At 32.1% G+C, this 104,832-nt stretch overlaps 9 protein-coding genes, 2 long non-coding RNA genes and 1 other non-coding gene across 19 annotated transcripts; 5 read left to right on the plus strand and 7 right to left on the minus strand.

The window, feature by feature from the left end:
• The first annotated feature begins 3,626 nt into the window (after positions 1–3,626).
• On the plus strand, positions 3,627–9,247 carry LOC129886670 (AT-hook motif nuclear-localized protein 1-like). 2 transcript variants are annotated; one of them, XM_055961456.1, is made up of 6 exons: positions 3,627–3,930; positions 4,651–5,032; positions 5,788–5,855; positions 7,664–7,795; positions 8,286–8,453; positions 8,596–9,247. In XM_055961456.1, exons 2-6 carry the CDS (start codon positions 4,687–4,689, stop codon positions 8,872–8,874), a joined length of 993 nt encoding a protein of 330 aa, XP_055817431.1. In that variant the 5' UTR covers positions 3,627–3,930; positions 4,651–4,686; the 3' UTR covers positions 8,875–9,247. The 2 variants fall into 2 exon arrangements, with proteins under 2 accessions (XP_055817431.1, XP_055817432.1); XM_055961457.1 differs by lacking the exon at positions 3,627–3,930 and adding an exon at positions 4,025–4,111.
• A 101-nt stretch (positions 9,248–9,348) lies between these two features.
• Positions 9,349–12,309, minus strand: LOC129886671 (protein cornichon homolog 4-like). Of its 2 annotated transcripts, none has more exons than XR_008766238.1 (5): positions 12,150–12,299; positions 11,309–11,490; positions 11,082–11,204; positions 10,841–10,962; positions 9,349–9,555 (listed from the first exon to the last, which is right to left on the minus strand). XR_008766238.1 is itself a non-coding variant. In XM_055961458.1 (5 exons), the coding sequence occupies exons 1-4, from the start codon at positions 12,219–12,221 to the stop codon at positions 10,935–10,937; spliced, it is 405 nt and encodes a 134-aa protein (XP_055817433.1). In that variant the 5' UTR covers positions 12,222–12,309; the 3' UTR covers positions 9,349–9,555; positions 10,907–10,934. The 2 variants fall into 2 exon arrangements, 1 of the variants encoding a protein (XP_055817433.1); XM_055961458.1 differs by having other exon boundaries at positions 10,907–10,962; positions 12,150–12,309.
• A 731-nt stretch (positions 12,310–13,040) lies between these two features.
• Positions 13,041–16,045, minus strand: LOC129886672 (uncharacterized). Its single transcript, XM_055961459.1, has 7 exons — positions 15,732–16,045; positions 15,553–15,609; positions 14,960–15,085; positions 13,829–13,898; positions 13,646–13,738; positions 13,436–13,549; positions 13,041–13,344 (listed from the first exon to the last, which is right to left on the minus strand). Exons 1-7 carry the CDS (start codon positions 15,869–15,871, stop codon positions 13,291–13,293), a joined length of 654 nt encoding a protein of 217 aa, XP_055817434.1. The 5' UTR covers positions 15,872–16,045; the 3' UTR covers positions 13,041–13,290.
• Positions 16,046–17,867: 1,822 nt separating this feature from the next.
• On the plus strand, positions 17,868–24,278 carry LOC129886673 (ATP-dependent DNA helicase 2 subunit KU80). Its single transcript, XM_055961460.1, has 12 exons — positions 17,868–18,115; positions 18,281–18,373; positions 18,469–18,520; positions 19,615–19,746; positions 20,235–20,638; positions 21,546–21,832; positions 21,955–22,150; positions 22,255–22,461; positions 23,048–23,215; positions 23,317–23,643; positions 23,748–23,878; positions 23,992–24,278. Exons 1-12 carry the CDS (start codon positions 18,101–18,103, stop codon positions 24,110–24,112), a joined length of 2,133 nt encoding a protein of 710 aa, XP_055817435.1. The 5' UTR covers positions 17,868–18,100; the 3' UTR covers positions 24,113–24,278.
• Positions 24,279–25,336: 1,058 nt separating this feature from the next.
• Positions 25,337–33,544, minus strand: LOC129886674 (peptidyl-prolyl cis-trans isomerase FKBP43-like). Of its 2 annotated transcripts, none has more exons than XM_055961462.1 (11): positions 33,441–33,544; positions 33,268–33,341; positions 29,813–30,185; positions 28,417–28,687; positions 27,640–27,777; positions 27,243–27,476; positions 26,407–26,686; positions 26,216–26,303; positions 26,092–26,133; positions 25,947–25,995; positions 25,337–25,741 (listed from the first exon to the last, which is right to left on the minus strand). In XM_055961462.1, exons 1-11 carry the CDS (start codon positions 33,451–33,453, stop codon positions 25,657–25,659), a joined length of 1,647 nt encoding a protein of 548 aa, XP_055817437.1. In that variant the 5' UTR covers positions 33,454–33,544; the 3' UTR covers positions 25,337–25,656. The 2 variants fall into 2 exon arrangements, with proteins under 2 accessions (XP_055817437.1, XP_055817436.1); XM_055961461.1 differs by having other exon boundaries at positions 26,407–26,689.
• An 859-nt stretch (positions 33,545–34,403) lies between these two features.
• LOC129886676 (glutathione S-transferase 2-like) lies at positions 34,404–42,168 on the plus strand. Of its 3 annotated transcripts, none has more exons than XM_055961464.1 (10): positions 34,404–34,704; positions 34,823–34,922; positions 35,049–35,105; positions 37,092–37,177; positions 37,276–37,347; positions 37,657–37,710; positions 37,804–37,879; positions 38,864–38,925; positions 39,090–39,163; positions 41,832–42,168. In XM_055961464.1, exons 1-10 carry the CDS (start codon positions 34,516–34,518, stop codon positions 41,848–41,850), a joined length of 789 nt encoding a protein of 262 aa, XP_055817439.1. In that variant the 5' UTR covers positions 34,404–34,515; the 3' UTR covers positions 41,851–42,168. The 3 variants fall into 3 exon arrangements, with proteins under 3 accessions (XP_055817439.1, XP_055817440.1, XP_055817438.1); XM_055961463.1 differs by having other exon boundaries at positions 34,405–34,704; positions 39,104–39,163; XM_055961465.1 differs by lacking the exon at positions 41,832–42,168 and having other exon boundaries at positions 39,078–39,163.
• LOC129886677 (uncharacterized) lies at positions 35,114–47,680 on the minus strand. 2 transcript variants are annotated; one of them, XR_008766240.1, is made up of 4 exons: positions 47,565–47,680; positions 47,437–47,466; positions 46,990–47,052; positions 35,114–36,579 (listed from the first exon to the last, which is right to left on the minus strand). It is a non-coding gene; the product is annotated as an uncharacterized LOC129886677 (long non-coding RNA). The 2 variants fall into 2 exon arrangements; XR_008766239.1 differs by lacking the exon at positions 35,114–36,579 and having other exon boundaries at positions 46,800–47,052.
• A 7,222-nt stretch (positions 47,681–54,902) lies between these two features.
• On the minus strand, positions 54,903–63,623 carry LOC129886678 (uncharacterized). 2 transcript variants are annotated; one of them, XR_008766242.1, is made up of 5 exons: positions 63,520–63,623; positions 62,173–62,264; positions 61,529–61,594; positions 56,017–56,472; positions 54,903–55,163 (listed from the first exon to the last, which is right to left on the minus strand). It is a non-coding gene; the product is annotated as an uncharacterized LOC129886678 (long non-coding RNA). The 2 variants fall into 2 exon arrangements; XR_008766241.1 differs by having other exon boundaries at positions 54,903–55,194.
• Positions 63,624–69,885: 6,262 nt separating this feature from the next.
• On the plus strand, positions 69,886–72,895 carry LOC129886681 (methylsterol monooxygenase 1-1-like). The gene is made up of 5 exons (XM_055961469.1): positions 69,886–70,427; positions 71,186–71,511; positions 71,609–71,756; positions 71,913–71,945; positions 72,600–72,895. The coding sequence occupies exons 1-5, from the start codon at positions 70,098–70,100 to the stop codon at positions 72,663–72,665; spliced, it is 903 nt and encodes a 300-aa protein (XP_055817444.1). The 5' UTR covers positions 69,886–70,097; the 3' UTR covers positions 72,666–72,895.
• A 480-nt stretch (positions 72,896–73,375) lies between these two features.
• Positions 73,376–73,448, plus strand: TRNAK-CUU (transfer RNA lysine (anticodon CUU)). The gene has a single exon. It is a non-coding gene; the product is annotated as a tRNA-Lys (tRNA).
• A 481-nt stretch (positions 73,449–73,929) lies between these two features.
• LOC129886680 (uncharacterized) lies at positions 73,930–84,876 on the minus strand. Its single transcript, XM_055961468.1, has 10 exons — positions 84,450–84,876; positions 82,171–82,276; positions 81,672–81,732; positions 81,231–81,523; positions 78,733–78,872; positions 77,640–77,714; positions 77,026–77,116; positions 76,722–76,925; positions 75,225–75,269; positions 73,930–74,396 (listed from the first exon to the last, which is right to left on the minus strand). Exons 1-10 carry the CDS (start codon positions 84,672–84,674, stop codon positions 74,311–74,313), a joined length of 1,326 nt encoding a protein of 441 aa, XP_055817443.1. The 5' UTR covers positions 84,675–84,876; the 3' UTR covers positions 73,930–74,310.
• Positions 84,877–86,048: 1,172 nt separating this feature from the next.
• LOC129886679 (protein transport Sec1a-like) lies at positions 86,049–101,420 on the minus strand. Its single transcript, XM_055961467.1, has 22 exons — positions 101,154–101,420; positions 100,211–100,269; positions 95,852–95,933; positions 95,417–95,495; positions 92,678–92,728; positions 92,470–92,566; positions 92,331–92,363; positions 91,929–92,057; positions 91,445–91,636; positions 91,272–91,355; positions 91,098–91,196; positions 90,945–91,015; positions 90,589–90,685; positions 89,968–90,093; positions 89,778–89,873; positions 88,824–88,937; positions 88,657–88,734; positions 87,731–87,942; positions 87,369–87,459; positions 87,184–87,273; positions 86,517–86,623; positions 86,049–86,408 (listed from the first exon to the last, which is right to left on the minus strand). Exons 1-21 carry the CDS (start codon positions 101,224–101,226, stop codon positions 86,567–86,569), a joined length of 2,010 nt encoding a protein of 669 aa, XP_055817442.1. The 5' UTR covers positions 101,227–101,420; the 3' UTR covers positions 86,049–86,408; positions 86,517–86,566.
• Positions 101,421–104,832: the final 3,412 nt, after the last annotated feature.

Here is a 104,832-nt window from a genome sequence, read left to right on the forward strand (position 1 = left end):
AATTGAAAGGTAAATTTGAACAATCTAACGGTGCGTAAAAAAGTAAAAAAGAGAAGCTGCACAATAGAAAATCCAAGTTTTCTTGTTGTTTTCAAGTGGATAACCATATTTAAAAAAAGTTTATTTATGTCATTTGTTTGATAAAAGGTTTATCTATGTCATTGTCATTTGAGAAAAAGTTTATCTACGCCACTGCCGTTTGAGAAAAAGTTTATCTATGCCATTGTTGTTTGAGAAAAAGCCCATTTATGCTATTATTTTATAACTCCAATTTTGCAAAACCACCTAAACAACTTTTAACATTTTTCTATTGGAGTTTTGAATCAAATGTATTTTTTTGCTTCTTCTTCTTCAAGAACATCAAAATTTTAAATTTCCAACTTCTTCAATTTTTTTACGAAATCACCTCAAATTTCAATAGTAGCATCCTTCCGAACTAGATATCAAAACGCAATATCTTTTAAGCTTGAATTCAACCTAATCCAAAAGATACACTTAAAATTTCTTCAAAATTTCAAAACTTTAACCTCCTTTAATGATAAAATTTTCGCCACAATTTCAAATTACTTGAAATTTTAAACGTAGACCCAAAAAATACTATTTTAAAATTCACTATGTCTATATTCAAAATTTCAAGTGATTTGGAGTTGTGGAGAAAATTCTGTCATTAAAAAAGTTAAAGTTTTAAAACTTTAAGAAATTTTAAGTGTGTCTTGTTGGGTTAGGTTGAAAAAGATATTAGTTTTGATATCTAAGCTCGGAGGGATGCTACAATTGAAATTTGAGGCGATTTCGTGAAAAATTAAAGAAGTTGAAAATTTGAATTTTTAGTGTTCTTCATGTGTTCTTGATGTTCTTGAACAAGAAGAAACAAAAAAAATACATTTGATTCAAAATTTCAATAGAAAAATGTTAAAAGTTGTTTATGTGGTTTTGTAAAATTGAAGTTAAAAAATAATGGCAGAGATGGGCATTTTATCAAATGGCGATGACATAGATGAGCCAAAATTTTAAAAGATGACATGAATAAATTTTTTCTCAAAATTTGATGACATATTTGATGGATCCAATTGCATGTCTCCCACGTGTGAGATATTTACTTCCACTAAGATAAATGAAAAAATAAATTCCCAATAAATAAATTGTGATGATACTATTATTCCCTTCTTATTTTATGTGATAGTTCAATACTCTCAAAAAAATAAAAAATATCACATTTATATTAAAATAAAGTTTATCAACTGTGTTTTAATTTGACGATACAACTTCTTAGGACCAATTTGATATAAGGACGTGTTTGGCCATAGTTATAAATATTTTTTTATTTTATTGAAGATTATGAAATTAAAGTTGAAAATAAAATTATGTTTGGTTATAATTTTTGAGAAACATATTTCATGCTTGAATATACTTAAATACAACTTCAAAAGTTTAAAATAAGTTGAAAAATATGTTAGAAATTATTTTTTAAAATTTTGAATACAATTTCAAGTTGAATTTAAATTTTCATAGTCAAATATTATTTTTTAAAATAAAACAAAAAATAATTTTGAAAAATTAAATAGTTTTTATGGCTAAACGGATCCTTAGATACTTTTTATTTCATTGTAGAAATATGTGTGAACATGTTATCATCTCTTCTTTAATTTTTAATAGTACAATTATTTTATACTTTTTATAAATTTAACTTACATATTAGATCAGCTCTGTTGTATAGAACATAGTGTTGATAGGGTAAGAATTTACATGTTTAACAAATAAAAATAATGAAAATAAAGATATTGAGATGAATGTGTGAGCCTACTAAAAAGGATATGAATTAAAAATAGAGATATTTGGTACAAGGTGAAGAACAAGATTAAGATGATATATGCATGTGAAAAGGAGATGATGTCCAAATAAAGAGATATAAGAAGTTGACTACGGTGAGTATGAAGAGAGGTAAACTGTAAGAAAAAATATCGTTGAAGGATAATTAAACAAGACATAGGACACTTGCAACTTACTAATGACATGAATTTAGATAAGAATATATGAATGCCGAGTATGGGCGGAGCTACACCCTAATTTATTTCTTTTCTTTTGACTAAAAAAATTACTTACCATCATCCTAAAAATATGAATACTCTTGACAAGAATTCTAGCTCCGTCATTAATATCGAGAATTAGGGTGTCACGATCCAAAATGGACCATGAGTGACACCCACACTTAATCTCCTAGTGGGAGAACCAGCGATACAAACCCCAACTAATAAATATGACAATAACGCGGAAGTTCAAATAAATACGTTTTTCCCAAAATCTGAAAGTCATCACATAAAGGACATCTAAATTCTAAAATTAAGTCTGAAAATATCAACACCAGAATAAACAATTAACATAATATATCCAAAAACTAAGGACATCATGCCATGACAAGAGATTCCATTGCCAGTTAGAAGGATAGCTCACCCTGCAACCCGATGAACTAGTTTCTGCGTTTTCTCTTTTTCTCGTTACATCTGATGGCTTAATGCCATCAAATTTATTTATTTTTTTCTTTTTCTTTTCTACTCAATTATGTATCAAAATTAATAAATCCTATCCTTTTCCTTTAATAATTGGTATAGAGTGTTAAATAAATTATCAACTTAGCCCACTAATTAAATTAGTTATTTAAATTTATCCCTCAACTAAATAACTATGGTTATCGAATAGTCCAAAATACTCATAAAAAAATACGAGATAAGTTTTTATAAAATAAAAGACTCTATTTCTCAAAATGACATAATGGGTCGTTACATAGGGTATTAGTCTAATAGGTTGTCTAATATTATTTAGTTTTTCTTGTTAATTTTTTTATTATTATTACTCTCAGATTATTTTATTTTTCAATTCTATTATTATTTATTATTTTATTTGCTTCGATTACTATATTATTTATTATTGCTATTATTTTTTCTACTTTAATTTTAGCTTGACTTCTATATTACCATAATTTCTTTCACTAATAATTATTATTATGCTTTACTTGAATGGATAATTTATTAAAAATATTTTCTGTATCTTCACAAAATAAAAAGAAGGGTGTGTATTTATCATCCTTACCACACCCCTATTATAAAATTAATTTCTCGTTGTATTCAAAAGTCTATTTATTCATTAAATTTTGTGTACGGTGAAAAAGTTGCCATTTTCACGAAAATAGTGATATTATATTTCAGAAAATTGCAAGTACTTATTAGTGTCTATTCATATTGGACATAATCAACTACTCAAATATTGGTGGCATTGTTAGTAATTAATCTCGAGTCCAGGGGCATAAATTTAACATCCCACATATACCCTTCCTTTGAAAAAAAGGACAAAAAGTAGGTCAGCGGCAAGAAAAAGGTTGACCGCTCTGACAACCTTTTGGTCCCCTACTTCACTTTTTCAGCTTTTATTTGTACAATATTTAATCCAATTTTCAAAAAGAAACTTTATCTTTTCCCCCATATTACCTATTATTTGATCATCATTTTACCAAAATACCCTTCTCAATAATCATATCAACCATTTTTTAATTTCTTTACTCGGACTTGAAATTCATCTTAATCATATTTCATTTCTTTTTTTTGGTTTTAGTGCAATTAATAGTTTATTGCTACTAAAATGAAAAAAAATTAACTTTTCTTGTGAATTTGCATTGCATTCAGAATTTTGCTTTCCACTCTTTTTTTTTGTTTTTTTTTGTTTTACATGTTGTCTTTGTCTTTAAGGTCTTAAAGAAACTGATTTTTTTTGCTGACCGGAAAACTGGTTCTCTTGCCGGGAAACAGCCATTTGTTTTCATCCTTAAAACCACCAAAAGTTTTTTTTTTGCTTTATCAATTTTTATTATATAACCATTTCTTTCTTTTTTTCTTCTTTTTTCAGTTTGTAAAGTTTTGATCTGTGATATAGAACAGTGTAAGTCAAACTCTACTCTCACTCTTTTTGTTTGTTTGTTTTTAAATCTGTTTTCTGAGACTAGTAACTTTGAAAATTTTCTTGTTTGTTTTTGCAAGTTTTAAGCTCTGAGTTTAAAAAATCTTTTTTAGTCATAGCCAGCCATGGCCTGGTCTTTAAAACAGCAAGAACATTCTTTCTGGTCTGTACTTTGGTTCTTGAATTTTTGTCAATAGAAAATAGGAAATGTTGGTTTATTCAGAAATTCTATTAGGCTATTATAATATACTCTTCATGTTGTTCTTTCTTTCTTTTTTTTCATCCGTATTTTTCTTTCTTGGGTTTTCCACAAAGTAAAAATGTTGAATTGCCATATTGTGTTTTTCAGTAAATAATGGAAAAAGTTGTCTTTTTTTCTTTTAGTTTGTTCTTTGAGGGTTTCTTTTTTTTGTTTGTGTTTCTTGAAATGTGCAATGATGTTGGTTGAGTAGTTGCTCGGACTTTTAAAAAATAATGCAGCACCCGAATCCTTCAAAAAATGCGTGCCTTATATTCGAATGATCCACACACACCTATCGACATTTTTAAAGAGTCGGATAGTTTGAGTAGTGCAAGGATGTAATATAATCTTGTGTTGATAGTTCAATGTATTTGTTAATTCTGATTTCAAACTGAGTTTCCATTGAAGCAAATTTAAGAAAGCTCACTTCTTTTACTCTTTTTATTTTGTTTTGTTTACAGTTGCAACTTGCAAAGCATTAATATCTACTGAAAAAAATGGAGTCAAGGGAAACCATGAATTCTGGAGTTACAGTGATAGCTTCAGAAGCTCCATCAAACTATCATATGGCTTCAAGAACCGAATCTACTCCGTTACCGCCTGGAACATCACTGGTGATTACACCTCCAGTAGCTACTGGCATTCTAATCAGCTCAGAGAAGAAGAAAAGGGGACGTCCTAGGAAGTATGGGCCTGATGGGGCAGTTGCAAGGACACTTTCACCTATGCCCATTTCAGCATCGGCGCCACCAACCTCCGGCAACTTCTTGTCGGAGAAAGTGAGTGTTGCCCGTCCTGCGTCGGAGAAAAAGCCTCGAAACAAAGTGGGAGCAGAAAATTTAGGTAATGTAGAAGTTTTATGGCTTTGATTCTAGCTAGTGCGTTGGAAGTATGTGTTTTTAGTAGGGACCTGGAATGTTGGAATCTTGGATATGGAGTACTATTGAGGTTTTTAACATGAATGAAGTTAATACAATTACCTATGTAGACCTGGGGCTTGAATTAATTGTTCATTTGGCAAGTTAGTGCTAATTATTGTAGTTCTCTGGGGGACCATATCTGCTTGATTTCATGATGTTTATATCTACTTTTTTTCTTTCATTTTCGTCTTTTCGTGGTTTGATCTACATTTTGCCAAATGAGATATAAGAATTGATTTTGTAAGCTACTAGTGATTGATTTAGCTTTAGTCCATCAGGAGGACATGATTTATATGGCCCTTTTGCCACAAAAATAAACTGTGGTAGAGAAATGTGCATGGATTCCGTTTGAACGGGGAGCATGATCTAGATGCTTAAATTTCTCCTTGTTCATAGTGCAAAGGAAAAAATAAATATAATCCTTGTTTTTTGATTTACTCGGCCAGCTTTTCTGAGGTTATCTAAAGGTTAGTAAGGAAAATATAAAAAAGAAGAAGTTGTTTTTCCTGCATTTTGTTTTGGTTGCGTGTAATTAAGTGTGAATCTTGGCAGGAGAACCTAAGTAGCCTTGTCGAGATGCTAATTATTTTTTTCCTTATTAGTTACCTTCCCTTTAATGATATGCCTCTAGTTAACAATGCAAGTTTTGCAACTAATCACCGAGATCTCATCTTGTAGGTGAATGGATTTCATGTTCCACAGGTGGCAACTTTTTGCCTCACATGATCACTGTTGAAGCTGGTGAGGTATGTTTGGTTGTACCAGGCATTGTTTTAACATATAGAAAAGTTCTGTTTCGTCTTCTCTTGTGGAATTGCTGCCTTTTCCTACTCTTTATTTACTGGTGAATTATATTTCATTCTCTTGGAAGTCATAATTTGCAAAAGTGATTTCAACTTCCTTTGCTGAAAAGTGAAGAGTGGTTTAGTAACATGTTGTGATACTCATTATCGTCTTTACATCTCAAATGCAATATTGAGAATCAAAAAGGAATATTGAACTATCATTGAGAAATTCAAAACACTGAATTTGATGAAGTGTCCTACCAATAAGCAATGTCTAGTGAATATAGATACCAGTAAGTCCATAATATACTTTAGGAGTTCTCTCTATAAGTTTGAAGAAAAAGCTCCTGTAAATTTTTTATTTGTTGATTCGTAAAACAATGCAAACATTCAAATGCAAAGACAAACTCATTACTAACTTATCCTAGTAATCCTGCTGTGTCAATTTAGATGTTATCTATATCTGGTCGAAAGGAATTTTATCATGTTATTAATATAGAACGAGTAAGAAATATTTCTAAAATAAAGGGTGGAAGGAGTAAAAAAATGGATTGATTGTTGATAAAACTATTGGGCAAAGGTTAAAATAATGTGTACAATTTTTATCAGTTTTTGGCTATCAAAGAGTGAGCTGCTTAAGGAAAGAGGGATCAAGTAAATTTGCTTAGACAAAAGTTGTAGTAATACTTCAAGCATTGCATGACCTCAGCGTCAATTTAAATTGAGTAACCAACAGTTCCAGTGTTTTTAGCAAATCACAGCTGGGGGCACGAGGCAATAGTTTACTCTTAAAACTTTACTATTTACTCTTAAAAGAATTTAAAACTTTAAATTGAGCAACCAACTGTACTAGTGTTTGTATTCTAATCTAAAGAGATTTCACACTACTGAGTATTGGACTAATTGTCCTAGTGGCACAATGGCGTTAGCAGTTCTGCTTCTTTGACTACCATTTGTATTCAGCTGTGTGATCGGTGATTTGCACGGGAATAGTAGGAGGGAGTGGTACATATAAATAGCATAATTTAGGTGTTAGTTGCTCAACAAGATATTTAAGTGCTTGCAAACAATGTGAATTTTCAAACTGGATATGGTTGTTCATGCAATTATTCTATACAGTTAACATGTTTGAAAAAGGTTCTCGAAACTCTTTCCCCGAGTCTGTGAGATATATAGGTGTAGGAGTAGATCTCAAATGACAAAGTTCTTGCAAATACCATTTGAGCATAGCTTGAGAAAAAAATGCCATGTAAGAATAAGGTCATGCACATACGATTGTTTTTGTTGGTGGGGGGGGGGGGGAATTGCCGTATAGAAATTGTAAATTTTCATATATGCACTAAATAACTCCACAAAAGTTTGTCATTTTTATCCTCTTAAATTACAAACTTAGTTGCTTAGTGTCGGTGTATGCTCCAGCTACTTCAGCTTCGCTGCCAATTATAATTCATAATTTTTTGGGAATTTAATATAAAAGAGTGATCCTTTTCATTTCCCAGTCAGTGATTTTTTATAGTTATTAGTTAGTAAAATGTTCTTCAAGAACTTCTACAATTGGAGCAACCATCTTTCCAATTATAATAAGCCAGTTTCTGCGCTCCCATGGGAGTAGTATGCTCTAGATATATACATCCTGCAACTAGAGTTGTCTTTTGTAATTAGAATTTCTAACCAGGACTTATTAATACCACCCAACTTCTTCTTTATGGTTTATTCCTCTGTTACTTCTCCAGATCAGAAAAGTATTTACTTTTTCATTGGCTGTTTAGGATGTTACCATGAAGATAATCTCATTTTCTCAGCAAGGACCTCGAGCTATTTGCATTATTTCTGCTGTTGGTTTGATATCAAATGTCACTCTACGCCAGCCAAATTCATCAGGGGGGACTTTAACTTATGAGGTTGGTCATTTGTGTGTTCAACATTCAATGACTCTAATTTGCATCACATCATGATGGTTATTAGTTTTCTTTATCAATGGCCCACCCTTTCTTTAAACAATCTCAACAATCGAACTTAAAGATATAGAACTTATCATACTAGAGATGGATGCACGTTTGACAAGACAGGGTCCATATTTTTCTTCTCTTTTCCATCAGATGTCCTATGTGAGAAATGTCCATAATAGATAGGCGATGAAATGAAATTAAAATTTTGCGATAATATCTCATTGTCTCCAAATTTTTGTAACACAAATAAACGAGTAGTTGAATAAAATGTGCATAAATGGAGCTGAACGAATATTGAGAATTCATATATCCGACCCCAACTAGTTGGGGATTGAGGTGCAGTTGTTGCATTAGGGCAAAAAAGAAAAGTCTCATTACTGCTTGGTGTCCTCCATTACATTTGATGAGTAATCAAAATTCCTTTTGCAATATTGTCGTGTAGGGTCGATTTGAAATCCTTTCCTTGTCTGGATCCTTTACTCCAACAGAGTTTGGGGGTTCTCATACTACTAGCAGAACCGGAGGAATGAGCATTTCTTTGGCAAGTCCTGACGGTCGTGTTGTAGGAGGTACACTTGCAGGACTTTTAATAGCTGCTAGTCCCGTCCAGGTAGACTATTTTCTATTGCAAGTATTCTAATATTTGCCATGACATTTTTGCACAATAAAATTTCCTGTTTATGTTCAGCAGTACTAGAGATTGGAGTGATCAATCTTGTGCTTAAGTTCTTTGCTCTTTAAATATTTACTAGGTTGTAGTGGGCAGTTTTCTACCAAGCAACTACCAAGAGGCCAAGCCAAAGAAACAGAAAGCAGAACCCAAAGCAATAGCTTATGCAACGGTCTCTCCTGCTGCGCCCCATAGCTCTAATATGGAGCCTAGAAGTTCCAATGCACACGTAAATGTTCCCGGAGCTGGAACTCAAAATGTTATTTCTTCCATTCAACCAAATCACTGGACCGCTATGCCATCTGTTCAAGATTCAAGAAAGTCTGCTACAGATATTAACATATCATTGCAAGGAGAGTAATCCAATTCCTCGACGTGAATTCATTACTAGATTCTGAAGCTCTTCACACGCGGTACCTGAATAATATAACCTGTCTGATCAGCTATAACTTTTGTTAGGATAGAATCTGTTGTTTCAGCTGAAGAGCATATATGATTATGGTGTAGTTGCAGATTTTTAGTTGTAGGGAACTTTGAGTGCTTTACATTGTTTGGTTAAAAGTTGAAGGTTCGTAGTTACACTCAAATTGTGACTCTCTTTTGGGTGGTTTCAGAAAAACCTTGTATCTCAAATTCTGTAGCTATTATTGTTCTCTAATATTATGCTAAAATGGAAATGTGTATGAACTATTACAAGTATATAACGTCAAGCTCAAATTGAAGCTTGAGTTCAAGATTGAGCTCATTTAAATAATCAAAGCCAAATTGATATTAAGACAGTTTTATCAAGCTTATATGACTTGAGGTTGAACTTGTTTAAGATTCAAGGACAATATCAGTCCGTAATTTCTTTCTATTTGTCAAAGTCTTGTGAGAGAGAAGAAAAAAGTATCAGTAGGTAAAAAGATAAACAGCATCATTGATAGTATCTTAATAATCTACTATTAATATGTTTTCCCTAGTTGAGGACAATCAATCCTATCCTTAAATTGGATTAAGTTCTCTTGCCCATCCAATCAGCATCATCCTTTCATCAATGACCCTGAGAAAAAGTAGAAAACAAGATTTAGAAAATAATTCCACAGGTTAATGCCACTAATGGGGTCTTTTATAATTGTAGTTCCCAGAAATGCCAAAAGGTGCTTTGCAAGTGTAGCTCCCAGAAATGGGAAAGTGTAGTACATCTTTACTAAGTTAGCATTTCACGACTTAAAAAGTAGTACTAAATCCTAAACAGATCTGCTTTTCTCCCCTTTTTTCTTCTGGTGGGTTCTAACTTATAAGTAATCCACCAGTAAGCCATCATATGTTATGGTTGGAGTGCTGGGACATCTGAGGAAGGATGAGAAAAGCACTTTTGCCTATAAAGGATGTAATTGGTTGGGTAATCAGCGCCCCCCCCCCGGTATAAAGAGCAATTCTGAACAAAATTTTAAACCAAATTGCGCTTAGAGCAAATGCCAGATTTACCACAAGCAATGGCAGAGGCTAACTAGCTTTCCTAAGAATGATTATTTAGAGTTCTATTAATTTTGTAAATTCCCTTGTACTTCAAACAGAGGACAAGGAAACCATTTTGGTCCTACACTACCCGTCGAATGTGATCAAATCTGGTCAAAAAAAACAAACTGTCCAGGAACTTTAACTCCAACTATATATTCCCATAGAAACTTTGCACAATTGAAAAGGTAGCTCAAGGGATTAAGTAAACATTACCTATTAGAATCAATCATTTGATTTAGACAGATTTAAAGTGTCCCACCAGGACCACCACTTGTTGCATAATGATACACATGAAAGCTTGAAACTTGCAGAATACAAGTACAAAAGTGGAGACCATAACTTAAAGCTCACCCATCATGAGTTTTTTAAAAAATAGGCATCAGTAATAGTACCTATATTTCACATAAAACATCATTATATGATTTAAATAACACCCCTTATGTGGATTATAGCATGGTTAACAATACTTGGAAACTTTACACCATGAAAAAGGTAAAAAGGGGAAAAAGGTAGTTGAAGGGACAAGTGGAGCCGCCATTACATTTTGATATTAGGAAGTGTAAATGGGAGTGAAGAAGTGAGTGTGTGTCTGGTTTGAAGAGGTAACTATACTCCATCTTTTGCACAGTAAAAAGTTAAATCTACAATGACCTCGGGTCGAAACCAAAATATTACTTGTTGAAGTCATGAGGATATATTAAATCTAAAAACAACAAAAAATAGAAGAAACTAAGAAAACTTGAAGAGCAATAGCTCTTGTGAAAGCCAATACTGGTTAAATGAAGAGGAAAATAGACATGTTGAACAGGTTGAAGGAAACACACCAAGTTAATGTCCTCCATCTTTTTTCTTATGCAAATGCCATATAACAGAGAAAGGAACTGGGGAACCTCAGTTGCTTCAGTAATTCCTCATTCTTCATTCTGCCACAATGCTCCAGACCATACTATATTCACATACAACATTAAGACAAACAGCTAAGGAAAATAAGGTTTACAAGTACCTAAAAAAGTGGAACAGTTTGTATGAAAAAAGAAATAGGAACAACTCTCATTGACACCGTACCAGATTATAGAAAACGCAAGAAGTATCCCAAGGTATCCGAGCTTAAACAACCGAATCTTCTTTTCCCATGGTAGCTGATTGAAAATCTCAGTTACATCTAGCAAGTGGCGACGATCGGTATAGCTAATCAAAAGGTTAACATCTGTTGTCAGACCATTTTGTGATGCCAATGACAAGAAACAGCAGGAAGGGGTTAGCAGTGCTACATACTTTATTAAAAGACTTACACTTTGACATCATAATATAAGTACGGGAGACAGACCAGACACATTAACCAATGCCCCATCACAAGATGTAGGAAGCATAGTGCTCCTTGAAGAACAAATTCCGGAACCACAAGTCTGTTAATCTCGGATGCTGAATCATAAGGGTTGACATAATCATATTCAAGGTCCGCCAAGCACATGACCTGCAGTAAATAAATCCAAATGCAATATTTTCTGACCCTAAAAAATATAAATAGAAAAGAACAATAGAAATGAGAGCATTGAGTAGAAAAAAGTGAGCAGCTAATGATTCAAGGTTAACAACATTGTGCCCAGGAACTTTGACCAGTAGATTCAACACTTGACATATTCGTCACATACGGATTTCCAGGTCAATTCATACAAGACGATGAGACCAAAAGAGCTAAGAATACTAACTTACAGCATCATCATCCATGAAATGAAAAAAAAAACTCAGGATAACAAACAAGCAAGTCAAACTGTTTCTTGATTGACATGCTTTGTTAAGCTTCTCATGTTAATCTCTATTCAACAAATTACAGTCTGAGGATTTTTACTGTTTATTTATTTGATAAAGTGTTAATGTGAATTACATTGAGTAGTAGTATTAGATTTAGGGTCCATTGATTTAAATTTGGAATTTCATCACCTCAAGTTGTAACCATAATTCAGTGAAAATTATTTTCGTTCAAGTTCTCTTCCCCTTTGTACAAGCTTCAAAGGGCAAAGTTATCATTTTTTCCAATTTCAACAGCCAAAAGATTTACAAAGGCGCATCAAATAGGGAATAGTATTAATTCATATAGAGAGAAAAAAATGGGTAAATGCAAAGAGATTAAACCTGGTAAAGTACTGCGGCGAGAACGGCAACGAGAAGGAAGAAGGAAAGAAGCCATGACAGTAGATCGCCCATGGCCCCCTTCTCTCTCTGCTTTCTTAGCTTTCACTTAATTCCGCAATAAAACTTATTTTTACATTAATTAGTAGTAATATATAATGTTTGATTGACTTCTAAGAAAAATATCTTAGTGTCACAATATTACTAATAATTTCTGAGTAGTTATAATTCCTTTGGAAGTGTAGAATAACAATATGGGATAGTTTGGTATACCGAATAAATTATTTTCAGATTATAGTTACCGCAAATTGAATGGAATAAGATGGATTTATAAATTTATCACATGTTTAATCATGTATATGCCACCTGACACCTCATCACACGATACCAAACAATCCATGTATAGTACTACTTTGAACTATTTTTCTTGAGTCGGGAGTCCATCGAAAACAACCTCTCAATCTTTGACAAAGAGGAAAGTGAGAATTATTCTCAAGTCTTTACTCGGTTAATGAGCTGTAGGGTTTAACTAACTATTTATATACAATTATTAATTTTATTATTTGATCATTTTTTTCTAAAAAAAATATTTCAAGATATAAAGGTCAATATGTCATCCTTTCATTTTCCCACTATACTAGTTAGTGCGAAATCAAGATTTTCATTCTAAATAAATAAATATGTAAATATGTCAAGGGGATGCAATAAAACTTTCTGTATACAGTGTAATTTTTTAATCGATTAAAATTCGCAAATGAAGCTTCATCCAATCAAAGAATTCTAGAGCAGTATCGGAAGGATGTGCGAGTGGCCACTCTAACAAGTTTTGTTGCTGCAGAGAAAAATTAAACGATGAGTAAATACTTTAAGAGAATAGTCAAAACATACCTGAACTAAAAAACGATGAGTAAATACTTTAAGTAATGGGATGATGCATCGTATTTTGATGAAATGAAAATTGTAAGACAATACAAGAAAATCACTACCAGTTCCCAGAAATAATATTGTTGTTATTTCATCTATTTTATAAAGCCTTTTCAAATTAAAGAGGCTCAATATATGAGTCAATCTGTATTCAGTAAATGATCTTATTCATCATGTTAACAAGTAAAGAATAAGTGTTCCTTTGTGAAGATCACGCCGTTCAGACTGTGTCTTCTGATGCCCATCCCTTTTTCTCTAATTGCAATCTCAGCGCCTGTTTTATAGGACCGCATTAGCCAATGACTTAAATGGGGTTGGAAAGAACAAGAATAACAAAAGGTGCTTAGTAATATGTATAATCATACCTTGATTCTCTTTCTATTAGCATCAAAGTCATAATTCCCCAAGCGAGATGCTGCTCTATACTGGACAATTGATTTCTTGCCTCGTGGGAACCAGAACTCGACATCATCTACTAACTGTAGTAACATGTAATTATTCATTAGTGGTCGAGGAGAATGATGAGTGTATAACTGAGTAATTCGAACTTTGAAACACTTTAAGGACTTACTTACCCCCAAGATAGGACTTTCATATTCCACATGCACATAATCGTCTTTCTTCTCCACTATTTTTGGAGAGGACTTGTCTGATTTTGTTGATTTTAGCTTCAAAATGATGCAGATCAATAGGTTGGTAAGTTAAATATATTGTTCAACTATTTGCTATGATGAGAAACAGGCTTTAAGACACTTTACCACTTGAAGTAGCTCCTCCATTGCCTTCTCTCTGCTGACATTACCACGTTTCCCTTCAGGGTTATAGTTCCTGAAAATCAAAGCACCAAAATTTTAACATCTCTGTACAGTATCCCATTAATAAATAATTAATAGCTAATCTTGTAACCTTCAATATTATCATTTTCCCTTACTCTTATATTCCTTTCCTTAGTATCATCAACGAAAATAGTAAGACCTTGTCAGGATTGCCTATTGATCTATTCTAAAAGCTTATATTGAAGTTGACGCCACAGTTATCCAAAAAAAGAAAAAAAGAGATGCTCATATTGAAGAGCATACTGATTCTTGGATTAGCTAGTTGGTAAGGCAATAGCTTACCAAGGCGATGATCAGTAGCTGGTCTGAGAGGTTGATCAGCCACACTGGGACTGAGACACGCCAGACTCCTACGGGAGGCAGCAATGGGCGAAAGCCTGACGTTTACCAAAGACGAAAATGATTTATTTGATATTATAGATGACTGGTTACGGAGGGACCGTTTTGTTTTTGTAGGCTGGTCCAGTCTATTGCTCTTTCCTTGTGCCTGTTTCATTGTAGGGGGTTGGTTCACAGGTACAACCTTTGTAACTTCATGATATACCCATGGATTGGCCATTTTTTTTTACTTCACCTTGTGTACTTGGCCTACTTGAACTAACAACCATGCTAGCAAGCGCTTCCGCTTCACACCGAACTCTAAGCGCTAGTTGACCCTTCTTCGGTCTCTTGAATAGAAAGGATCTAAAACATCCATTTCATCTTGAAAATTATCTGTTACATGTAATTTTGATGGTCTAGATGGAGTGCATCTTACCCAGGACCATGACCACGAATTTTTATTCACACACAAGATCAGCCATTGTGATTCTAGTGGAAGAGAAATGGTCAAAAAGGGAGGCTCATATGTCAACTAGTAGCTATCATATTAATGTGCACAATTTCCATGTGTACATAGATACTGCTGCTTTTTTAGAGTAAACGTGAAGTATCATCACCACCTCGAAAGTCGACCACTTTTCTTTGTATGTGCACTTTTTATCAATGATGGAGATAGAGCCCAAACATTAAACATACAGATTACAGAGGGGGGAAAAAGAAGAGAAAAGTTACCAAGGAGGTGCATAGTGAGTAGCATCACTGATGTTTTCAGAGGTAGAAACACAATTGTTAGTGGCTGGACAAAGAGCTAGACCAAGTGGATTCTTCTGAACACCCAAGTAATTTGGCTTTTTACCACTGCATCATAAAAACAAGATTCAATCTTTTCTACTCAAATCATCTTTTTATAAGCTAGCATTTCACCATAGATTGTGGATCAGATTTTGAAAATTTATCTTTCACATATTTGTTTGGCCATGAAATCTGATCAGCCAGTTTTGGGGGTTTTAGGACTTCTACTCAAAACTTCAGTTTTTTTCCTAGTAAAATATATGTACAAACGCAACTTCAAAAACTCAAATTTTTAAGTTTCAACTTCAAAATCTATGGCCAAGCAGGAAACTAATGCCACACAGATCAGAAATCCTTATCTATACAAATTAGTCAAAGCAGCAAAAGAAATTCCAAAATTTTAATCAGTAGCTTGACTATATGGATAATTATTAAATCTTGGAAAAAGGGTTACTATATTAGTTGCTAAAAGACTTGAGAAATGAGAAGCAAACATATTTGAAGGTGAAAAGTGCAGCAAGGAGAATACATGCCTGAAGTTGAAGAGGGCTCCAAGAAGTGCAATTTCACTGCTCCTTAGTATCATTTCCCTACATACAGAAATGTGCTAAATTCAGTAATATGCCCATCAAAAGGAAAGATTTTGATGGTGCAGATTCATATTTTTCACACAGAGTACAAAAGGGTTCATTGGGGGGAGGGGGGAGAATACCTGCGACCCACTTGTTTGGTGTTTTCATCCTGCTGCTGCTCCTTACATGAAACAATGGAAGTGGATAAAGAAGATTTACTAGTATATTGTTTGCTTGTGAACTTGTTAGGGTAAAAATGGTGGCTACTTAGTGATGCCATTACTGACAAGTGAGAATTAGTGCTGCTTTCTTGCTTCTTGGTTTTTGCTTTTCCCTTTTTCCTTAGTCTTGAATCCCGAGATAAAAATGAACAATGGTTCCCTTTTTAGAGCATTTGCCAATGTTTATACTTAGCATTTTTAAAGGAAGGAAAAAATGGAGAACAATTTGAGGATATTCCTTTAATTTCCCATATTTATAAGAGGTAGTTATTTTGATAATAATCATGTTATTTCTAATTCTAAATTTGTGAATTGGAGTCCCCAACCAAAAGAGTAAAAAAGTGAATAAAGAGTATTTTCAGACGACCAACTCCAACTCAATTCTCTATTTTACTTTTTAAAGAATTTGTTTTTTTCCTCTTCAATATTATATTATTATTTTTATTCATTTTTATTTTTTTATTTTATAATATAATTCATTTCTTCTTTTTTCAAATAATCACCCTATATAATTTTCATGTAATATAAAATTTTGTTCTTTTTAAATTCTTCATTTAATATAAAATTAATTTTATTTTAAATTTCTAAATGATATAAATTGCAAGCAAATATTATATATTATACATATTAATGGACAATTCAAATAAAAGTGAAATCATTAAAAAAATATAAATACATAATAAATTTATTTCGTGTACTAAAATTTACTATCCCTATTTCATTTCGAACGAAAATTTTTAAAAATAGAAAATTATTAATTAGGAATGAAAGTAGTATACTTGTCCATAATTATAGTTTTAGATGTTTTATTATATTAGAAAATAATTATAATTATTAAAGACTTATTTAATGGTATTATTTAATATAAATAATATTAAAATAATTCTAAATTACATATTTAAAGTGATTTTTGTTAAAAAAAGAAATAAAGTAGAAAAATTATTAATTCGGAATGAAAGTAATATACTTGTCAATAATATATTTTAAAATGTTATATTAGATTTGAAAAATAATTACAAATAGTAAACACTTAATTAATGGTCTTACATGATAGAAATAATATAAAAATAATGAAAAAGTGAAATAGAGAATATGAATATTATTAGTTTTCCAAATTTGGAGAACTAATATTCACCTCTCTATAAATGAAAAATAGAGAGAGAAATGGAGAAGGTTTGGAGAGTACATTCTATATTTTATTCTTCAAATATAGAGAATAAAAAGTAAAATAGAGATGATTTGAAAATGATCAGAGCTCCTAATTAAAAGTGATTTTAGAAAAAAGGCATTTTGTTTTTTAATTATCACATGGACACCTTGTTTTCTTAAAATTCGTTATATGAAAATAACTTTTATTAAGACCTGCTTCTTTTTTATTTGATTTTTGCCAAGATAGACCCAAAGTCACTTGAACTTAATTCTAATAAAAGGTAGCACATTTCTTAGGAAAAGAAAAATTTCGCAGTTTTTTTGTTTTTAGTTAAGACCTTGAATGAACAATAAGAAGTTGTTAGTATTTCCTCATTGATGCATTTTAGAAAATACTTATAAAATATTTGATTTAAACGTTCTATTTCACTTTTAATTGATAAATTTTCATAGCTATATAAATATTAATTTAATTTTTAACATTTCGCATAAAATCAAACTACACTACATAAATTAAGCTCCCGTTTGGACATAATTTGGAATTTTTTTCAAAACACCTATTTTTTTTTTATTGAATTTATCTATTTTTTGGGAGAATTCAAAAATCAAATCTTCAAATCCAAAATCTTCAGACTTTTTTTTTCTTTTTGCCCAAAATATGACCGTTGAAATTATTTTAACATTTCAAAACTTACTCCAAACGTTAATAATTTATAAAAAATTCTCTCATCTATTTATGACCTACAACTAATCCATATTTACCTCTCTCAGGTTGTGTTGAAATCCCTCCACTATTAACCAGAAGTCTCAAATTCTTCACAAGGACTCTAACAAGGTATCAAATACAGAGTGGAAAATCAAAAAAGAAAAAAGAAAAAAAAGAGATTATAGTAGGACAAGGTAAGTAAGGGATACAAAATGATAAGTTTATAACTTATGGGGGAAAGTAGAGAGTTAATAAGAAAAAGGGTGGCCACATGTAACTTCTTCCTTTCTTCATTTTTCAAATATTTAATTGGAGGAGCACTAATGTGAAAATTCCGGTGCAAGTTTTGAGAAACTGCGAAGTATTCAAGAAAGGGCGCGGGAAGACGAAGAAGAATTGAACAGCCCTCTTAGTGACGCTCATTTTTCTTCTAATGGCCCGTAATAAGGTAGTAATATTTCAGTTTTTTTTTTTCATACCCACTATTTATTTCCTCAATTTCTGCTTTACTTCCTTTTGATTATTGAAAAAAGATTAGATTTTTTGGTACTACATACTAAATTATTTTTGGGGGTTTGGCAATGAGATTTTTTATTTATTTATTTTTGAATAGGAAGCGGTAGTGTTGGTGATTGATGTGGGTCCTTCTATGCACTCAGTTTTACCTGAGATTGAAAAAGTTTGCTCATTGTTGATACAGAAGAAGGTAGCATGTTGTCACTTTCGCTTTTTTCTGGTTTCAATTCTTGTTTGTGATTGTTAAGAAAAATGTCACATTTGTCCTATTTTTCGTGTATGTAGCTGGTTTTCAGCAGATATGATGAAGTGGGGTTTGTCTTATTTGGAACTGCAGGTAAGTCTTTTGCATATTGGCTGCTGATGTATTTGATATGGAGTAAAAATTTTCCTACATAAAATACTTTCCATGGAAAATATTTGTTTTAAAAAATAATAATCAGGAAGTCATTTTTCTTGATTATTTTGTGGTGTTTGCTTGGATATAATAGGGAACAAATTGTAATAGTATAAGGTGAAGGATTCAACCTATTGGGGGTTTTGTGGAGGAGGTTGAGATTCAACTTGTTGAAAATTTTGTGGTGGAGCAAGTTTATTTTTGTGATATTGTGGCGGGGCTCATTATATATATTGGGAAGAATTCCTGTGGGGCACAAGTTTGGCCATCTTTTGTGTTTACCTCTTAAAAGAGTGTATTATATGAGGTTATTCTCTCGATATTTTGTACTCTCATTTATATAACGAATTGCTCATATCTTCCGCTAGATATTGCTTAATTGACCTAATCACTTTAAATTTTTGTCTTTGTCGGTATATTTCTTATTTTTCGAACATTTATCTTCATGGAAGGTTTTTTTTTTTTTTTTCTACATGACACCCAATTATATTTGAAACCTTACCAGCATAATGTTTTGGTGATACTTTTGCATGTTAAAAGTCGACAACAATGTCTAAGTGTTAGTTGAAAGAAATGACATAAACTAAGAGTTGGATAATAAAGTGGAGCCCGGTGCACTAAAGCTTCCGCTATGCGCGGGGTCCGGGGAAGGGCCTGACCACAAGGGTCTATTGTACGCAGTCTTACCTTGCATTTCTGCCGGAGGCTGTTTCCAAGGCTTGAACCCGTGAGGAAAATGACTTTCACCCACAAGCAAATAAAGTCATTTTTGCACTTTTGGTAGAAAATACTTTTCAAAGTTCAAGTTAACGAAACTATTTCATCAATGAAAGACTTTTTTGCCATACCAGACACGCTTTATGTCCTTTGATCCCCTTTCTTAATAGGGGAGAATGGGTTGTTGGACTGGCTTGCCCACATCATGTTTATATGATTACCTGACTCACTCTGGAATTTGTTGCAGTAAAATTTCTGTTTCTTAGCATTGGTTATGGAAATGTTATCAGATGACCAATTCATGTATACTTTCCTAGATACCAAGAATGAATTGACAGAGGAAGTAGGTGGGTATGAACACGTGACAGTTCTGCGAAATATCAAAGTTGTAGATGAAGATCTTGTTGCTGCTTTGCAAAACCTTCCACGAGGAAATGTTCCCGGAGATTGTATCCTCTATAATTACTGGATTGTGATAGTTCAGACTAGAACAGTTGTTAAGCATACAATCCTTTTTTGAGTCACTGTCTGTCTTCTCTCAATATACTTATTCCTCTATATTAATTCACCTACTTCACTCTATTATGATTCACTTAAAATGCATGCTTGTGCGCACAACTTTAAGTTTTAGTGGTAACTAAAATCAGGCTTCGAAAGAAAACATTATTAGTCAATATCTATTAGAGCTACAAATGAGGATTTCCATGAATAGAGTAGGCCGTATGAGGTGTAATAGCTATTCTCATTCCATAGGATGTGTTTTTGGCTGTGGAATATGTTTCTGCACTGGTTTAGTTCTATTGTAGACTTGTAGCCTCTTCACTGGCTCTTTTTAACACTAGTTGTGGCATGTGATTTTGTTGAGTTCTAATCTCAATGTTATTCTTATGTGCTCATGATGATATTGAGTTCTTGATTCCTTAACTATCTGTAATAGTTCTTGATGCGATTGTTGTTGGTATGGACATGCTCATTAAAAAGTTTGGACAAACCAACAAGGGAAAGAAACGCCTTTGCCTTATTACAAATGCTGTTTCTGCCATCAAAGATCCATTTGAAGGAACAAAGGAAGATCAAGTAATCACCATTGCTACACAGATGACGGAACAAAGCATGAAGATGGACTGTGTAATTGTTAGAATGAAACAAGACTGGGAAACAAATAGGAGAGTTGTGGAAGAAAATGATTTTCTAATGTCAGTATTCTCGAATAAATCTTCCTCAAAAGTAGCATATGTGGAAACTCCAACTTCTTTGTTAGGTGCACTTAGAACTCGTAATGTATCACCAGTCACGATATACAGAGGTGATTTTGAAGTTAGCGCACAATTGAAGATCAAGGTGAGAATTAAGAAACTTATGCTGATTTACTCAATTTTTTTCAATTTAGATTCTTTACCTTTTTCTTCTGATAATAAAATAACTTTTCTTTGCCTTTTTTTTTTCCTTCTTTGCTTTTGTCCTATGTACTGTATTATGTCCAAGTGAGACAGGCCATTTGTCTGTGTCTCTTGCAGTGTGACTCATAATTGTATCTTTTACAATTGGTCTTTCCAAAAGGTTATAAAGTAATTTCCTCTGTTACAAACCTTTTTGCCATTACTTAATGAGTTGGAAAAGAAATCTTAGTCAAATGCCTGAAATTCCCATTGAAATTGACACAACTAAGGTTGAAAGATATCATATGCATATGTATTTGTTTGAAGAAAGAGATGGATTTCTCTACATCTAGTTGAAAGATAACATATGCAATCCTTCCTAATGAATCTTGAATGATTATGTTTTTGCATTACCTCTTTATGACTTTATTTTCAGGAGTCTATCATATATAGGGTCAATAAAACTATCCTCCCAGAATTTTATATTTACACAATTAGCACATCTTGTGATAGATGATTGGATAATTTACTCTCATCTAGAAACTGTTGTATCTGATTTCAATCTATGGAGATTGTAGGGATTTTACAGTAGTCTAGCAAATGAGTAGGATGGTAACTTTAGAAGTATGCAACAATAACAACTGTGCTTCAAACCCAAACAAGTTGGGGTAACTTAAAGTATACAGCTGATTTATATCCTTTTTGGTCCCTAATCTGCTAATTTTATGTGCACGTTTCTTTTGCCTTTTCTTTCCCTTCCTATTCTGTTTTGGAAATAGTTTGGTGTGGATGTTTAGTCACTAATAAATGTTCTTTTAATCTTATCATTCTCAAAAGGAAAAAGAAACTGATAATTGCTTTTTTAATAGGTATGGGTTTACAAGAAAACATCTGAAGAGAAGTTTCCCACCCTAAAAAAGTACTCTGATAAGGCTCCTCCCACTGATAAATTTGCTACTCATGAAATCAAGGTTGATTATGAATATAAAAGCATAGAAGACCCTAATAAAGTTGTGCCACCAGAACAGAGGATTAAAGGTTTTCAGTATGGACCTCAAGTAGTTCCTATATCCCCTGCTGAGTTGGAGGCTGTAAAGTTCAAACCAGAGAAAAGTGTGAAGCTACTAGGATTCACAGATGCTTCAAATATAATGCGGTATAATTTTAGTTTCTTGAGTATCGTGTATACAGTTTTTTCAGGTTAATATTTGGATAGGAGGGAATGTCTTGTACCGTTTATCTTTCCAATCTTCATATAGTCATACTCTACTTACTCAGGCATTACTACCTGAAAGATGTAAATATCTTCATAGCCGAACCTGGCAACAAAAAAGCCATCCTTGCACTTTCTGCTTTGGCAAGGGCAATGAAGGAAATGAACAAAGTTGCAATTGTCCGATGTGTGTGGAGGCAAGGACAGGGTAATGTTGTTGTTGGGGTCCTTACACCAAATGTCTCTGACAAGGATAATACTGTAAGTATGGTTTAAATTTTCACCTATTGATTATTCTGTTTTTCTTGTTTTAGTGGATATTCCACTCTTAGATTGTTGACATTCTCTTTGATCACTGCTTGCAGCCTGATTCATTTTACTTCAATATTCTTCCCTTTGCTGAGGATGTTCGGGAGTTCCAGTTTCCTTCTTTCAGCAATCTGCCTTCATCAATGCTGCCAAATGAAAAGCAACAAGACGTAGCAGATAAATTGGTTCAGATGTTGGATCTGGCACCACCTGGAAAACAGGAGGTGTTGCCACCTGACTTTACACCTAATCCTGTTCTAGAGGTATGGCATCATGCTAGTTGCAGAATATTGTTGAAATACTAAGTGAGAAACTACCTTTGCACTTAGATCATTCATTGGAAACATAATTAAACTAATTTCATAAAGAGCTTCCTGAATTTAGGTTTATTAATAAGAGGGATATTTTCTTGCCAGTTGATTATGGTGGTCGTAGCAAAGTGATGCATTAACATTTTCAAACTTTCTTTTTGTCTCCAAATTTGGATAAAAGTAAGTTGTTATGATGCTTGTTGACACTGTTGGTGAGTTGTAATTGTCATTTAGTTGGTATTGACAGCCTTTTCACTGCTTAGGTGGATAACTTGATTTGATTAATCATTTCATATTAAATATATGTTGATAATGGGACCTTGGTGGTACTTCAGCTTAATAATGTGCATAACAAGATGCTAGCGGTAGAAACCTTTGGAGAATTGGGTCTTAAGATTATAAACAGTGCTGCTTATCTATGAACTCTCTGATTCCTAATATGATAAAGAAAAACCATAACCTAAGAGTCCTAATTTTGCTCCATAATTGCCTTTTGCACTATCAGTTTCTAATCAATTAGTATTGTACAAATATCCAGCGTTACTACCGCTATCTTGACCTGAAGTCAAAGCACCCAGATGCTGCTGTTCCTCCACTTGATGAAACCCTGAGAAAGATAACAGAACCTGATGTTGAACTTCTTTCTCGAAACAAGTCCATCATAGAGGAACTCCGTAGGTCTTTTGAACTAAAAGATAATCCAAAGGTAACTTTCAATATTCATCCCTTTATTCAAATTGGACTTCTCTAGAATAGTCCAAAAATGGAGGCTTATGACTTACCAATTGTTATATAATTAATGCGCAGCTGAAAAAATCAGCAAGAAGAATTAAAGAGAGACCTTCAGGATCAGATGAGGAAAGAGAACAGTTCAACACAGATGCTGATGTCAAAGCTATTGACTCCATTGAATACTCATCCAAAACAAAAGTTGAGAAAGTTGGAGATGTTAATCCTGTCAAAGACTTTGAGGAAATGATGTCTCGAAGAGATAATCCAAAATGGATTAGTAAGGCCATTCAGGATATGAAAAATAGGATCTTTGATCTTGTGGAGAATTCTTGTGAAGGAGATACATTTCATAAAGCATTGGAATGTTTGGTGGCTTTACGCAAAGGTTGCATCCTTGAGCAGGTATTTGTTCTCGTTTTCTCTCTTTGTGATATAGTTAAATATTGAATATCTATGCCACGCGCTCAAAACAAAATAATATAGCAACATTAATTTTGCCTGCATAGGAACCAAAGCAGTTCAATGATTTCCTGTGCCGCCTGTGTAAATTCTGCCATGAAAAAGACCTGAGAAGTTTTTGTCAATATCTCACATCTCCCGAAATCACTTTGATAACCAAAGCAGAAGCTCCAGACAGGTCTGGTCATATTTTTAATTTCCTTAACATATTGAACTCCTTACATTGCTGTCTTTACTTCTTTTTCTCTTTCCTTGATGCTGATTTCTTATTTGGCAACTTGAATTTCTCAGTGAAATTCCAGAACACGAGGCTAGAAGCTTCATGGTCAAGCCTGAACTTGACTCGCAAAGTATGAAATCAGAGGCTAAAGCAGAGAATGATATTATGACTATATACCTGGGTGGGAAGTAGAAAAGGGAACCTAGAGATGCATATTGTGTGATGTACAGGCAATCAGCATTGTTAACAAGATATGACTCGGTGTAAACTTGAAAAGATTTTCTGGTCAAACTTTTTTGAGGTTTCTGGTGAAGATTGAATCTTTAGACGTCAATGAGCTTCATTTTATTACTCCAAACTTTGGTTGTTCTTTCTTTTATTTGCCTTTTTTTGTCATGTCTAAATGTCCGATGGTCATTCAAGATGAAAGCTATATTGTAGATATGTCCATGCCTGTTGTTAGCAAGGTGCTAGGTATTAAGTACGTTTAAGTTATGCAGTAAATAGGTTTACCTCTTTCGTTTGCTACAATAGCTAACTGAAGCTTACTTGGGAGCCTAAACTACTGGCGATGAGCATATTTGCAGAATTTGAAGCCCATCTCAACTAGAAATCCCTCTAAACTGGCATAAAGTTATGGAGCATTGTTCTTCTGATTTTGTGAAACACAAATAACAAAAAAGAACAATTGTAATATTGTGTCTCCCGTTGTACAAAATCAAGCTGTTGGTCTTAGCAATAAGGGGGTCATTTTTATTTACAATCTTGTTAATGACATTTGAGATTATAGTGCCGAGTTTGTTTACGGATTAACAATAATTGTTATGCTACGAATAATAATGCAAAAGTTATTGTGTAATGAATAATACTAATACATGGATTATTGTAGAGGTCGTCTGATTTAAAATCATGTTTGTCTTTAGTTATTGTTATTCATGTATTGCTAAAGTATATATCCTCATTTCACATTCTATTCCATAAAAAAAAATAACATAACTGGAATATTAGTAGTACAGCATCTAGTTTCCGATATTGAACTTCCCAAAAATAAACCAAACACTAGGGGTGTTATAGAGGAAAAGGTTTTCCAATTAAGTTGTTAAATTTTTTAAAACATATTCCCTAAGAAAAACAAGTTCCATAATATCGTTGTGCACTAATTGTCTACTTCCCATCCCATCCCTCTAATAGCCCAAAATACTATTGGGAGAATATACTTCTGCTTGCTTACCAACAACCAAAAAATACGTAAGAAAAATCATTTATTTTTCAAGAACATTTTATATGGAAAACATTTTTTTTCATGGTGTTTTTTAATTGGAAATTAAACACTATAAATCAGAGGAAATATAATACGGAGATTATTTCTTAAACTTCAATGCATACGATCTCTAGGTATGCAAAAATTCTTTCGCCATATATTTTCTATTAGAGAATCATGAACACGGCCAGGTATGCAAAAATCCCCACGTGGAAAGGTTGGGGGCTGGCTTGTCCCATTTTCCTCTTCTCTCACGAGCTAACAAAATACTACCCAAATGTATGAAAATTTTTGCCTTTTTAGTATTAGCCACTCCATCCTGGTAATGAAGAAAGTGCCTGTAATTTCTATCTTTTTGTCCAAATCCTGCCTCACCGGCAACGTCGATAGAGTGTTCAGCACACAAATTTCAAGAGGAAAATATAACTTGTGCACAGATGACTTTCCCTCCAGGAATTGATAATGCTAAGCTGAATTATCCACGGACTCCAATCAATTCAATATCAAACACCAACCATGAGTTTGGTGGGATATTCTCCCCAGCTCCCTGACTCCCGTAGCTGCAAAAACAGGTATAAGAATTAATCAAAGTTAGAGAAGGAAGTTACATGTGCACCCAGTAGCAGAGTCAAGATTCTGCAGGAGGAACTTATCTTGGGCGGTAGTAAAGGAAAAGCTTTCAAGAAAAAACAAAAAGATTGAGGGGAAGCAGGGAGAGAGATTTTGTGTCTTCAAATATATTCAGAAAGTGAATATGCAGCATACCCTACTGATGGTGGGACTGTGAGCCTTCTTTTGTCACCCACACGCATGCCTGTTACAGAAGACATAATATAATATTAGCTGCTGGCAGCTGCGAAAGAAAAGAATTAAGTAAAGACATATCAAATCTACTCATCGCTGTCTTTACCATCAAGACCAAGGTTCCATCCCTCTATGACATCTTTATCGCCTTCAAACAATAAAAAGGAAAATCAGAGTTGAACAAAAGTCCATCAAAACGAAATAAATTCTTCTAAGAGTCCTGTGAATACCTAGACGAAATTTGTATGGAGATTTTCCCATATTTGTGTAAAATATCTGCCCATTCTCCTTTAGCTTGCCAGTGTAATGAACTTTGATCTGTGCAGCAGTTCATTCAGCAGAAAAAAGTTGACTATTTTTCCTGAGGTCAGGTCCCCTAAATTCACAGTTCGAGATATCTATAAATTCTCAACTAAATTACCTTCTTTCCTGGAGCTGCCAATTTTCCACCAGGTGCACCCACTGCGAGCTCTTCAATGGTCAACCCATTAGACAAGGTCTTTATTACAGTAGACTTAACCTTCAGACTCTTGTCCTCAATATTCACGGATTGTCTATTCATTTCATTCTCTTGCAGAACAGGAAGATCCATGTTTACCATACAGTCCTCCTGAGATTTGCTTTTCTTTTTCTTCTTCTTTTTAAGTTTCTTATCCAATTGGTGCCCATCAGCTACGGAGTCAGATTTTCCATCTATACTACTACTGCATGCATGGATGGTCAAAATATTATTACCAAATATAGTCCCTAAAGCAACTTCTAGAAGGAGGCTTTGGCATGCAATCATGCCTAGAGAATGCAGGTAAAGGCAAGTGCATGATATTCAGAGTATGTACATCAGAATTGGCAATAATTACATATATTTAGTACTCCATCCGTTCACTTTTACTTGTCACTTTCAACACATCAAGAAAAGACAATTATCTTTTTCCTATTTTACCCTCAACATTAATTACTTATTCCCCCAAAATAATTTTCCAAGACCTAAGACTACACATCAATTAATATGGATATAGTGGTAAACTACTCAATTAATCATTGTTTCTTAAGGGCGTACAAAGTCCAAGAAGGACAAGTAAAAGTGAACAGAAGGAGTAGTTCATAGCAGATTCAGTTTTTCCCAACCTATTTCCCCTCGACAAAAAAGAGCTTTGATAAAGGTAGGGTCCACTGTTTAGGCAGTAGGCAGTAGGCAACATTGGGGTTTGGTGCACTTTTTGTGAGAACAACGCAGCTAATTAAACATTAAAAACTCACTTATTGATGTTCAGTTTTTGATCTTCTTCATCTATTGCAATTGGATCCTCACCCAGGTGACCAGCTTTTAGAGGATCTTGTTTCAGTTGATCCACTTTAAGAATGATATCACAGTTTGTATCATGGTTTTCAACAGATTTGGCTTCCACAGAATGTTTTCTTTTCTTCGATTTTGGAACATGACTAGAATCCTCTTCTGCAAAGGGATCCAGAGTATCAGACTGGCCATCTTTCCTGCCAGAGCATGTAGCTTGAAAAAAATTAGAAGGGTAATGAGGTGTAAAAAAAAGAAAAATTAAGAGAAACTCGATCAGTACATATGGTGGATAAACTAGCATCTGAACATACGTTAGCACAAAAACAGAACAACTACATTCAAAAATAAGCAACATCTTACATATTAGTTGTCATTGCCAACCCGACATCCACCAAATTTGCTTTATCTTCTCTGTCCTTCGTATCACTGCTAGTATTTGCTTCAATAAGTTTACTACCATTGCCCTCAAGCCGTTTCCTCTTCTTCTTTGAGTTAATGCTATTTTCATGTCCGTGTTCAATAAGATGGAGCAAAATAAGCAGAAAGAAGGTTAGACCCTGTGCAACAGGCAAGCAATGTTCCCTTGAATGGACAAAATAAAGGAGAAGAACATTCCACACGAATGCCTGCCCACAGAGCAGAGAGGATGACATGCACTTAGAAGGAATAGCTTCTAGTCATTTTTCCTTTTCAGGATAAGGAATAGCTTCTAGTCATTTTTCCTTTTCAGGATTACTCGAGAGCTGACCCCCAGATGCTATTCATCTTAATTCTTAGTTTACTCTGGTAAACAATCATGAACTGGCAACAGGTCCACATGCCAACAATGGATATAAGAAAAAAATAGTTTAACAAAATTCTTCAAGGTAATACTCAAAGCTAGAGAACATATGATAAAATTTCCTTTGGTAAGATCGGGTACCTAGTATGGATAACAGAACAATTACACATTGAAAACTTTCAGCAAGGTTTTGGGGTCCATGAAAAAATGCAGATCTGAGAAAAGGTGGTTTTCAAAGGAGAAGATCCTATCATACTAGATCCCCTTAGTTCCTTATAAAGCTTATAATGGCCCACGTCCAAGACCAAAAAGTTACTGCAATCACAGAAATCAGTAGTTGCTTATGTGTGACTTACTTGGCTTTCTTAGATTCCACTGAAACACCATTTTCTGTCCTATGAGGAACCTCAGCACTTAGCATGTCATTCTTTTGATTATCTTCTGATGCTACAGGCGTCACATCTGTTTTCTTAAGTGCAGATAAGAGACAAGTATCTTCATCTTCGCTTTCCTGCAATATATCCTCATTTTCGGACTCACTTACTTGGTACTTCTTCCTAAGCCTTTTATGGCCGCCGTTGTTGTTGTTAAGCTTATTGTCTGACAGGTTCTCATCATCATCTTGAACTGAAAACGCCAAAAAGTCTATCAGAAGAATAGAAGTTCGGAATGTATAAAGATAAGAGAAACTAACATCCAAGGGTGTGGCCTAACCGTCGATGAAGGAGGCCAGAGTTTGAATCCTAATAAGGGCAAAGAAAGCTAGGGAATTTTTTTTAATCTTCCTAAGACAAAGTTACCCAGTACCTATACTAGTAGGAGATGTGGGTACCTAGAGGACCATTATCAGAAAAATAATACTAATATTGAAATGAGAATCTAATACACCAGCTGGATCATTGGTATCAAAATACTACCAGATCGTGCTGATTTGGAGGGAGGCAGAGAGGGGATTAGCAGTGTGTCGACTGCCCTCCAATCCCTCTTTTAGGGCTTGTTTGGACATGTAATATGAAATCATGATGTCAAATCAAATTGATATGAAATTGAACTTTTGTTTGGACATGCAATTTGGATTTCTTAAGTTGTATTTCTCATAAATATGAAAATCCCACAGGTTGTGAAAAGTATCAAAATTTCCCCAATTCTTGTACAATCTTACCAAATGGGCAAACCATAGTTCAAAAACAAGATATCAGAATATCCTAAAGCACCGTATTGATAAATCGTGTATCTCCATGTTCCTTTAATGAATAAATGTTTGCAATTACAAACTTTCAAATACACATATTTTTATAAAGATCCATTAGTCAACAATAGTAGTAACTAGTTAATCTTTAATATAAGCCTTTCACATGGTATAGACAATTTCTTCACGCCAAGCATGAGTATTTTTTTGCACAATTTAAAATGATGGATCTTTTTTTTACAAAATATAAACTTATGGGTCAAATTTTTACATTTTAAAAAAATGAAATCAGGATTTGGAATCCCAAATCATGCTTTTTGGAGAATTTGAGATATGAAATCATGATTTTAAATCACATGTCCAAAAATTGATTTGAAATCATAATATGGAATTGCAAGTCCAAATGCAAGCTTAGTTTGTCTGAAGGAGATATCCCACTGGACTATCATAACCCACACTCAAGGAGATGAGCAGGAAAAAAAGGATAGGTGCAGAACTCATATTTAATTTAAGAGGCAATTGATAGCTTCAACCTTGCATGATCACATGGAGTTAAAAGATACCTCCGCTGCTTGAAGCAGGTGAAGGTGGGGATATTTCTGGTTCAGCATCGTTGATAAAGCTATCATCATACTTGTCATCATCACTGTCATGGCAGGATTCCCCTGTTTCCGTGTCTGCAATATCCTCTCCATATGACTCTGTATCACTGTTTACATTTGCTCGCCGACTATTTCCCACATAGTAACCGGTCAGATAAACAGTTCTTGGACCAAGAACAGAAAAAACCACATCTTCTGCCTCCTCAAACTCTAAATCCAAATGGCATGACTCTGTCTTGTTAGGTAACAAAGCACAGAGGAAAACCGGACTCTTGTTCCCCACATTACACTGTACCAAACTTTTAGTTTCAGCTTTGCCAATTCCCAATGTTGCCTAAAAGGACACAACACATAGAACAAGGAGCTAAAAGTGGTTAATCTCCCGACTATCCTTAAAAAGAAATGAATATGCATCACAAACAGAATCTGACTCAAATGAAAACTTAATCTTGCTTTGAGCTTGTTTTAAACTTTTTCCCTTTCTTTTCATCTTTTTGCTTTGTTATCTGAAATTGAAACTACTCACACGGTCACTCCATTTCATTCTATATATCAGTACTTGACTAGACAAAAAGTTAAAATTAGCATTAGATTGAATTTAGCGGAATAAAGGATTCACACAATGTTTGAAAAAAAAGTTTGATAGGGAAAACATTTCAACAAGTTTTAGGTTGTACAGAAATTGAATGACGCCAAAAAATTTATTTTATTTTATTTTTGGTACACAATGGGAAAGATTACCTTAACAAATGACCACAAATCACAACCTAAAGAGCACCTAATTCCACAGCCACCTTCTAGGAAGAGAAGGTGAAAAGTAGGCCTCAAGCAAACAAAAAAAAAACTATACATTTCCAATCTATGTATAAAGCCTCAACATCCAATTGCTTTCTTGGAGCCGCTAAGTAAGTCTATTCTGTATATAATATCTCTCTTTATATGTGCAATTACTTCATCCGGTTGTACATGCTTCCTCTGGAACATCTTCCAATTCGTAGCTCTCCATGTATGGTATATCACAACTCCCCATACAGCTGCTAGGATCTCCTTTTTGAACTGTTTTCCCTGCTTATTCTTCAGGTTGATCAAACCTCTTCTCAATTCTGTCATAGAGTGTAACACCAGTCCACTGCTCTATCGAAGTCCTAACTACATTGATCCAGCTACACTCCACAAACAAATGCTTTGGTTCTCACGAACCAGGGACACACAGGCAACACTCACTCTGCTCCACTGGCATTTTCAGCTGCAATAACCTGTCTTTTATAAGCAGTCTGTTATGAGATGATAAACACCTAATGACCCTATGCTTTGGTTGAGCCATTGCACTCCATATAAGATCAACAGTAGCAAGTCTAGGTTGTTCTCCTATCAGATCCAAATAGCTACAAGTAATGGAATACTCACCTGTAAGAGTCAAACCATACTTTTCCCTGCACATACCATCTTTTCATCCTTTCTTTCAAAGGGTTTATCTTCCTCCAGCACCAACTACTATCTGGAGGAGACTTGTAGACCCATATGCTTTCAGTAGATTTCATATATACACCATGGGCCCGCTTGACCCACAGTGACTCTTTCTTTTCAATAAACTGCTACAACAATTCACAACAGAAGCAATATTCCAAGTTCTGCATCCCTTGATATTTAGCCCCCCTAACTTCTTTGGGAAACAAAATTTTTCCCATGAAACCAAGGAGATCTTCATTATTTTTTTAGAGCTTCCCCACAAGTATTCCCTACAAGTACTCCCTACACCTCTTATCCACTTCTTTCAATATCCTTTGGGCAAAATAAATACTGCTCCCCAAGAACTATGAATTATAAAGAATACAACATTTATAACCTGAAGTCTGCCTGTAGAGGATAACCTGTTTGGAGTATGTCCGTTTGATTCAGTTGGTGATTTTGTCTACTAGTTGTAGGCATTCCATTTTACTCCATTTCTTGGATGAGAAGCAATCCAAGATATCTTATAGGGCATGCTCCAATAGAAAATGAAGTCTAAGCAATGATTTGGCTCTTGACTTTGTCAGTAACTCTAGCCATAAAGATGCTTGAATTGTCTATATTAGCAACCAGCCTAGTAAATCGCTGAAATGTGTTAGTGCTTCCATGATCCTATGTACTGAGCCCACTGTCCCTTTACAGCATAGCATAAGATCATCAGCAAAAATAAGATGAGTCAACTGCACAGCCTTGTGCACGTGGTGGAACTTAAAATCAGGTAGCATGCACATTAATTTTAGAATCCTAGTAAGGTACTCCATCACCAAGACAAACAACAGTGGTGAGGCTGAGTCCTCTTCTCCCTTCAAAGAACCGGTGGCTTTCCCCATTTACCCTGACAGAGAATTTAGTTGTGGTCACACAAGTCATCACTAGCTTAATGAATTTCCCAGAAAATCCAAAGCCTTTCATGCTTCCTCCAAGAATTCCCACCTCACCATGTCATATGCCTTCTTTCGGTCAATCTTCAGTGAGCACTTAGGTGAAGGCTTCCTGTTATAGTGCCTAAGTAGATAGTGAACAAATCAAAACATTGTGGATACAAAACATTGTGGATCATTGATCTCCCTTGCACAAATGCTACTTGATTTTCAGCCACCAAATGATTTACAACAGTTTTTAGTCTTGTAAAGATCATTTTGGAGATGCATTTATACAAGACATTACAGCAAGACTTTGGTATATGTTGTCTATGTTCTGGATTATCCACTTTAGGGATAAGCGTAATGATGGTGACGTTTGCTCTTATTACTACTAATTTTAAAGATAGCAGACTTTACCTCCTGTCAAGTAAATGGCTTAACTAAATCAACCTGCTGATCAATAGTTAGAAGACTACGATGAGCTGCTTTTCCTAGCAAATCAGTGTAATAATCCACAAACACTTGTGCAACTAATTCAGAGTCATTCTGCCAGTCACCTTGGTCATCCTTAAGTTGTGTTGTAGAAAGATGGAGTCTCCTATGTTTGATCACAAAATGAAAGTACTTGGCATTGTCATCTCCTAATCTTAACCAAATTACTTTACTCTTTTGCTGTAAATATACTTCAGCCAGATAAGAAGACTTCCTATAGGTTTGGTATTTCAAACTCTCCTCTTGTTGTATCTCCATATTCCCAGGATCAGCTTGCAACCTCAACTAAATCTCTTTAACTGCATTGCTATCATCATCAGCCTCAGTGCCAAACAATTTGAACGTCCCAAAATGGAAACATTTTCATATGAATTGGGACAGAGAGTACATAAACTTGAGATCATAGTAGTCTAAACTTTAAACCCTACACGATATGGATTTCCAACTCACTGTACTTAACATCAGTGACATTTATATACCAATCACTAATTTAAAGCTGAAAATTGGAAATTGGAGATCTCAATTCATATATGTATATAAAAATGTCATCACCTGAGAAATTCGGAGCCTTCCTCTCTTGTTATCGAATGAATGAGTAACTGGCTTTCCAGCTTTCACTTCAATACCTACAAAACCCAACACAAAAAGGAGTAGTAAATGGTCTAGTGGTAAGGAAAGTAATGATCGATTAAAAAAGCATCAGAAAACAGTTCATAAAATTTTACCCCAAAATGCCATTGTTTCAGCTTCGTGGTTGGTGAACCCTAGGCGGATGAAGAGTGATCCTTGTTTTTTCCTCAAACCCTAAGCTATTTATATGTGTGAGTTACGCGGGAGTTTCATTCTTGCTTTATTTAGCGCGCGCTTACCCTTTTATTATTATTATAGTTATTGAGTGTAGCCCTTTTCCACGTATGTTGCGTTAATTAATAATAAAATGCATATAAAACGAAAAACATATTTTGGGTACATTATATCAAGTATAATTTATTTATTTTAAAAAAAAAACTTTTAAAGATATAAATTGTAGTTAAAGAAAAACACGATAACTCATTATCAAACTAACAGTTATCATTTAGTATAATTTTAAAATTAAAAAAACTTAAATCTTTTAGATATAAAGTATATTTAAAGAGAAAATGACAATTCATCATTGCACTGACAATTAAAGAATAAAATTATATTGGTACAAAAACATACTCTAAATAATAAGGTAAAAGAAAAACTATATTGGTACAAAAACATACTCTAAATAATAAGGTAAAATAAAAACAAATTACATTATATATAAGCATAATAATACAACACAATTATAACAACAATTCAGTAAAATTTCACAACATGAGTCTGAAAAATAATACAACACAACTATTTATAACAAATTAGGAATTATGATAAGACCTAAAAGGACAATCTAAAGTTGCGAAAATGAAATGAGAAATACAACTAGACTACAAATTTACAGTGCAAGAAAATTATTACTAATAATTGATATAGGAGTATCTATTACGTAAAGTAGGAGTATCTATTACGTAAAGTACTATTTTGTATTTATTTTATTCTTGAGAGCTTTTTAAGGATACATAATTAAAAAATATAATAAATATTATATTTTTTAAATTTAAGACATGAATAATTTTGCTTAACCAAAATATTTATCCTCTTTCTAAAATTTCATAAGAATGTTTAATTTTAAAATACTAGTGTAAAATGTAAGTGTTTACAAAATGTCCTTTACTTTGAATTCAGATCTATAGCAGAGAGCAGAAAAGAGTAAATTTTCCGAAAAAGTGAGTAAAAATGAAGATCAATCCACCAATGTTATTGCAGATTAGCAGATCGTATATTAAACTAGTCAAAGCTGACAATTTTCAAATATGGTTTGGTAGATATTTTTCTCACACTGAAACTCCAACTACCAACTCTATTGTTAATGATTCATTAGCTGTTCCCATTTCAACTTCTTCCATGGAATCCGATAACTCCCAGGTAGGTTTTCTTTCTGTCTATCTCTTTTCACGCACACACAGTTGAAAGGAGCTAATTTTGAGCTGAACAAGAAATTGAAAGCTCACCTTTTTATGTAATAAATTTAACATTTTTGCAGAAGAAGGCAACTGATTCAACATGTGTTTCGAAGACTGTATTATATTCTTTCTGGCAAAGTTCATGTTCTTGGAGAGTTCGTTTCGCCTTAAATCTCAAAGGTCTAATCTTGGTCATGGAATTTTTGTTCAGTATCTTTTTTGGGGGGAGTGGGGGGGGGGAGGGGGGATTTCAACTGAATTACTGTTTGATTGTTAAATTTGTGTTTTGGTTTCTGGGTTGCACAGGGCTTTCTTATGAATATAGAGCAGTCAACCTTGACAAAGGAGAACAATTCACTTCAGGTATTATGTTTGATTTTTTTGGTAGTCATTCACCTGTATGGAATTCAGAAGTACCAAAGGCGTTCTCGAGTGCAATATTGTGTTGATAAAAAAAAGATGCAGATAATTAATTCCCATAGAAATTACTATATGTAGTGGATAACTCCAGCCAAGAAAGCTATTCTTTGTGGTGAGCGCCAAATGTCTCTGCAGATTTTTTAAGTCGCGATAATAGTGTGTCAGACAGTCTGAAGATTGGCTAATCTAGCTCCTATCTGCTTAATTAGACATAGAGATAGTAGCTGCATCCATATTTGTAAGCCCTTTCGCTGAAGCTTTTGCCTATAGCTCATGGGTCATGATTACTAATAAACAAAAATCTTATAGCACTTGATTATTGTAGTAATGAAGAGAAATAGCATTCATTTCAGTAAAGAGTATGAATAAGTTGTTTGGCTGCTTTGGAAACTTATAACGCTAGTAGCTTATACCTCATGACGACTATAGTGATGGGCAGAACTGTAAACTATTTTCGTGAAGAGTAAGAATATGTCGTTTGACTGTTTTGGCAACTCATAACATTAGCTTATGTACATTTCAGAACCAATAAGCTGAGAACTTAAACTTCTTGTTAATTGCTCTATGCTGGATGCTCCAGTATAACACGCATATGTGTAGCTGTAAATTGCCCCCTTTGCTTCTTTAGTCTGCTAACAACAGAGAGCTTCCCGTGGAAGGCTACCGAATATCTGAACTTTGAATACTGACCAGGTTTCAGAGAAATAGATCTAACTTCATGAGTGTTCAGCTTTAGGTTCAAAAATTCAGGTTCATACCTAAGATTACTCATTTACCTTGGCATTTTCCTTGTGACATTTCCAACTTCACCTGGCAGTAATTTCATTAGCCAGTGATATAGTAAAAAAGCATATGCATGTCTGTAACTTAGGCCATTAGAGATCAAACCAGAAAGAAGTATTTCTTCCATCAAGTTGTCAAGTGGAAATTTGAACAGCAGTCTCATATTCAGTGTGACTGATCAGAAGCAAAAAAAGACTCATTGTCAGTGGGTTCTACAACCCCATTCAGTGTGATTGATCAGATAAAAAGGAAAAAAAAAGACTCATTGTCAGTGGGTTCTACAACCCCAGGAACGTTCGTGAGTTTACAGTATTTGTCTGAAGTTCTTTATTAACCGGTACCAATAAGATCTCATCTTACACATTTTTGTCCACAGGCTATTGTTGGCACAGCATATCCTTCAAATTATCATAAAATAGGAGCTGTTTTCAGGTCCTGATGTCTAGTTTTTGTAGCTCAAACTACCCTCCTCCCGAAGACAGCATAGAATTGTCCAATTTACCTTTTCTGTGATATGATTAAGATCACCCTTCTCTATGAAAATATATGTCCAATTAGTCATTCACTTTAAGGATGCTGAGCCAGTAGCCTCTTAAGTACACTTAGCTCTCTGGTTATCGGTGCCTGATTCTTCCTGTAATATAAGACCTTTTTAAAGTCAAAAGGATTAAAGGTGTCCAATAAATAATGGGAAGTCTTACTATGGGAAATCCGTAATATTATGTAGTTAGGTAACCTCAGTGTGATTAAGCATAGGTATACATGCAAGCTCTTACCCTGTTTGGATAGGAGAAAGCGTCAAAACAGACAAATTTATCCAGAAAAGAAAAGGAGATGAAGCATAGATAGGTCTACTTGATGATATAAGGATATTCTCTCTTGATTGAGTTAGGGAAAGCCAGTTTCAACTTCAAATTTGTAAAACTTTGTGATACCGGCAGATGGCTTCTGCAATCCAGTTATGAGTACTGTGATAAAGTTCTGTTTCCATTTATTTTTGCCCTAACACAATCTTCCATAATGATCAGTGTTCAGTGGTTCACTAGCATAGTTTCAGTAATGCTTCCAGAACGGAATATTGGTAGTATATGAATAATTTTTTTGTTGCACCATTTATTCTGACTAATGTCATATGCATATTTGCAGAGTTTGATAAATTAAATCCTCTTCATTATGTTCCTGTATTGGTTGATGGTGATGTGGTAATTTCGGACTCCTATGCAATTTTACTGGTAGGATCTCTTAAGCTTACATGATCTTCTTTGATTCCTAATCCTGACATCATCATGAATGATTCAGTTGTGTGCCAATCTCTTTGCTGTTTGGCTAGTATTTAGAAGAGAAATATCATCAGAGACCCCTGTTGCCAGTTGAACCTCAATTAAGAGCTCTCAATCTTCAGGTAAGATCCAAGTGCCTGTGGATCCTTCACTTAGGAACTCCTTGAAAGGCATTATGAACTAATCAGGAAAATAAGTCCTTGAAAGGCATTTTGAAGAAAAAATTGTAGAAATAATGTGTTGCATGTGGATGCTCATTATCTTGAGTCCATAAGGGCAAGATATCTTGAAGAATGGTGATTTATATCATCTCCAGATTTAAGGTTGATGAATATTGACTTGTGGGAAAATGTTCTCATAAAATATGTACTACAGAGCAAGGTTGGTTGCAACTAGGATAAAAGCTGTGCACCCCTTGTCTTTCTCTGCAGGCAGCAAGTATTATCAGCTCTAACATGCAGCCACTTCATATGTTGTCAGTGCTGGTATTTCTCTTGCTCCAGCAGTTCCTTTTTATGCTCTGTGTCGTCAAGGATGTTGTTTTTTCAGGGCAATAATAGTTGCCATTCATTTTTCAGAGGTACATGGAGGAAAGGGTTGGCCCCGAGGAGAAACAATTATGGGCAAAATTTCACATACAAAAAGGTTTTGGCGGTAAGTTTCGTTGAACTTTCTCATAACAATTTTCTGCTACTTAACTATACTTCAGGGAATTATATTGTTTTATCAAGGATTTAACGTAATAATCTCTTCCTTACTGATGTTCTAAAATTTGAAACTACCATCAGTTTTTAAGACAAGAAGGTAAAAATGGGAAATTATGTAAAGCCAAGCAGGCTATGCTTGCTTGTGTATGCACTGCAGGAAATGTACTCATGTGGATTAAGTTTTATGCATGTTCTATCTACCAGACTCATTTAGTCCACATGAGAAAAGAAGAGTCGCCAATAAAGCCTTCAAGTTAATTTTGAGGCTTTAACTTTGAGTTGTTTTGGTACATAAGAATGCTCATTTTTGTACTTATCAGAAAAAGAATGTTCATCATCATGCTAATTTATTTGACGTAGTTTCACTGGATTGGTTATTAAGGAGTTAGTTTCACTTGCATATTTTCTATGTAGCAGACTAGTTTTGGGCTTGTATAATAGGGAAATCATCAAATGAGTAGGATTTTTATCTTCTGTATTATCAGTTGAGTTCTTAAAAACTTGATTCCCTGTAACTTTGAATATTGTTAGTTGTACATGTGGTTGAAACTTTTTGAAAATCCAATTGACCTTTTATTAGATTAATTGTCATGAAGGGTATCATGAATATTTGGATAGAGGTAATATTCGCCTTAATTGGTGGTCGATTTGATTTTCTCGAGTCTAGAGAGTAAAATTAGACAAGACCTCGCTTTCAACCTGACAATGTTCAATATCCTCGCTTTGTTTGCTTAAGCGTGTGGTGTTTAATTAGACAAGAGGACACTTTTTGGCTATAGATCATGATGTATCCACTTATTTCTATAGATTCTAAGATTCAACTAAGACTCCTTCTGTTGCCTGATGTAGCGAATTTTGTTTCCTTGATTAGTGGTCTTTTTCAACCTCTTGTTTAACTGGTTCTGAAGAAACTTCTTTTGTTTTGGAGCAGCTCTTGAAAAATTGCTGACGGGTTCTGCTGGAAAGTATGCTACAGGAGAAGAAGTATATATGGTATTTTGTCTAGCACTTGTATGCTTTTTCTTGATAGCATTGTTTTATGGTGCACCTGAATTCATTGAACTTCGAGAGTAGTGGAGATAATATCATGTCAACAGTTAAATGATACTAATAATCTTGACGATGTTATTCCTAAATGATCTCAGCTGATATAACAGGGTGGACATTGCAGGCTGACGTGTTTTTGTTACCTCAAATTGCAGTGGCTACTAAAAGGTTTAACATTGACATGGTAAGTTTTTTCTGGCTACTAAATGTATTTGGGTCAATTTTTTGGCTTCGACATCATAATTAGTTTAAACTCTACTCAGATCCTTTAAGTCTCTCTGCATTGGATTAACCAACTTCATTGTCAACTGCAAACGAGCCAACTTGAATCAAGCTCTATTCATGGCATACACATAAGATTTACGTGATCATTTTCATCCAATCTTTACCGTAGGAAAAGATAGCCTTGATATAATAGTTTACTTAGTTTAGACAAGATTTCATTATCATTTTATAGCAGACACACACAGATATAGTTAGGTACAGTGGTGGATTCAGGATTTTTATGAAGGGGGTTCAAAGTATAAAGAAATAAACTGTGAAAATTACAAGATAAAAAAATGAAGCGAGATGGGAGGAAAATAGTAATCTCAACCCGCTAAATTTAACTTATCTTGTCATGCCAGGGTTAGGTTCTTCCTACTTTTACCTTGTTCAATCGAGCTTTTTTACATTTTTTGTGCTTTTTTTTTCCTTTTTTTTTGTAGTGTTCTACTTTAATTTGAACTTTTTTTAAATTCTGAATTAATGCCCATTCAATCATATGGTACTTTAAAACCCACCAAGATTCTTTAAAAATGTGTAAGAATTGAGTTACTAATGTTATAATGTATATTCAGAAGATAAATAAATAACATTATCGATTTTTTAGTTCATTTAATTCAATTTATTAGGTTTATCATTTATAAAAATAAAAAAAAGACAAATGATGAATAAATCAAATAAGTTTAGTCTAATTTTCATCTTTTTAGAATCTAATTGAAAAAAATAAGAACGAAATACTATAAAATTTAAAAACAAAAATCAATTAATATATTTTGTTAAAAGAATATTTATGAATTTTAAATTTCTTCATTCAAATTATTTTAAAAGTTACTTTATTTTACATACTATTTTTTCTAATTTAATTCAAATTTAATAATAATTCATCAAACTTAGACCATTTCGGTCAACAATGAACCCCTTAGCCACTGAGCCAATACCTTTTTTTAGTTTTAAGGAGGTTCATTTTAATATATATATTTATAAAATCAGAAATTGACCTTATATATACAATGTAATTTTTCGACGAGGGAGTTCGAGTGAACCCCTTGAGCTTCACGTAGCTCCGCCCCTGGTTAGGTAGAGACATTATATAATGCATGAATATAGTGTCTTCCTCGACTTTGAAATCAAGATACTGCTACATTTCGTAATTAAGTAAAATCCCGTTGCTTCATAATTAGGAGCGAAGCATAGCAAATATAAAAAATTCTCATGATAATCGCGTAAATTATTATTGTACATGGTAAAAATTCTTGTTTAATTCCCAACTTCAAAGTTTTATCCAAGAAACTTAGATTTTTAAAAATAAATGAGACAATGCACACCCACCGGTGGACATGGATAAAAATGATATGCGAGGTAGGTTGAAAATTTGCGAATTAAGATAGAACTCCCACCGTTGACATCCCTATCATAGTACCCAATCATATACGAAAAATAAATAAATAGCCTTTGTTTTTCTGTGACTATAACATGTTACATTATTCTTTAACACACTTGTGAAACATGTGTCCTGTTTTCTTTCCTCGAATATATATACACACAATGTCACACTCATTTAATATTTGTGAACCTAACGTACATCTTCTACTGTCTTTTTCCTACTTCTTGTTGCCTCACTTGCAAAACAAAAATAATCAATCAGCAAGTAGGTTGTCTAGTGATATTTTCTATTCCATTTAATGAGCATATTTACTAAACTTGAGGATCCGATTGGCCATAGAAATTATCTAGTTTTAAGAGTGTTAAATTAAATTTGGGTCTAACTCATACCTCAAAAGCTAACTCAAAAGGGAAGAGGGATTGCCGATATCTTATAAGGAGACCATTCATCTTATTAACCACCGATGTGGAACTTATTCATTCCTCAACACTCCATCTCACACTCAAAGTTGAATATCTTGAGCGTGGACAATTTAATTTTGGGAGTCCAACATTGGGTGAGAAGGATTCTGTTATGATATCATGTTAGGTTTGGAGCTTAGCTGACACTCTTAAAGCTAGCTCAAAGTGAGTAGAATTGTCCAAGCCTTATAAGGAGGTTTTGGTCCAAGATATAATCGTTGGTTTCTTTTTAAATTTTAAAACTTGCCCTAAATTTTTATATTTTATAAAAAAAATTCCATCTACTTATGACCCCAACTAATCCTCATCTCGCCATGAAGAAATTGTTCGTAGAATACGGAAAGATCATAGTAAAGAATAGCTAGTTATTACAGTTGTTAAGACTAATTTTTATTTTTTTTGCACTGGCGGATCTTTGTAACTAATTGTAATTTGACGAATTGTCATAGCTAGTAATTGTGTTATTAGCAGTTTTTATTAAAATATGGTGTTATGATTGTAGGTAAATGATAATTTTGTGCAAATGTATATAAAAGTATGATTTGTGATAATGATAGCAAACGTCACAAATGAAGGTTCTGCCTTATTTTTGGGAATAAGTATGTTATGTTTGGTATTTTTGATAATTTTTAGAATTAATGAGAGTATAAGTCATGTTTCTTGTTCATACAAAAAAAATGAAATATGTTCTGAAAAAGTATGGCCGAACACATTTTGATGTTGACATTATTTTGTATGTGCAGTCTGAGTTTCCCACCTTAAGGAAGATATATGATTCTTGTGAAGCATTACCAGAATTCCAAGCTTCTTTGCCAGAACGACAGCCTGATGCTGCCCTCTGAGCTTATATGCTAAATGCATAGTTGCAAGAAAATATAAAACTGTAGGTTGTGTTTAATATATGTTGTAAAATGTTTTTTTTATTATTATTATTATTATGAAAATCTTATGAAAGAAAAGATTGTTGAAAAATGTTGAAATATGGAAGTTTTGTATTATGTCTGAGAAATTAGGTTATTCACATTTTTTTGTGATGTGTAAGAAATTCAATTATAATCTGTGAAGGATTTATAATTTGTAGATTTGGTTTTGATTTAGTTCAAGTGTGCATTGAATAAAACGTGTCAAGTTTTAAATGATCCCGAGTTATTATGCCTAAGCTTTCTCATGGCGTGGCTATATATTATCATTTTGTCAAGTTTGTTGGATTGCCATCCATATAGTTGCTTTCTAACCAAAAATTTAGTAATCAGTTTCATTAATTTAGGACAAATTTGATCTACACTTGAAAGGAGGATATTTCTAAACCATTTTTAATATATTAAGCACATGCCACAAATTGTAAATGGGGGGCTGGGAAAATGGAGTGGAAAGAAGCCGCTTTCGATTGGGACCATACTTTTTTGTCCAAACGGGCCCTTAAGTTTTTTCATGATGTGGCTATATTATTATTATTATTCAAATTAATTGAGACTTCAAAAATTTAGCTTCTTCTCTCCTACCAGTAACCCGGTAATATAAATTTATACCAAAGTTTTTTATCATGAAAACTTATTTATCTCATCTTGACAATGTGTAAAAGGATATACGCTGTGTGTTATCATGGTTTTAGAAAGAAAAAAAAAGTCTTTAGAACACTTTAAATAGTTTTCTCGAAATTAGTACTACTTGATTAATCCATCCCTCTACTATTATTGGACTTTTGCGGTATCAAGGCCGTATAGTAGATATCTTAATCTGTAATTTTCTTTGGTCCACATTTTCCCATGCAAATTTATTGATTTGTGCACTGTTACTTAAAATTAAACTCTACCGCATTAATTGATAAAATTCAGCTTATTTTAAAAAATATTTTTTAAAAAAAAACTGACAAATTTAAAAGGCATTTTTGTTTAGGAATGAGTGTTTTTTCAATTTTTTAAAAGGTGTTTTAAAGTGTATTTTTTAGAAAAGTGCATTTACGAAAAAGATACTCTCTTCGTATAGTGGTTTTATCTCTTTATTTTGTTTTAAAATAAATAGTGTTTTACGTAATAACAAAAAAATATTTTTTTCAAGGAATTTTACATTATTAAAGACCTACTTCTTTCTTTAAAGTATTTGATTAAGGATGAGATAGTAAAACACTTTTTTATTTCTAGGAGTGAGTAATTTTTGAGTGTGTTCGTGCTAAAATGACTGCATGAAGGGAGTATTTCTTTTTTAGCTTTTAAAAAATAATTTCTACTTATCTCTCAAAAGTTTGGTGAAGTATCTCTCGTGTTTTAAAAATAATCATTTTTTGAAAGAAAAAACTTAATCAAACAAACTATAAGATCTCACGATCATTTATAAAATAATAAAAAAATGTATTTCTAAATCTCGTAAGCATAAAAATCTGTTATAAAGAAACGTTTTTTTAAACACGTGTCGCAAATCGTAAATGGGGGGCGGAGAAAATAGTAGGGAATGGAGCCGCTTTCGAGTGGGACCATACCTTTTTTTTGTCCAAACGGGCCCTTAAATTGGCTATATTATTATTATGATGATGATGATGTCAGTGTCTTGGTTACCATCTATGTAGTTGTTTTCTAACTGAGGTCCTTTATTTTATTCCCCACCCCGCTGGGATCTCTATTCTTGTTAATATTATTTTGGAGAGAAGTATATTTGGCGTAAATTATTTATTTCGTTGAGTTATTGATAAATTTTAAAATATTTTTTATTTAATTAATTAAATTTAGATGTATTCTCTATTTGCCATATAAAATAGAAAGTGATCTCAAATTCTTGTAGAAGCATGGACTCTTAATAAAAAACTGAAAGAAGTATTGAAAGCATCCCTAAATTTGACAAGAATTTAGGTGTATATTTCACTCAAGTTAAAGATTGAGAGTGTATTTAAGTTCAGTTAGCAAAGTAAAGGGGTGTTTTTAAGAATGTCAATAGTTCGAAGATGAAACTAATAATTCGCGTTGAGTTTAGGAGTGTTTTCAATATTTTTCTCTTATTTTTTTTATTCTCACTCGGTGTCTAATATCCACAGTCTAATTAATTTGGATTCGCATAGCATATCGCCCCATTCAGGGAATAATGCTCCCTACCAAATTTTTTTTTATATTTAATTAAAAAAAAGAGCAACCTCATCCACTGTAACATATCATTTTACAGTGGATCTACTCTTGTTATTATTACATTAGATACAAAATGTGCAAATTATGCTTTAATTAAGGTCGGTTTCAATTAAGTATCACGACATATGAATACTTAAGTATTTTCATTAGTTATTTTGGTTAAGATTTTGAAAAAAAATGTTTTTATGTACCGATAACATAGAAAAGTTATTCACATACAATATATCATCTTTTTCAGTAATATGTATTTGTCTCACTAAGATGTAAAATCTCAAATCTATTTCAATTAATGTCGACATATATATTTTAAAGGAGATAACATATTTACATAATTAACTTAACTACCTATAAGTATTTGAGAATACATACAATAACTTTTTTTTAAAAGAAATGTTTGATACGAATATGTTATTATATTTTTAAGTGTTTAATTAAAAAAAGATTTACTTTAAATATTTAAATAAAATTTACCCACAATTTTAAAAAATAAATATATATAAACTAAACATTATTGCACTTGTCATTTCTTCTCCTATTTCTACCAAAGTCATCAAAACATGGACAAATTGGTGTTTTCTATTTATGGCTGCCTTCTGTACCTGAGAGAAAAGTCCTTTACCGAAATTTGTCTGTTTATATTTAATAATAATAATCTCCCAGCTGTATAATTCAACTCAAATTGTAAAACTCATGAGTCACCTTGTTCCATTAAACAGTTTGCCCTCAAAAAATCTTTAGATTTTTCTTATACTGCCAATAACAAAAATCATGTCCACAAACTTTGAAAAATTAATAATCTATTCTTAAACTATGCAAAATAATTCATATTAAAAAATATTTTTTAACGTATTAAAAATTACTTTAAAATTATTCTTTCACTTATTGAATTAAATTTGCCTTTATTTCACATACTGAATAAAAAATATTTATAACATATTTAAAATGGCTTAAAAATAACCTTCGCTGTTTAAATTTTGATGTGATTATGTGAAGGAAGAAGTTATGAACTTTAGTGATAATTTCCATATTTTCAATGAAATGATACATCAATAACTTGGTGATCAGCTTGATCCTCCAAAAGGTTTGAAAAAAGAGGCATATCCTGAATCACATGAGTAAAAAAAATAAATGGTTTTCGATCTTCACAATGGGGGTGGATCTAAAAATCGAGAAGGTATTCACCCGAATCTACTTAACAAAAAAAAATTATTGCAAGATAGATTTATATATATAATTTTGGTGATTCAAAATTTAACTTAGATTTCAAGTTCAAATGGCAACCCACCATTGCTCACAATATTCTCTTATCATCATATAGGAAGGTTTGTGAAAATATTTTTTATTTTTTAAAAATGTTTGATTGATTAAATTTTAAGAAATTTTATCTTTTTTAATATATATATATATATATATATATAGGTATTGGAAAAAAAAATGTGATGTCTCAAACGGAACTTTGGCATTATTACAAGTTCTTCCACTCCTCAATAACCGTACATTTCTTCATTATAAATTGAATTAATTTCCACATCAGTTTGACTGTTGAATAGCTTTAATTGACTACAATATAATTTTCTCAGATTTCATTAATGTTTCTTAATTGTTGTTACAGACTATTAGAAGCCTTGAGTATTTTTAATTAACGTTTGATTATTATCCTCTTATTTAATTAGAGGCTCTTCAGCCATTTTTATTTCTCTCACATGGGTGGAGCTAGCTTTTTAGTTACGAATTTAATCTATTAGTTTAATTTTTAAATTTGTACTTCCAAAAAAAATTTGAACATGTGTAAATTATTAGGTTTTACCTAATAATTTTAATGATTATAATTTTGAATTTAGAAACTTCAAATTCTCACTCTACTTTTGTAGAAATAAAAATCAAAATTAGAGAAACTATTGTATATTTTAATAAAACAATTTGTTGTTAGTTTATGTGCTACCAATTTATAGGAAATATCGATGAATAAGTTTATGAAATTAGAAAACCTTTTATAAAAGTAGAGTAGTCATAAACCAAAAAGAATAGAAACTAATATTTCACCATATTTAGTTCTAAACTTCTCTGCATATAATTAAGATTCATATTTTTTTATAATTTTTTTATATATATTTTTGTTGCTTTATTTTTTCAAGCAGGCATTACTAAATCGGATTAGGATTACCGTAGTATTAAAATAATGAGTATTTTATATGGATAGGATTATTGGATTAGGATTTTGATTATTATTTTTTGACCAGTTTTCCGTGTTCCTTAGACGTTTTTGTTACTATTTTTTTTACCTAATTTTTTTTTTTGGAAGTTTTAACAATTTTTTTCATATTATTGTGGTTGTTTTTTGATAAATTTTTTTTATCAAGTCTATTTTAGTTGGGAAAGGATTCTTCGTGTAGGAATTTAATCATGACAAGAAAATCTTCTTTATTTTTTTATTACATTTATTATAATCAATATTTAATATCATTAAAATAATGATATATTAATTGAAGAAAAATGGTGAAAAATGAAGGGCAAGTGTACGTACTTTACACGTATGTATCGCATTAATTAATAATAAAATATATATAAGAAAAAAAATTATTGTATGATATTATTAAGTAAAGATAAATATAATATTCATTTAAATAGTAAAAAGAACAATACTACAAAATGCAATAATTGAAAAATAAAATTGGATGCCTTCAGAATTTACAAAGAATAATAATTCAGTTAAATCAGATATATAATATATGTAGTTATGCATATTTTATGGCATGAAATAATAATATGTTATATAGTTGCATCTCACCTAATATCTCCTCATAGATGATGTTTTTGGGGTATGTTTCTTTTTGTTGTAACTTTAATTAACCTGTAATGATAAAAGTTGTTATTGACGACATTGAATTTTCATTTTAAAAAGTTCAATATATCGTTAGCCATGTAAGAAAATATACAGTAAAAATTATGTAATCTAACATTTTAAAAAAATTGTGACCATGCAATTGCATTTTGAAGTATTCAAGTTTGCCAGAATTATGATTAGGGCATTATTCTTCAAAACTAACATGTATAAGAAATAAATTTACTTTTATGTTAGTAAATTGAATAAACATTCATATATAAAATATCAATCTGACAACTACACTTGAAACATTAATACCCATTTTCTGTAGTGTAATACGTTAAGAATGAACCAATAAAAGTGCATAATCTATAAACAATTGATAATGCTAAAAAAACTAAAGAAACTGACCTCAAGTAAGAGTGGGGAGAGACAATATGACTGGAAAAAAATAACAAAAAAAAAGAAATATAAGACTTAATGCTTGAATAACCTACCACAAATTTTAAAAGAAAAAATAAACTACTGATTTTACTTACCCTCGTCTCCAAGTAAAGCAAACATAATCTTAATTGAAGAAAACGATAATAATTAATTTAACAAAAAGCAAATACTAAGTAAAAACAATTTGTAGTGGAAGCAGTACGTGAACGTGAAAAAGAAGAAGAAGACATATGAGGTATTTTAATTGTGATACTTAATTCAAGTAAGGAAAGAATTTGTACAAACTATAATTCTAAATTTTAGGAAAAGAATGTGAGAGAAGTTGTGAAATTTAATTCAGGCAAGGAAGTGATTTGTACAGAATATAATTCTGAATTGATTAAAATCCTAAATTTTAGGATTTTTTTCAAATAGAAAATAAATTAATTACTAAAATATATTAGGACAAGAATGAATTCTTGTATATATTAATTAGGTCTCTTAGTTTTAGTTTATCTTAAACGTGTTTTAGGTATTTTGACTTTTATAAATTCCTAACTGATTTAAACTCCTAGTCTAGTTATTAGGACTTTCTATGTAGTAGTTCAAATACGGAAGGATTTATTATATAGAAAAATTTAATTGATTTTAAATATTAAAAAAATAATTTTGTTTAAATTGGAGTCTTTTAATGAGTGACAAAAAATTCAATCAACATTTTATGGGTCTTTATGCTTTAATATAATATAAATAGATAGATAAAACCAAGTTAAAAGACTTTTAAAATTACCCGCTTTGAAATTAAGCTTCTCCGGTTCTGGGAGAGTTGCTTCTTTCTTTGACTTGTTGGGAAAAAGCAAGCATCTGATCAGATCAATCAAGTTAATCAAGGACTATGTTGTCGAGTAACGATTGAGCGAAAGTTAATCCACGACGGTGGAAGTACGATTGATTCCGTCGATCACCTTCGAAACCTAAATCCATCTTTTAAAATGGAATTTGGTTAGCACCCATATTTCAGAATAAAAGAATGGTGTTCAACTATTAAAAATAAAATTTCTCAAAAATTGATTGAGAGACAGAATTTTTGATTCTTAAAAAAGTATATATACTTTTTAATTTTCCTTGAAGCCAGTAGACCAAGACTTGAATGGATAGAATCGTACTGCCTAATCCTCTACTAATTGGATTAATGAATTATCCGATTGGAAATGATAACATATAAGTTGCAACAACTCAGCTCACGTTTGAAGACCGACGTCCACAGAATTGTCTGGCAGAGAAGTGGGTCCCATTTGAATTCGTTTTTACACCTGGCAACGAAGTGGGTCCCATTCTAATATATATGTATTTAAACCCCGACTAAATAAATAATTTTCGTAGCATAACTTTTTTCATTTCACGGCTCAATTTAAAATCTCTGATTAAAGATATAGCAGCCACATTATCGCACCACAATCTTTATTTGTAATTAATGCACAAGCACGGAGGGACATATATCATTATTCACCATGTCCTAACATATTTTCATGCATTTCTATTGCATTACGCACATTTTATATGTCATTTTGTTTAGTAAACATTAGCTTGAGTATGTCATCTCCTTAAATATGTACAGTAAATATATACATTGCTTTATGTCATCTACTTAAATATACCTAACCTTAAATGGAATGGGCATGTGGTTTTGCCGCTTATTAAGATAAATATATATAATTAAAAAAGTATATTTTAAGTGGTAACTTATCTGCGTAATAAATGTTTGAGAACATGTATAATTTTTTAAAGAAAAATATTCAATCAAAATATCTAATAGAAACACTTTATCATATATTTAATGTTTAATTAGAACAGGTCTTAGTTCGAAAATTTACATAAAATTTACTGATAAATTTAAAGAATTATCCATTACGCATGGATTTTCTTTAATCAAAATTTAAACTGAAGTATACAATATGAATACTTTATTATGAATTTAAGTACTTAATTGCAATTTGTTTTTAGTTCGAATGTCCGAATAATTTTCTGATTAATATACATATTTAATGATATATTAAGCCTAGAAAGTATATATATAATTTGCAGTCTGACACATCAAATTTTGGCTTAATTGTGAAATTCTCAAACAGTCCAAATTAGGAAAAACACACTGAAAATGACACCAATCTTAAAAACATGATCACAAGGAATCATCATATTAAAATAGTGGTAGAGTCCGTTTGGATGGACTTAAAAAAATAACTTTTATGTATGAAGTGTTTTTAGAATTTTTAAGTGCTGAAAGTTATTTTTATAAATAAGCAGTTGAGTGTTTGGATAAAAGTGCTTATGTTGAAAATAAGTGTTTGAATTTTAGAGTTAAAAGAATAAAAATGGTAGTTTGGGAATTTAGTTAAAATGCAAGGGATATAAAAGTAATTTACATGGTCAAACAAAATGACTTTAAACACTTGGAAAAAAAGTTAGAAATCCTAACTTTTTATTTTTGACTGACTTTAAGAACTTTATGGCTTAAAATTAGCATTAGGCAAACACGTCCAAAAGCTAAAAAGGAGCTTATAAGTTGGTTTGACCAACTTAAAGCCCATCCAAACAGACTCTTAATTTCCTAAATGATCATTAAAGTATTAAAAATTGTTTTTAAATATTATTTTTATTTCATTTAAGATTAAAATATAATTCAATTATCACTATTTTTCTCAAAATATACTCAACACTTCAAAACCTCCTTCTCTCTTAGTTGGCATGCCATGTCATTAATATATTTTTTTAATAATAGACTTATTTAATTCATCAAACTCATTTAACCAAAATTATAATATTATTTTTTTAAAAATACATTAATTTATCATACTTAAATATTATATTTCTTTCTATTTGTGAAGAATAACTTTTTAACACTTATTATAATGCTACCAATTTTGTATAATTATAAATATATATAATTTTAAAAAAATATTGCAGTTTTAAAAAAATTCAATTGAAGTTATAACTAAATCATTTCATGAACGTTAACATTGTTTAATTATTATTGTATAATAAATCAATAATATTAAAGGTCAATTAACCATGCACTGAAAAAAATTAATTAAGTACTTTGACATTCATACTTGCAATTTTTTTGAAGAAAAAAATAGAAAGTGAAACAATATTTATAGTAGAAAATAAATTTTAACCTTTATTAATGGGTATATTTATCTCATATAATGTGTGTATTATTAAATTAAAATAGACAACCCAACTAATTAATTTTGTTTCATGAATTCAGGGTGAGTTAAGAATATATATTGGTGTTTAATTGTATGATTCGATAAAATATAATATAATAGTCATAAAAGAATAAAAAATAAAAAGTAAATTATAAATAAAAGTTAAATAATAAATTTATCTTTTTTACCAATTTTTCTCTATGTCAACCTTACGGATATATTTGAATATTTTTATGAAAAATTACTTGTTTAAAATTTTCAGAAAATTTGCTTAGGAATTTCAAAATCTTTGGTAATAATTACCTACAAAGATTTTTTCATTGAATTTTGTTTGGTAGAAAAATCTACAGAAAATTAGATTATTTGTGACCTTTTTTTTTTTGTATAATCTCCATAAATTTCAACATAATTTACATTTTTTTATAGAGACATAAGTTTGATTAGTTAAATAGCTCTATTATTGTTTTTAAATGATGGTTTAATGATATGACCTGTCTACAAGAAAAGAAAGAGATTTTTGAGGTATTTCATATTTTTTGAGAAAAAATAGTAATAGTTTTTTTTAAAAAATAAAAGTGATTTGTCTAGGCAATTTTCTAAACATGAATAACTATTTAGGAAGATAATATAAATCTTAAGTACCGAAAAAGATTCCTAAGCTTGCAAATTTCTTCTAATAAACTAATCTATTTTAAAAAAAAAATGAAGAATAAAATTAAAATTTTGGTTAAATAAATTAAATAAGTCTATTATTAAAAAAATTAGGTTTTAATGACATGGCATGACTACTAGGACAGAAGGAGGCTTTTGAAGTGTTAAGTATTTTTGGAGGAAAATAGTAATAGTTGAGTGATATTTGAAGGAAAATAGTGATAGTTGAGTGATATTTTGGTCCTAAATGAAATAAAAATGATATTTATAGGCAATTCCCAAAACTTGATTGACAATTTAAGAAATTAACTCTATTAAAATATTAATTTATCATAAGCGTAATCAAATTTGAATATATATGAGATTGAAGAATATTATTAATTCCTATAATAGAGTAATTGATTTCATTTTTAAATAGCTATTAATTTGTCTTGAATGTGAGGATAATATTAGTTATCAAATTTATTATATCTTTACTCATATTCCCTATATTGATAATAATGAATATCGTTTAATTAATTCCATTTAATTTGGCAATGAAATATTATTATTTGGCTATAAGGAGAACGTGAATTGGCTTGTGTATATGAGCCTGCAACTTGTTATATCTTTATATTACAAAGTATACTTTATTTTTTGGGGTAGAAATAGATCAAGACAAATTCCTCCAAAAAAAAGGTTTTCTTTCAATATTTCATTATGTTGGTTTTTTTTCTTGATCGTAGTCTTTGTTAGTTTTTACACTCCTAGTTTTATACTAGAAGAACTTGTTGAATTCTGGAAGAATACATCTATAACAAAAGGGTATTTTCACTCCTAGTTTGAATGTTTGTAAGTTGAATTCTAACGGCGATATCTTTGACATGCTTCAAACCATGAGAATTTGAATGTTTGTAAGTTGAATTTCATAATTTCTAAGATTTTAAAAATATAACAAAAGGGTATTTTCACTTTTTCTTACTCCAAATTATTCACAAAAAGTCAAAATAACTCAAACTTGTATTCATATCCAAACACGACTCCAATTTTTAAATATTTTTCACTTTAAAAATAAAAAATAAAAAATAAAAATATGAGTAAACGCCTACTAATTTCGGATGAAGTTTAATTAATCGCGAAAAGTAAAATTTTCAAAAATCAAAGATTGGTCAAATCAAGTATTCCTAAGGAAATCACTTTTCTTTTGTAAATCAAGAAAAGTGTTTTTACTTCAAGTTAAAAAGACTTTTCAAAGACACTTACAAAGTGTAATGAGACACAAAATATGTGAAAAGATATTCAGAATTATCATCACATTTAAAATAAGAGCTTACCAAAAATTAAATAATTTGTACTTAGGTTATATTTAGAATTATATTACTTCAAATATAAAGTTGCAAATAAACATTTAACATACACATTGATGATTGAATGGTTTAGCATTTAACAATTTATTAAATTTAAGAAGTTTCACGAAGATATAGAAATATTTAATACTTTCTTTATTTCATATTAAGTTAGTTTTTTGGACTCTTCTATTTGAAATAATTGACTTGTTCAAAATAATAAATATTTGAAATTTTTCACCCACCTCCGTAGCGCCCATCTCATACCCCCACCACCCAAACCCCACCTCTTACAATATTTTTCTAAATTACATAAAAATGCTTTTATGATTATATTTTCTTACTTATGTAAATTAAAATCCCCCCACTTATTTACTGAAAAACATTTTCCCTCGTAACAAACACACTAAAACTGCAAATATTTTCATAAATTTATTTTATAACAAAAAAATATGATTCACTCTAACATTACATTACGCTTGGTCCCGTGCTACGTTAATTATAGGGATCCCTTAATTACACATGGTTGGAGGACTAAACTACCTTTTATGAAGAGAGAGAGAAAACATTATTTTAATTTAGAATGCATTGTCAAACTAACTTGGCATAACTTAGATATTTTTTTATTAAAAATAAATATAGATTAGTTAACATCCAACGGAATCAAACAATAGATCCAAAAAGATATGATTTATTGAATACTACTTACACCTATATATAGTGTCTGATAGTATTAAATACTAACGTTACGTAGATCAATAAATAAAGTCCATGTGCTTATTAAAATTTAATTATATGTTATATATGATAATAATGTTGTTTATGAAGGGCAATTTTAAGTTTAAGAAAAAAAATATTAAAATTTAATTCAATAGATCGAAGAATGATAATATTGAGATATTAATTATTATCTATTTCAGTCTATTAAGATTTTTATAGTAATAGCTATTTGTGAAATTTTCACTATTTTTAATATGTTAAAAGACAATTTTTTTTACCCGTAGATCTGGAACAATTTTTTGGTCATTTCTAATATATTTACTATTTTCCAAAGTTGAATTAATCTCTGATTAATCCGAATTAAATAAAAGAGTTTTACGTGGCTAAATATTAGCCCGAAATATTTTTAACCCCCTCTCCTTTATTATGTAAAAATGATATTACTAGGTAATGGCTTTTAACTCTAATTGAAATATATTCATGAATACTAGAGTATTATTTTTTAAATTTTGTTTTGTTGTTAGTTATCAATCTAAATAGTAAGTTTTTTTTTTCTTTCGAGAAAGGATAATTGTCACGATCCAAACTATCAGGCCGTGCGGGCACCTATACAGAAAATTATGTGAAAGTTTGAAAAAATGCAGATTAAAAATCTAAAAGAAATAGGAGGTCACTATATGTTAAATTAAAAACTCTCCAAGATTTATTACAAAAACAATTTAACACCTCCAAGAATACTAGTCCAAACAGGTACAAGAGCATCTAAAAGTAAAGTTTATACATACAATCGAGACACAACTCCCACCATAAGGAAGGAAGAGTATAAGCTCTTCGAGACTCATCTTCGTCTTCGTCTATGAAACATCACTTATCGGTAAACATCATTAGTCAATCCGATACTTACCGCATAATATAAAGAAATCAACAAGAAGAAAACATCCAAACCTTTATGCACAAACTCTTATCATTCTCGTTAACCTCATTAAAGTCATTCAAGCCTAACTCTCATCTCTTCTGGTTGATCCGCTGCCAACTTTAATATAGATCAAGGCCTAGACCTTCTATCACATAGAGAAATTTTCGAACTACGGGCTACCATTAACTCTGTCTAATTAGTCTACTACCTTTAGCTTTCACACCAACACCTGGCCCTAGAATAATTAGTATCTCACTTGAAAGAGAAAATATTTAGGGTAGACTAAGGCTCATATTCTAACCGCATTAACTTGCCACGGCGGGACCTCACCCGCTCTAGCAGCCTCGCCACAGAGGGAGCCCTCCCACTAGGGCGGCCTACCACGAGACAGAATCTTTGAATTCTCTATCAATCCCCCTTCTTCACTATATAGACAATATCAATATCTGACTCTAAGTCACCAATCTTACTAGATAACACATCAATTGTTCTCCACTTGTTTACCCACGGCCTCATACCTATGAAACAGACGCATCTAGCCATCATAACATAATCCAAACAGGCATATACAAAAGCACATTACCAATTTACCATTTCAAGTGCAATATACAGTTTCATAGCGTAAATCTCGAATACAACAATCAATATGGTAATACTTGGACCTTCGAAGCATCATATCAATTATTACACATGATGGGCATGCTCAATTATAATCGGGTCAGTTTCTCTATCATTATATATATAATCAAGATCAATTTACAGATGATAGCCATACAATGGTTCTCTCAAGGAATTCATACCCAAACTGTTAGTATGTATCAGAAAGTGATACCCTATCCAATATATGTGTCAGAACGTGAGACTCGATCCAATATATGTGTTGGAACATGACACCTGATCCAATATATATTTCAGAACGTGACACCTGATCCAATATCATAATCACACTCACAATCATAATTCACAACGAATAGTTCACATACTTGCTCAATCAAGTAATAGGTTCATTGCATGCAATTGTTCACAAATAGTCATTTTATTGGCTTCATTCTATCTTTCCCTTCATTAACAATATTTTATCAAGCCTTCTTTATTCAAGGCATCACTTCTAGTAGAGAAAGTTCAAGATTATGGATTTCACGGTCTTGAAATTATAGACCAATCACAATAGCATATCAATCACCTAACCACAATAATTAAATGCATGATAAACATCACAACATTACTCAATTGCTATTAAGAGTCTCTCTATGATATAGACTAAGCCATACCCTACAACCACAAGTAATCAAATAGGTTCATGGCATGAGGTTTATCAATACTAAGGCATTCGCATTCACCTTTTATTTCATGATTCACATTACTCAAGTAATTCACAGGGAATAATCAATATAAACACGCACACTTATTTGTATAAACACATCCCCTTATATACATCCATAGCCCATAATCCTCAAGTCTCATGATTTCGTTATGACCCAACTATTGTCTACACTTAATCTAACAAGAGTCATTGGCTTTCTAAGCAGTTTCACCAATGTTAACATTCAAAGATTGGACCTTTATCACTAGTCACGTAATAATCATGACCAACAACATAAATTCCCACTCTAAACAACAATTCACAATCATTTAACCATCCAGACTCCCTACTCGAATGACTAGGCATGAAATCTCCCGTTAATCTACATTATATTAAGCGATTGAAACAATTTTATAACTACTGAATTAAGAAAACCTACTCTACCTGGCGTCAAGCAGTTGTAGAAAAATTATAGCACAATCTCTGACATCCGGAGGGATAAACTATGGAAACGGGCCTGAAATATGGAGGTTGTAGCCTTCCTTGCGCTAGGAATCTCTTTTCCCTGCTCTCCAAGCCTAGAGCTGCTCTTGGGGGCTTTCTGCAATAACCCTCATCTATTTTGGCGCTTAAGGGAAAAAAGAAATAGTAAAATTGCGCCTCCTTTTCATTCTGGCCCGTCAAATCCTGCCACATCGACCTAATTCCCACCATAGCAGCCTAGCATGGACATTGCTCAGTAAAATGGCATAACTCTTCACTCCGAATTTATAATGAGGCAAATTCGGTGGCGTTGGAAAGAAGACTCATAGCGTTTTAATTTGATAGGTTATGAGCCACCTAATTAATTATAGGCTGAGAGCTATAATCGATTGAAGTTGACCTTAGTTTAGTTCAAATCTGAAATAAAATCGAAAAGATACTTTCAAATCAACTTTGAGATAGGAGCATTGTACGACCTTAATTCAAAATTAATGCACTTGCATACCAAGAAATTGATCCTAGCCCTGTGACAAATGAGATGTGTATGCCCTTATCACACACATTTTTAATATAACGAATAAAATTTATATATCTATATCGCAGATATTTTTAATAACAACAGAATAGATCGTTACAATAACCTTTACTTCACCTACTTTAAGGGGTTATTTGATACGCAGAAGAAGGTGAAATAACTCAAAATAAAATTTTTAGTATTTGGTTGATATAAATTCATCTCGCAATAAAAGGAGATAAAAGAATAAAAATAATAAATGAGAGGTCAGAAAAGGGACAAAAATATTAGTTGAACAAACAAAAACAATAAATGAAAGGCTAAAAAATAAGAAGCACTGCTCGGTGTGCAAACCAAGGAGATATCTGGGTAAATATTTTACAGCCTATGGGTATTCTATTAATTATTTACTCCCTCTATTTTCATATTAACTGAATTTGTAAGACAATACACACGTAATAAGAAAAATATTGAAGAACATAATTTGAATCATATTTTCCACCATTACCTTTTGTAAAATCATAAATATAATTTTTCAAGTAGTGTAATTTATCTCGTAGAAAATATAAAACTTCAATAAATGAAAAAGCAAATATGAAAAAAATTTCAAACATCCATCTTGATTTTTGAACAATTCAATTATTTTGAACAAAAAAAAATCACTCAAAAATTCAATTAATATGAAATAGATGGAGTAATATTTTACTAATTGTCCCTTAATATTAAGCCACGTTGCTCTCTCTTGCTCTAATCAGATAAATCATAGATTAATTAGCTAGTCTTTAATGGACAATTAGTAAATTAGGGCAGGTTGCAAATGCTCTGAAACTTTTAATGGATGGCGTGCATTAAACACGTGATTTATGCTATACTCTTCGTATTAAATGATGTATTGTGATTTTTAAAAATAATTAATTTTTGATGGTGATTTTTCTTTTTTGAAGACTATAAATAATTCAATAAAGTACATATTTAATAATAATAAAAAAAAGGATCACCTTTTAATGAATAAATAAGAATGAAATAATAAAAATTATCTTAATAAATATTTTTTAAGAGACGAATAAAAATTAACTCTGACAATTTTTTTAAAGACGTTGGAAGCCAAATAATATGGAGTACAAATGTTAAATTTGAAGCAAAATTACGTGAAACTCTCTCAACCAAAATAGAAGCAAAAATCAAGAAAAGAATCTTGTGAACTGAACTCTGACACAAACTAGACAAAAAACTCTCTGTCTATCGTAATTCACATTTCTTTTTTATCTCATAAAATTTAATAAATATTCATCAATTTGTAATAGAGAAAAAAATTCTCACACAATTAATATCAATCGCTTAAAATACAAAAAATAAAATTTTCGTTTACCAAACACATTACTTTCGGTGAAATAATTGCATCATGTATGGACAACATTTTTTTTTTAACTCGGATAATTCATAATCGCTACAACTTTTATTTTTCGAGTGAGCAGGGTAAATTTCGTATTGTGTGATTAGTGATAACATGCAAATTACATAGGGGATGTAAATCGCATTGGTCAAGTTTATGTGATAGACTCGACTCAGAAAGCATTGAGAGGGGATCGATCCTGAATCATTCGTGTTAATAACCATCCTTCAAACCAACCAAGTGATCCGAAAGGATCGTACAAACAACATTTATTAGTGTCAGTTATTCATAAATACAAGGGGTCCATCTTTCACTTTCCTTTCAAATTAAGGTGGTATTTTTTGATTTTCATTTGGTTATCTATATTTGTAAAATCTATATAAAGGAAAAATATTTCTTTACAAAATATAATAATTATATCTAAAATTTAAATTCAAAATTTCTATTAAAACTTTTATTTAACCTACTAAAGTTCTTAGTTGGCAAAATGTATTAATCTGGAGAGACTGCTGTGAGTTGTTAGGTTTACAATAAGTTAGCCGAAAAAAGATAAAGTGAAATGAAAACTACTTTTATGCATCTTACTTTAACATGTGTGAGATGGGAGGAATATAAGAAAGGAATATAAGAAACAAGTAAAATATTGTTGTTTTAATTTATTTGTTTTATTTATTTCTTAAAAAAATGCTTCTTGTTATTATACCTTTATAATACAAAGTATTTTATATTTTGGGTAGAAAGAGATCGAGACAAATTCCTCCGAAAAAGTTTTTCTTCCTATATATATGCCATTGTGTTTGAGTTTTTTTTTTTAATTGTAATCTTTGTTACCTTATGTGTTTCTAGTTTTTTTTATTTGAAGAGTTTATTGAATTTTAGGGAAAATAAATCTATAACAGATGATGTATCCTTATAAGTTGGATTTCAGAATTTTCAAAAATTTAAAAAACAACAAAAAGGGTTTTTTCACTTCGTTCACTTTAGATTACTCACAAAAAGTAAAAACAACTCAAATTTCTATACACAGCCAAACACAATTATAATTTTTAAATATCATTTTTTATTTTAAAAATAACTTTTTCTTTTTTCAAATTTCACCCACTTAATTTCGTTTAATTAATCACGAAAAGTTACAGATTGGTGCTGGAAATAATTTCGGCAATCAAAGCTTCGTCAAATCAACTATTCCTCAGAAATCACTTTTCTTTTGTAAATTAAGAAAAAGTTCATTTACTTTAAGTTAAAAAGACTTTTCAATGATACTACTTTTTCAAAGTATAATGCAAACTCTAAATAGATATTTGCTGGTGCGATTTATCTCATGATATAAAATTATTAGATAAAATTAATATTTAAATATGTAATTTTAAGTTGATTTTATTTCATAATTTCATATCATGAGATGAAATCTCAAAATTTATCAAAAATCATGATTTGAGAATTTTAAATCATAATATCAGATTTTTCAAATATAAAAATTGATCCACAAGTTTATATTTTGTAAAAATAATCTATATTTAATTTATATAAATCTTCTAACCATTTGTTTCATAGGTAAATAAAATTTATAATTCATATCATTACTTTTAAAACCGTTTATATCTCATATAATGATTATTCTATCCAATATAAAATTTATTTTTACTTCAAATCAATTCTTAGTTTACCATTTATATTCACCAAATTCATTATTTTTGATCAATCATATATTATTAATTAAAGATTAAATGCATTTTACCAAAAACTATAATTAATCAAATGTGCCTAACAGTCTAGGGTTGATCCACTCGAGCCAAAGGCATTTTCGGAACAGTCTCTCTATCTTTATGAGGTAATGGTAAGGACAGTGTATATTCAATCATTCTCAGATCCTACTTAATTAGTATAATTTCACTGAATATGTTGTTGTTGTAATTAAATGTGTCTAGCCCAAATTATAACAACTAAAATTAAAAATTATCATTATTTAAAGATCTAAGGGTGTGTTCGGTAGAGGAAAATATTTTTTCAATTTTTTCATGTTTGGTTGGTCAAAATTTTTAAAAAATTATTTTTTCTAAGAAAACAAATTACTTTAAAATAAGGGAAATGATTTATTTCTTTAATAGAAATCGGAAAAATAAGTACAACATGAAGTGCATTACGCAATTGATTGTATCTCACCACTCTCCAATACACCTTATCTTCACCCCACTCCCATAGCTCCCCATCTCACACCTCCACCACCCAATCCCCACCTCTCGTAATATTTTTTAAAAATTATATACAAATACTTTTAAGATTATATTTTTTACTTACGTAACAAACATAAAAAAAATAAAAAAATCCCCACACTTATTAAATTAAAAAAAATACTCCCTCGTAACAAACACACCCTAAAACTGATAATATTTTCATAATTTAAATTATTTTATAACATATATATATATATATATAATATTCACTCTAACACTACGCTTGGTCCCATGCTACGTTAATTATAGGGATCCCTTTAATTACACATGGTGGGAGGACTTAAACTAATTTATAATGAGAGAGTAAAAACATTATTTTAACTTGGAAGTTGGAATGCATTGTCAAACTAACTTGGCCTCACTTATATACGTTTTTATAAAAAATAAATATAGATTAGTTAACATCCCAAACGGAATCAAACAACAGATCGTAAAAGATCTGATTTATTAATTAATAACACCTACATTTAATAGTATAAAATACTAACTTTACGTAGATCAATGAATAAAGTCCACGTGTTTATTAAAATTTAATCAAATATTATATATAATAATTGTGTCGTTTATGAAAAATAATTTTAAATCAAAAAAATAATATTAAATTCTGATTCAATAATTGAAAGAAGGGTATTTGACAAGTGAGGCTTGCTCAGTTGGTTAAGCACCTCCACCCACGACCAGTAGGTCCTGGGTTCGAGTCACACTGGAGGGGAAGTGTGGAAACACTATAAATCCTCCAAAATGGGGGTTAAAAAAAAAAAAAAAAAAAAAAAGAAGGGTATTTTTAAATTATTTTTATTGTGTTGGAGACTGTTAGTCCTGTAGATAAAAAAAAAAAAGAACAAATTTAATCCATTTTTTTTTTTGTAATTTCTAATGCATTTGAGATATTTACTATTTTCCAAAGTTGAATTAATTTCTGATTAATCCGAATAAAACAAAAGAGTTAAACGTGACTAAATATTAGACCAACATATTTTTAACCTCCTTTCCTTTATGTAAAAATGATACTACTAGGAAACCACATAGCAACAAACTCTTAATGAGGCAAAGCAAGAAAACAACTATGGGACAGGACAAAACTTGGTTTTTGAAAATTTTAATTGTAAAATAATGTCGAAAGGAAGGTCTCATTCCAGTTTCATTTTCATGTCTGCAGGAAAGAAAATCAAGATTATCTATATCGATTACATTAAGCTTTCAGTTCTGCACAAGTCCCTAACTCACCCTCAATCATAATAGAAAGAAATGTCATACACAGTGTTTAAAGATGTCAACATCTCATAAGCTCAAAAGATAAAGGAATATTGTTCACAGAACATGGAAACTCACCAAAAGTAGTCTTCAAACGAAATCTCAACTAGCCACGTGGAGGAGAACGAGGAGGAGCACCGGTCCCTACATGGTGATATCATGTAGGGAAAAGAGTATGCGTTAGTATTTTGAATAGTATGTAAGCATGCATGAACATTGAGGAAACATTAAAACAATTATGTAATATGAAACATAATGCAATGCATGCATAATCAATTATATATATATCCTTTAAAACATTCATTTTATGGGAAAATGACCATAACCGACATTTAAGACCATGCTAACTATTACATGAAATCCAACATAACCCCATACGTTGGCCGGGGAGAATACTTGCCGGGTAGATCAAAAACCTCAGCGAAGGTCATCGAATACGAACAAGATACGAAAGATGTTAGACAACGGACAGGTGAGATTTTCGATCTGCGTGCCTGGAAGTAGCTCAAACAAAGAAGAGTCCGGTCCGGTCCGGTCTGAATTCAATTCGAAAATGCCGCCAACCAGATTGTGTCAACATCATAGCACACTACTAAAAAACGACAGACTAAGTCGCTTTTTTGGTCAAACTCGATGGAAAAGTGACGCACTCATATCCTAAGAAATCAAACAAATCATAAGTAAAATGCAAGTGCTGTTCATTGAATAAAAAAATATAATACCTCAATTTTTTTCAATTAGGGCTGAGATGGAGGGGTTGGGGGCAGTGGGCTTGGCGGCGTCGAATATTGAAATATTTAATTAGATTGTACCCCTGCATTTAAAATTTTGTACAAAAATATTCAACCTTAATTAATTAGTCCAAGTATCATAAGTTCAAGTATCTAAAGTTGAGAATTTATTCAAACCAAAATAATTTCTAATTACTTAATTAAAAAATCTAAAGTTCAAGTTCTAAAATCTAAGTTCAAGTAAAAAAATCCTAAAGTTCAACTTAAAAATTCAAGTTCAAAGTTCACAACTTAAAATTTACATGCATATCCTTCAAAAATTCAAGAATTCTCAAGTTCAACATTTCTAAAGTTCAAATTGATTTTTTTCTAAGTTAAAGTACAAACTTTCAAATTTCAAGTATAATTAAAGTTCAAGTATCTAAATTTGAGAATTTATACAAACCAAAAAAATTCCTAAGCATTTCAAAAATCCTAAAATTCAAGTTCTAAAATCTAAGTTCAAGTTTAAAAAAATCCTAATATTCAACTTAAAAAATCCTAAATTCCAAGTTCAAAATTTAATTTGAAAGTTCACAATTTAAAGTTCATATATCCTACAATAATTCAACATTTCTAAAGTTTAAGCTTAATTAATTCTTAAAACCCACAATTCAAGAAACCAAAGTTAATAACTTCATGAAAAATATAAATAATTCACAATTTCTAAAGTTCACAACCTAAGTTCAAATAAGTAAATGCTACACCAAAAAAAATCTAAGTTCAATTTAAAAAATTCGGCCTAAAGTTCAAGTTCAAAGTTCTAAATTCAATACAAGTTATGATTAAGTTCTAAGTTGTAATTAGAAGCTATAAATAAGTTCTAAATTTCTAACTTCTAATTAACTTCTATAATTACTTTTTAAATCTAACGTTTAACTGCAACAACACTACAATTCAAACTAAAAAATACCCAAATTTACAGTCTAATTCAAAAAATTCAATTTAACTAAAACCCAAAAATCTTCATTCACTAATTCACAATTAAATATACAAACTAGCAATGTTAGTGACTTTATAACTTCAAAAATACTTCAATTCCAACCCCAAAAAATCCAAATCACAAACTAATTCAAAATACCTCAATTCAAAGTAAAACCCTAAAGTCAAAACTATAACTTTTTGTTCACTAATTCACAATCAATGTTACAAATTAACTATGTTAACAACATATATTCAACAACAAAAATGAAATAAATTAACTAACAATTCAATTTTTTCTCAATTTATAAAAAAATTAAACTCTAACTAAGTTTAACAAGGAGAGAAAAAGAGAAGAGAGAGAGTTGGATGGAGTACTTGAGAGAGAGGGAGGGACGACGACGGCGGAGACGTTGGCGAGCTATGGCCGAGGTGGAGATGGGTGTCGGGGTCGGGGTTTAGGGGAAGGGATCAAAGAGAGAGAGAGAGAAAGGGAGTTAAGAGAGTATAAAAAATAATAAAATGGGAGAAGCTGTGGCTGATATTTAGTTGGGAGCGACGGATAGCGTTGCATACTACGTCGCTCCATTTAAAAAATTTTGACCAAAAAAGCGACGGATTAAGCGACGTCGTCCTTCGCTATTTTAAAAAAAAATTAAAATATTATAAATAATAAAATAAAACTTTATAAAAAAATATTATAAATTAAAATTAAAAATAAGCGAAGGACTCCTTCGCTTATTTTAAATTAAAAATAATTATTTTTATCGAAAGCAACGGACGGCGTCGCCGTTTATATTGAATAATTAATTATTAATTAAAAATATTTTTGACGCAAAAATCCGCCAAAAAAGCGAAGGACATATAGTCACTGTCCGTCGCTTTTTAAAATAAAAATAAAAAAATAAAAAATATAATCGACGGACGGTGTCCCTTTGTCCGTCGCTTTTTATCATCGACACAGTCTGTCGCTTTTCTTTCCGTCATTTTTTCATCATTTTTTAGTAGTGGCATTAGGGGCACGTTGTATAATCCGATGTCTTTTCTTCAAATGGCCGAACTCTCACATAAAAAAAATTAACTCCAGGCTGGCATGGCTTTGAGGTTCACTCAAGATCCGAATTTCGTAGGAACAAGATTCAAGTCTACCAGTTTGTTAGGATGCCTTTGATTCTGATTCCGCGAAAAGTATTTCAAGTTCGGATACGAGAGTAACCACTAGTGATAGGGCAAAAATAGTGATGATTTCCTAATCACCGACAAGAAGATGGCCAATCAGTACAGTAGGTTATTGGATAGACTCAGTGTTACCATTTCATTTGCTAAATCAATAATATCTAAATGGGTGCTAAGATCCAAAGTCCATCATATGTGTTCCTTCTAAATTCTAGTACTCTTTGTGTCCAACAATACTTATTCATTATTGACTCTGCGCAATTCTTAATAAATTATAAATAGAAGGATAATTTTATCATATTACTTTTTGAATATAATAAATACAATGTCTTAAAAGAAGTAATGGAAAAATGATTATTAATTAATGATAAGGATAAATTAGGAACTAAGTTAAAATTATCTCTTAATTTAATAAATTGAACAAGTATTATTGAACATGTTTATTTAGTATAGTTGACAAATAAAAATGGACAAAGTGAGTAGTGTTGAATAAGACATGAGACACAAAAATAACTTTAAGGGGTCGTTTGGTGTGAAAGATAACATCAAATAGTCCCGAAATTAAATTATAGTGCCATTTAATTTGTCGTTTGGTTGGCAAGTTTGGGATAACTTATCCCGAGATTAATAATTAATATCGGAATAAGTTATCCCTCTTCTTGGGTGGTATAATAATCGCGGGATAACTTATTCCGGGATAAAATAGGTAAATGACAAAAATATCTCTTTAAACTTTTTTTATACATTACTTTTCACATCCATAAAGGGTATTTTTGTAAACAAATAATTTATTCTTAAAATTTATATAATACATATTATTTTGAATGCAACAAACCAAATACTCAATAACAAATAATCTCATCACAACTTATCTCATCATAACTAATCTCATCACAACTTATCCCATCATGATTAATCCTATCATAATTTATTCCGTCATAATTAATTCCATCATAACTTGTATTCAAACCAAACGACCCCTAAATGGTGAAAGACTTTTTGTTTCATCTTAGTTTAATAATTCTTCTAATTTTGATTTATTTTTGTTTTCCATCTCTTATTAAATAGGATGTATGAATACTATTATTTATTTTTCAATTTTTGTTTTGTGGTTAGTTATCAATTTTAAATAGTAAGTTAATTTTTTTCTAGAAAAAAGGATGACCTTACTTCACCTACCTTACGGGGCTGTTTAATACACGGAATAAGATGGAATATTTTAAAATTCCTAGAGTAAATTTACTATGGTTGATTGGTCGATCAATTTATTTTGCAATAAAATGAGATAAAAATAATAAATGAACAGACAAAAACAATATATGAAAGGCTAAAAAAAATAAGAAGCACTGCTCGAGTGTGAAATCCAAGGAGATATCTGGGTAAATATTTTATAGCCTAATTTAGGTAATTAGTTTAGCCCAGAGGGATAACTTGTGTAATTTTCCCTTAATACTAAACCGCGTGGTTCTCTCTTGCTCTAATCAGACAGATCAAAGATTAATTAGCTGGTCTTTAATGGACAATTAGGGCAGTTTCGTAAATTTAAGGATGCAAATGGACTGGAACTTTTAATGGATGACGTAAATTCAACACGTGATTTATATATACACTCGTGTCCTGATTTTTACAACTACTTCCTCCGTCTCATTTTAATTGTTATGATAAAGTTTTACATAATTCTTAAAAAAATATTAATTAAAAATATCATTTAATTAATATGCTCCTTATTAATTCTTTGATCTTTATCTATTTATGTGTCTCTTAATTCTAGAATAATTAATGCTAAGAATAAAGTTGAAAAAATATAATTAATTCTCTCTTGATTATTTAAATTGACAATTATTTTGGAACAACTATTTTTAGTATATATGACAACTAATATGAGACGGATGGAATAGTTATTTAAATTATTTGTTACTCCTTCCCTTTCTATTTATATATCGTTCTTATTAAAAATAAATATTTTTTAATATTTCCTCCATTTCCATTTAAATGTCGTCCCTTAATATTTGTCATTTCACAAAACCAATATATAAATAACACTATTCTTCTTATTTTACCTTTGAGAGTTACTATCTTTGAAAGTATTAATTTGACCAATATAAGAAAACTAAATGATTAATTTATGTTCATTGGTCAATTTTATTAATTAAAATAAACTACTTTATATTCATTTATTGATAGCTAACTTCAAGAGAACACTAAATAAGAGTACAATAGTAAACTTACCTAGTTTATTAAGGAACGTGGAATCTAAAATAATAACATATAAATAAAAACAGAGAATATTTTATCATTTTAAAATAGAATTAATTATTTTATTTTTAGTAGTGATTTTTTTAAAAGACTATAAACATCCTTTTTTTAATGAAAAGAGATCATATTTTAATACATGAACAAAGATAAAGTAATAAAAATATATTTTAATTAATACTAATTTTTTAAAAGATATGTAAAGGAAAAATTGACAAATATTTTAAAATAGTGGGAGCCAAATAATATGAATTGGAGTACAAAAGAAGTTGTGTCCATTGATAAATTTGAAGAAAATTACGTGTAACTCTCTCAACCAAAATAGTCTTGGGAACCCAATTCTGACACTATCTAGACAAAATACTCTGTGCCTCGATAAATAAATTTATGAATTTAAAAATATTCATCAATTTGTGAGATAAAAAATTCTCACACAATTAAATATCAATCGCTTAAAATTACAAAAAATATTTTTTTTTCGTAACCAAACACATTTCGGTGAAATAATTACATCATGTAGAACAACATTTATTAGTGTCAGTTATTCATAAATATTGTCCATCTTTCATTTTCCTTCAAATTACGAAGGTATATTTTGATTTCCACTTGGTTATTGATATTTGTATTAAAAATTGAAACTAATTTAAATTCATATTGAATACTCCTTTTATTTTTATTTACTTATCAATTTTTTTTATTTGATTTCTCTTTTTATTTGTTAATTTTGACAAATCAAGAAAGTATAATTTTTTTATTTATTATACCTTTAATTTATTAACACTGAAAAAATATATTTAAAACTTTATCAATTAATAAGAGTAAAGTAGTTAACTCACTATATCAATTTTTTTTTTTAATAGATATGACAAATCAAAATATGACAAATAAAAAAAATAGAGGGAGTAAAATTTACATAAAAGACAAATATTTCTTTACAAAAAAATTATATTCAAAATTGAAATTGAAAGTATTTAATTAAAATTATAATTCAACCTACTATATTTCTTGTTGGTAAAATGTATTAAACAGGAAAGACTACTTGAGTTGTTAGGTTTACAATAAGTTAGCCCATAAAAGATAAGTGTGAATCTGAATACATAAAATTAAAAAAATTCTTGTGGTGTGCAATCTTTTCTCTCTCTCTCTCTTTTTTTTTTTTGATAATAGATTATTTCATGAGATAGTGTTACCATTCTATCAATTAACAAGTAATTTTATCTATCAAAATTAAGATATACAAAAAAAAAAACATCTAATATTTCATTTTTTTAAAAATCTTTAATACAGTTTAAATTTAAAACTTCATAATTCTAAATCTATTTAATTGATATGTAAATCAAACCTATCACGTTCAATCTCAAAGTAAGAAATTTTTTTGGCATCTTTTTGTTGTACGGAGAAAATAGACTTTAGTCACATCGTACCTACCACACATGTTAAAGTTAGATGAATATAAGAAGTGATCTGGGAGGAATATAAGAAAAAAATAAAAAAATTGGTGTTTTAATTTATTTATATTATTTATTTTTTGAAAATGCTTCTCGCCTATTTTATTTTATTTTTTGTGGTAATTTTCAAATTTCAATGTTTTATATAGTATATTTAATATTATAAAATTAAAAAATATTTTGATATATTTGAATATTATTTAAAATAATATTTTCTTAATACACCATATTAAATCAAAATTAAATAAATAAATTGTAACATATGGAATTTTAAAAGCCTGAATACATATTTAGGCCCTTAAATTCTGCTCACCATTTGTCAGTTAAGACACTTTTTATTTAATTAAGTTTGAATCTTTTTTTCACCTCTACTACAAAAGACATGGAGCTCATAAAGTTAATTAGACAAATAATTTTTCATAGTAATTACTAGTTTATTATTTCCTCCGTCTATTTTTACTTGTCCAATATACTAAAAATAGTTGTTTGGTTTTACTTGTTAATAATCAAAAGATAATTTATTATTGTGTTTATTTTATTTTTGCTATTAAATACTATTTATTTTTTTATAATATTTAGATGACTTATAATTAATAGAAGTGATATAGTAAAATTATTTTTCTATTTATTGTTTTTAAGTAGTGTGCCGAGTTAAACATGAATAAATAAAAATAGACGGATGGATTAATACTTTTACTTACTCTCTTCGCTCCCTTTCCTTAATACTAGTAGTAGATTATTTTTCTACTTGTTCATTTTAATAAATTAAAGCAGTTCAACATCAATATTTTTTTAATGATAATTCAAGTTGAAACATCAACCTTCTTTTTCTCAGCATAATTCATCAAAGAATAAGAAATGCTATATTACTTTACTTTACTGAAAGAAGTCGAGAAGTAGGCATCTCTTCGTCAACGCACCTGCTTCTATATGAGGATATTTATGTAATTTTATACTTTTTTTATTTTAGTTAATTTATTTTATTAGTCTTTTGGATATTAACTTACGTAAAAAAGATCCTATAAATTACTATTATTAATAATTTCAAATATTTAAATTTTAAAAGATATATAAAAAATCCCATTGACTCTTTAAATTTTATTGATGTCACATATATTGAGATATAAGAAGTAACATATACTATTTGAAAATGACGTAAAAAACATTATAAATTATAATAATTAACAATTTGAAATATATATATAAAAATTTGGTTGACTCTTGAAATTTTATGTGTACCGCGTAATTTGAAGCATAAGGAGCAATATATATTATTTAATAATTACGTAAAAAGTACTATAAATCACACTAAATAACAACTTAAAATATTTTTAAAAAACATATAAAAATTTAGACGATTCTAAAAATTTCAACTGTATCACATAAATTGAGACTGGAAAATAACATATATTGAACCCGTGTATGATTTCCCATGTCTAGTTTAATAAGAAGGGAGCAACTCACTAAAAAAGAAGTAATTTCTTTTTCACAATATAATTCATCAAAGAATAAGAAATGCTACAACCAGAGATAAAGACAATTGAAATTCAAAATCATAACATTACAATCGCAAGTTCACAACGTGATCTTTTAATTTATATAAAGTATTTACTTTATTTTAATTTATTTGTCTTTTTTTTATTATAACTTTTCACATGTTATGTTTAAAATCACACATTGATACATTTTATATATCTTTAATTTAAAATTACAAAATTTTAAAAAAATCCTTTATTTTCTTAAGCTCAATCCATAGACAAATAAATTAAAAAAAATAAAAAAATATTATTATTCATCAGATGAGAATCTCTACCTTAAAATACTTACCTCACATCCAATAATGAATTAACCAATCCACATTTTTAGAACACCTAATGATAGTCCTTTTTACTCTCCCCACCACTCTCTTCTTATAATTTTAAACAAGTCCGCACTTTCCTTTCTCCATTACTACAGTCTTCCTCTTCTTTCTTTTCTCTCTCTCTTTCTCTCTCTACATACATAGAGAGAGAAAACAAACAATAAGAGATCCAACATTGTTGAAAAAAATAATCACATTTTCAAAAGAAAATATAAAAAATGTTGCCTTTTGAGAGTATTGAAGAGGCTTCTATGTCTCTAGGGAGAAATTTGACATTTGGAGAGACATTATGGTTCAATTACACAGCAGATAAATCAGATTTCTATCTGTATTGCCATAACACAATCTTTTTGATAATTTTCTACAGTTTGGTCCCTTTACCAATGGTTATGATTGAGTTATTGAGGTCCAACAAGTTTGAAATTTACAAGATTCAACCCAAGACTACATTTACTTTATCTGAAATGATGGAATGTTACAGAAAAGTCCTCATCACTTTTGTATTTGCTGTTGGTCCTCTACAACTTCTCTCTTATCCCATCATTGAGGTATGTATCATCCATCCATGCACTGTTTATTTTTTTTTTATTTTACACAATAAAATGCCAATATTGACCTTAGACAATCCCCCCCCCCCCCCCCCGCAAGAAGTGCAAAAATACTTTTCCTACTAAAAATAAGAGTAAAATAGACAAAAATATCCTTAAACCACCAATTTCAAGTTAAAATAGACACAGAACAGCATTAAAAAAAAATGCTCCTGGGCGAAAATGAAAGACTTAAAATTTGGGGCGTACCTCGGATGTAATTTTTTCTAAAGTAATTTTTTTATTATTGGTGTAACGATATAGAGATCAATTATGAAATGGATGAAGATTTCGTATTAAAAATTATCTAAAATAAATAATTATAACATTATTTTTATAGTATTTGATGATTTCTTTGCATAAAATTTTACTTTTGCTTATTTTTCTTAGTGATAAATTATAAAATTATATAATACATGTGATATTATATCTCATTCCGTGCTGCGTAAAAGCGTGGCTTCTCGCCTTTTAAAACACCAAAGAATATAAGGACACCAAAGAATCCTATGCATGTCTTGAATTGAAGTGGAATCTTTTTTTCACGGAAGTCTATATGGTAAATAAATTGAATAAACCTTAAATGCAGTTCAATATTTTATATTATTATTGCCTCTTGACATCTTGCAAAAAGATTAAATAAATAGGGAAGTAAAAGCCAAGATACAATAATATATATATATATTTTCTTTCTCATTATTGATTTTTGTACTGTATTGCAGTGGGTTGGTGTAAGGACAAGTGTGCCCCTGCCATCTGCATCAGAAGTATTTTGGCAATTACTTGTGTATTTCTTAGTTGAAGATTATGCAAATTATTGGCTTCACAGAATGCTCCATCACTATAAGTGGGGTTATGATAAAATCCACAGAGTCCATCATGAATATGTGGCCCCAATTGGTTTTGCAGCACCTTATGCCCACTGGGCTGAAATTATTATATTGGGCTTAGCTTCTTTTCTTGGCCCACTTTTGGTTCCTTGTCACATGTTCACTTTTTGGCTTTGGTTTGTTTTGAGACAAATTGAAGCCATTGAGACTCATAGCGGGTAACGTACACATGACAATTTATTTTATTTTTCGTTCAAATTATAGTGCCATGAGTTTGAATTTAATTGACATCGCGATTCATTTTCAATTATGCAGGTATGAGTTTCCATGGAGTCCTTCAAAATATATACCATTTTATGGTGGAGCAATATACCATGATTATCATCACTTTGTTGGAGAAAGTTGTCACAGTAACTTTGCTTCTGTTTTCACTTACTGTGATTACATCTATGGAACCGATAAGGTCAGTTCACCGTTAATTAACCTTTATCTATAAATATTTAATTGAGAATCCAAAAATTATGACGACTATGGATCGAGTGACAATTTTATGACAACTCATAAACTCTAAATTTTGGTTCTGCTATAACGTTTTCTATAATATTTTTGTTTATTGCAGGGATACCGATACCAGAAGGAAATCTTCGAAAAGGTATCAACATACCATTTTCTTTTATTTATTTAACAGAATACGGCTAAATTGAAGGAAATAAAAATAAAAATAAACCTTCATATATTTCGTAAAACATTATTTTTTTCAAAAATAAAAAAAGAATTTGTGAAAAATGTAATCTAACATAGATCAAGAGAAAAGAGTATGAAGTTCTAGGAGGCTTTCATTGGCCTTTTATTTTTCCCTAGGTAGAAAAAATATAGTCAAACCTGTTTATAACGCTAAAAAAATGATTCTGAACTTTATTCATTATCAAACGAAAAAGATAATTTTTTTTTAAAAAATGTTATAAATATGATCTTTTAGTATATATATATATCGATACATTATAAAAATAAAAATGATTCGTTTATTTCTAGATTACCCTTTCAAGTAAATAAGAACTTACAAATTTCGAATTATTCCAACACGTCTAAACACAACTTTGCTGATATGAATATACCCGGCAATCATCATATCAATAATTATCTAAGTACTTTTTTGTTGCTATAACTAAGAATATATAATATAACATGAAAAATGTTTTCTAAAGAAAACTTATCAATTATAATAAAATGTTATAAATTGGTCTGTTGTGGAATAGAAATTAAGCATGTTAAGATTATCTAACTTGTATCTCGTGAATAATGACAGAGAAGACAGAAATTGAGAATGGAAGACAAGGTTGATGGATCTACACCTCTTTTCAAATCTGAATAAATGCAATCACCTTTTTTTGAAACTTTTTGTTATTGTTGTTGTTTCTTTTAAATATGTAATCCTGTTTCTCTTTGTATTTCGAGACAAGTTGATTTAGTAAAATGTTGGATTAAGTACTGTGAATGTACGTGCTGTTACGTTGCTCTATCAAGCACTATCTATATGGAGTGCTTGCATAGTTTGTGTATTTTATTTTTTTTCATAATTAATGTAAACCTTAAATTGTAACACTTGTAGTTCTATGACTAGTTTTATAATAATCTTCTATATGCAACTAAATTGAGCTATGCTATTATATTTTCTAAAATGTGTTTATCAAAGCAAGTGTATTTAACATTGCACCAATTGCCAACAACTTATTCGAATTTTGAACCATTCTTAACATTTGACAAAGTAAAAGGTGTAGGAACGATACACGGAAGATTAACATAGCCTCTACGCACACAAATTGAAAAACGGTCCAAATTTGTTTTTAAAAAATAAAAATAAAAATAAAAATAGTTAAAGGATCTGCAAAGTACTTTGATATTTATTATAAGAGTAGACGTTACCATTTTGTTTTATTTTTTTCTTAAATAAGAAAGAAAAGAAAAAACTCTCTGTTAAAGGTTGAAAATTAGAGGAGTAAAGAACAAATGTGATTGAAGATGATAGCTTCTGATCCAATTAGTTTAACTTTTTATATAATTTTAATTAACAATAGTCAACACGCCCGTCTAGCTCAGTTGGTAGAGCGCAAGGCTCTTAACCTTGTGGTCGTGGGTTCGAGCCCCACGGTGGGCGATTCTTGTATAAGTTTCAAAACATCTTTTTCCTCGGTATCACACATCCCCACATAAATTAAGATGAAGTATTTTTTTAATACCTTTCCTCTTCAACATTTCTACTCTACACTACTTTATCTCTTTTTCCTCTTCCAATGCTCTAACAAGCAGTCCTGTTTCCACTTTCTATCCAATTTCATATTCTTTTTTCTCTTTACTTTTTACCAAAAACAGAAAACGAATACCGAAATTTTTTGTCTTGATTGACTCTACTTTATAATCCCCCTTCCCCTACCCCCATTTTTGTTTTTCCAAAAAAAGAACACCATTTTCCCTAATAAGTTGATAACAAAACTAAACGAGCACAGCAGTTTCTACTTTCTACCTCAAGCAAAACGAAACTTTGATGGACAAATAACAGGAAATTGACCTTTTTCTAGCAAATTTGATGGACTATCATGAACAAGCAGATCAGTTACTACCTTCTACAGCAAGGGGAATAGAGAACCTCCTCTTTTTTTTAATTTATTACAAGTTGCAGATAAACCTGAACAAGGAGTCACTTGCTAATCTCCCTTTTCCAGTTCTAAGCTCTAAAATAGACCAGCAACACCTCACCATTCCTCGGAGCTCGACAGAGAAAAACCCCACCCACGTATATAACATCAAATTAAACATCAAAATTTTTCTCTAGCTTTACCACATTCTGGTTAAGTCTCTCTTTGAATAACAAAAGCCCTCAAAAGATGTAAGCACTTGATCCTCTAACTTCGGCTGTATTCTACTCTTCTGATCGTCAGTCCCCCTATGATCTATTAGTTCAAAAAACAGGGCCAGACATCAAAAGCTCGTCATTTATGGGGAAAGGTTCCATTGCTCATTCATGATGCATTCAGGGATGGAGCTGCCCACAACTTCACTTTCTTATCGACACTGGCTGTGGCCAACACCAGAACTTGCTTGTCACCTGATACAATGAAAAGAAAAGCAACTTAATAATGTTAGACCATTTCCAGAAATCAACGTTTGTTGAAACTTTTTGCACAAAAGAAACACTATTAATTTTCTGCTGCGATTGGAAATCTTTGCTAAACGCACTCTATGAATTTAAAGCCTGATGGTTGTTAAGCTACTACTCTCTCTATTTCAATTTGTTTGTCTTAATTTTCTTTTTAGCCTGTTTAAAAAGGAATTCCTCTTTCATAATTTGACAACTCTTTAGTTCCAACATCTCACATGACATGTTCAAGACCACAAGATTATAAGACTATAAGATTAAAGGGCATTTTGATATATTATACATATCTTCAGTTTAAGACCACAAGATTCGAAAGTCTTCTTCGCTTCTTAAACTCAGTGGCCAGACAAATTAAGACACAAATTGAACCAGAGGGAGTGCAATTTTTTCAACAGTAGGAGCAAGTGTAAATAGATAGCTTCCTCCTAAACCACGAGGATTTGGTCCTACTATTCAATTTTTCCTTTTCGCTCCAATTTTCATACTTTTCTCCATCAGAGCTTTAATGACAGAAAGTGAGTCTCATCTCCATACTTGCTAAAATGTATATGGAAAAAATGGAAGACTTCAGAAAAGACATTAAAACTAAGAGGAACACACATCGATAGCAAGATGCCAGCCAAAAGAGACCAACTATTGTTTGATTTAAAAAAAGAGGAAAAAGCTTATCCGCTTTATGATCTAATGTAGACAATAAAATAAAATAGAATCACACACAATACAAAACTTAACTTGGGATGAGAGAGAGAAAAAACATGGGATGGGAGAGAGACTTACCCATTGGAATCGGAGAAGGCGACCATGCCATGTCAGTGATATCACCTGTACACAAAAAGTGGAAGAAAATAAATTTTCAAATCAACACAAGTTGATAGCATGACTGGTATGGCTGGACTACTAGCCACAGAGGCAGAGCCACGTTGAACACTGGGTTCACAGGAACCCTTGCTACTTCCCCAAATTTTGTTTTCTTGTAAATCAGATTCATACTATTGTTGTGCACCCACCCAGTAGACAAAAGGCATTGCGGTGCACAACTACATGAACAAATTACTTGCACCTTTGTCGGAGACTTTCTATTTTCGTTTTTTCTAATACGATTCTTACTTTTGTAGTATATTGTGTTTGGACATACAATAAATGTAGTAAAACACCGGTTAAGTAATTTATTATGATACTTGAGCCCAGGGTTCAATTCCTTTGTGGTATTTCTATTAGATGGTCATTTTTTATGGTTTTCCTATTCTGCTATTTGTTTCAGTTTATTTTTCTTCTCTCCTTCATTTTATTTCCAATATAATACTGCCCCCCCTTTTTTTTTCCTCTTTTGATTCTTTTTTCAATCCCAAGTTCACTTATCATCTCTTGCAGGTTACCGATCAATTACTTGTAACTTGCCAATATAAAGCTACTTACACCATTGGTAAAAGTTACACTCTTTTGGAAAAATAAAATCACCATTCTCTCCTCTCTCGTCCAACTCCATTCCAGTAGCTTTCAGTTCTCACTCTAACCATCACAAGAATTGCAAGTCTGGCATCCTACACTCATGATTTCGTCCATCTTCTAGTGTCAGCAGAGGAGCACCACGATAGTTCAACGGTATCCTCATCTCTTATCGACTTAAGACATCCCATCTCATCTCCTATTGACCTAAGACATCCTCTTCTAATCTCCTATTGACCAAAGACATCATATTGCTTTATACAAAATTTCACCTACAAGGCAGAAACTATGTAAGCGCCTAAGCGCAGCAGAGGTTCTAAGACAAAACTCACGACTCAAACAAGAATAGTAAGTACAATGGTTCCACACAGAGTCTCACAGCACTTAGGAACGATGAAATCTAGCTCAAAATGTTCACAACTCAGGAGGAAACTGAAAAAGTAACCCTCATGAGGAAAAGAAAAGGCATCAAGGCAATACAAATCTCAATGGAATGAAAGCTAAGAACACGGATGATGTCTCACTCAGATTCTAGCAAACACTATATGAATCTTCCTCCTCCTTTTGATGGGGTAGGCGTGTCAGGATGGGATTTGGAGAAGGTTTTCAAAGAATGTGCTAATGTATTCTGTTCAGGTTCTTCTTGTCTTATCTATTTCTATTAAGAAAGGGAAAAAAAGTCGAACTGTTGCCAAGAAGCATCCAGTCATAGGCTCATAGCTGCTTCAAATACAGAAGAACTTCTACAGACTGGTTCTGCACATACAAAAAGGATGAAAATGGTGGAACATTTTTTGATAAAGGCATTAAGTTTTTTGAAAAGCATACCATCATGTGCTTTTTCAGCTGTATCCAAAACAAACCCAGTCTCCGTACATAGCCATTGCATCATTGAACCATGAGTGGTGGCCAATATCTTTCCATCAGGTGATACACATAAACGATCATAGTGTAAAGTTGTGCCACTTGCATCCTTAAGGGGAATAGGGAACACCTTTAATGTCTTAGGGTCCTCAGAAAGATGATAGCGCACTGAACAAAAATGTTGCATGTAAGAGCTCAAGGAAAATTAATTAGACGAGGCAATAATGGTAAGTTAGTAACTAATAGAGCTAGGGAGGGGAAGATTTACCATTAATATTCCACACTCTGATGGTACCATCCTTTGATGCAGTGATTATTTGTTCAGAATTCGGGCTAAAGCATAGCCACGTCACTGCACTCTGTATAGCACCCATATAAAATTGATACATATACAGGAATGATTAAACAAAGCAACAAATTAACAGCAAAATCCAAAAAAAAGGTCAAACGCAAAAGTTCATTGAAACTAAATGACAGAGTCAATTGTGGAGAGAGCATTGTACACCTATAATAAAATCAAGATTTCATTCATCAGCTGAATCATCAATCATGAACACAAATTAAAAGAGATGGTCCCAATCAACGATCAACTACGAAGTATTTGAATCTTCGGAGGTCTTTGCTGAAACAGCATACTCTAAATTGAAACTCCCTTAAGAATTTTCTAAAATTTTTCCTTTCCCTAAAATATTAACATTAAGCTAAAAAATTTCACCCAAGTACAAATTAGGACAATAATAAGCCTGCTCATATCTTGTTCACACTAAAAACATCATCAGACACACCTGAACTCGGATCATATTGATCTAGAACCCTAGAGAAGGATAGAAAAAGAGAAGATGAAAATAGACTTTTATAGTGCAAGAACGTGATTTCATTTACCTTATGCCCCTTGAGCTCCATAATCCTCGAAACCTCCTTTACAGCACCATCCTTCGAGTACACAATCTCCCAAACCTGTTAAAAACACAGAAATTGTTCAAGAACTCTTCTTTGATGGCATCCACAACCGTGTCAGAAATATATGAAAAAATCGTTCTCAAGTTGACAAAATGGTGTGATGTAAATCGCATAAAACTTAAAAGGACCCAAACCACACCATAAGATATGAGAGCTTTACCAGAGTATTTAATCCCTCCCCCCAAATTTATATAACCTACTTTTCCTTCATAACTTATCCCAATTTAGTCGACTCCTTTGGCAAAATGACACATACAATCTCCTAGAGTGAAAAAATAATATTTGATTAAACTTAGACGATGCAATCTCCACCTTTCTTAGGAAGGATTGGAAAGTGTTTAGCTATTCACACAGAACACATAGGGAAAATATTTTGTGTGGATCTCATCTCTCTCTCTCTCTCTCTCTTCAGATTACATAGGAGAAACATTTGGATCTCCCTTCATGGATGGGTGGTGGGTGTACATGGTTCTGAAAGATGTTCTTGAGTGAATCAATGGCAAACACCATTTGAACATCTTTGTCCAAACTTTGGCCCAGCTGCATATGAGATGATTTGAACCAGGCGATAACCACATGTTCTATTTTCTTGAACAGCTCCACCACAAGCTCCTTGTTCTAACTGCCCTTCCAACCACCAGATTGACAAGACTGTACATAACAGTCCGACTAACATGCCAGACTGCCCGACACTTGACACTAAACAACAAGACGGCAACTGAAAAGAATGTAGCTGCGGAAGTGTATCATTTTTGACGTCTCAGGTAACTACTTACACAAAATTTTAGTACAACCATTAGCTTCCTTGAACAGAAAAAAAGACACTAGCATTTCCTTTTTCTTCTCATCTTCCAATATCTCTTATTACTAACTAGTCTCCCAACATTATTTTCCTACTACTTAATTAACATTGAAATTTGACACAAAACGTAGCACATCACTTGTTGGGACTCTTTATAAAAGCTTAAAGCAGTTCAGTCTAACCAATTGAAAAGGTCGCAACATCTAATTTCACCTTGACATCAGCAGTAAAAGCTGCAGCAGCTATAAAACGTCCATTGGGAGATATAGTAGCCATGTTATTTTTGAGTTGATTAGTATCGACGTTTCCAACAATCTTGCCACTTTTTCCATGAAAAAGCACAATATCAGTACCTAAAACACCAAAAAATACAGAAGCAGATTATTTCATTTGTCATTTTGCTCTATGGGGAAAAAAAAGTTCTTCCACACAAAAAAGAAAGGAAAGGAAGAATCTGGTTGTAGAGATGTTTGTGGATATGAGATCACAGAAACAAAATTGGCAAGCAGAAAAGAACTATGAAACAAAGAGGTAGTGGAATTCAGGCATTACAAAATAGATTGTCACACCTCTATGGTCACATATCACTAATATCCATAAAAACCCAAACTTCCATCCAGAGTCCATAAAAGATTCTTGGAACATCACAACCAACCTTCATGTCGTTCAAATGCATTCACTTTCCTCCAAAAGAATTGTAATGTAAGTTTAAGATCAGATTGGAATTTATTTTTCCAACAAACATCAATTATGAGCATTGCTTGAAGCAAGATCATTTGCTTTCATCAATAAACAAAATTCACAATGACATATTTATTAAAGCGATAGCATTTTTAAAAGATTTTGCATCATACAATCTTTATCTTAAATTCTGGCAGTTAAAGACATGTACAACCGAAACTTCTGCAAACAAATTTCTGAGTAGCTATGATGATTTGTCCTACAAATAAGGCAACAAGCAGCAGAAGTGTTTGATCCCAGAGCCCAGAACCCAGAAAAAAAAAAGTGACCAAACATCCAGTTCTACAATCCCCATTTGATCTTAAGATCCAGTCAAAACTTTGAATGATACATTGAAACTTGATTCTATGCTTTCATTTACATATTCATTTTATCGTATAATGATTTCAAATGTAATATATCAATTCACTTGTAAAGTAAGTGGTACTATTAAATGGTTTAAAGTTGAATAAACAGCAGTACTTGGAATGAATTGTGTGTGCACGTGTGCAAGAGAAATAAATTGTATTGACTTTTCATTGCTATATGAATTTTGCTTCTGAAACTCTAATAAGGCTACAGATTCTCAACTTTATGGTAGAATGTGATTCATCTTCTTTAATAAGTCAAAAAAAAAATAACAAGTTGTGGCATGGCAAAACTTTTGGTGCAGGACTGAAAATGATTTTGGTATTGTAACATTTTCAATCATGATACTGTAGTTAAGGACAATATGTTAGAGAAGTAGGTAACTAATAGTTCCAGTAATTAGTGACTTTGTCTATCTACCAACACGCTCAATTCCGAGATAGTTGATGCATTAATGTACACAAAAATGTTAAGATATTAGATATAATGTCCACAAACTTTTATCCAATCTCAGACCAAATGACCTCCTACAATGCCAAAATGCAGTCAGAATTAAGCATGAGGGCTAAAAGAAAATGAACGGAATCTGGGGTTTGGAAGGAATTGCTACAAGTGGTAAGTTGAAAGCATGGCCTAACTTCTTCTGGAGTTGGGACAGTCAAGACAACTTAATGGTACTCCTGTCAAGCTCATATGGACTGCAAACAGAAAATTCACTGTGAATCATGGTATAAGTTACTCAATAAGGATGCCTCTTTTTCTGCTCGAAGGACAAGAACCTTGATTTGGAAGTATATGGCCCAAGTAAAGTAGCTTCTTCAGCTGGGTTTTGTCTCATGATGCCTATTTAAAACCGCGAGATCTCCAGAGAGAGAGAGAGGGGGCTTTCACATTTGCAGCAAGTAATATTTGTGTGGGTTTGATAATGAAGAAACTGACCGCTTATTTTAGCATTGCATAGTTACTAGGCAGAATGTTTTTGCAGATATTTGGCTTGAGGAGGGTCATGCCAAGAACCCTAAAAGAATATTATTGTTTCTGGGAAGGATGGAAAATTACAAGGGAGCTTAAGAAAATCTGTACGACAGTTCTAGCATGTATAGTTAGGGTAGTTTAAACTAAAAGGAATTGTAGATGCTTCCAAGGAAAGACTACATCAACCAGTATTAGAAGTTCACATGCCTTAGTTTATTAGGACAATTCACAATAGTGTAAATCCCTTGCTGTAAACAGTGAGACATCCGGATAGAATTAACTGAAATATTCAAAAACATAGTACTATAAAGGATAGAACATTTTTGTTAATCCAGCACAAACTTAGTGTTGGTCTTTTGCTACCTCAATAAAATTTAATGTATTGATAAAAGCTAAGCATGGTAGTTAGGCCAATCAGCACTAGCTACAGTATGAAATTGAATACACTTAAAACTCCATTATAGAATTAAAAATTCAATATGATACATGATAGCTCTCCCATAAATCATAATCATGCATTCTCCAGCTACAAATATGAGCCCATGAAGCTTTTTCTAGAATCAAGAATCAGGATATCCATTTAGCTTTAACACAAAAGTTCTCTGGGTAAGCTTGAAAAGAAGTTCATAAGAATTATCCAACCTTACCTTCAGAACATGAAACAATGATTGTACTCCCATCGGCACTACCATAAGTTGCCTTGGTACCAACTAGAGTTAGGATTGCTCTCTTGTCGTGAACTTTATGCTGTTCCCATTTGACTTGTGGAAGGGGAAGCTTGACCTGTTTGGAATCAGCATCTGCTTTAGGTTTCTCTTCACCATACATGTACAGGGAAGAACCAAAAAGAACATGGCATGCCACTGCAACCGAGGAAGCTTCATCAGCAACTGCAACTGCAGTTGGATGACCTCCAGCTGGCAAATTAATTCTCAGAAACCTGAATAAGATACACCATAGATTAGAGTTAGAAATTTGCAATTAAATTCACCTAACAATAATAATAATAGTAAAAATAAAACTTTTGCTCAAAGCTTGATAAAAATTAGATTACTGTCTTAATAATAATAAAACAGTAAGAGTCATACTTAAAACTTTTGCTTGAAGCATCATCCAACTTGAAGATCCTAACAACACCGTCAGCACAAGCTGCAAGAGGAAAACATTAGTATGGAAGATTGACATCTATCCCCCCCATCCTCCTACCAAAATATGTAAATGGAATGTAAACAACTATTTCTAGAACCATAGATCCTTTGAAGTGATAGAAGATGTGCAGAATGTAACTATGACTATAATTTAAAGCATGTTCTCTTTAATTATAAGTTTAAGGATAACAAATATATTTTGTTAAGTAAAAAGTGTCCTTCATTAGTAACACACCAAGGCCATCAAAGTATCTTAAATGTGAATGAGTGGCTCAGCCAAATCATATTTTGAAGTTACCTAGTTATCTATACATACAGGTATTCTCTCTTATAGACAAAAAATATAAGTGAGACAATGTTCATAAAGGTTCTTGCATCCCCTCACTATTTCAGAATGCTTAGAGCTCAAACAATACAAATACGTAAAACCAAAAATTACCAGTTGCCAAAGACTGTGCATTGGGTAAGAAGCAAACTCCTGTGACAATATCCCCATGACCTTTTAGAGTATTCAAGTCCAGTGGGTGATGCTTTTTGTTTGCATCCTGCAGAAATAGCCAGTACCAAAAGTCACTTTTCAGTTGCCTCGTCATTGAATACACAGCTCAAGGTTATATTTGCAATGAAATCCAGAAACACAACTGATGAAAGCAACTTGGCTAGTCCGTTGAAACATATTGGGGATGAGAAACGACGGAGAGTTATTTATATGTAGTGTTGAAAAAAGTGAGCTATCACAGCAAAGTGAAGTTGTTGAAGGAAGAAACAGGATGTAGCAGACTGAAGCTATTCAAGGAAACTACTCAAATTGCCCATACACCGCTTGGGGTCTCCATTTCTATTGATTCTACCCAGTATAAGGTGCGATGGTTTCTTTGCAGGAAGGCGAAACATATCCGAGAAGAGAATTCCATGACAGCTTTGACTTTTTGGTTGACACATCACATCAAGCTTCCTACTGCAGGAAATTTAGAGCTCCACAAGGACTAAAGATTTGGCTTTTAGTTACTTATTGAACAGACAGCATATTATCATCTTTTTTTCCCTTATCAGCCCCTTTTTAACAATGTATAGCTAAGGGACTGGATTCGGCTTATTTTGGTCGTCCGTCTTGAGCTATTTCAATTCTTTTTTTTTTGGAGGGGGGGGGGGGGGTGAATATAGGAAAAGCGATCTTTGGTTCGGTTTTTCCTCTTTTTGGTTCTGTTCTGTTCAGCCTATTTTGGGCTTCTGACATATTCAGGCATCGACTTTTTCCCTTTCTGAGCTTCTAACTACTTTTTTGTTCTTTCTTTTCAATTTTCTACCATCTTTTGCCTTTATATTGCCTTATTGTTCACCTATGTGGATTTAGTTAGAACGTTCAAAGTTTAATTCGGGAAACAAGAGTAAATGAGGATTTTCTTGTTGCGTCTTCAAACAACGAAAATTGAAGCAAATTCAGTAGGTGTAGGTCATTATGAGGCTATCAGTCATAGTAAAGTAACAGATAACAAATAGGAACTAAGGATGATTTTGAGATTTTGGGACTTGATCACTGAATACTACAGAGAGATCTTGTTGAGGTGAGTCTCAACTACTCGAGCAAATATCTGAGTAAACTCTATAATAGAGGTAGAAACCAAGGACTAGTCTAGATTTCAGACCACCCCTGTACTAATCATACTTCCGCTGACTAGACACATCAGTGGCCAGTGAAATCACTCCAATACAAATGACTTCACTTTTATTGCCTACCATGTGTATGATACTAACTTGACAGTCAGCCGTCATAGGACAAGACCAGCTTAACTCAAAGGACTCCAAATTAACGATCTCATTGACCCAATTAGACCTCCCAATCTTCGAAACCCCACGTTATCTCTAATACCAGTTTTAAGGAACTTGCCAATCTCTAACTATGCTTTGATAAGCTAAGCTTTTCACGTTGTTCCCAGAAAATGCCGTAAAACCATTGATCTTTGCTTGTATCCAGCAATAAAACATTCAACTACAAGAAGTTCGAGTTAAGACTTTATCAGATCCTTACGAGATACAAAATCTTTGTACTCTTTGACTGATGTACAAGTCCAGTCCTATCTTAGTGCTCGGGAAGTAATTTGATAATAAGTTTGTTACCTTATCAGAAAGAAATAAAAAGGAAAAAAAGCAAAACTACTCAGAAGAAGTTTGATAAGTTTCACACTAATCATAAGGTTACACTTCATGGGTTGTATCATTATTTTTAAAAGGAGGGGGGAAAAGAGCAGCTAGCGTAAATTTCTACCCATCCACAACTTCCAACTTTTCGGAAACCAGAAACTTATAGAAAATAGTTTTCTTCAGTTTACACACTCCATCTCTGCATGCCTGGGGTCATATCCTGTCCAAAACTAGGAGAAAAGAAGAGTGTTGCAGCACGATGATAGTGTTTAAATAACAAATTATAACAAAAAAGGAATAAAAAAAAGTGCGCCATAAATTGATACAAAAACGTATTTAAAGAATTCACATAGCCAATTCCACAAAATTGAGATTGAAGCGTCCTTAATTGATTGAATACATATTGAATCTGAAAGCCGCACAGCAGAGTTGCTCATTTCCAACACAAAATTAAGAGATTTAAATAACTCAATAGCCAAAAAAGTCTACAAACCCTAGAGCCAGGAAAAAAAAAAGAGAGAAATTTTAAAATTAGAAATAAAAATAATAGTAGTAAATGTAAGCGGTCATTTTTACCTTATGATCGGCGGTGTGAGAATGAGATTTAGCTTGCGATTTCTTCGAAGTGTTCTTGTGAGACTGCTGAGGCTTTGAAGTCTTCTGATTGGTTTGAATTGTCTCCGGCTTGGCGACAGATTCAACCTCCGATTTCCTCTTTTGGAAATAGTTCCCGAAAACTAGAAAAGCAATCACAATTCCGATGATCGCCGATAGAATCGCAACTGGAAGCATCGAATCCATAGTTGAATGCTGTAAATCTCGAAAATGGACTTCTCAAATCGAAATTTTCAATAGTAGTCCAAGTGTTATCAATTCAAGCAAGAAGCTGCGGCCTGTGGCTAAATGCACGTTCAGTGTGTACATTTCGCTAGAGGAATTTAAAAAAAAATTAAAACTATACAAACTGTAACAGTAAAAAGAAATTTTATTATAAATTTACTATGGTAGTACATATAATTTTGCTATTAGGAATGAACATATACTGGTGGGTTGAGATGGTTCAGATATATACTAGGAGTTGTGAATATGCCGCTATTAGTAGACGTGAGAGGTTCATCTAGTAGGCTTGAGATGGGCAGAGGAAGGTCTAGAAAGTATTTGGATGAATTGATTAGGCGTGATATGATGCATCTTAAGCTCACATAATCCTTAATAGGATGGTGTGATGATCGAAAAGTAAGTTAGAAGATTAATTAGTACATTAAATTAAACTGTGTTTTCTCAATTATTACTCAAATCAGAAGTGAGTACATACATAAGAAATAAAGATGGTGGGACAGATCCCCATTTCATCAAAACCAGACGTAGTAACAACTGCCCTAGCTAAAGCATCATCAGCTTGATTCGCTGATTTTCTGACTAGAGAAACGCAACAAAATAAGAATTATAAAAATGTTCCTTCAAGAGCTTGATGAACTAACTTATTATTTGTTTCAATTACCAAACGAGTATTACCATAGTCACTCTTCAACAAACTGAGAGATTACAGAACATTCATAAACTGCTAAGTATTTCATCTAAAAATCTTGTTATGAATATTAAAGCTAGAGCCCGTTTGGATTGGCTTTAAGTTGGTCAAAACCAACTTAAAGCTCTTTTTCAGCTTTTGGACGTGTTTGCCTAATGCTAACTTTAAGCCAGAAAGTTCTTAAAGTCAGTCAAAAATGAAAAGTTAGGATTCCTAACTTTTTTTTTCTAAGTGCTTAAAGTCATTTTCTTTTACCATAGAAATTACTTTTATATCCCATATATTTTAACTAAATTCCCAAACTACCCTTTTTATTCTTTTAACCCTAAAATTCACATAATTTTCCTCATTTAAGCACTTTTATCCAAACACTCAACTGCTTATTTATAAAAATAACTTTCAGCACTTTAAAGTTCTAAAAGCACTTCATACATAAAAGTTACTTTTTTTAAGCCAATCCAAACGGGCTCCTAGTTATGTTACATTTAATTTCATTCTCAGCAAATGATATATATAAGTTTGATCACCTGAGAAGGTACCAATTGACTCAAGTTTCGGACCAAATTAAAGGCATTGAAGATAGTCTATTAAAATAGAAAATTCCCTTTTAACAGATACATACAATCTTTCTTCTTTCAATACATGACTTTTAAGACAAACTTAGCCGATTAAATTTAATACAATTACAAAAATTCAAGTGTGTAATCCTGCTTAGTGTTTGAAGTTTAAAACAAAAAAAGCAAAGTTGTACTCAAAACTCCTTCACTGCCTCATGAATGTTGGAAGGAAGTTTCTATAACATTTTCTTTTAAAGATAGTTTCTATCTAAGCTGCAGATTAGTATAAAAGCAGTCATCCAATTGCCATATGTAAATCCAGTACCATGAAGCCTTCTTTAAAATTGATCTACGCCTTTGCAGTGAATCAAGTTCTTCTCGCGGAAACAATAAAAGAAGCACCAGAAACTAAGCAATCTGCTACTTGAATGTAAATTGCATCCTGCACTTCTAAAATTTAAAGAAAGTTGGTTTTAGATGCAGGGATCAAGTAGTTGCTTCCAATGGAAGAAAAAGGAGAGGAAAAACATAAAACGATGATCGGTTTAGCTTTCTCACTCCTTCTGGGTGTCAATGAAAAATGTACTCTACAAATCCCAAATGCTACATTAAATTCCGAGGCCAGGATCTACTGCAATCTCTTTCTCTGATAGCAATTTCAGTTTCTGTGAAACAAGATGAGAAGAATGAGTTCAGACTGAGGATATATGTCATTTGACTAGTAGTGCTAGAAAGCGATGCACTAATGCCTTTTTCTAATTTCATCCATCAACACAGTTTCTAACTTTGGCAAATTTTAGAGCGCTATCATAGCCTGAAAGTTGCTTCTCCAGCAAGATTGCACTTCAAACAATTTGGATGTTGAAATGATGCAAAGGCCAATCAGAGATTAAAAGGTAACTTTGCTTGCATGCCTTCCCAAAAGACCTTTTTAATAGATCCAATATTGACATACAACCAGAATTGAAGTGGTTAACCTGACATGGATTAATTAACTCATCTAAGTAAAGCTAAAAGTTTAGCTCATGAGTCATGGAATGATATCTAGAGAAATCTGAAGTCTCCGAGTGATTGATACCAAGATTGATCATTTTAAGATGAATGCTTTGCATGCATGTAAAGAATTATTCACACATCTTTTTTTAAGAGAGGAAGATTGTCTGAATTCTTAGAAAATCGAAATCCAAGACGCCTCACTAAAAACTCCTGGATGAAGTAATATTACCGTGATGTATTGCGGTGGATCATCTAAACTAGTTGTGCCAAGGACCACTTCCCTCCTTAACTTTGCTGTAAGCTTGTGACAAACCCTAAGCTGCATACAAGAAAATCAACGATATACCATTTCAGACGCCTAAGCCTTCACTTAGTGGATAGGCAGTGGATGGAAATCAAAAGTTACAGAATTACCTCAGATCGAGTTGCACCACCAATAATGAAAACAAAAATCCGTTGTCCCATGTTCTTAAAATCAGTTGAAAAACTTCTGAGATTAGAGTCACTGGAAAAAATTCCAACAAAGACACAAGACAAGATGATTCCATGTTAAATTGCAATGAACAATTTTTTGAACATATTTAAAATTAGATAAATTAATGCTGCATGCTATGCAAATCCTACCCCATGGAAAATAGTAATGAACAATTAAATGAATAAATATGGTACTCTTGTTACTGGAAAGTGACAGTTTCTTCATATGGAAGTCAAGGAGGTCCATCTTCTAGGTTAAAAAAGAAAAAAGAAACTTAAAGCCGATTTTTCCACGGGAGAACCTTGAATATCCATCATCAGAAGTACGAGAACGTGCCCAATTTGGAGTCCTCCTTGATCTAACTGAGCGTGGATTAGTAGATTCAGTAGTGGCCTTTGGTGGGACATTCCTTGCAGAAGATCCATTGACCTCACGAGTAGCTTTTTGAGAATTGTTCAAGCACTGATAATCATCTTTTGACAAACTACCTTTACACATTTTGTCAACCAACTCCTGAAAGAAGCAGGAGTGATTACATCATTTAGGAAGTATGAAGTATGAACTAAGCCATTTAAAGAGTGATTGATTAAACATTGAATCATTCGGAAAGTCTAGAAAGTAATCGAAGCTGAATGTATTCTGCTTTCACACAATGGCAATTTGAAGAAGCATCTCTTGTAAAAGCGTTTTCTTTCTTTCAGAGCATTGTAGTCCCCAAACTCAAAAATAGAGTTCCAGAAAGAGAGGCAAGAGCAATTGGATCCTGCTATTCCAAGTATGGTAGTTTTCTGGAATATAATTCAGAACCCTTCAGTGGTAAGAAGGTAATTGGTCCTTAACCAATTTCCATTTCAAAAAAGTACTGGGAAGGTATCCTCTATGTGGATCATGCAATAAGATCTTCCAGTCATATGATCTACTAGATATTCTCATTGCTAGGTCGTTTAGTGGATTCAGTCAGTCAATTAGGACCTAAATCCTACAGTTCATGCAGAAATTTGAAGATAACCTCTATCTGGTCACAAAGTTGGCAGTTAATTTGCTATTCCATACTAAAAGTCAACTTAATCTAGAAAATGAAGAAGATATAATCATATGGCTGGTAACAAAAAATGCAACTCTCTTACACTAACAATCTTATAAGCACTAACCAAAACATGAAATATCTTGTGAGTTTACTTCTGCAAAATTACATTCAAAGGAGGATTAGGAAGTCTTAGAGCGAACCTCTATCACGGGATAAAACCGGAATAGCTGCCATGTTTCTTCCTCTCCAGTTCGATCCTTTCTAGCTGCATTTCCTTTCTAATATGCAAACAACAAAATATAGAAACTGTCAGGTCTCATTTCTGGCATTATGTGAGCTGAAGACTCCAGGAAAGTTTAATGTTTACCTTTTGCGAATCAAACTTCAGGGAGAAGCTTCCACTTGGTTTCCGTTTTTCTGAACCCTCTAACATTCTCATATTTTTCACAGCCTTCATATCCTCAGGTGACAGTTTTGCTAACTAAGAGAAAAAAGAATCTCTATTAAAAATTTCAAAATTTCCTTAGCTTCAAGTTGCAGTACAAATGAACCAATACAAAACATAGCCATGCATTTGAGACAAAAACTAACAACTCTACAAGTTGATTCTGGGACTAGAATATGGATAAATTAGGGATGAATGGCACAAAAACATTTGGTTGGAACTATTTTCTCCAAAACTGTTCATTCTATAAATAGTACCCAAGGCGGCCAAGAAATCCTGAGAGCATTGATGTAGAGGAGATATCTTTTGTTGGTCCACATGGTGAAATTGTTACATAATTTAGAACTTCTCCTCTTGATCTATTGTTCAATTTTCTTCTCATTTACGTCACATTTTCTAAACTACATCCAGTGACACATTATAATTGTACTTGGGAAGAAAATGCTCGAAAAGTCAAAACAGAAAACTGCCTCAATTAAGCCAACTGCATTACTGTTCATAGAAACCATTTTTTTCTTCTACTTTTTTTATTGTTCTTGTATTATTTGCAAGAGTGCATAGAAACCCAAACATTTAACTTGGAAAATTATATTATTTGCAACATCCTCTTCACGTTCTTCTGATACTAAGCATTCTCAAGATTCTTTAGTAATTTTCGGGCATCATCTTTCTTGATGCATTACAAAATCATTTCCAGTTTCTCTTCAGAAGATTCTTTCTTCCCTTTAAATCAACGGCCGAAACTACTACTCTCCAGTTGTTTTATTATGTGTCCACATAGGTAAACCAATCTACCATAAGATCAGTTGAACAAAACCTCAATTATAGGCTAGATGGAACTTAGACTGTTTCAAGATGTTAGTATGTAGGAAATACCTGCATCAGTTTCGCTGCTTTGTCGCCCTCAAATTTTTCTGGATACACAGATGCATAAATCATCATCAAGCGTAACTTATTTTCACCTGAAGTATCCTGCATGCAGCAAAGTTGTTACTAAGGCCATGCCTGGCAGTGGAAATTACAATGAGTTTGAGTATATATTCTGAGCCAACACAAAAATTTCCACCTGCTTCGACCTTAGATAATTGATAACTTCCTTTGTTCCTGCATCGCCAAAGACAAGATCCTGTTCTAGCTGTCCAAGTTCCCGAAGACCCGTTTCTCGGATAATTTTATTAAGCTCACCTGCAATCTGATCAATCAAGTAACGAAATAAACTTCAGCATTTTATTTTAGGATAGGTTCATCACATTGTAAAATTCAATTGTTCCTAAGTAATTAAAGAATAACTATATGGACATTAACATAGGTAAGACCAATGATGTGGAGGCTACTATGTCTTTTAAATTCTTGCAGCAAGTTTTGTGTTCGAATAAGATATGACCATCCCCATGAGGTCTACCACAGAAGGGGTCGGGAAGAAGCTGGCTGTTATTAGGGATTATACAAATTTAATTTACCAACCTAAACCAATGAAACTAGCTCCTAAGAGTCGTATATCCAGAAGTACCTCAAAGTCTAATTTCTTATAGTCCACCTCTATTCAAGAACGATTTTAGCATTTGGAGCTGTTAAAGTGTTACTCCATAAGAACTATTAAATGTGAAGAAGGGCTAAAGTTTTAAGTTTGCTTTTTAGAAAGAGAGGAAGAAGTTTGCGCATGGATCCAGTTGACCAAGGAACAAACCTCAACATGGGTAGATAGTCTCTCCTTTTGTTCATTATACTGTGGCAATGCTTGAACCATCTTCTGCAAGTCCCGTGTAGATAATTCACTTCCATCTCTATATAAAAATAGATTCGAATTGAGAAATCATCAGGAAAATGGAAATTTCATGAATAAAATTCTGTACATCTACTCATCTGTAGTTAATAAATCACAGCTCTGATCAATTGGTAACAGCTAAAACAATTAATAAGTCACTGAATGCTGCATCATCCACAGACAAGGAGCACAGTACGTGCTATACTCATTAAGATGCAGGTTTCCACAAATTTATCAAAGGAATAAAAATTATGTTTCACAGCTTTAGAAACACCGACCTCTGCTCCATCTGTGCAGCCTTGTTCTTAGAAACAAAGTTTGTAAACCTATCGTGGAGTCGTTCACTAGCCTGATAAAGTCTTCAAGTAAGGAGTTGAAGTACATATGACATGCACAAGCATCAAACAAATACGGTAATTCATGAGACTTACATCAGCTATATGAGTATGCCGTAGCTCCAACCAGACAGGATCCTGATCTTCCAAAAGAACTTCCTTCTTCTCTGGTGGACCACCTGTTTTGCTAGGAACCTGATGTGAATACATTTCGGTCAAACTTCAGGAAAATATTGATATAAGAGATCCAGAACATGAAGCAATGCGTACCTCGTGTACATATTTATTTCCATCCATATCAAGCAGGTCATGGCACATGGCATCATATGTCCATTCATGAATCACAGGAGCAATCTAAACAAGATGATTCGTCATTTCATCAAGTTAACAATGAAACAAAGACAGTGCTGATTATTATTTTATCAACAAAATCAATTAAAAACCTGGTCAACAGATCTGTCCAGAATCAGTAATTCACATGTCTCCTTCTGTGGATAGTTAGGAATACTAGACTTATACATAGAGATATTGTTCCATATGGCTGTAGCAAGCTTTCCAGGAACTAATTCACGGAAATTTGTCGCTGTTGATTCATCTTGTCCCTTGGCAGCTCGATAACGCACAAAAGGAAATTCCTGAATGTAAAGACAGAGTGTTAGCCAAACTAAGTTGGTCACAGGGAACAGTAACTGGAAGAGACACAAACAAAAATCAAAGACATTCATGAAAATGCAATTTCTTTTACACCATCAAAATTCTTTACTTTTACCTAAAGAACAATCATAATTGCACCAACATTATCAACAATTTTTTTGATAGAGTAATTGCAACATAAACTAATACAAGGCTTTTACCAGTAGTCTTTTGGTTTGTTTATAAAATTTCTGACGAAAGAGCAAATCACCACATTGGTGAAGTTCAAATTACCTTCAGTGAAGCAAAGACAGTGGAAATTCTTGTGGCAATTACATTCAAGGACGCTTCAGCACGCCGGGAATTTTGAGCACTTTCACCAAACAACTCTCCAAGTGCTCTTTCATGGTCTGTGACAAATCCCTGTGATGAAAACTGACACATTAAAAAAGTCGCTATCTGCATAATTCTTAAATCAATCAACAGATAAGTACTTAATTACGAATAAGTTAGGGTCGGCTATGTGAATCTTCTATGTCTATTCCTATCAATTCCGTTCCATTTCATGTCTTCATAATATTTCATTCATCAAAATTTTAAAAAATAATAATATAATTCCCAGTTTATAAACAGATATTGAACTAAATGCTCCAAGTAAAGCAAAAAAGGTGCTCATCGAGATGTGTACCAAATTACCTGGCTGTCTATTGGAAAGTACTCAAAATTCATCTGCATTGTGCAAAAAAAAAAAGGAAAAAGAAGATTCAGTCAAACTTGTGAAGAGATCATTTTCATGATGCATGCAGTATTGTTGACAGAGACACATGATCATTACCTCTCCTAGTGCACCTATACGGGGTATGACACTTGTGTCATTCTTGATGCGCGCAACCAGGTCCTTAGGTATTGGGGAACTGAAGTATACATATGCTCTGAAAAGACAAGTAAATAACAGAAGTAAGATGACAAGAACCAGAGGATTCAATTAAATTGAACAAAGTACGGTGCACTAAATTTTATGGAGAACGAGATCCTGTCCATACTTCCTGTATAAAGGTTCTCTTCCTGACATATCGGACAAGAACATGACAACACTGTAAACACAAATTTTAACTGTTAGTTCTCATTTTTAAGTGCTGCAGAGGGAAAAATGACCTGATGTTTCGGAAAAGAATCAATGAATAAACTGACTTTAGAGATCAAACATAACAGAGGAGAAAGGACATGCAAAAGTCCACATCATATACCAAAATGTGTAAAAATTTATGCAAGTCATGGATGAGGTCCGCTTCCTTCAAATCCAGATGGAGAATAATATTTTAATTTGCTTCTTTGAGTAATAAAACAAATTTGGTTAAAAATGAACTGCGTTGTTTTCTTATTTGTTCAAATGGATAATTTGTATGTAATTCAGCTACTTTCCGTGTTATTTAGTAGTTCCAAGGACATGCACATTCTTTTGTTTGCTTATGTAATTTCATCTAATACGGTATATCTTTTATCCTGTTGTTTCAAGTTTGTATATTTATATAATCAAATCAATAAATTTCTTACATATGAAGTAGAAGGTTGCTTATCTTTTAATCATCTTCTAAGTATGTTTTCTCATTCTAAAATGAAAATTTTTTCCTTATAGTTACATTCTTCTCAAGTTTATTCCATCAGTTTTGCTTCACTCCTACCATTTTAAGCATTATTTCCTCAAAAGAGAATATAACACAACAGAAAAAGTCATCTATGTAAGCAGACATAGAAGACAAGTTTTATCCTATGCAAAGCATGGCCATAGGCTAGGTTAAAGTTAAACTGGAAAAATGAACAGCAAAGAGTATTTAGAAGAAAAAAGTGAGAGAGAAAGAGAGGAAGCACATCATCTATAGTCTAATCCAAGCATTGATGACATCAAGCTCAGTCCTTGACTATTAAGAACTATGCAGAGTTGAATAAATTCTATCTTTTTCTTACTTTGAGAAACAACTAAAAGGGAAATATGGCTTCCACCTACTCAAACATCCTCAAGTGCAAAAAAAGGTTCTCTTCTACGTTATTATGACAGGATAGACAATAGATTTTAGTAAACCAGTAGGGATCTTAGTGCACAATAATCTCTCATTACAGGAACTGGTAAACCTTAAGGGGTCGTTTGGTAGAGTGTATTAGCAAAATTAATGCATGCATTAATTAGGTGTATTAGTAGTACTTTATCTAGGTATTAGTAATGCAAGGGGATTTAATGCATGCATTAACATGATTAAAGACCCAATTACCCCTCAAAATCCCTTTTACATCTTTTCCACCATAATTGTTGAGGATATTTTTGTAAATAAATATTTTTATGCAATGCATGCTATTTTAAATACACTAAACCAAACAATGCATAAGAAATATTCTATCTATAATTAATGCAAGCATAACTAATACAAGCATTACTAATACACTCTATTTAGCATTATTTTTATACACTCCACCAAACGACCCCTTATGCACAAAGCTTTCGACCTGCAATCCAGGGTAAATATTTTGGTCATTTAAAAATATTTTTCTCATTTTTTAGCATAGAATTTTCAACTTTATGATCAGAAATTAAATAGCAAACCACGAGACATCTAAGATTAGCAAGTACAGTTACAAAATAAGACGAAATCCCCAGCCTACTTCCAACCCAGGAATTCCATTGGAATAAAAAATGACCAAGATCCCTGGATTATGCCCTTCCAAAGCATAAATAATTTCCTCTCCCCACAAAAGAATTCTTAATGTGATATTAGGTAGGTAGTTTTTTTTTAATTTCATTCCTTCCAGGTTATAAGGTCTGTAAGACCTCGAAAATATTTATACTTCGTTTAGACAGAAATAGCAGGCATTGGGCATCCTGAGTTGAAAGGAGGAAGCGAATGGAGGCATTACCGGCAGACTACAGGAAAGCAAAACTTCTTAAACTCGGTCAAGTAGATTATAGAATTTGTATGACCATTTCCAACTTAATAACTGAAGGAGAGAGGAATTTGCAAGAAAAGGGAGAAAGAGGATTGAAGAGGCCGCCACAAAGACTTTGAGATTTAAATTTAAGAGGACAGGGGTTGTTTGATTCAATTGTAACTTTGTTTCATAAATACGGGAAGTGGAATCTCCATCTATTATCACTGGAATAATCCTTTCACTAGTCTTTGAGATGTCTGGATCATGGAAGACTGTCACACTAGCAAAGAGTAGCAAGTCAGATGTCTGTATGCTGTAGTCTGTAATGGTAAGCTTTGCAATCAAAGTAATTTGGGTCTCTACTGTAAAAGTTTCGATGAAAAGTGCCTAGATCAGTAGGTCCTTGAATTTTCCTTATTATTCTCAACATTTAAATAAAGAACAGGTTATGGTTCTATGGACAGGGCTATACCATTATACTATTCTTAATCTATAAATGCCAAACAGTGCATCAATCTTGCCCTGTTTTCCTTGTATCCTTAGCAGCATGATCACAACCAGATACTATAAAGTACAAAGACCAAATGAAAGTCCTCCAAAACAAAAGCCTTGTTTCATTTCCAGCCTTCCTCTTACCCAATAAAGGTTAATCAAAATATATTAAAAACTTATGACTGACACAGTTGATGAACAGAAAATTTTGGAAATGGGTACAACTCATATGGGAATTTGGAGGCAAGTACGGGCGGTGAATAGAACATTCAAGATCATGTATAAAGTCAATACACAGTTCTCGTTCTTTGTTTACAAAATCAAACACATGATGATTATGTAGAGAACGAATTTTGAGAAAAAGATCATACTTCTCCTTTGACGGTTGGATGTAGTATATAGCATCCATTGTTGGCAAAGGTTGTCTTCTTCTGAAAAGGTCTTCCACCACTGTCACAATAAATACACATTAATCATTAGGACATGCTAGAACTAACAACCAGTGAAATACCCTACATGGGACTTTGTGACTCATTTGCCCCAGGTTTGTTGACAAAACCAATAAACCTTATGTTTCTGACTGAGTAGAACTAGAGATCACAGAGTAACTTTTGTGCTGCCTTAAAAAAAAGTTCTATTTTCTCTATAGAAACTGGAGTAGAAACATAACCTAATGAAACTAGTCATCACTCGCTTCTCATTTAAAAAATGCTCTTTGTTGTTGGTTTAATAGAGAGGTTTCATAATTGACTAGATCTAAAATGACACAGATAAACTAAAAGAGTTCATTTGCATGCGGAGCTCACATGAAATTCCTTGATCAGTGATATCAGCCATTTTGCATGTGGAAGACATCACTTTTACCGTTACTTTATCCATGATAAGAACCTGCAAAGAAGTAGTTAAGCAGAGCATAATTTTAAAAATTGCAAGTCTGTCATGCTGTCAAGACATAAGGGCAGCCAGTGGCGGACCCAGGAATTTTACGAAGGGGGTTCAAAAAAAATTAAACACGCTAATCAAAAAAAAAATGTGCTTATTCGGATTCGAACTCGCGAGCTGAGACAAGCTAAAGCGAAATATTGAACCCCATTTGCCACTGAGCTAGTCCTTTGGCTTATGCTCAGGGGGTTCAATGTTAAATATATACACATAAATTAAAAAATTTATCTTATATATACGGTGTAATTTTTTAACGAAGGGGGTTCGGATGAACCCCCTCAACATGCCTTGGGTCCGCTCCTGAGGGCAGCACATAACTGAAAGGAAAAATAGAGACAGAAGAAAATAACAACAATGATCCTAAATTTATTCTTAGTCAAGTGCATTTGTTCCTTCCCAACACTATCTTTTGAGGTTATTAGACAATTTCACTGAGGGCTGTTGTTAACTCGCGAACCAGTACCAAGCAATGTCATACATGCATTCAGCTATAGCATATTGACACAGACAAAAACGTTTAGGCCCTTTCACCAATTTAAAAGCCGCCTTCCATACATCATTCTCACATAAAGGCAATACCAGGAAAAATAAAATGCAGAATAGTATGATACTAGAAATTTGTCAAAGCATGTCAAACTGTAATACCATTACAATTCAACATATCTCATCAAAGCTCTAGTTTTAGGATTTCATAAACAGCCTGTTATACTTTCTCATGTCTTTCAAAATAAGCACCTTCCTCTTTCTCTCAGAAACAAACTTCCCATTAGCCACTTTTGGCAACAAGCAAACAAACTTTAAAATGAGTACAAATAACTCTATCTTTTTGCATATTGTCCTCATATCCTATTCAGTTGACATTTCAAAAGCAGTATTTTTAGTCTCAAAATAATGACATTAGTTTAAAGTTTAAACCAGTAAAACACTTTTTTACAGGACATCTATCAAATAGCTACGCTTTAATGTTCAGAATCATGATATTAAGAGATATATGTGGAGCAGATACGTCAAAACATATAAAAACTGGTGTCGACATATGTTTAGATGTAAAAAAGAACCATAAACATGAGAAGGCATTTAAGCTAACAAAAAGGAAGTGAATGTTGTGCGTGGTGTAGAAAAGCCTGTGAGCATAATAGAAAAAGGCATAGTTTTGAATGCAGCCTGTAACTCAAAACTTTACAGTCTCCAATTCAAATTCTTGTCACTAGAGAGAAGACATGGGCAAAGGAATTAACGGATTCAGACCAATAAGTTTAATAGGGAGTTCCTACAAGCTTATTTCAGAGGTTTTGATAGAAAGACTGAAAAGGGTGGTGGATACGTTAGTGGATTCCCAACAGATGACCTTCATTAGAGGAAGAATAATAATGGATGATGAGTTGATAGCTAATGAAGTTGTAGGCTCAAGAATCTCACAAAAGAGGCCTGGTATCTTACAGAAACTCGACATTGAGAAAGCTTATGTTCATGTCAATTGGGAGTTTCTACTAAGAATTCTGAGGCAAATGGGTTTTGTGGAGAATGGATCAACTGGTGAAGTTTTGCATCTCTACTGTAAAAATTTCCGTTCTCATCAACGAGGGACTTGAAGGGGTTTTTAATGCTCATAGAGGGATCAGACAAGGGGATCCCTTGTCTCTTTTTTTATTTCTCTTAGCTATGGAAGGGCTCAACAATATGTTCAAGATTGCCCAAATTAGTGGTTGGATCCAAGGTTTTGAGGTAGCTAGAAACAGTGGCTCTAGTTTGGAGATCACTCATCTTCAGTATGTTGATGATACCTTAATATTCTTTATGCAGCTGAAATATTTGAGAGTTATTTTAGTTCTTTTTGAAGGCATCTCAGGCCATCATATCAATTGTAGAAAGAGCCTCACTACCTCATCAACTTGGTGCCTAACATAGAGCAGCTAGCCTTAATCCTGGGTAGTGAAGTGGGAAACCTTCTCACAGTCTATCTTGGTATGCCTCTGGGAGAAAAATCAAGGTCCAAGAAATATATGAAACTCTATTTTGGAGAAATGTGAGAAGAAATTGTCCAGATGGAAATCAGAGTATATATCATTGGGAGGCAGACTCACTTTGATCAATGTTGTTCTGGATGCCCTACCAACTTACATGAAGTCACTTTTTGCTATCCCTACAGGAGTTGTACAGGAATTGGATAAAATCAGGAGATCCTTCTTTTGGCAAGAAAAAAAGAGTTTTCCATTTAGTCAAATGGAAAACCCTTATCAGAAGTTTAGCCAAGGTGGTCTTGGCGTCAGAAACATGAAGCATTGGAGCCAAGCTTTAAAGTTAAAATGGCTATAGAGTACTCACAGGAACCACAAGCCCTTTGGGGCAGTGTTATCAAGTATAAGCACGGCTAGCAGGACAATTGGATTTTCAAGGAGGTCAATAATCCTTATGGGGTGAGTTTGTTGAGATCAATCAGAGCATTCTGGACTTTTCTAAAGAGACACTCTTCTGTCAAAGCACATAATGGCAACAAGACTATTTTTTGGAAAGGCAAGTGGTTGGGTCCAAGTTGTTCTGACACGTGAAAACTTGGAAAAGAGAGGAATCTCTCTCTGTTGAAGATGCTATTTATATGGGAATCATACTGAGACAGTGAGCCACTTATTTCTACACTGCAGAGTCAAAGACCAACTGTGAAAGATTTTTATCAATCTCGGAGCCATCTCCTGGTCTATGCCTAGTGAGGTTGTTGATACTCTTTTTAGGTGGGAGGAAGGTTGAGCTGATGCAAGAGACAGAGATAGATCGAAGATCATCCTGCAGGTATATGGTGGGTCATCTGGAAAGAAAGAAATGCTAGATGTTTTGAGGATAGTAGCAACACAATGCGGAAGATTATATTTAACTGTATCCTGTTATTTTGTTTTTGGCGTGCAAAATTTTATTCTGAAGATAGAGAAACAACCTAGATGTTTTTGACTCCTTTTAGGATTCTGGAAGCTTCTGTATCTTTTTAGCTTCTGTTGATGGTTGTTACAAAGATATAGTTGACTATCAATTCATCATTTTGGCACAGATAGCTCATGTTGTTCTCTGAGTGAGACAGAACAGATCCCTCATACTCCTACCCTCCACCCTTTTCCTAGCTTTTTTCCCCCTAAAAGATGGAGAGGGTTAATTGGGATATATATCAGGAAGGCAAGGTTCTTAGCTTACAGTGCAAGTGCCAAGCTATGCCAAATGACCTTCGATAAGCAGTCTCGTTTCCTTAAAACACATGCCTATGTTATTAGACAGTCAATCATGAATCAACATACTATATTTTAGTTCACTTCAGGTTCATGCATTCAATATCATATCTAGAAATGGCTAAAAGAGTTTGATGCCAATATGAACATGTCCACATTAATTGATGTGTAATCTTAGTAAGAGGTACTACTGTCAGAGTTTTAGATAACATCTTTTATCATCAGATCTCATCAGGAAGATGTTTAGCTACATTGATTGCAATAGTTTGCTGTGGAAGTGATAAATATATGTAGTGAAATAGGCTTTGTTTGTTGTGGATGGAATAATTACAAGGTAAAGAGAGGAAAAACACTACTGTAACATATGGTATAAATTAGAAAATCAATCATCTCCTCTCCTTCCCTTTCATTCAAAACCAGAGGTATGGTTAAGGTTTAAAAAGTTCATGATCCACTTTGACTATTGACATACTCAACAAGAGACTTCCCGCTGATACATGGATCAAGTATTGTGTAATGACATAGATTACAAGTTAGACTATTCATGTTAAATTAATCAAGTCATATTGGGAAGATATTTTACTACAAGCCACGTATGTCAAAATTTGATAAGATGGGTAAACAATAGATATTCTAGATATTTTGGCATTTACATGACAGAAAACTAGTGTTCGCGCAATGATAAAGTTGCCCCCTTAATTCACGGTTCAAGGAGTGGAAACAACCTCTTTGCAGAAATGGAGGGAGAAGGCTGCGTACTGTATACACCACTCTCCCCCTAACCCCAACTAGTTGGGAAGCACTTCGTGCATGAGGTAAGCCATTTTGAAGCTGGTGGAAAAAACAACATAACAAAATACTAGCTTTCCCCAAACATCTGAATGAGAATCGTTCTTTAAGAGATAAGATTTTTGAAAACGTATTTAAGGCTGTGAAATATAATTGTTTCAAGGAGAAAAGACAAAATCTAGCAAACTGATTCCGTGCAATAAATTCCTCCGGTTAACATACCTTCCATGAAGATCTTGAATCTCCTGAATCTGAAGTTCGAAGCATTTCATGTAATAGTCCTAGAACAAAATTACATCAAGACAGTCAGCGCATTAATAGAAGAGTATCTTTAATGCAGTGTGAAGTGTCATACACACCCACAGAGATCAAGGGACAAGTTCAATGCATCAGGAAGAAACAGTAATCCCGTGGTAATAACATAATTCAATGATGCAATAGAATTAAAATATTCAATGCATCAGGAAGAAAGAGTAATCTCAGGGAACATAATTCTTGGTGCTAGATTGAAAAGATTCTAACAAAAGGTTAGATGATTTTACTGGTTAATAATGTCTCCCATTTTGCATTTCTGATCTTCCATTTTTCAGTAGTTCAACTGCTAGGTAAAGCCACACTGCAATTATTAAAAGAGTTGTACGCCACATGGGTAAAAAGGCTTCTATTATATGACCTGCCTGATTTCCTGAAGAGTTCTCTCGCTTGAGATTATTTCTCTATCAGCTACTCATTGTCGTGCATCAACGTTAACGATTCATCTTATTATACAATAAATTAGGAAGGCAAATATTTCAAAGAAAGAGAAACAAGTTGTGTAAGCCTCCACATGTAAGCAACAAATACAACTCTCCCCACCTCACCCCCAATCCCCCTGTTGGAGGCACTAAATTTCGAACCCTATCAGCTCCTACTTGAAATCCAAGAAAGTTTTTTGGTCAAATTAAAAGAGGAAGCCCGTGCACTAAGCTCCCATTATGCACAGAGTGTGAAGAAGGGCTGAACTACAACTCAAACCATGACCTCCAGATGACGTAACAACAATTTTACTAGCTACGTCAAGGTTGTCCTTCATTTATAAGGTCTGGATGCATGATTCAGAAATCACAAGTAGTAAATCTAAAATAAATGCAATATATAAGAAAATATGTGTGAAATAAGAGCTTACGATCACGGCTGATTTGCTTGAAATTCTTATACTCTCCTCCATGAGAAGACGTTTCTGAATCTGAAAAAGACATTGTCGTTGGAAATTCTATTCAGTGAATTCTACCTCAATTTTTCGAACATGAAGAAATTCAATTGAATTTTTTTGTGTGAGAAAAAGGGAGACAGAGTAGAGGGAGAAAATTGTGGGAAAGGCGTTTTTGAAGGGGAGAATCGAGTGTCTGAAAAGGTCGTTAAAACTTCGTGGGGACGCACAAAGAGCTCTAACGGTGCCATCTTTTCTAAATATCTCATTCTACTCCTTCAATTCTTACTTATTTCTACTTCTTTTCCCTTTCTTACCCCGCATATATTATTCCACGTTTCATTTATGGAATTACATTATATAATTTATACTGAGTATATTATTATTTAATAATCTAATTTGTGTTATCATTTATTTGTTGAAATATAGAATGAGATAGGCGTAACTTTTCTCGTCTTTAAAATTAAAAATTGAATTTTATAGAATATATATATTTTATTGATGGGTGGTGTGGTGAAACATTTATTAAGGTTCTCTATCTACTTTAATCCCAAGTTGAATATGCATAAATCACATTATCTAGCAAGTTAAGCTATTAAAAAGGGAGTTTTATTTACTTATTTATTCTGAGTTTGAAATTGAATATAATTGTGATTATTGGTGCCACTTTTTTTTGTATATTATTAAAAGTTGTTGGGACTTGGACGTGCATGTTGGTCACTCCAACAAGCTGCTATTGGCCACCAACTAATCGTGCATTATCAACTCAACAAGACAACGGTGTGGTAGAATACTAGAATGTTTAGAGGTTTTGCCTTCGAACGTTTAAAAATAAAAATAAAATTGTTAGGACTACCGCTTCGAGAAATAGGTTATACTATGCGCAAATTTATATTTGATCGGGCCCTAATGTGAATATTGAATATTAAATGAAAATCAAATAATAATTTTTTTTAAAAAAAAAACTAAATAGGATACCCATGATTTCTTTTTTCTTTTGTGTTCTTAGAAAAATTCTACAGCCTTGATCTAGCGGATTTTATATTACTTATTAAATAATTTAAGGTTATTTCTTTGTTAAGATTTTTGAAAAACATATGTTTCAAGAAAAAAATATTCTCTTTTAGCGACGATAAAAAATTTCAAATGGTCACAATAATATTATTCTCTTTCTTAAATTTTATAAAATTAAATGCATAAGTAATTTCTATTTGTAATTTTAGTTTATTTTTTAATTACTCTATCTTAATATACTCAATTACGGATTCATATTCTTATTTTTATTAAAGCTAAATACTTAACACTCCTTTAGAAATATTATTTGAACTAATTATTGTGTAGGATTTCCATCGTATAAGGGGGTTAAATGAATAATTTTAAAATTACAAAGAGTGTACTTGTGCAACTGACTCACACTATATATGGGATGGTGCTATCCTCCCTCAAAAATATGAGGAGTGAAATACAATTTTCCCTTTTTCTTTATTCAAATGAAGTAAATAGTAATCAAATGCACATAACAACATACAAATCTTTTAGAAATATTAGGGATAAGAAAACAAAAGAGATTAAAATTAATTAATTTAATTTAATTTTTCTATTATACTATATTGTTGATCATTAATGATTTCAAGAACCAAAAAAAGAAAGACATTTTTTGACTTACTTTTTTTATAATGGGTATTTTGTATTGAGGATATCTGGTTGAAAGAAATTTGGAGAGTTCATGTATAGTTGTTTCTGCAGAAGAACAAATGTATCTTCCTTTTGCATTTGGATCTCAAAAAGAAAAATATGAGCATTCACCACATCATGTACATGTACAGAAGGTCTGAGGCTTTGAGCATATGTACAAAATATGAGCATTTCCTGTAAAAATATAAGAAAAGTCTATAATTGAAATTTCACAATAGATAATTATGTTAAATAAATAAAGTTCTACAAAATACATAATTTTATAAAAACAAAAAATTTAGCAGAGGATAAATTTTATAGCTAAACATCAAAACTCGTGGCTTATTCTATTTAGCAATGACTTAAGAGACATATTATCAAAAAAAATAGTTAGTTACAAATTAGTTAGTTTAATGATAATTTAGCGACGATTTTCATAGGAAATTCTATTTTTTTTTATACTATCAAGTCACCTGACCAAACTACAGGCAAGTTTCCATAAAAAGTGATTGATATATAATCCTAGATGTAAATCAGGTTATGTGCTATATCATGCTAAAATCGTTTAATCAACACCACTTAAATGCTATCAACACAAATATATATATTATTTAAATAACAATAACTGGAAAAATAAATTTTTGAGCAAATATTGGGTCATGCATAGTACGGATAGTGGCGGAGAAAGGAACTTTATGAAGGTGGCTCAAGTATAAAGAAGTAAACACGTAAAGTTACACAATAAAAAATGAAGCGAAACGGAAAAAAGAAAGATTAATCTTAATCCGCTAAATTTAACTAGCCTTATCACACAATGTTTAGTGTTTCCTCCTACCTTTACCTCGCTCCATTGAGCATTCTAAAATTTTCTTGTATTTTTGTTTTGTTTTGTTTTATAGTGATCTATTTTATTTTGAACTTTTTAAAAATTCTGAATTAGTATTTATTTAATCAAATTCTGAATTAGTATTTATTTAATCATATGTAACTTTGAAAATCGCCAAGATCCTTTAGAAATGCATAAGGATTGGGTTAATAATATAATGACACATATTTAGAAAATGAAAAATGATATTGTTGATTTTTTAATTTATTTAGTTCAATTTATTAGGTTAGTCATTTAAAAAAAAGACAAATAATAAATAAATCGAATAAGTTTAGTTTAATTTTCATCTCTTTATAAAGAATTGGCAAAAATTGAAAAAAAAAATACTACAAAATTATAGAAAGAAAATTCGATTAAATAAATTTTGGTAAAAGGAGTTCATTCAATTAAATTGGTTTATCTTATTTTATATAAATATTTTCTGAAGCTAAATTTCAAGTTTAATAACAATTCATCTTTAAAAGAGTTTCCTCGGATTAGTACGTGAAAAGAAAATAACAAAGAAACAAAATAAGCAATAAAAATAGAAAAATTAAAGATAAAAATAGTAAATGTGCCTAATAAATTTAAACAAAGGTAAATTGAGAAGGAGAAATAGCGGAAAGACAACGAGGACAACAACAACAAGAAGAAGAAGATTGAACATGTGGCGCTTCACCCAAACCCTCTTAACCATTAAGCTAACCTTCTATTTGGTGTCAATGGTTCATTTTAATATATATAACGTAAAAGAGTCTAAAATGCTCTCGAAATATTGTAAATGGTACAAAAATGTCTTCCATCTATTTATTGGGCCTAAAATGCCCTTAACATACATCTTTAGGTACAAAAATAATTTTTTTAACGAAAAAGGGCACGAGGGGCATTTTTGTACTATTTTCAATAGTTTGAGGGCATTTTAGGCCCTTTTCCGTTACTAAAATTCTGTTAAATAAATTTTAATTTATAATTAATTTTAAATAATTAAATTGTAACCAATAGATAGCCGCTGCGTGTTTAAAAAAATTATTCAAATTATTTAATTAAAATTCTATTAAATAAATTTTGATTCATAATTAAATTATAACCAATAGATGACCGCCACGTGAATAAAAA

The sequence above is a fragment of the Solanum dulcamara genome, chromosome 4 (genome assembly GCF_947179165.1).
Source record: "Solanum dulcamara chromosome 4, daSolDulc1.2, whole genome shotgun sequence".
Classification (NCBI taxonomy): domain Eukaryota; kingdom Viridiplantae; phylum Streptophyta; class Magnoliopsida; order Solanales; family Solanaceae; genus Solanum; species Solanum dulcamara.

Bases quoted from the DNA above. Each gene is read 5' to 3' on its own strand.
- LOC129886673 (XM_055961460.1), top strand. The intron at 18,374-18,468 runs GTAGCATGTTGT...TCGTGTATGTAG, and splicing joins CATTGTTGATACAGAAGAAG to CTGGTTTTCAGCAGATATGA. The intron at 21,833-21,954 runs GTATAATTTTAG...CTACTTACTCAG, and splicing joins GATGCTTCAAATATAATGCG to GCATTACTACCTGAAAGATG.
- LOC129886670 (XM_055961456.1), top strand. From the start codon at position 4,687: ATGGAGTCAAGGGAAACCATGAATTCTGGAGTTACAGTGATAGCTTCA. The intron at 5,856-7,663 runs GTATGTTTGGTT...TTGGCTGTTTAG, and splicing joins TCACTGTTGAAGCTGGTGAG to GATGTTACCATGAAGATAAT. The intron at 7,796-8,285 runs GTTGGTCATTTG...ATTGTCGTGTAG, and splicing joins GGGGGACTTTAACTTATGAG to GGTCGATTTGAAATCCTTTC.
- LOC129886680 (XM_055961468.1), bottom strand. From the start codon at position 84,674: ATGGATTCGATGCTTCCAGTTGCGATTCTATCGGCGATCATCGGAATT. The intron at 78,873-81,230 runs GTAAGGTTGGAT...TTGGTGTTTTAG, and splicing joins CATTGTTTCATGTTCTGAAG to GTACTGATATTGTGCTTTTT. The intron at 76,926-77,025 runs GTAAATCTTCCC...ATTTTTGTTCAG, and splicing joins CAGAGTGTGGAATATTAATG to TGCGCTATCATCTTTCTGAG.
- LOC129886672 (XM_055961459.1), bottom strand. From the start codon at position 15,871: ATGGCATCACTAAGTAGCCACCATTTTTACCCTAACAAGTTCACAAGC. The intron at 15,610-15,731 runs GTATTCTCCCCC...TTCTGTATGTAG, and splicing joins ACCAAACAAGTGGGTCGCAG to GGAAATGATACTAAGGAGCA. The intron at 15,086-15,552 runs GCATGTATTCTC...TTTATGATGCAG, and splicing joins GGAGCCCTCTTCAACTTCAG to TGGTAAAAAGCCAAATTACT.
- LOC129886681 (XM_055961469.1), top strand. From the start codon at position 70,098: ATGTTGCCTTTTGAGAGTATTGAAGAGGCTTCTATGTCTCTAGGGAGA. The intron at 71,512-71,608 runs GTAACGTACACA...TCAATTATGCAG, and splicing joins GCCATTGAGACTCATAGCGG to GTATGAGTTTCCATGGAGTC. The intron at 71,757-71,912 runs GTCAGTTCACCG...TGTTTATTGCAG, and splicing joins ACATCTATGGAACCGATAAG to GGATACCGATACCAGAAGGA.
- LOC129886676 (XM_055961463.1), top strand. From the start codon at position 34,516: ATGAAGATCAATCCACCAATGTTATTGCAGATTAGCAGATCGTATATT. The intron at 35,106-37,091 runs GTATTATGTTTG...GCATATTTGCAG, and splicing joins AGGAGAACAATTCACTTCAG to AGTTTGATAAATTAAATCCT. The intron at 37,348-37,656 runs GTAAGATCCAAG...CTTTCTCTGCAG, and splicing joins TAAGAGCTCTCAATCTTCAG to GCAGCAAGTATTATCAGCTC.
- LOC129886679 (XM_055961467.1), bottom strand. From the start codon at position 101,226: ATGTCTTTTTCAGATTCAGAAACGTCTTCTCATGGAGGAGAGTATAAG. The intron at 90,686-90,944 runs GTCGGTGTTTCT...ATTTTTATATAG, and splicing joins GCTGCACAGATGGAGCAGAG to AGATGGAAGTGAATTATCTA. The intron at 87,460-87,730 runs GTTCTCCCGTGG...AATTTTTTCCAG, and splicing joins TCTGATGATGGATATTCAAG to TGACTCTAATCTCAGAAGTT.
- LOC129886671 (XM_055961458.1), bottom strand. From the start codon at position 12,221: ATGGGCGATCTACTGTCATGGCTTCTTTCCTTCTTCCTTCTCGTTGCC. The intron at 11,205-11,308 runs GTAAGTCTTTTA...CCTTTTGATTAG, and splicing joins TTATATTATGATGTCAAAGT to CTATACCGATCGTCGCCACT. The intron at 10,963-11,081 runs GTACGGTGTCAA...ATGTGAATATAG, and splicing joins CTTGCGTTTTCTATAATCTG to TATGGTCTGGAGCATTGTGG.
- LOC129886674 (XM_055961461.1), bottom strand. The intron at 30,186-33,267 runs GTGATGACATTT...GTGTCCTTTTAG, and splicing joins GAAGGCTCCGAATTTCTCAG to GCAACATTGGGAATTGGCAA. The intron at 25,996-26,091 runs GTAAAGACAGCG...CTTCTGTAACAG, and splicing joins ATGGAACCTTGGTCTTGATG to GCATGCGTGTGGGTGACAAA.